The 123,132-nt window shown below is 38.9% G+C and overlaps 3 protein-coding genes across 7 annotated transcripts; all 3 read right to left on the reverse strand.

Annotated features, from left to right (window-relative positions):
- Positions 1-854: 854 nt before the first annotated feature.
- Positions 855-2,305, reverse strand: LOC128516000 (gastrula zinc finger protein xLCGF3.1-like). Its single transcript, XM_053490301.1, has 2 exons — positions 2,240-2,305; positions 855-1,616 (listed from the first exon to the last, which is right to left on the reverse strand). The coding sequence occupies exons 1-2, from the start codon at positions 2,261-2,263 to the stop codon at positions 894-896; spliced, it is 747 nt and encodes a 248-aa protein (XP_053346276.1). The 5' UTR covers positions 2,264-2,305; the 3' UTR covers positions 855-893.
- A 16,535-nt stretch (positions 2,306-18,840) lies between these two features.
- LOC128516019 (NACHT, LRR and PYD domains-containing protein 12-like) lies at positions 18,841-84,594 on the reverse strand. The gene is made up of 18 exons (XM_053490321.1): positions 84,523-84,594; positions 84,065-84,201; positions 72,373-72,489; positions 70,689-70,742; positions 68,828-70,579; positions 67,570-67,776; positions 67,062-67,235; positions 62,798-62,971; positions 60,788-60,961; positions 60,080-60,253; positions 57,233-57,316; positions 40,267-40,368; positions 39,526-39,699; positions 25,530-25,703; positions 23,524-23,697; positions 22,814-22,987; positions 19,884-20,057; positions 18,841-19,382 (listed from the first exon to the last, which is right to left on the reverse strand). Exons 2-18 carry the CDS (start codon positions 84,115-84,117, stop codon positions 19,376-19,378), a joined length of 3,942 nt encoding a protein of 1,313 aa, XP_053346296.1. The 5' UTR covers positions 84,118-84,201; positions 84,523-84,594; the 3' UTR covers positions 18,841-19,375.
- Positions 84,595-101,915: 17,321 nt separating this feature from the next.
- LOC128515949 (NACHT, LRR and PYD domains-containing protein 12-like) lies at positions 101,916-121,614 on the reverse strand. Of its 5 annotated transcripts, none has more exons than XM_053490218.1 (13): positions 121,509-121,614; positions 121,362-121,407; positions 121,061-121,113; positions 120,687-120,803; positions 117,566-117,619; positions 115,625-117,388; positions 115,085-115,291; positions 114,492-114,665; positions 106,872-107,045; positions 104,992-105,165; positions 103,227-103,400; positions 102,574-102,747; positions 101,916-102,170 (listed from the first exon to the last, which is right to left on the reverse strand). In XM_053490218.1, exons 2-13 carry the CDS (start codon positions 121,365-121,367, stop codon positions 102,164-102,166), a joined length of 3,078 nt encoding a protein of 1,025 aa, XP_053346193.1. In that variant the 5' UTR covers positions 121,368-121,407; positions 121,509-121,614; the 3' UTR covers positions 101,916-102,163. The 5 variants fall into 5 exon arrangements, with proteins under 5 accessions (XP_053346193.1, XP_053346194.1, XP_053346195.1 ...); XM_053490219.1 differs by having other exon boundaries at positions 121,061-121,203; XM_053490220.1 differs by lacking the exon at positions 117,566-117,619.
- Between the last annotated feature and the right edge of the window lie 1,518 nt (positions 121,615-123,132).

The following is a 123,132-nucleotide window of genomic DNA, read 5'->3' on the forward strand; positions in this document are numbered from 1 at the left end:
TGCAGCTATGCAGAAGGGAATAAGCTTATGGCTTGTTATGTTGCAGGATAAAAACTGTTTACAAGTCTATTAATCCATGACATCACACCGCTGTATCTTTCAGACAGCTGAAGTTTGAGTAGATAGTGTTGTAGGTGTGTTTTGTTATTTATAATGTGATGAGCTCTCTTGAGAACCCTGGTGTTGTCAATGTCTGGAAGTAGCGGAAGGGCTACTCCAGAGTAATAATTTACCCCACAAATAATAATAACAATAATAGTAACCGTAAGTTTTTTTTTTTGTGTGTGTATGTGTGTGTGTGTGTGTGTGAGATATGGTGTGGTGTGGTCACTCGCTGCCTCTCTCTTGGTGGCTGTCTCTCTCTTCCCCCTCTCCCCCTCCCCCGAGGTAACATCTCTTGGTTTGTCTCTGGATGAACATCAGTCCAACTTCCACTCTTTTGTTCTCCGGGAATTCACCAGGATATTTTACACCGGCTTATGTTATTTGTAGATACAGAAGTTAATGGCACAAGTGTTAAAACTCCATCAATAAACAGAGACCTTTCTGACAGACAGCATGGGTCTCTCCTGGCACCAGCAAGCTCTCTACCGAAGCATAGCAGGCAGACTGAGCGACTCGGGCAACCACTGGCTCAGACACTGACATCAACATGTATTCCAACACACACACACACACGCAAAAAACATAACATTCCAAACATAACAAGCCCTGGGTGAGCCAGGAGGTCCACCTTCAGATCACTGCATGTAACAAAGCCTTCTGGTCTGGAGACTGGGAGGCCTACATCACCACTAGGAATCTGCAAAGCCAAATGTGTGCACAAATATATATAAATTTAAATAGGCCACTTATGCACTTCTGGTTAGGTGATAACTACTATTGGCTTTCCATCACTGTGAAGAATATGGCTTTTGACTTCTGTGAATGAGCTCGTGTTTTTTTAAATAACAGTCACGGGAAAAATTCTTCCCGCACTCTGAGCAGTGATATGGCTTCTGTCCTGTATGAGTACGCTGATGTACTTGGAGATGAGTTATTTGGCTAAAATTCTTCCCACACTCTGAGCAGTGATACGGCTTCTCTCCAGTGTGAGTACGCTGATGTACTTGGAGACCTCCTAGATAGACAAAACTTTTCTCGCACTCTGAGCAGTGATACGGCTTCTTTCCGGTGTGAATACGTTGGTGTAATAGGAAACTAGTTCGATAAGGAAAACTCTTCCCACATTCAGAGCAGTGAAACGGCTTCTCTCCTGTGTGAATGCGTTGGTGCTCTTTTAGACCACACCGTTGTTTAAAACTCTTCCCACACTGTAAGCAGTGATATGGCTTCTCTTCTGTGTGAGTGAACTGATGTAGCTTGAAATGATCCCGTCGATTAAAACTCTTCCCGCACTCAGAGCAGTGATACGGCTTCTCTCCGGTGTGAATTTGCTGATGAATTTTGAAATAACCCTTTGTTTTAAAACTCTTCCCGCACTGTAAACAGCAATAAGGCTTTTCTCCTGTGTGGATGCGTTCATGGATTTTAAAAGTCGACAGTGAAGGAAAACACTTTCCACATTCTGAGCAGGGATATGATTTTCGATGGGGCCGGTGTACTACAACTTCATTCTGTTGAATAAAAGAGAAATATTTTTCCATAATATGACAAGCTTATACCTTAATTATACATTAAGATGTGAATGTGAAACTGTCTTTCCAGAATTTAAGACATATATATATATATATATATATATATATATATATATATATATATATATATATATATATATATATATATATTTTTTTTTTTTTTTATGTAGGCAATGGTTTCAGTATTGGCGTAGTTCCTAGTCAGCCATTTAGAATTTTTCTTATGTTTTTCAGATTCTTTTAAGTGATTTATCTAAAGCTCTTAGTGTTGGCAAATAGCTAGACATCTGTATCTTATGTAAAAATGTCACTTGTATAATTGAAACAGTTGCAATTTCAGCACTGTCAATGTAAGGCAAAATTTTTCTCAATTGAAATTTGCATATGCCAATAAACATGGCAGACAATAGATAAAAGTAATACACAATAAAGTGTAAATAATTGTCATAAAAGTTTTTACTTGCTCATATATAACCTGGATAATATAATAATATATAATAATATACTGTATATATTAATAAACAAATATAATAATAATAAACATTTACTGTATAGTTATATTAAAAATGAACATTAATTTTAAATGTGAAAAATAAACCAACCTCCCCACATAAGGGACTCGTCATGGCTTTCTGACTATCTGTTGAGTCTCGCTGACAAGGGTGTGAGATCAGCTTGGATGGATCAGCTGGAGAACCCTCTCCCTTAGTAAATACTCCCAGGTTTGCTTGGTTGGTGGCCTCTACTGTAACAGTATCAGGAAATGTGACACCTTGAGAAGACACCATCCTTTGTTTGTTAAAAAAGGATCCGCAATACTCTGCAAGAGCATCTGAAATGAGAAGACATGACAAAAATTATAATAATATAATAAATGTATTTTGAGATATATTTAGAGAGCTTAGCTTATTCACGATTTTGTTGTGTTCTCACAATAACATAGATTATTATATGTTAAATTAATGCAGATGTTAAGTTAATAATAAGTTAATAATAAGTTTTTAAATCTTGAAGGTTTTTACTTCCTTTAATGGTATGCTTTTAAATTCCATAATATAAATAATATAATAAAACATGTGATAGATTATAGATGCAGTGGATTATGTAGAGCATATAGTCCATAATTCCCTTCTTATGACCTTTTTAAGATAAGAAATACACAAGCTGACTCTAACTTTTTTGGCTTCAGAGACTGAAAATGTTCGCATTATGAATAATTTCAACAATAATTTAATGTTAAATTATAATGGTCAGTAGTTAGTCTGAGGAAGCTGTGCTAGAAGAAGAAACAGTATTAACTGGTCCTAATCATTCATTAGGAAGTCCCAGTCTAATTATTACACCCAGTTCATCTGAAAAAAAAAAAAAAATACCCACAGCTCATTTGTTTTTCAAATCAAAATTTTAACCTCAAAATTGTCTTACACAGGGAGTGTTTCACAGGTCGTTCTTCTTTTAGATGCTGCACATGGATTCCTTTGGTTTGTTGATCCACAAAGTGAAATGTGTCTTCACTTAAAATGGTAGACATGCTCACCTGGACATTTTTCCCAAACTAATGAGCAGAAATAAAACAAATTTCGAAAATGAAGAAAACAAATGCTTAAATATATCTATAATTTCATAAAATTTAGTTTATCTGTCTGAGCAGTTAAAAGTTACATTTCTATTCATCTATTCTAAGTCATTATGCTGAGGGATTAGCGAGCTACTTTTATTGTTGCTATGGAATATAATACTATAAATATGTTCACATTTTAAGGAGAAGAAAAAACAATCAATTAAAGTAAAAACAACAGTTGATTATAAAAGCAGTTGGCAATTAAGTTATTTGATTTTGGGGTTTTTTCATTTCAAGAAAAAAAGAAGACTTGAATCATGGTGGGGACTGTGGTGGAAATCCTGAAAAACACTATAAAGACAAGTAATTTAAATACTGGTTAGGAGCAAAGTAATAAAGGTTTATTAAAAACTTCTGCAGAAAGACCAGTCTTATACAGCAAACAGTTGCAGGATGAAGAAATATAATTTCTTTCTCTCAACCATCTCTGACCAATCCGATCTACGCCCTGTACATGATGTTTCGGCATTCAAGGAGCTGACCAAATATCTTCACCTTATTATTTAGTGGAAACTACAATCAGTTTGTTCCTATTCTATCCTCTGCCTTGCCTTACTACTTTTTATCTGATCAATCGTATGATAAAAGCATGCTACCATAGACCAAGGTAAAAATTGTGTTGGGTTTAAAATTGAGTTGGTGAGGCATAGGAACACAAAACTTTTCTTTGCCAATGGACGAAGGAGACACAGCACCAGGGTACGTAACTACAAAATTGTTTTATAATTCAAGATTTTTTTTTAAAATCTTTTATATGAGTCTATAATAAAAACAATATAAGTCAATTTACTGAAAATGATTGTAGTTTTATAACAAACAAATTGGATCTGCATTTTTCAGGTTCACAAAGATCCCCAACCCAACTGCTGACAATGTTGTCCTCTCAGTATTTCAGAGAATTTCCAAGTTTTTTTTTTTTTTTGCTTTTACATTGAACATGTATACTCCTGCTAGCAGCACAGTGTTGACTTTCAGGATAGTAACATGGAGGTCTTAGGACCCATACTTTTAACTCCAGGCAAAATTAAAATTTACTAAAAAATATCTTAAATTTAGTGAGATTTTATACCGGAGGTCACTGAGCCTCCCAATAGAAGTTGTGTATAATGTTCTGTATAATTTGTTTAGTGGAGCACAGTATCTCACTCACACAGGGTGCCAATCCATTGCAGGGGACACACACATACACTACGGGCAACTTGGGAATGCCAATTAGCCAAATCTACATGTCTTTGGACTGTGGGAAGAAAACCGGAGTACCTGGAGGAAACACACCAAGCACGGGGAGAACTTGTAAACTCCATGCACACAGAGACGGGAATCGGGCCTGGCCAGGAATCGAAACTATATATAACACTATTGTTCATTGTTAGATCCCATTAAATTAGGATTAATTAAGCTTCAAACTGATAAAAACTAAGTATGTTTTTTTAGCTGGGGTCTCACAAAATCCTAAACAAAAGGTTTAACCCAGGTGTCATATGGCAGCTAAATGGTTAGCACTGTCAACTTGCACCTCCAGGGTGTGAATCTCATCTCCTGTCTGAGAGCAGGAAGTTTGCACATACTTTGTGGGTTTCTCCTAAAATTTGCAGATGTGTAATGTAGGCTTTTTGGTGTTACTGACTTGACTTTGGTATATGATTGGGTGAGTGTATTTGTTTTTTTTTCCTGGTTTGGCACCCTTTCCAGTGTAACCCAGTGCTGTTCCTGAGCTCTAAGCCCCTTGTGGTCTCCACATGTGGAAACTGTGTAGGAAAATACATGTCTAGATTTTAGACCAATAGTTTTTTTTGTGTTTGGAATTGAGGAATTATCTTATAGCCAGTGTTTCATTGAGATTCATTAAATCACGTTTACTTAAATAATTTAAGCTGGCTAACAATAGTGATAGAGTAGCCCTAAATATTTATAATTTATTACTTTTTAAAGAGTTCAGATCAAGTTGTAAGGTGAAATATTTGTGCACTTTAGAAAAACAGAGCAATCATATATCTTTTGCCTATATTGAATGGCATACATTTAGGTGGTTTTTTTTTTTAGATATTTTATTATTATCTTCTTAACATAAAATATATATATATATATTTTATCAATCGACTCATAAATTAATAGAAAAAATAAGCAACAGATTAAACAATTATGAAACTAGTTACTATTGCAGCTCCACATTTTTAACTCTCCAGGAAATAAACTGGTGCATTACATATCTGAGCTAAATATAATAAAACATTATGATTTTTTTTTGTTTTTTTACCTGTGACCAAGCAGCTGCAGAGGTCTGTGGAGATTCTCTTAAACACTGTTGCCTTGATTCTGATTTCATTTTAAAAAGTTTAAACACTGGAAAGAGCAAACAAAATCATGACTACTAAACTCCAAAATATTTAACAAAAAAACATTACATAAATTAAGATTAAGCACACTCACACATTCATTCACAGACTACGGTGCATTACATATCTGATATGCAAATAAACATTACAGAAATTAAGATTTAAGTTATGAAGTAATGTACTTAACACTTAAAAATTATTATTTTTATAAAGTTTATAAAGACACAAAAATCTACTATTTACATGTTTCTTTAACCAACAAAACGAGCCAACAGAAGAAATCTATCTGAAGGAGTTTGACAGATAAATTATATAAAATCTCTTAGAAAGCGACTCCAAAATAACATCACATCTGACAAACAATGCACTTTAAAGCCTGTAAATGTTAAACGTACGCAGTGCTCTAGACAGCACAGGAAGCAGAGATCCACATGGGGTTTGAGTTAGTTTAACTTACCTTGAATTTAAAGAAAAAATGAGGCAACAACTTCAAACAAATTAAAATACTAAGTATGTGATGTTAAAAAACAGAAAGTACCAGAATTGTAAAACTCAGGGCGAAGAATCCTCAGTATTTTCTGCTGTGCTAAAAGCTGATTTCTCTACGCAGTAAGAGAAGGGTAGAATGAATGGGGCTGCAACAGAAAGATCTCCAGCAGTAAGGAGATCCTGAGCGGAGAGAGGGGGAGGGAGGAGTGGGGGAGGATGGATTTAGGGAGCAGATAATTACCCTATTAACCTCAGATCTATCAGATCCTGTTGTATGCAAAGTCTGTTTTTACCTTCAGTTATATTCATTAATTGACACATGCAAAAAACATTACAATTTAATCACCTTATTCATTGTTTTATTAAACTAACAACTAACACACACCCATTCACGTACTACGGGCAATTAGCCTAACCTGCAAATCTTTGGACTGTGGGAGGAAAATGGAGTACCCAGAGGAAACCCACAACGGGGAGAACCTGCACACTCCATGCACACGGGGACGGGAATCGAGCCTGGCCAGGAATCGAACCCGGACCCTGGAGTAGCAAGGCGGCAGTGCTATACAATACACCACCGTGTCGCCACCGTGTAACATATTGATGAAAAATTCTATCTGTCTGTCCTTGATTTTGCAATTGAGGCAGGCCACTTCTTTAATCGTTTTAATACGATATTCAAGTAACTGTAAGAGCTAATAAAATAATTATATAGATAATAATAATAAAGACTGAATACTGTAAATTACATTTTCAATTTTTTTGTCTTGTACAGTAAAATGCACCCATTGATCATTTTGATGATTTTAAAGGTGGAGATTTCTCCTGTGTACACAGGTAATGTTTTTTCACTGTTCTCTTACTGCTAAGGGGAAAAGCACTTATATAAATTGTTTTATATAAAGTATAAAATTGATATTCACATTACCAAATTTTTTATGATATATTTTGAGGATTGAATGTAAATAATTAATGTTACTACTACTTTTCTGATAAAATACTACTACTACTACTACTACTACTACTATTAAAAATAATCATCAGAATATTTAATATTATTGTAAATATTATGATAATGAATGTGGAAAACCCAGAGTTTTAAGTCATTTAATTTAAAACTAATAATAATAATAATAATAATAATAATAATAATGTCTCTTATTTTTCTATATTTTTCATATATGTCTCTTTTATTGCATATTTTGTACTATACAGTTATGTTATGTTATTTTATTTAAATTCTATATAAAATTTTATTCTTTCTTAGTTAAATTTACCTTCTCTTTTCCTTTTCATATTAATTTTTTCTATTTCATAGTCTTTTATTTTAAGCAGGCAGTTGTCTAAAGCATTTCACTGCATATCATACTGTGTATGACTGTGTATGTGACAAATAAAATTTTAATTTTAATTTGGATAATAATAATAATAATAGTAATAATAATAATAATAATAATAATAATGTTATGACTCCGATATGCTAGTTGTGTCTGTCAGATTTCTCTCTCTGCTCCTGTGTGTTGGACCTGTCTGTTTTAGGTGGGTGTGGCCTGTTAATCAGCTGAAGCTCCGGATTGGTCCTACTCTACATCCTAGCCTGATATAAGGACCACCCCAAACACTCAGCAGAGGCCCATTTTTGAGCCTCTTTGAATCTGATTTGTTGTGTGCTAGTAGTTACAAAATTCTGATTGACTGTCGTATTTTTTGTCGTTTGTTTTTGAGTGTTGTGCCAGAGAGAAAGAGAGTTTGTGTGTTATAGTCTGTATTGTCTTTGTTAAACTCTGTATTGACTGACTCTCCCGTTTATCTGAACCTTTGCCTGTTTTGACTATGATATGGATTCCGATTCGGCTGCTTGTAAGCATTTTGTAACATAGTTTGTAAATAACTCTTTTCATACGGGAAGTAGGGGGTTAGACGCCGTTTCTTTTTGTATATATTTTGACTCTGTTTATTGTTTAGGGAGACAGGTAAGCTAATTTGTATTTTGTTTTCTTCAGTTGAATTCAGGTTATTTAGGTTTAAAACAAAGTCTGTTTTGTTTATTGTTTTGGCCTGGTCTTCCCCTGAAGATTAAATCCCGTGTAAATAAAAAGGTGAAAATAAACCCTTTAACTTATCTCTCTGGTGTGAGCTCATTTAGTTCTCTCTTTCTGTTGCGGCTAACCCCTAGACGGTCGTAACAGAAATTGGGGGCTCGTCTAAAAAAATTTTTTTCAAACCTATTTGGATTTTTGGTCGTCGTGTTAACTTTGTAAAATTGGCTTTGTGTACATTCGTTTGCCTAGTGGTTTTCACTTTGAGGTGGAGGGAATTAGATATGGCTTCAAAATTTGAATTAGATTTGTTTGCAATTCAACCATCAGTAGATCAGTTAAATATTTGCCGAAAAGAGGATTTATTGGCGATTGCAGATTTATATTGCATCCAGGTTACTCGTGGTGCCAGGAAACAGGAAATCAAGGAAGTGATTTACAGGCATTTGATTGAACGAGGAACTTTGTTGGAGGAAGGTGAGGCGGGTGTTGCAACTCAAATGTCGGCTTCTGTAGACGAGGGGAAGGAGTTCCCCAAACCTGGGAAACTGACTGGCATAGATCCCACTAACATTCCTTCTCCGAGCGATCCCTTGCTGGCAATCAGGTTGAAGGAGCTGGAGATAGAATTGAGCAAACAGCAGTATCAGAGCCAACTGTTGCATGTGCGCGCAGTTGAACTCGAAACTCAGCGAGCGATCCGGCTCAAGGAGCTAGACTTGGAGCTAATCTCCAAGCAACCTACTCAACCCCCAGCTGCCGTTGCACCCAGTGAACTTGCGTCACCACCTGTTATTGCATCCACTCCGAGCCCTATTCCGGCACCACGACGCACTTTACAAGTAAGTGAACCTGAATGTGATATTAGTAGACAAATTGCGTTAGTTCCGATGTTTCGTGAAAGTGAAGTTGACACATATTTTCCTGTTTTCGAACGCATTGCGGCTACTTTAAAATGGCCACGGAATATTTGGCCGCTTCTGTTACAATGTAAACTAGTCGGGAAAGCACAGGAGGTCTGTTCTGCCTTAACACTTGAACAGAGTTTAAATTATGAAGAAATCAAAAATGCGGTGTTGCGTGCTTATGAGCTGGTTCCCGAGGCATACCGACAGAAATTCCGCCACCATGTGAAAACCGCTAGTCAAACATTTGTTGAATTTGCAAGAGACAAAGCCAATTTGTTTGAGAAATGGTGCGCTGCCACTAAAGTTGTTACATTCGCACAATTAAAAGAGTTAATACTATTGGAAGAATTTAAGAATTGTCTCCCAGAGAAAATCGTGATCTATCTGAATGAACAGAAAGTTTCTTCTCTTTCTGAAGCTGCGGTGTTTGCTGATGAGTTTGTGCTTACTCATAAAGTAACTTTTCCGTCGCCCGCCAAGCGTAATCTTTTTGACCGTGTTCGCAGTTCTAAGGATACCCCAGTAGTATCTAAGAACAATTCGAGTGTAGTGAAAGAGGAAAATCGTGAGTGCTTTTACTGTCATGAGGTAGGACACCTCATCGCCATGTGTCCCACCTTGAAACGTAAAAATAGCAAGACAAAAGGTTCTAAAGGTGTTGGTTTGATTGAGCGGCCCCTTGCTTCTTCCATGAGGGAGAATTCGTACACCACTACTGAACCTGTCTTTGAGCCCTTTATTTTTGATGGTGTTGTTTCACTTAATAACCCAGACTCCAAGACAAAAAGAATTCGCATCCTTCGTGATACTGGCGCATCTCAATCCATAATCTTGGAGAATGTGCTGCCATTTTCAGAAAAGTCAAGCTGTGGTTCTAGCGTCTTATTGCAAGGCATTGATCTTTCTGTGGTTAAAGTTCCATTGCACAATGTCTATTTGCGTTCTGGGATTATTTCAGGCAAAGTTAAGTTGGCGGTTCGGTCTGAGTTGCCTGTTAAGGGTGTTGCGCTCATACTGGGAAACGATTTAGCTGGCAAGAAGGTTTTTTGTTTACCTGAGGTTACCGATGTTCCTGATGTACAGGATGATTCTTTGCAGGAACTATTCCCTAGTGTATTTAGTGATTGTGTGGTGACTCGAGCTCAAGCTCAAAAATTGAAAGACACCATAGATTTGTCTAAGACCTTCTTGTGTGCTGACAATTCTGTTGAGACTAATGATGTAGGTGAATTAGTTGAAGTGAAAATGTGTGAACTTCCCAGTGTTTTACCATTCGGAAAAGCCATGTTAATTAAGGCCCAAAGTGCCGATCAAACTCTGTGTTCCTGTGTTGCAGCTGCTGTCGAGCCAAGCGTTTTGCCAGAGCATCCAGTTGCCTACTACTTTGACGATGGTGTCCTGATGCGTAAGTGGTCTCCACGTCATGTCACCGACGACTGGGGAACTGTGTTTCAGGTTGTCATTCCAAAACCTTTTCGAGAGCAAGTTTTGAGCATCGCACACGACCACGAACTTTCTGGGCACGTAGGCATTCGAAAAACTTATGATAGGTTGTTGAAACATTTCTTTTGGCCTTCGTTGAAATCTGACGTCGCCAAATTTTGTAAATCTTGTCATGCATGTCAATTATCTGGCAAGCCCAATCAAGTTATCCCCCCGGCCCCATTGAGACCAATACCAGTAATTGGTGAACCATTCGAACGGGTTTTGGTTGATTGTGTTGGACCCTTACCCAAAACTAAATCTGGAAATTCGTATTTGTTAACGCTAATGTGTGCCTCGACTAGATATCCTGAAGCAATACCCCTACGCTCACTTAAAGCTCATGCCATTGTTAAAACGATCGTCAAATTCTGTACTACTTTTGGGATACCTAAATATATACAGTCTGATCAAGGAACAAATTTCATGTCTAAAGTTTTTGCCAAAGTAATGAAAAAATTAAACATCAGACATCAAGTATCTAGTGCCTATCACCCTCAGTCCCAGGGTGCTCTCGAACGATTTCATCAGACTCTCAAATCTATGCTCCGAACGTTTTGTGTTGAACAACAAAAAGATTGGGACGAAGAAGTCCCATTGTTGTTGTTTGCTATTCGCACTACAACTCAAGCTTCCCTCGGTTTCAGTCCGTCAGAGTTAATTTTTGGGCACACAGTACGTGGTCCCTTGAAGATCTTGCAAGAGCAAATTCTCTCAGCTGACCATCCCTCTAGTACTAAGAGTGTTTTGGATTATATTAGCTCGTTTCGTGATCGATTGCATCAATTGTGGAAATTGGCAAAATGCTCGCTTGATGCTGCACAAGAACAGATGAAAACCCGATATGACCAAAAGGCAGTCCCACGCTCATTCCAAACTGGTGACAAAGTTCTGGTTTTACTTCCTGTGCCTGGGTCAGCTCTTCAAGCTAAATTTACTGGCCCCTATGAGATAAAAGAGAAGTTGAGTGACACTGACTATGTTGTTTCCACCCCTGATCGTAGGAGAAAGACACGTGTCTGTCATGTTAACATGCTGAAAGCATATGTGACACGTTCTGACTCTAAGGGTAAGACTCCCCTCCTTACGATTGCCCCGGTAAGTGTTCCACTCTCTGAGTATTCACCAGAAATTGATGGTTTGAGGATGAATAGTGCCACCTTTACGTCGGCTCGGTTGTGCAACTCAGAGACTTTATCAGACCTTTCTGCAAAGTTGTCTCACTTACCTCCATCAGCTCAAGCTGACATTGAGGATATGATTAGGAAATATCCGAATCTGTTTAGTGACTTCCCCACTACTACTCACGTGTTAAAACATGATATTGAGGTTGGTTCACATGCACCCATCAAACAAAGGGCTTATCGAGTAAACCCATTTAAAAAAGACTTGATGAGAAAAGAAACCCAATATCTGCTCGAACATAACCTAGCATTTCCTAGTTCTAGTCCATGGTGTTCCCCATGTCTTTTAGTTCCCAAACCAGATGGTACTTCCCGGTTCTGTACCGATTATAGGAAAGTCAATGCACTGACCAAAGCTGACTCCTTTCCAATGCCACGCATGGAAGACTGCGTAGACCGAGTGGGTAATGCTAAGTTTGTAACTAAAATTGATCTACTAAAAGGTTATTGGCAAGTGCCACTTACTGACCGTGCATCTGAAATTTCTGCTTTTGCCACTCCTGATGTGTTCCTGCAGTATCGAGTGATGCCTTTTGGCCTTCGAAATGCAGGAGCTACATTTCAACGTTTGATGTCTATCGTGCTATCTAAGGTTTCTAACTGTGAAGCTTATCTAGATGATGTTGTCTGCTATGCTGACACTTGGGATGACCATCTTAAATCTATAGATGAAGTTTTTGGAAGGCTTTCTGATGCAAATCTTACTATCAATCTTGCAAAATGTGAATTTGGTTGTGCTACAGTCACATATTTAGGTAAGGAGGTTGGCAGTGGTCAAGTTCGTCCCCTAAATTCAAAGATCCAAGCTATCCTTGATTTCCCGGCCCCCAAGAACAAGAGAGAGCTTCGGCGATTTCTTGGCATGACCGGTTATTATCGCTGTTTTTGTAAAAACTTTTCTGTGGTGGCCAGTCATCTCACGGCCTTACTTTGTAAATCGGTTTCCTTTAAGTGGACACCTGTGTGTCAGACAGCTTTTGATGCTTTGAAAACTCTGCTTTGTAGTGCTCCAGTGCTTGTTGTCCCACATTTTGAAAAACCATTTCTGTTAGAAGTGGATGCTAGTGGTACAGGTGTTGGTGCTGTTTTGTTGCAAACTGGAGACGATGGTTTGAACCATCCAACCAGCTTCTTTTCAAAAAAGTTCCTTAAACATCAAATGAGCTATAGTACTATTGAAAAAGAAGCCCTTGCCTTAATACTTGCTTTACAACATTTCGAGGTGTATATTGGTTCGACTGTACAGCCTGTTACTGTTTTCACAGATCATAACCCTCTTACCTTTCTCCAACAAATGTCAAACGCCAATCATCGTTTAATGCGATGGTCCCTGATTAGTCAAAGTTACAATTTGAAAATATGCCACAAAAAAGGTGTTGAAAATGTAGTTGCTGATTCACTGTCACGTGTAAGCCAGTAAAACATTACATGTTTTATTTTATGGGTGGGGGTGTTATGACTCCGATATGCTAGTTGTGTCTGTCAGATTTCTCTCTCTGCTCCTGTGTGTTGGACCTGTCTGTTTTAGGTGGGTGTGGCCTGTTAATCAGCTGAAGCTCCGGATTGGTCCTACTCTACATCCTAGCCTGATATAAGGACCACCCCAAACACTCAGCCGAGGCCCATTTTTGAGCCTCGTTGAATCTGATTTGTTGTGTGCTAGTAGTTACAAAATTCTGATTGACTGTCGTATTTTTTGTCGTTTGTTTTTGAGTGTTGTGCCAGAGAGAAAGAGAGTTTGTGTGTTATAGTCTGTATTGTCTTTGTTAAACTCTGTATTGACTGACTCTCCCGTTTATCTGAACCTTTGCCTGTTTTGACTATGATATGGATTCCGATTCGGCTGCTTGTAAGCATTTTGTAACATAGTTTGTAAATAACTCTTTTCATACGGGAAGTAGGGGGTTAGACGCCGTTTCTTTTTGTATATATTTTGACTCTGTTTATTGTTTAGGGAGACAGGTAAGCTAATTTGTATTTTGTTTTCTTCAGTTGAATTCAGGTTATTTAGGTTTAAAACAAAGTCTGTTTTGTTTATTGTTTTGGCCTGGTCTTCCCCTGAAGATTAAATCCCGTGTAAATAAAAAGGTGAAAATAAACCCTTTATCTTATCTCTCTGGTGTGAGCTCATTTAGTTCTCTCTTTCTGTTGCGGCTAACCCCTAGACGGTCGTAACAATAATAATAATTATTATTATTATTATTATTATTATTATTATTATTATTATTATATTATTTTTAGTACAGTTTTTGCGAACGAGTAGTTTTATTATAGAGTGTTCAGTGTTTAACAGTAGTTACCAGAACATGTAACTTTAGAGACATCAGTTAATTATATTCTATAAATAAAGACCACTATGTTTGTTTGTGAAAAGGTTATATTGGTAATTATATACACTTTGCTCTAACTGGGTTCTTTACAGAAGCCACCTCAGAAACCTTTGAGGAGAACAACAATCGCAACTAAGAAAATGCAGGAGAATGTTCCAGAGTCTCTATTAGCACCACATCATCAGTCAGGTAAGCAGCAGCTCTCACAAGAAAGCTCAAGCCCATCTCTCAACCTTCATATTTCTCATTTGTTCTTCATGCATCGTATTTATCTCTGGCTTTAATCTCATTATGGTCTTATATATGACTCATTTGCTTCTCCTACAAATTCAGTTCTTCATTTCCTCCGTCTTGTTTCTCCCTCTCTCTGTGCGCTGTGTCTGTAACCCCGCCCCTCCCCTCATGCTTAGTGTGAACACACACATGCAGTATGTACTCGACATGTAACAATTGTGTGTGCGTTTTTTCAAAAAGAAAGTACCACTCTTCAAAGAACCATCTCTAAGAGCTGTATCGTTCGCAACCCACACATCACTAACATAGTGTTGACAGCAACTTACAACAAATGGTAGTTTTCTGTTTTCTTCCACATCTTTATGGTTTTGATCTCCATTTTAAAGCATTTGATATCATTTTAGCAGAGCAGCCTATCATTTTCTGCACTTCTTTGTATGTTTTCCCATCTTTAATCAACTTTTGATTCAAAGTACGCTGTTGTTCTTAACAATGTCTGGAACGACCCATTTTACTCTGATTTTCAGAGAGAAATGCACAGGACAACCTTTTCTGCATTTATCCTTAAATAAGGGGAACTTGTTTGACGCCTGTTTTTAACAGAATAATTTACCTCTCTATTTGAACTCCACACTGCTAAACAGACTAATATTTGTTTTTCTTCACTTACATTAAACTAATAATACATTTAGCAACATTTTCTTTATGTTGTGATTCAGAATAGAATGTGCAGGGAGTCCAATGCATTTATGTGATTTAAATTTAAAGTTATTATATGGATATGCTCACCTTATACATTATGTGACTGCGACCATACCTAACTGTTGTCTCTCCTCTTCTGTTCTCCCCTCTTCTGTTCTCTCTCCCCCTCTCTCTTCACTATCTCCCCCTCTCTCTCTTCCCTCTCTCTGTCGAGCTACACATGTCGTTCCTGAGCTGCCAGTAATCCAGACTCCCTCTGCCCTCCGGACCTGTCTGACCCATCCTGGTGCCCCGCTTCTGGTTGGAGATCTCGTCGCATGGATGCCCCGTGTGTCTCTTTGGAATGCATCTGGTGTCTGGGGACGGTTTCACTTTACCATAAAGACGGTTCTGGCCTCGACTGGTGTTGACAGCTGTTTCTCTGAGGACTTGACTTGGCTGCGGTTGCTCGATAGTTCAAGATTCCAATTGTCTCTAATAACTTCTTGGACTCCATATTTACATCAATTAACATCAACTGTTATAGCTGAACTGCCTGCCACCTAACACACTGTATAAATGCAGATCATTTCCTGGTTTCTGTTTCACCCAGATGAGGATGGGTTCCCTGTTGAGTCTGGTTTCTCTCAAGGTTTCTTCCTATTACCATCTCAGGGAGTTTTTCCTTGCCACTGTCGCCCACAGCTTGCTCACCAGGGACGATCTGCAGAGAGAGTAGTGCAGGGGTGAAACCGTCAAACTTTGTTTTGACAGCTAAAGGTCAAAGGTCATGTGAAAGGTCATGTGAAAGGTGATATTATTATTTATATTATGATTACTATAATTTATTTTTGACAGGTAAAGGTCAAAGGTGACATATGGAAGGGTAATTAAGAGTAGTTGTGTTTTCATTGTTTACACAGGTGTTAGTCATTAAAAAAAATTGGTGTCTCCTTTCCTTTAAAAGTTTACACAGTTGTTAGTCCTTAAGAAAATTGGTGTCTCCTTTCCCACGGAAGTAATTAAACAGTTAACACACAATCAAAAGTTTCCTAAACTTTCTTTAAAACCATAACACAAAGTTTAATTTATGTTAGAATTAACTACACCAATAAATGATTGTAGGGATTGAGAATAATCATAGAACACTGTTACTGGAATAGCAAATTCTTATGCATTAATAACACATGAATCATTTCCCTCTTTCTCCAGCTTAAATATTACACAATTAATACAAATTGACAAAAAAAATCATTTTTACCTGTTTTGCTTGTTCCTGTTACTATTGTAAGAAAGATATATATTTTACAAAATTAATGTGTGAGAAAAGTATGAGTGGGTGTGATCTACCCCCATCGACAGACAAATCTAAACATGGTATAAATGTCGAAAGCTGGTCAACTCGACACCATTCAAGTCAAGGCCTTCACTTTTACCAAGTCTCCAAAGAACCTTATCATTTCCTTTGAGACCATGGCCTTTCTAAACGTTAAGAAGAAACACTTCTCCCTGTTTGATGATATTCAAGTTATTTTACAATAAGAACCTAATGAAGATGTAGAACAGTTTGAAAAAATTTGACTTCTTTGATCTTCTGTTGACTTATCAAAATAGTTGTGAATTTACATGTACTTTCTACTTTTAACTAATTGTTAAATTCATATTTTTTATTACAGAGTAAGATTGCTTGTAGGATATTGTTACAAATTAACACAAGTTTACTGGGTAATTTATTTTGTCTCATAGATGTGTGTGTAGTGAAATAAAACTTGTTGATTGGTTACTGTGAGAGTGTTTTACATGTTTACTGATCTTTTAGAAAATGAAATTGTTGTAATTTTCGACGAAGAGGTTGAAACTACAACTCATACCTCTTCATTACAAAGACCCATAGCAACTGTGAGACCTTTGCGTAAGTTACAAATAAAAGTATAAATACTCAATACTATAATGTCTTTTTTTTCTTTTGCATATTTATATTTTTCGTTTATTGCCTATTTAGTGACTGTACCAGAAGTAGAAGTCGATGATCAAGTAGAACGAAATAATCCTACCCCATATCCAGTATTTTCAAATGAATTTGTTTTATCATTCTAACCTACTTTTGACCAAAATAATACTATGATTTTTACATTGTAAAGCCGTCTAGTTTACTCATAATATATTTTGTTCTAGATATACCTGATGACACCGAATTTGAAGATATTTTCAGGGAGACGGAATTAAGTGTTTTAGGTCAGCTGCTATCACATATATTTTGCTTTTATATATAATGTCAAATGTCCTTTGAGTGCAAAAACTCTAAATATTTAATTTTCTCTAACACTTTGTTAGATGCGAACAGGACGGACATGCCAGTGATGTAGAAGAGGATTTTCATACAGAACATCACGCTGCTGAAGAAGGACGCGGGATTAACAATGCACTGGATGATTTTGGACATCAAATGTATGTTATAAATGAAGATTTTTATCATCTTCATAACGTGGTTTATAACGGTTCACCTGCGGAGATTGTTTCATTGTTGCATAATAATCTTGAATCGTTGAATAGGTGTGTCATAAGTATTGTAGATTTGTTAAGGATATTTCATATTAGCTATGGCAGAGAAGCGTTCTAATAACACTTCGGACGCAGAGAGTAGAAATAAAAAAATCAGAACTGATAATGAGTACACAGCCCTGAACCCTTTCTTATCCGTTGTAATCAACCAGTTAAATGAAAATGTAACACCAGCCCACCATGTTGCTAGTGAAAGGGAAATTTCCAGTCAAAACTCAGTCCCAAATGCACCCACTACACCAGCAACGCGAGAGGACATATTTTTTTAATTAAATCGTAATTTGTTAATGTTGCAAAATAGCCTAAATGATCAACCGTCATCTACACAGTTAAACCCGGATTTAATTGAAACCGTCAATCGTTGAAACATTGACCTTACCTTCTCAATATCACATTAGTAACAACACTACTCCAGAAACATCTCAAGAACCATTACCTCCTCCAGATTTGTTTCATGATCTTAATCAAAGTCTTATAATGTTAAATGACAATCTGGTTAACTTAATCGATCCCCCTGTCAACGTTTCACAAAACTCTGTAACTGATAATTAACACATCCCTGAAACGTCAAACCCTCAAATAGATAGCGCTGAGGAGTGCGTACCATCTCCCGATGTTCAAAATGCACAATTCGGTAACGGGTTGGATCCTAATGTTAGGATAATTAATCGTGACAGATTCAACAACACCAAGATAAGAAGGAGGGTAAATTTTTCCTCGATCGCTAATGTTGACAGCTTTGCAGATTTTTATAATTATGTTTTAGAGATTTTAAACAGTTTGATTGACGCGGGACGCAGAGAAGTGAAAAAGCAAACGTGGTCAATGATTTTGCTATTTAAATATGACAGGTTCATAATTTATAAGACATGGGAAATGCAAATACAAGTGAACTTTTCTTTATCATTTTAAATTTGGCAGTCAGTGTGCGTTCGCGAAGGCGAAACAGCAAACGGTAATGCAAAGTTTGCAATTGCATTTGAATTATGGCACACTTTGTGCGTCCACATATGGGAAACGCAATTGCAAATGTAATTTGCAATTCCTTTTGAATATTGTCCGGGATATCGCTCCATACCAGTCTCTTCTGTAGTCTCCTAAGTTGTTTTCTCTGCTTAATACAAGATAATAAATTTACCTTTCTGCAATACAAAATCTTTTTGTTTGACTGCAGAATACTTCTGACATGGAAATGAGAAGGTCACTTTAGCATTGAAAAAAATGGCTGAATCATAAGCTTAGCACTGAGCTTAGCTTATAGTATATGAAAACTAATATCTTTCATTTAATCAGATGTACTTTTGCACAGTAAACCAGACATTAGAATTATATAAAGATGATATAGTTTATTAAAATAAATATAATACTTAACATAGTGATGTAACAGTAAGCAAAACAATTGAAATTTATCTCACACAACTTCTCCATTAACACATTTCGGCTGTGTACACTTTCATAAAAGCAAAATATAGCAGTGTAATATGTTGAAATATTATGATTTTTAAACATGTAGAAGTAGAAAATTCTGTATAATATAAAAAAATAATTTCTGAGTAGCAAACAAAAAATAAAGGATTCATATTGTCAAAAATTTGTAAATGTTAAACATTAAGCTAATATAAGGTTTAAAAACATACACACAATCTCTGGATTTATGTAACACCATAATAAAAATGAGGACATCTGAGATTTTTCATGTTCATTTTGTCTCCATGTTGGTTTTCTGAGTCGAGGTTTGACCAGAAACAACCTTGGAGGATTGATCATGATAACTGCAAGTGGAATCAGGACTCCTCTCATCACTTATGTCGCTCTTATGTCAAATGAAAATGCAGGAACATGCTGAGTCTCCTCCACACCCACAGATGTTCTCTACAGACTAAATATTGAAAAAACAAACAATGTAAATTATTTACCACAAACTGGAAAATAATCAGTGGTACTTCATATTTATAAATTGTAATTGAACATTCCTTCACTCTTAATAACATCTGTGCACAAGTTTTTAACAGGAACATCAGCAGATGTTCCACATCACAGCTCTGATCCAATCACAGGCGTTACTGTCATGTTTTAAATATTATTTAAGTACCTAACACTATTGTGTGGTTTAGTTCTTATTCTAACTTTATATTTAATCACAGAGTGTAAGAATAAACTGCAGTGACTTGTACAGGAATGAGGGACGACATGGGGTAGAGGTGTGCTTCTGCCAGAAGTGTTAAATAAATTAGTGTTAGTGAATGAAGTGGTTGCTTTAATATTTATAGCAGAGTATCATTACAAACAATGACAATTAAATTGTTGTATGTACAAAAAAGTTTTTTGTACATATTTTTCTATTTCTTTACAGAGTTCATCAGAAAATCTCACGACTCACCTCAGGTCTTGTAGTTGGTAACCTTTATCTTTCTGTAGAGCAGAGAGCAGATTCCTCACTGGGACGTCTATTTTATTCTGTTCCAGCTGCAGTTCTCTCAGGTGTGAGGGGTTTGATCTCAGAGCTGAAGCCAGAGCAGCACAGCCTTCATCTGTGACACCAGACTTACACAACCTGCAGAGAGAAACACAGTGACACACACTTCACTCCCTGAGTTTATACACACTGAGAAATAATGTGAAAGATACCAGTGTAGTTTTTATGAATATTTGAAGGGTTTTATAGCCAAATGAGATAACTTTAGAGTTTTGATATTTCTTTCAAAATAAACAAGGAGTATTGCATATTGATAGAGAATAATTTTTAATATATTTCATAATATGTCACTGTAGGAGCCATTATTCGTCTATGTAGCGACACCTGCTGGCAAAGGACTGTCACTAAAGATTGTTTAAATATATCGTCCCTAGTAAATGACGTAATGAGCTCGTGGAACAGTGGAAGACGCCAGCAGATGTAAGGTTTCAATTGTTGCTTAGAGCCGTGTGTGTGGATTAAATAATACTAATTGTTTAATGTATATTTTCTTTCTTTCTTCTTCTCCTTAAGAATAAACTAAGTCACCATCGTATCAAATCATCTCGTCATTGAAGCCCTATTGAAAACACTGTGAGGGCGTCTAAACAAGTGACAAAGAAAACACGCTTTGATCACTAAAGTCACATTATTAACACATTAAAAAAGCACAAATTGCTAAATATTTTGAAAATTTAGTTTGATTTTAAGTTTGAATTTTGTGTGATTTCACAAAATGTTATAATTCCAATCAGCCTGCAGCTGTGTATATTAACATGCAATAATATTTAGATATTTAATATGTAACATGGTGGCAGCAAATTAGATCAAGTAAAAAAGTGTTAAGTTTTGGTCTACTCAAAACCTTTGTAACTGCAATGATTATTCAAATCAAGAGAAACATTATAAACAATAAAAAAAATGAAAGTTTACAGCTTCATCAGCCTTGAACTCTACAGATTCAGTATTGAAACAGTGGTGGGTGACTTGTATTACTTTTTTGACCGCGTAACGAGTAATCTAACGTGTTAGGTCCACCATTTAACTACTCAGTTATTTAGTTACTTTTTCAAAAATGTAATCTGTTATTCAGACAATTTATGTAATCCGTGAGCCAGACAGCAGTCATTCCCAATCCGTTGTGTGTGAATAAAGTTGTCCTATAAGCCCCGCCCCCGACAACCCGCCCCCCTCTGTTATTCCTGCTGTTATACCCCTCTCACACACTATGCGGTTTGACTATGCGAGGATGGAAACCTGATCACAGTGCCAAAACTCACGGCCACTGCACAAAACTGCGTAGGTGAGATAGGGGTATTAGTAGGTGAGATAGGGGTATTAGTAGGTGAGATAGGGGTATCAGTAGGTGAGATGGGGGTATCAGTAGGTGAGATAGGGGTATCAGTAGGTGAGATAGGGGTATTAGTAGGTGAGATGGAGGTATCAGTAGGTGAGATAGGGGTATCAGTAGGTGAGATAGGGGTATTAGTAGGTGAGATGGGGGTATCAGTAGGTGAGATAGGGGTATCAGTAGGTGAGATAGGGGTATCAGTAGGTGAGATAGGGGTATTAGTAGGTGAGATGGAGGTATCAGTAGGTGAGATAGGGGTATCAGTAGGTGAGATGGGGTATTAGTAGGTGAGATAGGGTATTAGTAGGTGAGATGGGGGTATCAGTAGGTGAGATGGGGTATTAGTAGGTGAGATAGGGTATTAGTAGGTGAGATAGGGGTATCAGTAGGTGAGATGGGGTATTAGTAGATGAGATAGGGGTATTAGTAGGTGAGATAGGGGCATTAGTAGTTAACAGATTATGGCCCAAACTTCACTGAGTGATGATGGTAGAATAATTATAAAGGTCTTGACCAAAACAACATGCATGAGGAATCACAAAGGAATTTTCATTTCCTGCAATGGAAAAGTACTGAACTAGTTACTTTTATTAGAAAGTAACGCTGTAATGTAACTGATTACTTTTTTAAGTAATTTTGTAATGTTATTAGTTAGTTTAAACAGTAACGTCCACCCAACACTGTTCAGTAGTACAGGTAAATGCACTGTAATGACAGTTCATGCATCAACTGACTGCGTATCCATCAGTCAAATCCTAAGTAATTACATTGAACAATTCAGTAAACAGTTCAGTATGCAGACCAAGAGAATGCAACAGCTTTTCACGCACACACACACGCACACACACACACACACACACACACACCCTGAGCTTCTCATGTCTCTTATACACAAATCACTCATGCATATTTAAAGTTTTGTAATGTTATTTCCTCACCACAGTGCTTACACTACAGTATCCCACATCATATATACACAAGTATATACTACAGTATTCAAACAACATTCAAATCCTCCCCTGTTTCACAGAACATATTGCAGATGTTAAACAACACACACTCATCATTTAATACGGCTGGAGTGACTGCAGTGGGAGTAACATAGTGTAAGCCTCCTTTCATTGACTTCAACATTCTCGAAAAACCGACAGTTACTTATTGTAGACTGATAGTAGGCAGATTTTTTTGCTTTTCTTTCTTTATTAAGCTTTTTAGTAAGCAGCCTTTGTTTGAGCATACACAGTCTGGGTTATAAAAGTATGTGAACCTCTTACAACTTACATAAAGACAATGTGTTTTTAAAAGATTTTTATTATTATTAAATATACAATCTACAATTTATTTTGAAATCACCAATTATTTATTAGCAAACAGGTTTGCATTAAAATTAAGTTTTAGTGAAAATAAACTTAATTCTCAGGACATTGGAGATGAAGATGAATCTAGAACTTTGCAAAAAATAACTCTTACCTAGCACAGGTCATGTGACTCTCTGAGATCTTACCTCAGTGCCTCCAGCTTACAGTGGGGATTCTCCAGTAGGGCAGAGAGATGCTTTACTCCTGAGTCTCCTAGATTATTCTCAGACAGATGCAGTTCTTTCAGATGTGAGGGGTTTGATATCAGAGCTGAGGCCAGAGCAGCACAGCCTTCACCTGAGAGATCACACTGAAACAACCTGCAGAGACACGATCACACACTTACATCTTGGTTTTATACTTGTGTTCAGTGTAATATACTGACTCACTGAACACTTTATTAGGAACACTAGTGGAACTACTAATTTACACAATTACCTATTTAGCCAATTGAGCAGCGGCCATGCAGTGCACAAACGTTACAAGCTGGCAGATATACTGTAAGCATTTATTAATGTTCATGTAAAAAACTCTGGAATAAAGAAAGTAATTCTGCAGACAGAAATGGCTTGTTGATACAAGACTAATACAGTAATTGGCCAAACTTGTACAAGCTGCCAGAAGGGCTGTAGTAACTCAGATAACCTCTCTCTAATTCTGTAAATTTATGATCTTCTTATGCCTACTTCCTGTGTGATAATGCACAAAGAAAAAATAATTTCTAACTGGTGTGTGTGTGTGTGTATATATATATATATATATATATATATATATATATATATATATAAATATATATATCAACTGCTTCAGTCTCACTGAGGAGCCGTTCATGTGACTCACAGAGAGATGATCTTACCTCAGTATCTCCACTATACAGTGAGGATTCTCCAGTACAGCAGAGAGATGCTTCACTCCTGAGTCTCCTATAGGATTCTTAGACAAATTCAGTTCTCTCAGGTATGAAGGGTTTGATCTCAGAGCTAAAGCCAGAGCAGCACAGCCTTCAACTGAAATGGCACATTCATACATCCTGCAGAAAGACAGTGCAACGCTAGTTATAGTCATAATATACAGTGTTATATTTAGTTTTATTGTTTTTATGTAATATTAAACTTCTGAAAACTTCAAACTGACCATGAATTTTATATACATTTGTTTTCACACCAGTCAAAAGTGTGGAGAGCTGCATCAGCAATGTCAAAGTTTTACTCAATGACCATGGTATGCAATTTAAAAAATTAATGATGGATCTATGACACAGGTCAAAAACATCTGGCCCATGCACAGACCAATGGCATGCTGGCATGGTTCAACCCAACCCTGAAGGAGAGGCCCAGTTGATAATTAATGAAAAGGCATGGAATTGGAATTTCCCACTTTCCCATGTCCAGTTTGTTATGCGAGCGATGCCTCAAACCTCCACTAGCATCACTTTCTTTGGCAGTGAAAATGACACATTGTGGCACACAACAAAATAGACACATTTTACACTCCACAGTTGATATGGTGCTTAATAGATAGTGCCTGTTCCACACCATTGTTTTGGAGAACAGAGAAGCATGAAGCCAAGTTTCCCTCCTACTTTTGCGGTCCTGTGTCTGGTGTCACCCCTGCTCTCAGCTCTACAGATCTATAAACAAATAATCTTACATGACACTAAAAAGACAGATGACAATATTTAGTCCACCCCCTTTAAAAAGAAATTAAAATTATTTACAAATTTCAGAAACTGGTAGGAAAAAAAAGTAAACCCAGAACTGGATCACGGAGCAGTGGTCTTTCAGGAGGCCTGGACTCATGTTTTCTATTACATCTTGAGGATGACCAGGTGTGCGTACATCGCCGAGCTGGGGTAGAGATAGTACCAGGATGCACTATAGAAGAACCCAATCCGGAGGAGGAGGGCAATGTTCCGCTGTTCATGTGAATGTTACTTTGATATTTAAAACATACCTACACAATGTTGCTGACCAAGTACACCCCTTCATGGAAATGGTGTTTCCTGATGGGCAGTGGCCTCTTTTAACAGGATAATGCGCCCTGACACACTATATACTGTACATTGTTCAGTAATCGTTTAAGAAACATGACGAATAGTTTAAGGTGTTGATTCCACCGTCAAATTCTCTGCTCTCACTCCAATTGAGCATCTGTCGGATGTGCTGGAAAACAAGTCAAATCCATGGAGGCTCCACCGCACAAATTAGAGGACTTAAAGGATCTATTTCTGACAGGTTTGTGCCAGATATAACAGCACACCTTGAGAGGTTTAGTGGAGCACATCTCTCAATGGGCTATGGCTGTTTTGGTGGCAAAAGGGGACCTACTCAGAATTAGACAAGTGGTCATTATTGTATCCATCCATTCATCCATTTATCTAGGAGCCTCTGTAGTCCAACTAGGAACTGTGAACCCAATGATGAACAGTGAAGGCCAGTGGTGGCCATTGTATTTATTTTCATTTTTACAACCATGTAGGACCTCCTGTAATTTTTCACACATGCACTGACACTCTCTGGGCAATCTGGGAACATTAATAAGCCTAATCTGCATGTATTTGGACTGTGAAAGGAAAACAGAGTATCCAGAAAAAAACATATAGTATCCACCAAGAGAACATATAACATGCAAACCCTGATGTGAGAATCTAACCAGGACTATAGAGGAGCAAGGAAATAGTGCTAACCACTAAGCCACCATTCCACCCATTATTCTTTAATCATGACTAATTACTGTAAAATAAACAAGACCTACATAAGGTAACCTACAGACCTCTGTAACCACAGTAATTTCTCTGTAAGTTTCTTTTTTAGTCTTACTATTGGATAGTGTCTTACTAGAGACCAAATCATGCAGTCCTACCTCAATTTCTCCAGTTTACAGTGAGGATCCTTCAGGATATCAGAGAAATGTTTCAGTCCTTTGTCTCCTAGTTTATTTCCAGACAGATCCAGTTGTCTCAGGTGTGAGGGGTTTAATCTGAGAGCTGAGGTCAGAGCAGCACAGCCTTCATCTGAGATATCACAGTAACACAACCTGTAGAGACAGGCTCTTTATCAGTAAATATACATCACCTGTTAACAAATATGTTAAAATCAACTGAAGCCAGTCTAAACCAGTACATCTCCACTCCTGAATAGCTGTTTTGTGGTGCAGCCTAATAAATAATAAACATTAACAATCAATTTATATGTATTTCAATATTTGTGATGTTAGTAGATGAATTATCCCAATGAAATATATATGCATTTCTTTATTATTATAATTTTTTTTACCAAGTTGCCCTTGACCATGATGTTGGGAGAACAAACTCAACTTTTTATTTTGGTCATAAATAAATCTTCTCCCTGTCCACTTAATAACCTCATGGGGAGCATGCAGTAAAAAGCTTAACACACTTATGTAGGCCAGACTTATGTAGTGATGTTGGACTTAAATCATAATTAAACATACCTTCTATTAGATTACATAAAATTACTTCAATTCATTTTTAAAAATTGTTTGTGTGTGTTTGTGTGTTTAATTGTGCGTATCAATTAAAGTATTCTACAAACTGTGCAGTGATAAGGAGTTCAAAAGATTGGTAAGAATTTTATGTAAACATGACCAGTGTTCATGCGCACACACATGATATAGTGCAGGAATAGGTAAGTTCAGTCCTAGAGAGCTGTAATTCTGCAGAGTTCAGCTCCAACCCTAATCAAACACACCTGAACAAGCTAATCAAGGTCATCAGGGTTACTAAGGCTACAGGCAGGTAATTTTTTTTTTTTTTTTCAGGGCTGGAGCTGAAATGTGCAGGACTGTGACACTCTGGGACTGAACTTGCCTTCCCCTGATATAGTGTGAACCTATTCTAAGGAAGCAGTACAAATAGCAGTGAAATACATGTGTTGTGGAGTGTCTGCCTTATCTTCATCTCACTCACTCAACGGCTATACCGCTTTATCCTGTATTCAGGGTTGTGAGGGGCCTGGAGCCTATCCCAGGAGACTTAGGGCATGAGGCAGGGTACATCCTGGACAGGGTGCCAATCCATGGCAGGGCACACACACATACACTCACTCACACACTCATCCACACACCACAGGCAATTTGGGAACACCAATCAGCCTAATCTGCATATCTTTGGACTGTGGGAGGAAACCGGAGTATCCAGAGGAAACCCACCATGTACGGGGAGAACATCCAAACTCTATGCACACAAAGACGGGAATCAAACCCGGACTCTGGAGATGCAAGGTGACAGTGCTCTGCCTTATGTTAATAAGTTTATTTAAAACTTGTGTACAAAACAATTATAACCAAGTAATGGAGGGGTGCATGCTGGGAAATGAATATTTGTTCCTAAATCTTTTTTGACTTTTATGTTAAAATTTGCACCAAACTTCAGTTGCAATTTTCCCAGCATGCACCCCTCCATCACATGGTTATAATTGTATTAACCTGCACCTTAGCATCATCACCATTAGCACTATCCCGGTTCCTAGCCATAGTTTATTAGTATAAAATAAAGGCATGACTCGCATCGCATCCAGTCAGCAGCTCCGCTCGTCATGTGACTGCTGCTTAATTAGAAGATCAGGTCGATCTGGTCCAAGCTCTTTTTTTTTCTTTTTTTTCTCCGATCGAAGGGGTATTTTAGCAAAGAAATTACAGAATCTTCTTTCATATTTAGCTGCTTCCACGTCAATCACCATTCAATACATTAACTAACAATCTGCTGACCCTTAATAAGACTCGTTGAGAATGGTCCAATCACATGGGCACAAATATTTAAAAACAATCTTTAAAAAGAAATACAGCTGAATATTGTGACTAAATTTTATTTCATTATTAAAATAAGTATATGGTATTATATTTTTTAAATAATTACATGTTAAAGTAGCATCTTTAACATGACTCAGATGAACAAGTATCTCGGAGAGTGATTCGTTCATTTTTTACTGGGCATTCATGCGCAAATCATCGCAAAACCCCGTAGGTTATGTACAGGAAACTGAGCGATTCTTTCTCTGTGACTCTTCTACTCCGAGTTGTTCATTCCTTTGTCACATGACTCACATAGATGCTATGCAGTGCAATAGATTCAAAAGTAGTATGGCGTTATATTCCTGCCACAATTCTGAGCGCGCGGTTTGACATTTTGAGAGCAGACAAAGCACTCTACGCGCATGCAGTGTCTCCACTGCACGCTCAACAGCTCGATTCTGCGTGTGCAGTGTCTCCCCTGCTCTTTTAACATGTTGTCTGCGCACGCGCGATTTCTTGATTCTGTGCGCGCTCGACTCTGCCTGCACGCGCGTGCAACATTTATTTTCTGTGCCGCTCGACTCTGCCTGCACGCTCACTCAACTTTGTCCAGTGTTACAAAACTGACACAAAACCAGCCAATCACAGACTTCCACACACTACTTCTGATTGGCTGTTCCTTCTCTATCAGCTGGCAATATCGACCGCATAACGCATACTATAATTTGTATAGTGCTTTTAAAATAGTTATTGTCTCAAAGCAGCTTTAACAAAATCAAAAGAAAATGATAAGAAATTAATATTATATTATTATATATAATTATATACAAATGAAAAGTAATCATATAAGGGAAGCAATGTAAATAAAGTTGTATTTATTTATAAATATTTTAAATATTATTGTTTTTTTTATTTAATGAAGTATTAGTATATTCCAGTTTCGTTTGTCCATTGTGTGTTTTTATTTACTTATCTAATTATCCATATAGCTTATTGTTAGACTACAGCGACTAAAATTCTAATCAGACTACTCGGTCGCTTTACTTATAAACCCTTATTAACAGCGCTTCCATTAAGCAGTCGATAGTAGTGCCACTTGATTGGAGGAGAAACAGCCAATCAGAAGTAGTGTGTGGAAGTCTGTGATTGGCTGAGTTGTAACGCTGGACAATGTTGAGTGAGCGTGCAGACAGAGTCGCATGTGCGCGGGGAACATGTTGAGCGAGCAGGGGAGACACTGCATGCACATAGAGTGCTTTGTCTGCTCTCAAAATGTCAAACCGCACGCTCAGAGTTGTGGCAGAATATAACGCCATACTTGTCATGAACGGGGTGTTGTGGCAGGTGTTGAACGCCGTGGGCGGAAGGAACAGGCATAGAGGCAGAGGGGTGGTGTAACCAAAAAAAAAGAGTCTTTTAATAACAAATAAGCACAAAGTATAAATAAAGATACAAACAAAGGAACAAACAAACTTAAACCATACTTAACTTTGTGCTAACAGGGGCTCTCTGGCAAGACACAGACAGGGGAACAAACACACGTCCTGTGACGAGACACAGGCAGGAGGAAACACAAAACACGTCCTGTGGCGAGACACAGGCAGGGGGTTACACAAAACACGTCCTGTGGCGAGACACAGGCAGGAGGAGACACAAAACACGTCCTGTGGCGAGACACAGGCAGGGGGTTACACAAAACACGTCCTGTGGCGAGACACAGGCAGGGGGACAAACGTAACAAGACACAAACGAGGCGTGGAGCTGAAACTGGACACTAGAGAGGACGGGAGACACTAGAGAGGACGGGAGACACGTAAAGACGAGACGAGAGACCAAGAGAGGGACAGGACAAGGGCTAAAGACATGGCAATCAGCTAGGCATGGCTTTTAGCTAAACATGGTTAAGCATTTCTTTAGCCCCAACATGCACTAAGCTATACTTACCTAATAGCTTAAACACACTAGGGAATAGGGGCACCGAAACACAGACAAAGGATACCCAGTGGCTAGGCGAGGCAGCCCTCCATGACTAAGCGAGGCGGCACTCACAAGCTAGTCGTTACTCCAAAGCCAGGAGGGACAGCACTCTAAACCTAGGCACACTGGGACAATAGGGGGAGAGGAAACACAGGACAAGGGATACCCAGTGGCTAGGCTAGGGGACCATCAAAGGCTAGGCTGAGGACACATCAAAGGCTAGGCTGAGGACACATCAAAGGCTAGGCTGAGGACACATCAAAGGCTAGGCTGAGGACACATCAAAGGCTAGGCTGAGGACACATCAAAGGCTAGGCTGAGGACACATCAAAGGCTAGGCTGAGGACACATCAAAGGCTAGGCTGAGGACACATCAAAGGCTAGGCACACCGGGCAACTAGAAGGGGGTGGAAACACAGGATAGCTAGAGACACAGAGGGGCTATGGCTAGAAGCATGCTAGTACTGTAACTGTACTATAAACTCAACATAGCATTTAGCTAATCATGCTCCTAGCCACACATACACCTAACTGCTTACCTGCTCTAGCTAACCACACGAACACAGGAGGACAGGACTGAATCAGCTCCACAAACACAGACACACAAAACATACACAGAGACATTGCCACTAAGAGAGCCCAAGTCAACACAACTAAAATCAAAGTACAAATTAAACAGATAACAAAAACAAACCAAAATGCCCACATAACTGACAGTGGTATTCCCAAAAATGCTCGACCCAGTTTCCCAGTCTAAACAGCTATTTATAGATTGATTGATGGCTACCTCGGTTCAGGTGTGCACTGCATCACCTGACCGAGGTGCCTGCTGGGAAACTGAGTCGGCCAACAAAAACTACAAAATAAAAACAGTGACCTCTAGTGGAGGACACTTACAGTACCCCCCCCCCCCTTAAACCGCTCCTCCGGAGCGCTATTGGTGGTCCCAAGGCACTTCCCTGGTGTCCCTTCACCCGACCCCGACGAGCTAGCTCCCGTAGTCAACTGTGTGGCGGAGGCAGCACCGGATCGCTGTTGTAGGCCGGGCGGAGGGGGCAGCACTGTATTGCTCTGAGAAGTAGAGCCCCTGAAGACAGTGCTGTGTTGTCCCCCAATCCGGGCGGCCGATGCAGTACTGGCTTTTCCTCCGCCGTGCAGCGGTGGGTGCCCGACATCGAAGCCGGGTGCTGGACGCTGTGCTGGGGTGTCGCTCCGAAGGCGGTGAGCCTTGAATAAGGGCTACTGGACGAAGGTGGGGGCCTCCACATGAGGCCTGCTGGTGTTGCCGGGACCTCGCCGTGAGGCGCTCGACGACGCTGCAGCTGGGACCTCGCCGTGAGGCGCTCGACGACGCTGCAGCCGGGACCTCGCCGTGAGGCGCTCGACGACGCTGCAGCCGGGACCTCGCCGTGAGGCGCTCGACGACGCTGCAGCCGGGACCTCGCCGTGAGGCGCTCGACGACGCTGCAGCCGGGACCTCCCCGTGAGGCGCTCGACGACGCTGCAGCCGGGACCTCCCCGTGAGGCGCTCGACGACGCTGCAGCCGGGACCTCCCCGTGAGGCGCTCGACGACGCTGCAGCCGGGACCTCCCCGTGAGGCGCTCGACGACGCTGCAGCCGGGACCTCCCCGTGAGGCGCTCGACGACGCTGCAGCCGGGACCTCCCCGTGAGGCGCTCGACGACGCTGCAGCCGGGACCTCCCCGTGAGGCGCTCGACGACGCTGCAGCCGGGACCTCCCCGTGAGGCGCTCGACGACGCTGCAGCCGGGACCTCCCCGTGAGGCGCTCGACGACGCTGCAGCCGGGACCTCCCCGTGAGGCGCTCGACGACGCTGCAGCCGGGACCTCCCCGTGAGGCGCTCGACGACGCTGCAGCCGGGACCTCCCCGTGAGGCGCTCGACGACGCTGCAGCCGTGGCCTCCCCGTGAGGCGCTCGACGACGCTGCAGCCGTGGCCTCCCCGTGAGGCGCGAAGGGTGCGGCAGCTGTGGTCTCCACGTGAGGCTGCCGCTTTAAAGTCCCAGCCCCCTCTGCTATGCCTTGGTTGGTCGAGCATTCTGTCATGAACGGGGTGTTGTGGCAGGTGTTGAACGCCGTGGGCGGAAGGAACAGGCATAGAGGCAGAGGGGTGGTGTAACCAAAAAAGAGTCTTTTAATAACAAATAAGCACAAAGTATAAATAAAGATACAAACAAAGGAACAAACAAACTTAAACCATACTTAACTTTGTGCTAACAGGGGCTCTCTGGCAAGACACAGACAGGGGAACAAACACACGTCCTGTGACGAGACACAGGCAGGAGGAAACACAAAACACGTCCTGTGGCGAGACACAGGCAGGAGGAAACACAAAACACGTCCTGTGGCGAGACACAGGCAGGGGGTTACACGAAACACGTCCTGTGGCGAGACACAGGCAGGAGGAGACACAAAACACGTCCTGTGGCGAGACACAGGCAGGGGGTTACACGAAACACGTCCTGTGGCGAGACACAGGCAGGGGGTTACACAAAACACGTCCTGTGGCGAGACACAGGCAGGGGGACAAACGTAACAAGACACAAACGAGGCGTGGAGCTGAAACTGGACACTAGAGAGGACGGGAGACACTAGAGAGGACGGGAGACACTAGAGAGGACGGGAGACACTAGAGAGGACGGGAGACACTAGAGAGGACGGGAGACACGTAAAGACGAGACGAGAGACCAAGAGAGGGACAGGACAAGGGCTAAAGACATGGCAATCAGCTAGGCATGGCTTTTAGCTAAACATGGTTAAGCATTTCTTTAGCCCCAACATGCACTAAGCTATACTTACCTAATAGCTTAAACACACTAGGGAATAGGGGCACCGAAACACAGACAAAGGATACCCAGTGGCTAGGCGAGGCAGCCCTCCATGACTAAGCGAGGCGGCACTCACAAGCTAGTCGTTACTCCAAAGCCAGGAGGGACAGCACTCTAAACCTAGGCACACTGGGACAATAGGGGGAGAGGAAACACAGGACAAGGGATACCCAGTGGCTAGGCTAGGGGACCATCAAAGGCTAGGCTAGGGGACCATCATAGGCTAGGCTAGGCTCAGGACACATCAAAGGCTAGGCTCAGGACACATCAAAGGCTAGGCTCAGGACACATCAAAGGCTAGGCTCAGGACACATCAAAGGCTAGGCTCAGGACACATCAAAGGCTAGGCTCAGGACACATCAAAGGCTAGGCTCAGGACACATCAAAGGCTAGGCACACCGGGCAACTAGAAGGGGGTGGAAACACAGGATAGCTAGAGACACAGAGGGGCTATGGCTAGAAGCATGCTAGTACTGTAACTGTACTATAAACTCAACATAGCATTTAGCTAATCATGCTCCTAGCCACACATACACCTAACTGCTTACCTGCTCTAGCTAACCACACGAACACAGGAGGACAGGACTGAATCAGCTCCACAAACACAGACACACAAAACATACACAGAGACATTGCCACTAAGAGAGCCCAAGTCAACACAACTAAAATCAAAGTACAAATTAAACAGATAACAAAAACAAACCAAAATGCCCACATAACTGACAGTGGTATTCCCAAAAATGCTCGACCCAGTTTCCCAGTCTAAACAGCTATTTAAAGATTGATTGATGGCTACCTCGGTTCAGGTGTGCACTGCATCACCTGACCGAGGTGCCTGCTGGGAAACTGAGTCAGCCAACAAAAACTACAAAATAAAAACAGTGACCTCTAGTGGAGGACACTTACAATACTAAAGAACAAACGGGACTGAAGATATGATGGTCAGCTGCTCATTCTGTTTATTATAATATGTCCTTAGCTGCATTGTAATATTTTCATTACTGGAACTATAGACTAAATATGTGTATGTAGACGTATTGGGGGTATTTTTTTTTTTTACGAAATGAATTTAATAACTCAAAAAACGATTTGCTTATTTTGATGAACGAAATTCAAAGAACCGAGTCACTAAAATGATTCAAACTTCCCATCACTAGGCGATGCCCCAGTGCCGCTTATTGACCGGCGCCGCTACACTCAACATCAGCATCTGCACTTGCATCCTGCCTCTCCTCCATAAGTGACATGAATAAAAAACTTTAATCTTAAAGGAGTTTTTTTTACCTCACAGGAATTGGATTTCCTTTGTGTGAGTGAAACCTTGCTGTCTCCTGGTGAGTCCAGCGCGATCTCTGAACTCCAAGCATTTAAATTCTCCGCGGTCCTCCGGGCGTGGAGGTGGTCTAGCAACTGTTTTTAAATCAAAGTTTGTCTGTAAACAGTTGTTTCTCCCGGTCTTTTTCTCCAGCTTTGAAATAAGCCTTTTTGAGCTGGCCCACTGCGCTGCTGTGTGCTATAGTCTACCTTAAATGACTTTGCTGATTTCTTGGCTGAGTTTATGCCTAGATATGATCAAGTGGTAATTGTTGGGGATTTTAATATTCATGTTTGCTGTCCTGATAACTTAGGTAAAGGACTTTTTAGATTTAGTGGACTCTTTTAACTTTATTCAGTCTGTCAATGGTCCCACTCAGAAATGTGGGCACACATTGGATCTTGTATTGTCTCGTGGCTTATCTGTCCTCAATGTGAAAATTGGGGATGCTGTGTTTTCAGGCCATTTGCGTGTTTTATTTGATTTTGTATCTTTCTCTCAACCTGCTAAATCGCGTGATTCGGTTCGGCACCACCGTGTCTTTAATCCCACCCCCGCAACTCTCTGCGATTTTCACTTGTGATTGGGATTTCCAATCCTCAGCTTCGCTCAGCACTGAGGAGCTAATATTCCAGTTTGATTCTGCCTGTCAAATCGCATTGGATTCGGCTGCTCCCTTAAAAATCAGACGATGTAAGGCTAGATCAGAGCCATGGTTAAATGATAATACTTGTGCTGTTAGAAGGGAATGTAGGAGAGCTGAACGGAGGTGGAAAAAGGACAGGTTACAGGTGTCTTTGGAAATGTTAAGAGGAAGCTGGTGTCATTATCAAAAAGCTGTTAAAGCCGCTAGAACAAATTTTTTTTCTGATCTTATTGTTTCTAACTCTTATGACCCTCGTGTTCTTTTTAACACATTGAACTTAATGTTCTTAATGCTCAGGAACCTGTCCCTCTGAAGGCTTCTATGGAAACCTGTGATGAATTTCTTTATTTTATAGATTAGGTTATACACATCAGGTCCCTTATTTTACCATCTTTTAGTGACCCACCAATTTTAAGACCTTGTATGAATGTGTTCGAGCATTTTGAGCCTGTCTCCCTTACTTTTTTAGAGCATCTGGTTTCCAGTGGTAAGCCATCTGGCTCTCTTTTTGAACAGGCAATTTTGGAAGTGTTTCAGTCTGGGTTTAAAACTCGCCACAGCAATGAGTCTGCTCTTTTAAGAGTTTTTAATTACATTTTTTTAGCAACCGACTCAAGGGACTCTGTACTACTTGTGCTTCTAGATTTAACAGTGGCTTTTGACACCATAGACCATGAGATTCTTTTACTCAGGTTGGAACAGTGGGTGGGCATTACAGGCTCAGCCTTGCAGTGGTTTAGGTCCTACCTCTCTGATAGAACCTTCTGTATTAATATAGATGGTTTCACTGCCAACTCTGCTGCCCTTCCTTGGGGGGTACCACAGGGCTCCATTCTTGGTCCACTTTTATTTTCCTTGTATTTGCTCCTACTCTGAGCTATTTTCCGGAAATATAACGTCTCCTTTCATTTTTATGCAGATGACTGTCAGGTTTATCTGGACTGCCTTGTTGATGTTAAAAGATGGTTGGCTTTTAATTTCTTGAATGTCAATGAGGAAAAGACCGAAGTTATGTCCTTGGCCCCATTTGAGAAAGCCTTGATTACAAATTTGGGTATTAAAATGGATCCTACTCTAAAATTGAATAGTCAAGTAAATGCTGTGGTAAAATCCTGTTTTTTCCATTTGAGGCGAGTACCAAAGATTAAGCCCATATTGTCAAGGCGGGACCTGGAATCGGTTGTCCATGCTTTTATAACCTTTCGTCTTGACTATTTTAATGTTTTATTCTTTGGAATCAGCCACACCACTATGGCTCGCTTACAGTTGGTGCAAAATGCCACAGCTCGTTTTTTTAACTGGTATAGACAGACGAGAGCATATTACCCCAATATTGGCTTTCCTTCACTGGCTTCCAGTGTACTTTCGGATCCGTTTTAAAATTCTTTTATTTGTATTTAAGTGTTTAAATGGTCTTGCTCCAGCCTATCTGGTGGAATTGTTGCACCCATATGTTCCATCTCGGTCTCTCAGGTCTACTGACAAGCTGCTTCGTTAAATTCCAAAAACCTGATGCAAACTTCGAGGTGATCGTGCCTTTTTAGTAGCTGCTCCTCAACTATGGAATGAGTTACCCTTACTCATTCGACAAGCTCCATCAGTGGCTGTTCTTAAATTATGTTTAAAAACTCATTTTTACTTTCTTGCCTTCAACCCAGTGTAAGGCATTTTATTGAGATGTTTTGTGTTTTATATCTTGTTTCTAATTTTATTATCATTATTTTTATTATGACTATTATTAGTCACAATAACATAGTAGTATGTTATTGTGTCGCTATTTTCTTAGTTGTTTCTTTTTCTTGTTACCATCATTTAATTTTTAAAAAAATTTTTTTTTATTTATTTATCAATTTAACATTTTATTATAAAACACCCTGCTGTTGATGGCCTGATTGTTGACTATTGTACAGCACTTTGGTCAGCTTTGTTGTTGTTTTAAAGTGCTTTAGAAATTAAGTGGTCTGGTATGGTATGGTACATGAATTAATTCATGAGAGTGACTGGTTTGGTGTTCCACAGTGTTTGGTTTTAGGCCCACTGCTTTTTCTTCTTTACTGTACATGCTTCCTCTGGGCAACTGATCTGCTGATGACACACAGTTATACAGTACTGTGCAAAATCTTAGGCACCATATTATATGCCTTACCAATTTTGTTATATATATGTTTATCATGGTTGCATAATTATTTACAAAATCATTCAGTATTTCCATATATAACTTAAAAATTAATAAATAAATAACATTACAGGAGAATATATGAATGGCTGTAAAGGGGAAAAAATAGTACTAGAATGATCATTTTTTCAGATTGAAACAAAAAACCTAATGTTTGCTCCTGAGACTTGAATAAAAATAGAAAGGAGCAAGTGTAACAAAGTTACCAGAAGAATTTATATTATCCAGCATGCTCTGTAAAACCTAAGAGCTGTTTTCTTAAAAAGCTTACACAAATCTGTCTAAAACTCCTGTGTCTAAAATTTTAAGCAATGAGTATTCACTCCAAATATTGATTGTTTATTTTATTACTCTTTATTGCTCTTTATAAAAGTTTTTTTTATGCAGAAATGTTTTCAAAAGCATATTTTTGCCTTTGCTATAAAATTGAGGAATGTGTAGAGTGGGCTTTTAGTTAAGCTGTCATGGTTACTTCTGCCAGAGTCCCTGCTTGCACTTTGCACTACATATACTGTACATTCACCTTATACAGTGGTGTGAAAAACTATTTGCCCCCTTCCTGATTTCCTATTCTTTTGCATGTTTGTCACACTTAAATGTTTCTGCTCATCAAAAACCGTTAACTATTAGCTAAAGATAACATAATTGAACACAAAATGCAGTTTTTAAATGAAGGTTTACGTTATTAAGGGAGAAAAAAACTCCAAATCTACATGGCCCTGTGTGAAAAAGTGATTGCCTCCCTTGTTAAAAAATAACTTAACTGTGGTTTATCACACCTGAGTTCAATTTCTGTAGTCACCCCCAGGCCTGATTACTGCCACACCTGTTTCAATCAAAAAATCACTTAAATAGGAGCTACCTGACACAGAGAAGTAGACCAAAAGCACCTCAAAAGCTAGACATCATGCCAAGATCCAAAGAAATTCAGGAACAAATGAGAACGATAGTATTTGAGATCTATCAGTCTGGTAAAGGTTATAAAGCCATTTCTAAAGCTTTGGGACTCCAGCGAACCACAGTGAGAGCCATTATCCACAAATGGCAAAAACATGGAACAGTGGTGAACCTTCCCAGGAGTGGCCGGCCGACCAAAATTACTCCAAGAGCGCAGAGACAACTCATCCAAGAGGCCACAAAAGACCCCAGGACAACATCTAAAGAACTGCAGGCCTCACTTGCCTCAATTAAGGTCAGTGTTCACGACTCCACCATAAGAAAGAGACTGGGCAAAAACGGCCTGCATGGCAGATTTCCAAGGCGCAAACCACTTTTAAGCAAAAAGAACATTAAGGCTCGTCTCAATTTTGCTAAAAAACATCTCAATGATTGCCAAGACTTTTGGGAAAATACCTTGTGGACCGACGAGACAAAAATTTAACTTTTTGGAAGGTGCGTGTCTTGTTACATCTGGCGTAAAAGTAACACAGCATTTCAGAAAAAGAACATCATACCAACAGTAAAATATGGTGGTGGTAGTGTGATGGTCTGGGGTTGTTTTGCTGCTTCAGGACCTGGAAGGCTTGCTGTGATAGATGGAACCATGAATTCTACTGTCTACCAAAAAATCCTGAAGGAGAATGTCCGGCCATCTGTACGTCAACTCAAGCTGAAGCGATCTTGGGTGCTGCAGCAGGACAATGACCCAAAACACACCAGCAAATCCACCTCTGAATGGCTGAACAAAAACAAAATGAAGACTTTGGAGTGGCCTAGTCAAAGTCCTGACCTGAATCCTATTGAGATGTTGTGGCATGACCTTCTCCCTAAATAATAAAAACCATCATTTAAAAACTGCATTTTGTGTTTACTTGTGTTATCTTTGACTAATAGTTAAATGTGTTTGATGATCAGAAACATTTTGTGTGACAAACATGCAAAAGAATAAGAAATCAGGAAGGGGGCAAATAGTTTTTCACACCACTGTATACTCAGCAAAAAAAGAACCGTCCTCTGACTTTCAACTGTTTTTACTTTCAGTAAACTGAATGTGTAAATATTTGTATCAACCCTAAAAGAGTCAACACCATAAGACATAAACTAAAAATGTTTCACAATGTGTCCCTGAATGAAGGGAGGCTCAAAATCAAAAGTACCAGTCAGTATCTGGTGTGGCCACCAGCTGCTTGAAGTACTGCAGTGCATCTCCTCCTAATGGACTGCCTATTGCGGACAGTCTGAGCACTGATGGAGGGATTGTGTGTTCCTGGTGTGACTCGGGCAGTTGTTGTGGCCATCCTGTCACGCAGGTGTGATATTCGGATGTACCGATCCTGTGCAGTAATGAGTTTTCACTCCAAATATTGATTTTTACAACATTATTGTTGAAATACACAGTCCTGAAAAAGGGACGTTTCTTTTTTTGCTGAGTATATATTATGTGACTGTGACCATACCCAACTGATATCTAACTCCTAACTCCTTCTCCCTCTCTCTCTCCCTCTCACTCTTTATCACTCTCTTTCTCTCTGAGGACTTGTGACTGCACTCGCTCAATAGTTCAGGACTAGAATTTCCTAGAGTCTACCGGATCTTTCAGTAACAAACTTGACTAAAATTAAACTTACAGACATAAACTGCTATACTGAACTGCCAGCTGCCTACACGCAGTATGACTGCAGATTTATCCCTGCTATCTGGTATCACCCAAATGAGGATGCATTCCCTGTTGAGATCGGTTCCTCTCAAGGTTTCTTCCGATTGCCATCTCATGGAGTTTTTCCTTGCCATCGGCACCCTTGGCTTGCTCTTAAGGGACTATCTAATTATTTTGAATCATGCACATTCACATTTTATACAAACTTCCATAATTTCTTTTGATTGTAAGAAGCTGCTTTGCCGCAATAACAACTGTTAAAATTGCTATACAAATGAACCACTCCCCGGGTTCTCCGCTCCAAAAGTTCCCCACAACCTCATCTAGGCCCTGCATTGGGCTCCATTCACCTCACAGTAATCTTCCCAGCTCCATTAACATCCCCTAAATGATGAACTGATGTTTATAACAGCGAAAAATCATCTTGCAAAGAGAAAAAAAATATTTGATAATTGATAATCAATCTTAAACCTCCACCACAGCTTCACTATTAGAGAAGGTGATATCTGGGCAATTAGGTTATGTGACTCTCAGTGGAATTATCTTACCCAAATATCTCCAGGTTACAGTGTAAATTCTTCAGGAAAGCACAGAGATGTTTCACTCCTGAATCTCCTAGTATATTATTAGACAGGTGCAGTTCTCTCAGGTGTGAGGGGTTAAATTTTAGAGCTGAAGCCAGAGCAGCACAGCCTTCACCTGAGACACCACAATTAAACAACCTGCAGAAACACAATGACACACTTTTCATCAACAGATATTTGTATTGATATAATATGTTAAAAATAATCTCTGCATGTAAAAGTATTGTATAATTCAATATGTCCTGTTTATTCATGTTAACAGTGTAACCAGAAATTATAAGAATGTGGTAAGACTGACCATTCTGTTAAGACAGAAGAAACACACGGACAATATCAATATTATAACTGTCACAAACACACACACACACACACACACACACACACACACACAAAGTAATTCTCATGTTGGTGTGTCTTCCTTTTTCTTAAACAATTACAAGTTATACTTTACACTAGCCAAAACATTACCACTCTCATTGAGAGTTATTGACCTGAACAGTACTAAGGGTGCAAAAATATTCATGGATTAATTAAACAGTACTTCATTATATTTTAGTAACTTTTAATATTCGCTAATCTCATTGTTAGCCCATTTAATTACTTCTTAAACTGATTTGAGAGTAGATTTTTTCCTAATGACTTATGTATGTGCTGCAAGTTGTACTGTGTAGAAAGTTTCAGCAGCTCTCAGAGTGATGATCTTACCTCAGTGCTTCTACTTTACAGTGAGGATCCTCCAGTACAGCAGAGAGACGCTTCACTCCTGAGTCACCTAGATTATTCTGAGACAGATCAATTGTACCCACACTCAGATGCAGTTCTCTCAGATTGGAGGTTCTGCTGTCAGAGTTTGAGCTGAACACTGAGTCAAGAGCTGTCCAGCTTCTCCATTTCATTGTATGACAATTGATACTGGAGGAAATAAAAGTATATGTAATGAACAAAAGTAAATTAAGGAACATGTCATCAAATTTTTTACTGTTGTTGGTTTTTCGGCTGCTCCCATCGAGCGGTTGCCACAGTGGACCAACTGATCTGCATCTCTATTTGGCACAGGTTTTAAGCCGGATGCCCTTCCTCACGCAACTCTCCCATTTTATCCGGGCTTGAGACTGCCACTGTACCGATGATTGAGGTTTGGGTATTGAACCCCGGCCTTCTGCATGAATCTACCTCTACCTGTCAATGCCCTCCATTAAATCATAATCAAATCAAATCATAATAAACTTAGAAATTTAAGTCCATTTGACACTTGAAAATAAGACTACCTTAAAAGTGAATGCACATTGCTTGTAGTTAAAAGCAAGTTTAAGAAAGGGATTTGCTTATTAACAACATGTGACCTTTAATAGAAATCAGATCCAGACATTAATATAAACATTTTATTTCTAGCCATCAGTTACTGTAGGTGTATTTACTTTCTCACTCTAACTCATTGTCTATACTTTTCTATCCTGTATACTGTACAGCCTATCCCAGGCAACTTAGGGCACGATGTGGGGTACACTCTGAACCAGGATCCAATCAATCACAGAGCACACACATACAGTACACACACCAATTTGGGAATGACAATTAACCTAATCCACATGTCTTTGGAAAGGAATCCAGAGTCCCCTAAGAAAACCGCCCAAGGATGTAGAGAACATGCAAACTGTATGCACCCTGACCACAAGGAAGGAATCAAACCCAGATCTTTAGGGTACAAAGCGACAGTGCTAACCACTAAGCCACTGTATTTATTCATTATACATTAATTTATTGTCATTAACATAATTCTGTATGACCTACTTCAAAAATTTTGATAATACAACATTATACATTATAGTCTTACTTAATATTATATTAATGTCTACTTACATTGCTTTTCTTGATTCTGCAATAACAGGCATCATCTTCAAAAGAACCCAATCTGATACATTGTCTTGAGTGGTATATTTACTCAGGTCAAAATTCTCCAGTTCATGTGCTGATGTCAGTAACACAAACACCAGAGCAGACCACTGAGAAGAAGTGAGTTCACTTTGTTTTCCAGATTTCAGGTATTGTTGGATTTCCTCCACTAGAGAATCATCACCCAGTTCATTCAGACAGTGGAACAGATTGATGGATTTCTCTGTAGGAAGATCTCTACTGATCTGATTTTTAAGGTACTGAACTGTTTCCTCTTTGCTCTCTAAGTTACATTTCATCTGTGTTACAAAGCAATGTAAGAGATCCTGATTGGGCTCAAGTGAGAGACCCAGAAGAAAGCGAAGGAAAATGTCTAGATGTCCAGTCGCACTCTGTAATGCTTGATTGACAGCAGTCTTATGGACATCTGAGAATATAATTTCTCTCAATTCTGAAGACTGTCTCTGTACAAGAACATTTCTCTTTTCCCTCCTGTACATCAGGTGCACATACACAGCTGCAAGATGCTCCTGAACGCTTAGATGAACAAAGCAGTACACTTTACTCTTGTGTAATACCTCAATCTCCTCTCTAAAAATCTGTGTACACACACCTGAGTACACTGCTGCTTCTCTCACATCAATGCCACACTCTCTCAGGTCTTCCTCATAGAAGATTAGGTTGCTTTTTCTCAACTGCTGAAAAGCCAGTTGTCCCAGTTTTAAAAGCATTTCTTCTTCACTCCCATGCTTCTCTGAGTACTTTTCTCTTATGATGTTTATCTGAATGATAAGGAAGTGTGTGTACATTTGAGTCAGAGTCTTGGGGATCTCTCCACTCTCCGCTTCACCCAACATTCTCTCTAGAACAGTGGCTGAAATCCAGCAGAAGACTGGGATGGAGCACATGATGTAAAGGCTTCTTAATGACTTCAGGTGTGTGATGATGTTATTGGCCAGGCTCTGATCACTGATCCTCTTCCTAAAGTACTCCTCCTTCTGTGGGTCATTAAACCCTCGTACCTGTGTCACTCGATCAGTACACTCAGACGGAATTTGATCAGCTGCTGCTGGTCGGGAGGTGATCCAGATGAGAGCAGAGGGAAGCAGATTTCCTTTGATTAGGTTTATCAGCAGCACAGGCACTGATGCTGATTCAGTTACATCACACACACTCACTGTGTTCTGGAAATGCAGAGGGAAACGACACTCGTCCAATCCATCAAAAATAACCAGAACCTTTTCGAAACTGGATATTTTTGTTTCTTTTGTTTCCTTAAAACAGACATGAAGGAGCTCCATCAGACTCAATTTCTGGTCCTTCATCAAATTCAGCTGTCTAAAAGGAAGTGGAAATACAAGGTGGATGTTCTGATTTGCTTTCCCTTCAGCCCAGTCCAGAATAAACTTCTGCACAGAGACTGTTTTTCCAATGCCAGCAACTCCCTTTGTCAGAACAGTTCTAATGGTTTTGTCTTCTTCAGAGGGTTTAAAGATGTCATTGCATTTGATTGGTGTTTCCTCTTTTGTTGTTCTCCTGGACGCTGCCTCGATCTGTCTCACCTCATGTTCTTTATTAACATCTCCACTGTCTCCCTCTGTTATGTAGAGCTCTGTGTAGATTTCCTTCAGCTGTGTTCGGTTTTCCTGGTTTACTATCACATCATTCAAACACTGATATTTTTTCAGCAAATTTAATGTTAACTTTTTCTGAAACTTATTCACAGCAGGTTCTGCAACAGCCTGTAACATAGTGAAGTATAAGGTATGATAGACAGGTCTCATCATTAGACGGTCATTTTAATATCATTATGTGAGTATCACCATCATGGTGTTAGTTAAACCTTTATTATAAAACACTCAGCTTCATGCAGCATTCTCTTACATTATACTTAAGGTTTCTCTTAATTTTTCTGTTAAGAGAAAAAGGAGGAAATATTATGGCCTGATGCACTAAATGTTCCATCCTAAACTGCTTTGAGCAAGTGAGCTGAATGATCTTACACTGGAGGTGTAATTAGCATAGATGATGGTTTTAAGGACCATGTGTTGGTAGGTGCATCTTGTGCCATATGAAAATATGGTGCTAGAATTGGGAAGATGCCACTGAAAAAGGTAGTATAAAGAAGAAAAAGAACTAAAACAGTAGCAAAATTGAAGGATTGCACCTAAACACAGTAAACATGTGATCATCCAGAGTGTAAGCATTGGTGTTACAGGCAAATAAAAAATGCAGCAATGGCAAAAGATCTATGATGCTGTGAACACTGTCAGTTGAGGGAGGCACAGTTACTGAAATTTTAAGGAAGTGCTTTAATGAAATATGAAGTGAGGGGATAATCTCCACCACCTATATTAGAGTTTTATGAAGTTTTTTCTGTGTGATCTCTAAAAATGCGCTCTCTGTGTAAGTCCTGGATGACCAAACCATCTAATAACAATCTGTAAGCCATTTAGAATCAGAACGCACGGAAGCATCAGAGGGTCTTAATAGTCTTAATTGTGATCAATTGATGAATATATAGACTCCGCTATTACACATAAAAATTTAGATTTGATTATATGATGCATTTATGTTTCTAAATTTTAAAATGATGTTTCTGTGCATCAAACAAACAATTGGCAGACTGTGGAATGGGAGGTTGTTTTTCTTATCTTGGTAACAGTGCTTTTGACCGTTCGTAAAATAATCTCTTACATAAAAGAAGAGCAAAAATAGGAAATCATTAGTGAATCCCAGAAATGAGACGGTTTCTTTTTACTTTTTTTACTTTTTACTGCACTCTGTGGATTAGTCGCACATATACATATTGTGCAGATGTAAGAAGCTACATCAAATAGGTCTGAAATTACTTTATTAAATAATTAATTTATTTATTAAAGAACTAATCACTCAAACTGCACCTGGGATCATGGCTGTTACCATCAGTATTGCCATATCAACACTACTTTACTGTTAGTTTATTATTACAACAGCGCTATTAGTAGTAATCATAGTAGTAGTAGTATAACTTTTTACACTCTATTCTCAAAATATATAGTAACTGCTGAAAAATGCTGCTAATGACCCAATGCTTTGTAAAGCAATGTATATTACAACATTTTCCTCAGCAGTGAATTTAAAAGTAAGAACACATTATCTGTATACAGAGATTAAATCTCCATCTTTAAAGTCTGAAGGATCCTCTATCGATACATTGCTCTTCATGGAGACACAGCTGGGTCTGGGTGAATCAGATCTCTTTACCTGGAGTTTACTGCACAGCACAAAGCCAACAAATCAATGCTTTATATAGACTTTACTACTTCACGTTGATTGGTTTTTCTACTGTTATTTTTATTTTTAAATTAAGGAACTTCTAATACAGTTTTAAAATGCTGGGTTTTTCAATTCCATCAACTCCATTATCATAATTGTTGCCTTATTATTTTCTCAAAATATATAGTACATGGATTGAAGTAAATGCTGCTAGTAGTAAAATAATATTATAATCACTACAAACCCCTACCTCTGTACTGAGGAGAATTCTCCATCTTTAAAGTCTGGAGGATCATCTTTAGACACTTCACTCTTCATGGAGACACAGCTGGGTGTTTGTGAATCAGATATCTTTACCTGGATTTTACTGCACAATGCAAAAATAAAGCAGTAATTTATTCAGTCATAAACATCCTGTCTGTCATACATCAATATAGAAAAACTACAATACCAAGCTAACATTGAGAGCAATAATTTAATTAATCTACTTATAGTACAATTCTTTGTCATCCGATCTGAACAAAAGTTTTACACAAGACTCAGATTTTCTCAAACATTTCCCTAGTAGAATCAAAACTTTACTCTTCTTGTTAATATCACTCACTATTAAGTCATAACGGTCAGGCCAAGTGGAAGTTTTTTTATTATTATTACAGGGAACATGCCCAATAGTATTGGGCAAATTAACTGCATTCATGTTCTTATACAAGCAAGCTGGAGTTAATCAAACTAAACAGGGGGCATATGGGTGGTATTAGCTTCAACTATACATGGTGAAGTGGCCTGGGTCTGTCCACAGTGTGCATTTCCTGAGGGAGAACTCTATACAGAGAGATCCAAACCAAACGACCAAATGGCACAATATTAGAAGAATATTAGGTGTGTATCCACTTCTACCATGGCTGATGAACCTATTTCTTGTAGCACACCTGTAGCTTCGTTCAACATTCAAAGCAAAACAAGATTAAGCACTTAAAAGGAACTCGAAAGAGGTGGTGTGTATGCCTTGACTACTTGTCAGTGCAACCACAGGGAGCATGCATCATAATTGTGCTGTGTGATCACACATTTCAGAGTGGCCTTTTATTGTGGGCAGTCTAAGGCACACCTGTGTAATATTCATGCTGTCTAATCAGCACCTTAATATGCCACACCTGTGAGGTGGGATGGATTATCTTGGCAAAAGAGAAGTGCTCACTAACACAGATTTAGACAGATTTGTGAACAATATTTGAGAGTAATGGGTCTTTTGTGTATGTAGAAAATGTTACAGATCTTTGAGTTCAGCTCATGAAAAATGGGAGCAAAAATAAAAGTGTTGCATTTATATTTTTGTTCAGTGTAGTGTACATTATCAATACCACGAATAAAGTTCCTGTGAAATGAATGTGCAGTAGGTCTGATTAGTCTATTTAGTATTTGGTGCAGTATAGTTTGTTCTCTATGTTATTCTGCTGTAAAGGTTTCTTTAAAATTTATGGTCTATTTAGTTTAAAGCTGTATTTTATGCTCTGTATTGGCCAATGTTTTGAGGTTTTATTTATTTATTTATTTATTTATATATTTTCTATGAGAAAGCAAAGAGAAAAAACTTATACGTAGTGCAAATCAGAAATGTACGTAGTTTACAGTGAAGTTCGATATCATTAGGCCGACCTGTAGATGCAGTTTTCCTACAGAGAGGTTTATATAAAATATACACTCATTAACCTTATGCGAATTAGTCTTTATTAAAATTACTCACGTTTGGCTAACAGCCCTTGTTAAATGACAACCGTTTTTTTTTTTTTTTTTACTTTTTCAACCGTTACTCTAAATGGCATTGAGTCGGAGTGACAAACACTTCCACTTCCTCAAAGTAAGATTCATTACAAGTGTTGTGTCATTCAGGAAAGAGTCGACTCTATGTTCTGGTGCATATAATGCATATAAGGACTGTGAGTTTCTTCTCTGCATATAATAGAAGAAATATTTAAATGTTCACATTAACATTGGGAACACAGCATTAAAACACCTCTATATTCCTGTCCTTTTCAGTTAAACACACATGCATCCCGATTAATAACTCAATTTTGGAAAGTAATATTAAATAACACTCACTGATCCTTCACACTCACCCTGAAACACACAGATGGCATATTACCTTTGTTTCAATGATGCTGTTTTACATAGAGATGCACACAAAAACAGACTCAGTACTCAGTACTGACTCATTACTCAGTACTCTGATGAAGTGGATTATGTCCCAGCACTTACGCTTTAAGCCATGCCGTTGATTTGGTTCACCCACACCAACACGATACACAGCCCCACTAACAAGCCAAACACTGAGGATGTTGTGTTAAAGTTGGTTTCCCCATCGAGATGAGGTATCTTAGCCCCACCCCTGTGAAAATAGCGCAGGGAGCGGGCATTCAGAGCAAGGCTTGCCCGCGAGAGGTTATGCGCGTACCACTGAGTTTTTACAGAGCGCAATAAAGGCCAAAAGTGACATTGTTACCATTTTTAATCCCTGAAATTGAATAGACTGAGAATTTCACGTGCCTTGAAAACAAAACATATATTTTTAAATCACTTTAATTCAATTCAATTCAATTTTATTTGTTGCTTTTAACAATTGTCATTGTCGCAAAGCAGCTTTACACAATCAAAAAAATTATTTAAGTTTGTATGGAATGTGAATGTGTATGAATCAAAATGGTCAGATTGTCCCTGGTGAGCAAGCCGTGGGCGACAGTGGCAAGGGAAAACTCCCTGAGATGGTAATAGGAAGAAACCTTGAGAGGAAACAGACTTGGGTTTGATCTACATCATACTGTGTGAGACTGGAAGTTCAGTAGAACAGGAGATGTGTTCAAGTTAAAATGAAGTCTAGTTCATTACTTTAGGCTCAGGTAGACTGTAGGAAACTCCAGTCCTAAACTATCAAACGACTGAAGTCACAGGTCCTCAGAGAACAGCTGTCTGCATCAGCTGAGGACAGGACCGTCTTTGTGGAAAAGTGGAACCGTTCCCAGTCACCATACGCACTCCAGGCAGACCACACAGGGCATCCATGTGACCAGATCTCCAACCAGAAGCAGGACACCAGGACAAGTCAGACAGGTCCAGAGGGCAGAGGTGGCCTGGATCACTGGCAGGTCAGGATCGACATTGACAGAGAGACAGGTAGAGGAAAAGAGAGAGAAGAGGAGAGAGCAGAAGAGAAGGAGAGATGGCAGTTAGATATGATCACAGTCAAACAATGTATAATGTAAATGTACAGTATATTTAGTGTAGAGTGCAAGCAGGGACTCTGGCAGGACTAACTATGACATCATAACTAAAAGGGAGAGCCAGAAGGAAACACAGACATGAGGGCTCCCTGCGAGTTTAGGTTAACTTAAAAATAAAAAATGTAAATCTGTCATATCTGAGCTAGTCAGCTAATTAGGTCTCTTAGTTAGCTAGCTGGTTCGGGTAGAGTTGTGTTGTTAGAGCTGTTGTTAGCGAGTGTTGTAATTTATGTTGTTGCCTGTATGTAGGACCTTGGTCCTGGAGGAACGTTGTTTCGTTTCACTGTGTACTGAACTGTATATGGTTGGAATAACAATTAAAGCCTACTTGACTTGACTTGAGATGTAAAGTGACCAATCACTTCACCGTCAACAAACCTGAGTGATCAATGAGAGTGGAGAGGACAGCATCTAAACATACCAGTTCACCATAATACTCTACGTCCATGAGTCCCCCAGATCTGCTCCTTCACCTAAGGCAAATCTATTTATAAAAATGCTAGATTAAATAAATAGATTTTTAGCCTGGACTTAAACACTGAGACTGTGTCTGAGTCCCGAACACTAATTGGAAGACTATTCTTTAATTTTGGGGCTTTGTAAGAAAAAGCTCCGCCCCCAGCTGTAGTTTTTATAATACGCGGTACTGACAAGCAGCCTGCATCCTTTGATCAAAGTAGGCGTGGCAGATCGTAAGACACTAGCAATTCACTCAGATACTGTGGTGCGAGATCATTTAATGCTTTATATGTCAAAAGTAGTATTTTAAAATCAATGCAAAATTTCACATGGAGACAATGCAGTGAAGATAAGGTGGGTGTGATGTGCTCGTATCTTCTGGTTCTAGTGAGGACTCTCGCTGCTGCATTCTGGATAAGCTCATATAAAACAGTTAATAGTTCATATAGTTGAACAACCAGACAGTAAGGCATTACAATAGTCCAACCTAGAGGTGATAAAAGCATGAACTAGTTTTTCTGCATCGTTTAATGACAATATATTTCTTATTTTGGCAATATTTCTGAGGTGAAAAAATGCTATCCTGGTAATATTATCTACATGAGCTTCAAATGAAAGGCTGGAGTCTATAATCACACCGAGGTCTTTTACTGTTGCACTTGATGCAAAAGCTGCACTAAGGTCGAGTTACACAAGTATAGTGATTCAACCCTGATCAGAGGCCAATAGGAGGTCATTTACTACCTTAACAAGTGCTGTCAAAGTTCAAAGTTCAAAAGAGCTTTATTGGCATGAATGTTAACAGAAGTATTACACTGTTGCCAAAGCGATTAGAAAACATTAATTACATTAATCTGAATTTATAAACATATACAGTATAAACATATTAGATATGAAAGAATATCATATTAGTTAGACATAAACAAAATATCCACCCCCCCAAAAAAAAATATTTATATAATAATAATAATAATGATTAAAAAAATATATATATATACATATACATACATCATGCATATACACATACATACATATATACATACACCTACATACACCTACACACATATACACATACATACATATATGCATAAATAATAAAATATATATATATATATATATATATATATATATATATATATATATATATATATATACACACACACATACACATATACACACATACACACACATTTATATACACACACACATATATCTATATATATATGATATATATATATATATATATATATATACATATATACACATACATTAATAATAAAAAAAACTAAATAAAATAACAACAATAGATAAATAAAATTACATATATACATATATATAATAATAATAAAAAATATATAACATCAATATTAACAACAATAACAACAACTATTTAAACATTACTGATATACAATCATTATTATTATTATTTAATTTTATTATTTTTAGTTAGTTAGGGACATTCAGGTTACACTGTGTCTCACTGTCTCTCAGGCTCTCACACTCAGATACAAATTTTGCAGCGAGGGTAGCAGTGCGGCCTTCTCCTAAAATTATTCTCATTTTTTCATCTTCTGTTAATTTGGAATAATTTGGGATTTTTGCGTGATGATCTCAGTGAAGGTGTTCCTTATATGTTGATATTTTTGGCAGTAAAGAAGGAAGTGCATCTCCGTCTCGACCTCACCGCTCGTACACTGAGCACACAGTCTCTGCTCTCTGGGCAGCCAGGTTCTCCTGTGTCTGCCCGTCTCCACAGCCAGACGGTGCTCACTCAGCCTGTACCTGCTCAGGATCTGTCTCTGCTTTATATCTCTGACGGTGAAGAGATACTCTGCCAATTCATATTCTCTCTTTAGGGCCAGATAGCAGTGTAGTCTGGACTGGGTTTGGGTCTGACTGTCCCAGTGCTCCAGATACACTCTCCTCATCTGATCAGTGATTTGTCTGATTCTGATGAGACTGTGGTGAGCAGTGCTGCTCTGAGACTGCAGTGTGTTAGGGGTTAGTGTGTTAGTGAGTCTCAGGACCAGCTGACAGAGGGGACTGGGTTTAGGGCCGAGCTCTTGGGTTCTCAGTGCTTTGTACTGCAGGGTGTTTTCATTACTCAATTTTAGATGTTCATAGAATTTTACTGCCCTTTTTTGGATGGCTATAATCAGCGGGAATCGGCCTAATTCTGCCCTACATGCGTTAATTGGTGTTTTTCTCTGAACTTTGAGGAGATTTCTACAGAATTCTGCATGTAGGGACTCTGTGCGATGTTTGTCCCAGCGAGTGTAGTCATGTTTACTGAGTGGACCCCAAACCTCACATCCGTATAGCGCAATAGGCGCGATGACGCTATCAAAGATTTTACACCAGATTCTAATTGGAATGTGTGTTTTGTAGAATCTTTTCTTAATTGCATATAGCTCTTCGTGCTTTTTCTTTCAGTGCATTCACTCCCAGATCAAAGCCTCTGGAGGCGCTGAGTTTCAGTCCCAGGTAGTCATAGTGTAACGCTCTAGATCGGTGTTTTCCAGAGTAAACATGTGTCTGTTTTCCTGAGATCTGGCCTTTTTTTGGAAGATGATAATTTTGGTTTTTGTCAGATTGACTGTCAGGGCCCAGTTCTGACAGTACCGCTCCAGCAGGTCTAGGTGCTGCTGCAAGCCGTGTTCAGTAGGAGACAGCAGCACCAGGTCGTCTGCGTAGAGCAGAAATTTGACTTCCGTATTGTTTAGGGTGAGTCCAGGAGCTGCAGATTGTTCCAGTAGCTCTGCTAACTCATTGATGTAAATATTGAACAGCGTTGGACTCAAGCTGCACCCCTGTCTCACCCCGCGCCCTTGAGTGAAGTATTCTGTCCTTTTGTTGTCGAGTTTTATGCTGCATTTGTTGTTCAAATAGATGGACTTGATGATGTCATATACTTTACCCCCTACACCACTTTTTAAAACCTGATAAAATAATCCTGTGTGCCAAATCGAATCAAATGCTTTTTTAAAGTCTACAAAACATGCAAAAATTTTCTTATTGCTTTTTTGGTGAACATGTTGGTTGATTAGGGTGTGTAGGGTGTAAATATGATCAGTGGTGCGATGGTTTGGTAGAAAGCCGATCTGACTCTTACTCAGGACGCTGTGTTCGGTAAGGAAGGCCTGGATCCGGGCGTTGATGATGCAGCAGAACACCTTCCCCAGATTACTGCTCACACAGATGCCCCGGTAGTTGTTAGGGTCTAATTTATCTCCACTCTTATGTATTGGGGATATAAGCCCCCGATTCCATGTGTCAGGAAAACAGCCAGCTTAAAGAACCAGGTTGAAGAGCCTCAACACAGCACTCTTTACTACAGGAGTGCTGTGTTTAAGCATCTCTGTCCTGATGCTGTCTGGACCACATGCCTTCCTGTCTTTAAGGTTTTTCAGTGCGTCAGTCAATTCGTCTAGTGTAATTTGGTAATCAAGCGGGTTTGGGTTATTTTTTATGATGGTTTCTAAATTTTCTAGTATATTTTGGATGACTTTTTGATTTGTTGTAAGACTTTGTGGGGAGATTTCTTTAAAAAGTGATTCAAAATAGGTTGTCCATATTTTTGTATCTTTTATCGATGGGTCCTGCGTGTGTGTCGGGTTCAGGCTGTTCCATTTTTTCCAGAACTGGTTTTCATTGATGGATTCTTCAATTTCTCTTAGTATCTGATGGTAGTGCTGTTGTTTTTTCTTATAAAGTATCTGTTTATAGTTCTTTAGTGTTTCACAGTATTTTGTGTTCAGTTCAGTGTTTTGTGGTATTTTGTGTTTTTGGTTGGACAGCTGTCTGAGCTGTTTTCTTGCAGATTTACACTCCTCATCAAACCATTTTTCTGTGTTGGATTTTTGTTTATGGTGTTTGTTTGTTCTACACAGATTAGCTTTAGTTGCTGATATGTGGTAAATTTTATTTATTTGCTCTACTGCGAGGTTTACACTGGTTTGATTGAGTTGGAACTCGGTTGTTAGGAAGGTGTTAATGAGATTAGTAACCTCTGTAGAACTCATTGCGTTAGAAAGTTCAGACACACTATTTGGGCTCCATTTATAGCCCTGATTAAGGTTCAGTAGTTTGTAGTTTTCTTTTGTATTAATTTGTTGCTGGAATTTTTTTAAGGAAGACATTAATTTGGCAGTGGTCTGATAAGGGTAGCTGTGGTCTGAAAGTGAAGGCACTTATGCAGGAGGGGTCCATGTCAGTGATAGCGTAGTCGACTACACTCGACCCAAGAGCTGAGCAGTAGGTGAACCGACCTAAGGAGTCTCCTGGGATCCTACCGTTAAGCATGTACAGGCCCAGGCCTCGACAGAGCTGCACCAACTCTTTACCGTTCTTATTTACTACAGGATCTGGGTTGACTTTTTCTTTTGTTGTAGGGGTTAAATTGGGAAGTGTGTTAAATATATTCTCTTTTTGGTGAAGATCCGTGGTGTCACTTGCCAAACCTGTCCTGGCGTTAAAGTCTCCACATAGCAGTACATTTCCCTGAGCCTGGAAATGGCATGTTTCTGTGTGGAGGTTGTGAAAAAAGTCTTCACTGTAGTAAGGGGACTCTGCAGGTGGAGTATAGACTGCACAGATAAACAGACTCTTCTCATTGTTCACTACACCTCGTCTAAGCTGAAGCCAAATATGTGTGAGCTCTCTTTTTACAACAGACAGGTAAAGTGTAAGATCATCTTTATACCAAATTATAACTTCACCAGAGTCTCTGCCATGTTTTATGTTGGCTCTTTTAAAGGATGGTAGTATAATTTCTCGGTAGCCTGAGGGACAGTGAGTCTCCGCGTCCGAACGGCACCATGTCTCCAACAATATCAATATCAATATCAATATGGTGTGCGTTTTTTAAAAAGTCTGCATTTAGGGTTTTAGTTCCCAGAATGGAAGAACATAAACCCTAAACATTCCATGAACTTATAGAGAGTGATTTCATTTTTTTTCTTTTAAAATAAGTTAGTGATAGTAGAGACGAAAGAGAGGAATTAGAATATTTAAAATTTGTATATAATTCTGGAACGACATTACTAATAAACATGTATATAGAGGATTTACTTGTATTAGAGATACCCTCCAGTGCCTATACAAGTATTTTACAAATTAGTTGGAGTAGTTGTCGCACCTCTCCAATTTCTGTTGAGTTTGGGTGTGTTTTACCTTGAACTATATCAGCATATGAAAGGTGCTGCAGGGGTGGAAGAGGTTGAGCTTTATTATAAGTTGCCTTCTGCCACAGGGTGTTGCTGAAGCAGGGTTCCTGCCTCTGTGTTGGTCTGGATTCGGTTCTTGCAGTCTGTGCTTTGCTAGTGTGAAATTTGATGGACTTTGAGTTGTTGACGATGGTTCTGTTGTGTTGGGCTTTCAAATGGTGTGTGCTGTAGGTCATATGTCTCCTATGTTCAGGTGGTTGGTCAGGTGTGTGGTTGTTAGTAGGTGGTCTTTGACTTTGGGAATTTTTAGGCCTGCTGAGCTTCGGATTGTTTTGGTCTCTCTTGAGTGCAGCATCCTTTAGATTTTTAATAGGTGTTTATCTGTTATGGTTGGATGCTGTGCAATGGTGGTGTTGGGAATGATGGAGCATTCTTTGGTTATATTTTCATTGATTTTTTTGATGAATTTCCAGGAGTAGTCTTTTCTGGGTAAAACTGTTGAGGTGATTATATTGGTTTGTGGAAACACCATGTGAGCTTTTTCAGCTATCTTTTTCATTAAGTCTGCTACTTTCCCTCCTTTGAAGTGCAAATCATTTGTGCCAGTGTGAATCACTATATTTTGGGGCGTTTGAAGTTTGGATTGGCAGAGTAGCCTGAGTGCACTATCAGTGGTGGGACACCAGAACTTTGCGACTCTGTGTGTGGGGAACAGCTTTCTTTGATTAAAAAATTTGCCATTGGAATCTATGAGAATTGCAGTCTTGGGGTGTTGTGAATGGTTGGTGGGCTGGATTGAGGGTTTGTTGGTTGGTTGGGTGGTTAACTCGCTGGTTGGGGGGTTTGTTAACTGGCTGGTCTGTTGGGTGGCTATTTGACTGGTCGATGGGGCAGCTAACTGGCTAGTCGATGGGGTGGCTAATTGGCCAGTTAATGGGGCGGCTAATTGGTTAATCAGTGGGGTGGATAATTGGCTGCATGGTGGAATGGCTAACCGGCTGGTCGGTGGGGCAGCTAACTGGCTAGTTAATGGGGCGGCTAACTGGCTAATTGATGGGGTAGATAATTGGCTGCATGGTAGGATGGCTAACTGGCCAGTCAGTGGGGCAGCTAACTGACTGATCTGGTTGATTTGTTGGGTGGCTAGCAGGTTGTGTGTAGGCTGGGGGTCAGTGGTGGTGTGGGTGTTCTTGACATGAATGTGGGACTGTTCGGATATCTCAGTTAAGGTGTTCAGCTGCTGTTTAAGATTTATAATCAGAGACTCTTTTTGTTCTAGTTTGTCCTTAAGTGTACACATCTCCTCTCTGAGGAATTTGTTGTCTTTTTGGAGCTTGTCCATGTTTTTTTCCAGTTGTCCTATTCTGGTCTGAGTCTGTTCTTTAAGCTGTTGTGTCTCCTCTCTCACTTGTTGGATTGTTTCACTGTCTCTCCTTGAACTCCATGATCTCCATCTCTAACAGGGAGAGACACTGTTGTATGCGTTGTACAGACACTGCTGATCGGGGTGTGTGAGGGGGGTTTGGGGAGTGTGAGGAGTGGAGACTGGGCTGTGTGTGTGAGGATGGCTGCAGGGGAGGGTCACAGGTTGCTCAGGTTTAGCTTTCTCAGCTAAAGCTTTTAGCTCATTAAATTCGGTTTGAAACTTTGCCAGGATGGATTCTGGTCCCTGAATCATTACAGTGCCGTTGTTATACAGGTTGTGGTTAAATTTGGGAGTGGTGTCAATGTACAGTTGTCTCATAGCTTTGTTTCCAGCCATCTTCAAGCCTTTATTGGCTGAGAGGAGGGCCGTGTGCCAGGCATTCGGCTGCTCTGTGTAGAACAGCAGGTCTGCTTTCATTATTTTATCATTTAATATCATAAAATCAGCTCTAAGAGTCTCAGGAAAGTCTCTCAAAATCTTAGCTTTGTATTTTTTCTTGGCATTTTCAGTAGTTATATCATCTGGGTAGCTGATAGCAAGTGGGTTAATACTCCACTCCTCAGATTTTTCAAAAATAGCCATCTGTAACTGTCACTCTGTAACTGTCACTCTGTAACTGTCACTCTTAGCTGTGATGCTAGCAGTTATGGGATATTTATATTAGCAGGTTGAAAATAATAATATCAGTTCCTACCTGCCTTTTTGAAATAGATTTCTTTTATTTATATTTTGATAAAGTGCTTTTTTTCAGTTTCCTCTTGTTTTTCTTATTCTTTAGTTGATGTCCTACAGCTGCTCTGTGGTTTGTGTCTCTATTAGTGAATTCTTAGGTTCTTAGGTTCTTTGGGTAAAATTGTAAATTTTTCAATTTTTTCCTCTTCTTTTTTTTTTTTCTTTTCTTCCTCCCTCCCTCAGTTATGCTGTCTCTGTGCTGTGATGAGGCCTGTTGCTGTAAACATATCTTTTCACATATCTTTTCATCTTTTCACTGATTTGGGAACAAACCCAATGCTGAGTGAAAAGGTAATTATTTTGAACAGGTGTTCTGTTATTGCTGGTAATAACTTTACACCCAACCTATGGTTTATTTATGCTATTTTACAAATGAATCGGATCCTTTGATACTTTTTGATAGGATATTTTAATTTTTTATTTATAAAAAAGCTTTGGGCACATTTTTAATGGGGTGGGTCTAAGAAGAAGGACTTCACCTTATATCTCAATTGGGCAAATTATTTTGGTTTCAAAAATTGTTTTGGATTTGTTTCAAAAAGTAGCCACACACACCGTTTTGTAGAGTGATGTAATAAGATCAGATGTAATTTTGCAATAAACCAGACGTCAGGGTAATATAAAGATGACAATGTATTTAAAATAAATGAAATACTTAACATTTGAAGTAACAGTCAACAAAACAATTCAAATTTAATTTAATGGATCTCCAATTTTACACATTTCTGCCATCTGCACTTTCATGAAAGTACCATACCAGTGTAATATACTGAACAATTATGATATTTCTGGATTTTAAGCATTTTGAAGTAGAAATCCTGTATAAAAATATACTTTGAGTAGCAAACACAAAATAAACAATTCACATTCTCAAAAACTTCTAAACATTCTAAGCATTAAAACAGAGCTCAATAATATACACACAATCTCAGATGTCTCATTCTTCTTATGGCATGAAATAAAACCAAACATTTTCATGTTCCTTTTGTCTCCATGTTGGTTTTCTGAGTCGAGGTTTGACCAGGAACAAACGTGAAGGATTGATCATGATAACTGCAGGTGGAATCAGGAATCAGGACTCCACTCATCTCATATGTCCATCTTATCTCTTATGAAAATGCAGGAACATGCTGAGTCTCCTTCACCCCTACAGATGTTCACTACAGACTAAATATAAAAAAAAATAAACATGTAAATTATTTACCACAAACTGATCAGTGGTACTTCATGATCGAGGGGAAACATTATTAATTCATGTTTAAAAATTGTAATTCAACATTTTCTCACTCTTATCAAAATCTGTGTTAATATTTATTTAACTATTAATAATTATTATTTCTTTACAGAGTTCATCAGAAAATCTCACGACTCACCTCAGGTCTTGTAGTTTGTAACGTTCATCATCCTGTAGAGCAGAGAGCAGATTCCTCACTGGGACGTCTATTTTATTCTGTTCCAGCTGCAGTTCTCTCAGGTGTGAGGGGTTTGATCTCAGAGCTGAAGCCAGAGCAGCACAGCCTTCATCTGTGACACCAGACTTACACAACCTGCAGAGAGAAACACAGTGACACACACTTCACTCCCTGAGTTTATACACACTGAGAAATAATGTGAAAGATACCAGTGTAGTTTTTATGAATATTTGAAGGGTTTTATAGCCAAATGAGATAACTTCTTTAGAGTTTTGATATTTCTTTCAAAATAAACAAGGAGTATTGCATATTGATAGAGAATAATTTTTAATATATTTCATAATATGTCACTGTAGGAGCCATTATTCGTCTATGTAGCGACACCTGCTGGCAAAGGACTGTCACTAAAGATTGTTTAAATATATCGTCCCTAGTAAATGACGTAATGAGCTCGTGGAACAGTGGAAGACGCCAGCAGATGTAAGGTTTCAATTGTTGCTTATAGCCGTGTGTGTGGATTAAATAATACTAATTGTTTAATGTATATTTTCTTTCTTTCTTCTTCTCCTTAAGAATAAACTAAGTCACCATCGTATCAAATCATCTCGTCATTGAAGCCCTATTGAAAACACTGTGAGGGCGTCTAAACAAGTGACAAAGAAAACACGCTTTGATCACTAAAGTCACATTATTAACACATTAAAAAAGCACAAATTGCTAAATATTTTGAAAATTTAGTTTGATTTTAAGTTTGAATTTTGTGTGATTTCACAAAATGTTATAATTCCAATCAGCCTGCAGCTGTGTATATTAACATGCAATAATATTTAGATATTTAATATGTAACATGGTGGCAGCAAATTAGATCAAGTAAAAAAGTGTTAAGTTTTGGTCCACTCAAAACCTTTGTAACTGCAATGATTATTCAAATCAAGAGAAACATTATAAACAATAAAAAAAATGAAAGTTTACAGCTTCATCAGCCTTGAACTCTACAGATTCAGTATTGAAACAGTGGTGGGTGACTTGTATTACTTTTTTGACCGCGTAACGAGTAATCTAACGTGTTAGGTCCACCATTTAACTACTCAGTTATTTAGTTACTTTTTCAAAAATGTAATCTGTTATTCAGACAATTTATGTAATCCGTGAGCCAGACAGCAGTCATTCCCAATCCGTTGTGTGTGAATAAAGTTGTCCTATAAGCCCCGCCCCCGACAACCCGCCCCCCTCTGTTATTCCTGCTGTTATACCCCTCTCACACACTATGCGGTTTGACTATGCGAGGATGGAAACCTGATCACAGTGCCAAAACTCACGGCCACTGCACAAAACTGCGTAGGTGAGATAGGGGTATTAGTAGGTGAGATAGGGGTATTAGTAGGTGAGATAGGGGTATCAGTAGGTGAGATGGGGGTATCAGTAGGTGAGATAGGGGTATCAGTAGGTGAGATAGGGGTATTAGTAGGTGAGATGGAGGTATCAGTAGGTGAGATAGGGGTATCAGTAGGTGAGATAGGGGTATTAGTAGGTGAGATGGGGGTATCAGTAGGTGAGATAGGGGTATCAGTAGGTGAGATAGGGGTATCAGTAGGTGAGATAGGGGTATTAGTAGGTGAGATGGAGGTATCAGTAGGTGAGATAGGGGTATCAGTAGGTGAGATGGGGTATTAGTAGGTGAGATAGGGTATTAGTAGGTGAGATGGGGGTATCAGTAGGTGAGATGGGGTATTAGTAGGTGAGATAGGGTATTAGTAGGTGAGATAGGGGTATCAGTAGGTGAGATGGGGTATTAGTAGATGAGATAGGGGTATTAGTAGGTGAGATAGGGGCATTAGTAGTTAACAGATTATGGCCCAAACTTCACTGAGTGATGATGGTAGAATAATTATAAAGGTCTTGACCAAAACAACATGCATGAGGAATCACAAAGGAATTTTCATTTCCCGCAATGGAAAAGTACTGAACTAGTTACTTTTATTAGAAAGTAACGCTGTAATGTAACTGATTACTTTTTTAAGTAATTTTGTAATGTTATTAGTTAGTTTAAACAGTAACGTCCACCCAACACTGTTCAGTAGTACAGGTAAATGCACTGTAATGACAGTTCATGCATCAACTGACTGCGTATCCATCAGTCAAATCCTAAGTAATTACATTGAACAATTCAGTAAACAGTTCAGTATGCAGACCAAGAGAATGCAACAGCTTTTCACGCACACACACACGCACACACACACACACACACACACACACACACCCTGAGCTTCTCATGTCTCTTATACACAAATCACTCATGCATATTTAAAGTTTTGTAATGTTATTTCCTCACCACAGTGCTTACACTACAGTATCCCACATCATATATACACAAGTATATACTACAGTATTCAAACAACATTCAAATCCTCCCCTGTTTCACAGAACATATTGCAGATGTTAAACAACACACACTCATCATTTAATACGGCTGGAGTGACTGCAGTGGGAGTAACATAGTGTAAGCCTCCTTTCATTGACTTCAACATTCTCGAAAAACCGACAGTTACTTATTGTAGACTGATAGTAGGCAGATTTTTTTGCTTTTCTTTCTTTATTAAGCTTTTTAGTAAGCAGCCTTTGTTTGAGCATACACAGTCTGGGTTATAAAAGTATGTGAACCTCTTACAACTTACATAAAGACAATGTGTTTTTAAAAGATTTTTATTATTATTAAATATACAATCTACAATTTATTTTGAAATCACCAATTATTTATTAGCAAACAGGTTTGCATTAAAATTAAGTTTTAGTGAAAATAAACTTAATTCTCAGGACATTGGAGATGAAGATGAATCTAGAACTTTGCAAAAAATAACTCTTACCTAGCACAGGTCATGTGACTCTCTGAGATCTTACCTCAGTGCCTCCAGCTTACAGTGGGGATTCTCCAGTAGAGCAGAGAGATGCTTCACTCCTGAGTCTCCTAGATTATTCTCAGACAGATGCAGTTCTTTCAGATGTGAGGGGTTTGATATCAGAGCTGAGGCCAGAGCATCACAGCCTTCACCTGAGAGATCACACTGAAACAACCTGCAGAGACACGATCACACACTTACATCTTGGTTTTATACTTGTGTTCAGTGTAATATACTGACTCACTGAACACTTTATTAGGAACACTAGTGGAACTACTAATTTACACAATTACCTATTTAGCCAATTGAGCAGCGGCCATGCAGTGCACAAACGTTACAAGCTGGCAGATATACTGTAAGCATTTATTAATGTTCATGTAAAAAACTCTGGAAGAAAGAAAGCAATTCTGCAGACAGAAATGGCTTGTTGATACAAGACTAATACAGTAATTGGCCAAAATTGGCAAACCAAGCTGCCAGAAGGGCTGTAGTAACTCAGATAACCTCTCTCTAATTCTGTAAATTTATGATCTTCTTATGCCTACTTCCTGTGTGATAATGCACAAAGAAAAAATAATTTCTAACTGGTTTCATGAACATGAGAGTGAGGTGTATATATATATATATATATATATATATATATATATATATCAACTGCTTCAGTCTCACTGAGGAGCCGTTCATGTGACTCACAGAGAGATGATCTTACCTCAGTATCTCCACTATACAGTGAGGATTCTCCAGTACAGCAGAGAGATGCTTCACTCCTGAGTCTTCTATAGGATTCTTAGACAAATTCAGTTCTCTCAGGTATGAAGGGTTTGATCTCAGAGCTAAAGCCAGAGCAGCACAGCCTTCAACTGAAATGGCACATTCACACATCCTGCAGAAAGACAGTGCAACGCTAGTTATAGTCATAATATACAGTGTTATATTTAGTTTTATTGTTTTTATGTAATATTAAACTTCTGAAAACTTCAAACTGACCATGAATTTTATATACATTTGTTTTCACACCAGTCAAAAGTGTGGAGAGCTGCATCAGCAATGTCAAAGTTCTACTCAATGACCATGGTATGCAATTTAAAAAATTAATGATGGATCTATGACACAGGTCAAAAACATCTGGCCCATGCACAGACCAATGGCATGCTGGCATGGTTCAACCCAACCCTGAAGGAGAGGCCCAGTTGATAATTAATGAAAAGGCATGGAATTGGAATTTCCCACTTTCCCATGTCCAGTTTGTTATGCGAGCGATGCCTCAAACCTCCACTAGCATCACTTTCTTTGGCGGTGAAAATGACACATTGTGGCACACAACAAAATAGACACATTTTACACTCCACAGTTGATATGGTGCTTAATAGATAGTGCCTGTTCCACACCATTGTTTTGGAGAACAGAGAAGCATGAAGCCAAGTTTCCCTCCTACTTTTACGGTCCTGTGTCTGGTGTCACCCCTGCTCTCAGCTCTACAGATCTATAAACAAATAATCTTACGTGACAATAAAAAGACAAATGACAATATTTAGTCCACCCCCTTTAAAAAGAAATAAAAATTATTTACAAATTTCAGAAACTGGTAGGAAAAAAAAGTAAACCCAGAACTGGATCACGGAGCAGTGGTCTTTCAGGAGCCCTGGACTCATGTTTTCTATTACATCTTGTGGATGACCAGGTGTGCGTACATCGCCGAGCTGGGGTAGAGATAGTACCAGGATGCACTATAGAAGAACCCAATCCGGAGGAGGAGGGCAATGTTCCGCTGTTCATGTGAATGTTACTTTGATATTTAAAACATACCTACACAATGTTGCTGACCAAGTACACCACTTCATGCGAATGGTGTTTCCTGATGGGCAGTGGCCTCTTTTAACAGGATAATGCGCCCTGACACACTATATACTGTACATTGTTCAGTAATGGTTTGAAAAACATGACGAATAGTTTAAGGTGTTGATTCCACCGTCAAATTCTCTGCTCTCACTCCAATTGAGCATCTGTCGGATGTGCTGGAAAACAAGTCAAATCCATGGAGGCTCCACCGCACAAATTAGAGGACTTAAAGGATCTATTTCTGACAGGTTTGTGCCAGATATAACAGCACACCTTGAGAGGTTTAGTGGAGCACATGTCTCAATGGGTTATGGCTGTTTTGGTGGCAAAAGGGGACCTACTCAGAATTAGACAAGTGGTCATTATTGTATCCATCCATTCATTCATTTATCTAGGAGCCTCTGTAGTCCAACTAGGAACTGTGAACCCAATGATGAATAGTGAAGGCCAGTGGTGGCCATTGTATTTATTTTCATTTTTACAACCATGTAGGACCTCCTGTAATTTTTCACACATGCACTGACACTCTCTGGGCAATCTGGGAACATCAATTAGCCTAATCTGCATGTATTTGGACTGTGAAAGGAAAACAGAGTATCCAAAAAAAAAAAAACATATAGTATCCACCAAGAGAACATATAACATGCAAACCCTGATGTGAGAATCTAACCAGGACTATAGAGGAGCAAGGAAATAGTGCTAACCACTAAGCCACCATTACACCCATTATTCTTTAATCATGACTAATTACTGTAAAATAAACAAGACCTACATAAGGTAACCTACAGACCTCTGTAAGCACAGTAATTTCTCTGTAAGTTTCTTTTTTATTCTCACTATTAGATAGTGTCTTACTAGAGACCAAATCATGCAGTCCTACCTCAATTTCTCCAGTTTACAGTGAGGATCCTTCAGGATATCAGAGAAATGTTTCACTCCTTTGTCTCCTAGTTTATTTCCAGACAGATCCAGTTGTCTCAGGTGTGAGGGGTTTATTCTGAAAGCTGAGGTCAGAGCAGCACAGCCTTCATCTGAGATATCACAGTAAGACAACCTGTAAAGACAGGCTCTTTATCAGTAAATATACATCACCTGTTAACAAATATGTTAAAATCAACTGAAGCCAGTCTAAACCAGTACATCTCCACTCCTGAGCAGCTGTTTTGTGGTGCAGCCTAATAAATAATAAACATTAACAATCAATTTATATGTATTTCAATATTTGTAATGTTAGTAGATTAATTATCCCAATGAAAAATATATGCATTTCTTTATTATTATTTTATTTTTTTTACCAAGTTGCCCTTGACCATGATGTTGGGAGAACAAACTCAACTTTTTATTTTGGTCATAAATAAATCTTCTTCCTGTCCACTTAATAACCTCATGGGGAGCGTGCAGTAAAAAGCTTAACACACTGGCCAGACTTATGTAGTGATGTTGGAGTTAAATCATAATTAAACATACCTTCTATTAGATTACATAAAATTACTTCAATTCATTTTTAAAAATTGTTTGTGTGTGTTTGTGTGTTTAATTGTGCGTATCAATTAAAGTATTATATAAACTGTGCAGTGATAAGGAGTTCAAAAGATTGGTAAAAATTTTATGTATACATGACCAGTGTTCATGCGCACACACATGATATAGTGCAGGAATAGGTAAGTTCAGTCCTAGAGAGCTGTAATTCTGCAGAGTTCAGCTCCAACCCTAATCAAACACACCTGAACAAGCTAATCAAGGTCATCAGGGTTACTAAGGCTACAGACAGGTAAGTTTTTTTTTTTTTTTAGGGCTGGAGCTGAAATGTGCAGGACTGTGACACTCTGGGACTGAACTTGCCTTCCCCTGATATAGTGTGAACCTATTCTAAGGAAGCAGTACAAATAGCAGTGAAATACATGTGTTGTGGAGTGTCTGCCTTATCTTCATTTCACTCACTCAACGGCTATACCACTTTATCCTGTATTCAGGGTTGGGAGGGGCCTGGAGCCTATCCCAGGAGACTTACAGTAGGGCATGAGGCAGGGTACACCCTGGACAGGGTGCCAATCCATGGCAGGGCACACACACATACACTCACTCACACACTCATCCACACACCACAGGCAATTTGGGAACACCAATCAGCCTAATCTGCATATCTTTGGACTGTGGGAAGAAACCGGAGTATCAGGAGGAAACCCACCATGTACGGGGAGAACATGCAAACTCTATGCACACAGAGATGGGAATCGAACCCGGACCCTGGTGGTGCAAGGTGACAGTGCTCTGCCTTATGTTAATAAGTTTATTTAAAACTTGTGTACAAAACAATTATAACCAAGTGATGGAGGGGTGCATGCTGGGAAATGGTAACTAATGTTTGATTAAAGTTTCAATATAAATATCATTGGTTTATGACGGAATTATTTAAAACCTGCATTTCAGGACTTTTATGTTGAAATTTGCACCAAACTTCAGTAGCAATTTTCCCAGCATGCACCCCTCCATCACATGGTTATAATTGTATTAACCTGCACCTTAGCATCATCACCATTAGCATAGCACTATCCCGGTTCCTAGCCATAGTTTCTGTATTAATGTTTATGTTTCTATATTGGGTTTGTTTTATTTAATTATATTTACACTCAACATTAACAAATTAGCATCTGCACTTGCATCCTGCCTCTCCTCCATAAGTGACATGAATAAACTTGTCTCTAAATCTTATGTAGTTAATTTACTGTATATAACAATATAAATTATAATAAAGGAAGAAAAAGTCTAAATTCAGTAATGAAAAAGACTAGCATAAAATATAATGCATGAATATTAAATGTATATACAGTATGTAAAAGAAGCGGAAATGTGGTAAGGGGATTGGTATCTATGCTAGGGCCCTATTCTAATTAGTATCTTTAATGTTCACTAAATTGGCAGTAAACTAGAATTCCTTAGACTACAATTATCTACAATATCTGAATGCTATGGTTTTGTTAACAGCATGCAGGACACAGCCTTTCAGTAAGCTGGGCTAACCCCACATTGTGCAGACAGAATAGCAGTGGTGTTTGGGAGAACTCCTGATTGTGTTGAATGTGTTCATACAAACAGCAAATGGTACATAAAACTATAATGGTCTTATGCGCCTGTGATGAGCATGCGCCTCAACCTGTTATCGTTCCTCACTCACACCGTAAGTTCCCTACGTAGCAGGGAGAGCTGGAAGGGGCTGGTCCTGGCTTGTGTTAGTGGGAGAGGTCATAGCCATGGGAGAATGTGTGAATATAATTCCACCGGCAAATCCATGGCCAACTACATTGTGGCTTTCCAGGCTGGCAGAACCGTGGCCACGTGCAACCGCCACTGCTAGTTGACACCCCCAAGAAGGCAATCAGAGAAGATGCGCGTCACCTCTACAGTATATAAGATTCTTTGAATCAGCAAGCAGGATTAAATCAGTGTGTAGTAGAACCTATTTATAAAGCAGGACACAATTATATATATATAATATACCTTGGATAATGTAGTTCCAGTTGAAAGGAAATTGATTAGACATAAGAAACTCGCTTCCTGGTATAATGACCACACACGCACTTTAAAACAGACCACTCGGAAATTAGAATGTAAATGGCGTCAAACTAAATTGTTTGAAATTCAAAGGAGAGCATGCTGAATTATAAAAAAGTTCTGAGTGCTGCTAGATCATTGTACCTCTCCACTCTTATAGAAAATAAAAATACTTTTAGATTTTTATTTAATTATGTAGCTAAATTAACCAGGAATAAGATCACTGCAAAAATCTCCACAACAACAACACACAGTAGTGAGGAGTTCAACATTGACATTTTCAATAACAAAACTGTAAACATCAGGCAAAATAATTAGGTTTTGAAACCAGACAATTTCCAGACAAATGCAGATGATAAACTAACTACACCACATCAGCACCTAGAATATTTTATTCCTCTTCAAGAGAATGAGCTGATTTCACTAATTTTAACTTTCTAACCCTTCTCTTTACATGCTTCCTCTGGGCAACTGATCTGCTGATGACACAAAGTTACTGTATATGTCTCAGAAAAGCAAGCTTAATAAAATTGAGCAATGTGTAGAGTGGGCTTTTAGTTATGCTGTCATGGTTACTTCTGCCAGAGTCCCTGCTTGCACTCTGCACTACATATACATTTACCTTATCTATTATGTGACTGTGAATATACCTAACTGATATCTAACTCCTAACACCTTCTCCCTCTCTCTCTCTGTCGAGCTACACATGTCGATCCTGAGTTGCCCGTGATCCAGACCCCCTCTGCCCTCTGGACCTGTTCTGGTGCTCTGCTTCTGGTTGGAGATCTCGTCACATGAATGCCCTGTGTGATCTGTTTGGGATACATGTGGAGACTGGGGATGCTCAGTTTACCATGAAGAGGGTCCTGACCTCAGCTAATGCAGACAGCTGTTCTCTGAGGACTTGTGACTGCACTCGCTTAATAGTTCCGGACTAGAATTTCCTACAGTCTACCTGAGCCTTCAATAACAAACTCGGCTCAAATTGAACTTAAAGACATCAACTGTTAAACTGCCAGCTGCCTACACACAGTATGAGTGCAAATCAATCCCTGTTATCTGGTATCACCCAAATGAGGATGTATTCCCTGTTGAGACTGGTTCCTCACAAGGTTTTTTCTGATTGCCATCTCATGGAGTTTTTCCTTGCCATCGGCGCCCTTGGTTTGCTCATAAGGGATAATCTAATTATTCTGATTCATACACATTCACTTTTTATACAAACTTCCATAATTTCTTTTAATTGTATAAAGCTTTTTTCCCACAATAACAAATGTTAAAAGTGCTATACAAATGAAACTGAATTGAAGAACAGTTGCACAACCACTCCCCAGGTTCTTTGCTGCAAACGTTCTCCTAAATCTCGTCTAGGCCCTGCATTGGGCTCCATTCACCTCACAGTAATCTTCCCGGCTCCATTAACATCCCATAATGAACTGACGTTTATAACAGCAAGAAATCATCTTGAAGACTAGAGAAACCTTTTTCCTTGATAATTAATAATGAATTTTAAACCTCCACCACAGCTTCACTATTAAAGAAGGTGACATCAAGACGATCAGGTCATGTGACTCTCAGTGGGATTATCTTACCCAAATATCTCCAGGCTACAGTGTGAATTCTCCAGGAAAGCACAGAGATGTTTTACTCCTGAATCTCCTAGTATATTAATAGACAGGTGCAGTTCTCTTAGGTGTGAGGGGTTAAATTTTAGAGCTGAAGCCAGAGCAGCACAGCCTTCACCTGAGACACCACAATTAAACAACCTGCAGAAACACAATGACACTTTTCATCAACAGATACCTGTCTCAATATGTCCTGTTTATTCATGTTAACAGTGTAACCATAAATTATAAGAATGTAGTAAGACTGACCATTCTGTTAAGACAGAAGAAACACACGGACAATATCAAAATCATAACTTTCTCACAGTAATTAATTATATTTGATTAACTTTTAATGTTCGCGAATCTCATTGTCAGCACATTTAATTACTTCTTAAACTGATTTGAGAGTAGATTTTTTTCCTAATGACTAATGTATGTTCTGCAAGTTGTACTGTGTAGAAAGTTTCAGAGGCTCTCACAGTGATGATCTTACCTCAGTGTTTCTACTTTACAGTGAGGATCCTTCAGTACAGCAGAGAGATGCTTTACTCCTGAGTCACCTAGATTATTCTGAGACAGATCAATTGTACCCACACTCAGATGCAGTTCTCTCAGATTAGAGGCTTTGCTGTCAGAGTTTGAGCTGAGCACTGAGTCAAGAGCTGTCCAGCTTCTCCATTTCATTGTATGACAATTGATACTGGAGGAAATAAAAGTATATATAATGAACAAGGGCAAATTAAGAAACAGGTCATAACATTTTTTACTGTTGTTGGTCTTTCGGCTGCTCCCATCGAGGTGTTGCCACAGTGGACTAACTGATCTGTCCCTCAATTTGGCACAAGTTTTAAGCCGGATGCCCTTCCTTACATAACCCTCCCATTTTATCCGGGCTTGGGACTGCCACTTTATTCAGTGGTTGGGATTTGGGCATTGAAACTGGGCCTTCTGCCTGGTAGGCCAAAAACCTACCTCTACCCGTCAATGCCCTCCATTAAAGCATAATCAAATAAAATTATAATAAACTTAGACATTTAACTCTATCTGACACTTGAAAATAAGACTACCTTAAAAGTGAATGCACATTCATCAAGTTTAATAAAGAGATTTGCTTATCAACAACCTGAGATCTTGAATAGAAATCAGATCCAGACATTAATATATACATTTTATTAGCCATCAGTTACTGTAGGTGTATTTACTCTCTCGCTCTAACTCATTGTCTATACTACTTTATCCTGTATACAGCCTATACCAGGCACATACAGAGCTGCAAAGTGTTCTTGAACGCTCAGATGAACAAAGCAGTACACTTTACTCTGGTGAAGCCCAATCTCCGGTCTGAAAATCTGAGTGATGTGGGGTACACTCTGGACCAGGATCAAATCAATCGCAGAGCACACACACACATACAGTACACACACCACAGGCAATTTGGGAACGCCAATTAACCTAATCCACACGGCTTTGGACTGTGGGAGGAATTCAGAGTCCCCTGAGGAAAAACCACAAGGCAGTAATCAAATCCGGGTCTTTGGGGTACAAAGCGACAGTGCTAACCACTAAGCCACTGTGCTGCCTTGAGTATTTATTCATTCGTGCAAAACTATTTTCCATCTTGGTAAATTTTACTGTTTGTGCTACATTCATTTATTATTACTAACATCACTCTGTATGACCTACTTCAAAAATTTAACAGTACAACATTATACAGTATACCCATACTTAATATTATATTAGTCTCTACTTACATTGCTTTTCTTGATTCTGCAATCACAGGCATCATCTTCAAAAGAACCCAATCTGATACGTTGTCTGAAGTGGTATATTTACTCAGGTCAAATTCCTCCAGTTCATGTGCTGATGTCAGTAACACAAACACCAGAGCAGACCACTGAGAAGAAGTGAGTTCACTTTGTTTTCCAGATTTCAGGTAGCGTTGGATTTCCTCCACTAGAGAATCATCACCCAGTTCATTCAGACAATGGAACAGATTGATGGATTTCTCTACAGCAGGATCTCTACTGATCTGATTTTTAATATACTGAACTGTTTCCTCTTTGCTCTCTGAGTTACATTTTATCTGTGTTACAAAGCAATCTAAGAGATCCTGATTGGGCTCAAGTGAAAGACCCAGAAGAAAGCGAAGAAAAATGTCTAGATGTCCAGTCTCACTCTGTAATGCTTGATCTACAGCAGTCTTATGGACATCTGAAATTGTAATTTCTTTCAGATCTGAAGACTGACTTTGTTGAAGAATATTTTTCTTTTCCTTCATGAACATCAGGTGCACATACAGAGCTGCAAAGTGTTCTTGAACGCTCAGATGAACAAAGCAGTACACTTTACTCTGGTGAAGCCCAATCTCCGGTCTGAAAATCTGAGTACACACACCTGAGTACACTGCTGCTTCTTCTACTTCAATGCCACACTCTCTCAGGTGTTCCTCATAGAAGATCAGGTTGCCTTTCATCAACTGCTGAAAAGCCAGGTGTCCGAGTTTGAGAAGCATTTCTTCATCACTCTCCCGCTTCTTTGAGTACTTTTCTCTTATGATGGTTATCTGCATAATGAGGAAGTGTGTGTATATTTGAGTCAGAGTCTTGGGGATCTCTCCACTCTCTGCTTCACCCAACATTCTCTCTAGAACAGTGGCTGAAATCCAGCAGAAGACTGGAATGTGACACATGATGTAAAGGCTTCTTAATGACTTCAGGTGTGTGATGATGTTATTGGCCAGGCTCTGATCACTGATCCTCTTCTTGAAGTACTCCTCCTTCTGTGGATCACTGAACCCTCGTACCTGTGTGACTCGATCAACACACTCAGAGGGGATTTGATCAGCTGCTTCTGGTCGGGAGGTGATCCAGATTTGAGCAGAGGGAAGCAGATTCCCTTTGATTAGGTTTATCAGCAGCACAGGCACTGTGACTGATTTAGTTACATCACACACTCCTATTGTGTTCTGGAAATCCATAGGGAAACGACACTCATCCAATCCATCAAAAATGAACAGAACCTTTTCCAAACTGGACATTACTATTTCTTTTGTTTCCTTAAAACAGACACGAAGGAGCTCCATCAGACTCAATTTCTGGTCCTTCATTAAATTTAGCTGTCTGAAAGGAAGTGGAAATATGAGTTGGATGTCGTGATTTGCTTTCCCTTCAGCCCAATCCAAAATGAACTTCTGCACAGAGACTGTTTTTCCGATGCCAGCGACTCCCTTTGTCAGCACAGTTCTGATCTTAAAGATGTCATTGCATTTGATTGGTGTTTCCTTTGTTATTTTTTTCCTGGATGCTGCCTTGAACTGTCTCACCTCATGTTCTTTATTGACGTCTTCACTCTCTTTATCTGTGATGTAGAGCTCTGTGTAGGTCTCATTCAGGAGTGTTCGGTTTTCCTGGTTTACTATGACATCATTCAAACACTGAAACTTCTGCAGCAAATTTAATTTGAGCTTTTTCTGGAATTCATATATAGCAGTTTTTGCATCAGGGCTGTAACATAGCGAAGTACATGGTGATACACAGGACTTATACTGTATTAGAGGATTATTTTGATGCCATCATGTCAGTGTCATCGTCATAGTGTTGAGTTTGATCTTACCTTGTATCAGTGATGATGATCTTTTCATTTTTGTCTCCTGATGTCTGCTGAAAACTGTAGTCAAATGAAGTAACTGTTAAAAAACATTTTACAATGGGGAGTGCAGGAGAAATCTCCCAGTTTAACTTTAGATATTCTCATCTCATTATTATCATATTTGTTTTTTGTATGTTTTTATTTGTTTGTTTTTTATTATGAATAGAAAAAATATGAAATAAAAACAAAATGTCCAGCATAATACTGCATACTGGATTCCACACTAAAGCCACCACACAAAAGGGCATACTTGACTTAGTGTCACAAACAACAAACAAACACAATCCACCTTGGCTTATCTGATTACATTTAAGCCCTGTTAACACCTGTAAACAGCACTCCATGTGTAAATTAAAAGAGAAACAAAACAAACCAGAGTTTGGCCAGGAAGAGCTATTTCTGTACACCATGATTACTTTTAGTGCAGGACCGAAGTATTTTTAGAGACACAGCTACAAAAGTTCATGTCTCCAATATAATTGAATATACAGTGACTGGCTACACTTAACAAGTGCATTATGCCAACCATAGATTACAGCTGAGGTCTGCAACCTGCTGAAAACCTGGGAAAACACTTTTAGAGCTAAAGACACCAAGGATCTTGTCTCAAGAGGCAAAGCACTACCCCATAAAGTAAAACCTCCTTGCTTTCTCAACTCCAGAGATGTGGCAAGGTATCCAGACTATCATAACCTACAAAATTTCACCAAGTACCATTGATGCTGTTTTTAATTCTTCCATCTCAGATACAATTGACACTTTTATTCTACACACTGTACCAGGCCAAAACTGGACAATACTCTGCTTATGAAGAGCACATGTGAGCAAGAAGAGTCAAACATTGGAAATGTGCCAGACTGGATAACATCTCTGGGTAAGTTCTCAAAACTGTGGGAATCAGTAGAGGATACCACCATAATACCAGGGACACCAGCAATGCCAAAGCTCAATGACACCAATTGTCAAGAATTCTAGAAGGGTGTCATTTCTTATAACCAAACTCCACACCACACTGGACCCTCAACAGTTTGTGTACCACCCCAGACATGTACAGAAAATGCCATATCACATGCTCTTCACCTGTGAATATTTTATGGGAATCATTTGGGAAGTGAAATTATTTATAAAATGTGATATACGAGCACAAGCAACATTCTTCTCCAACAGATTATATGCTCTCAGTGCTAATGCACAAAGTGAGCACTATGGTTTTCTGTTCATTAGAAGCGCTGAAGTGTTGGTCAAGTGATTCTCAGGAAAGGATTCTCAGGATGTAAATTTCGATATGGGGCTTCAGAGGCAGCTTCTTCCTGTCTTCTTCCTGTCCATCAAAAGTGGTCTTCATCTAAGTCAAGACTATTGACAAATATAATGTGCCAAAAAAAAAAAAAGTTCTGTATTTTAAATAAGACGTTATAGGAGTTTGTGTGGATACTAATACAATTACAATTTTATTGTGTACATTTGTAAATATCTTTTTTCTGTAAAGACATTTAAGAGTAATTTTTTTGTTGGTCAGCTAAACTGCTTTGTTTGTTCCAGTCACACACTGGATCTAGCATACCAGGGCATTACCAAAAAATATATATTTGACCTCCCTGTTATACAACATTTAGTAAAATAATATTTGCATCACTTAAACCCTTACCTGGATACACAGGAAAAATCTGTGTCATTCAGTTCTGGAGGATGCTTCATAGACACATCACTCTTCATGGAGACAAGGCTGGGTATGGGTGAATCTGATCTCTCAGTCTGGATTTTACTGTACAAGGCAAAGTTTCTTTGTGATTTATTCTGTCTTTATCATAGGCATAAATCATTGTATTAGTCTTTGTGTTTAACTGAATGTCTCAGAAGGGTGAACATTATCAGATAGTTTTTCATGATTTCTAAGATGGGTTTCACTGCAAAATGCAATAAACATTATTTTACTATTTTCACTCCAATTAAAACCTTTTATTGGTAAATGTAGTTTATTGTTATTTTGGAAAAAGTGACAAACTTATCCATTAGCAAATTCTTTGCTATCCAAATCAGACCTCTGACTTCTACACATCACTCTGACACTAGATTAAAGGTCAGGGCCTGTGTATTTACTAAGCATCTCAGAGTAGAAAATCGCTCCTAACTGGCCATAAATTCTCAGAATTATGCCATTTTGTTCCTACTTTTAGATGTAGGAGTAACAGCTATTTATCAAGATTCTTAAAAAAAACAACAAAAAAAAAAACACTCCTTTGTAGGTGAGCTCCGGAGGTGTGGTTAGGAGTAAAGATGAAATGGCGTTCAAGGCAGAGACATGACCAAAGGGAAATGTTTTAGTAACATTTAGTAACACAGAGGTTAAATAGTACACACTTGGACGAAAATGGAATACTTTTTTATATACATTAATTGCAGAAATAAATGCAGGAAATACTAAATTAAACTCTGCTCTCACAGCAACGCAGATCATGTGCATATTCATACAGTACATTTCCCAACATGCAGTGTGAAATGAATAAAAAAAAGCTGCATTCATGAAGTCGTAGCATCATCCATGGCACACACATTAAAATAATCATATTTATATATGCGTTATACAGGTGCATCTCAATAAAATAGAATATCATCAAAATGTTGATTTTGTCGCAACGTGCCAGATCTCCTCCCCAAGTAATCAGAATCCCTCCTGTTCCCGCTCCGCGCCGCCACTCCTTTTTTCCCGCCTCAGTCATGACTCGAGCTCACGTGTTGCCGATTTGGGTTAATCAGCTCTGCTTATTTAAGACGCTGCAGGACACCCACCTTTTACCAGATTATTGTGCCGAATTAGCCTTGCGAATTATCCTTCCATTCAACTTTGCATTAATGTGCTAGATACAGCACTCTGTGAAGTGTACTCTAGCATTTTGTTTTTGTCCCAGTTTTTCCGGTTACGACCTCGCTTTGTCTCTCGTTTTCCTCTCTGCCTTCGCGGTCTGTTTATTGAAAATGTAGCATTTTATTTTATTTTTGGTCAAAGGAACGAAATGACCTGAATGACTCAAATGAAAAGATTTGTTCATTATGATGAACAAGATTCAAAAACTGAGTCACTGAAATGATTTAAACTTCCGATTACTGGATTCTACACGGTCGTAAGTTTCCGCCTCCTTACTTCCCTGCGCCGGGACGCCCTCTGCTGGCCGTTAGTACACATAGAAAGCTATACTTGAAGTGATTTTCTTTTAATTTCAATGATTATGGCTTACAGCTAATTATGGAGGACTAAACATGACATAATTATAAATAAATAAATGTGTGAATAAATAAGTAAATATATAAATAAATAAATACAATAAGCCCTGGAAAATTGCTAAATATATTCCTACTTTTGTTTATTAACATATTTTAAGATTTATTTATTTCAAATTTTATTTGTTACATACACAGTCATACACAGTACGAAATGTAGTGAAATGCTTATATGACTGCCAGTGACCCTAAACGAGAATTAAAGTTTACAATAAGAAATAAATATGAATAAAAGAAATACAATAGAAAAATTAAATAGAAAAATTAAATTAAACTAGGAAAAATAGAACTAAAAATAAAAATAGAAATATGCTAGGAAAAATAGAACTAAAATAATGTACAAAAAAATAGAAATATACAGTACAAATTGAAATATACTGTACTGAGAAATATACAGATGTGGTCATTAAGACTGCGCGTGTTTTCCCGCGGGATGCCTCAATTTAGCGCGCGGCGCGCCGCGACTTGCCGTAAGCAACATTCGGGAATTTAATAAATGTGTTGTGCTTCACTGAATATCCGCCAGATGGCGCATGGAAGGACTTTATTTAAACGCCGGACCAAGTACTGTACAACGAAGAATTGTGTATAATTACTTAGTCTAAAACAATATTGTTTCCAATGCTGAAGCAAACATGAATTTTATTTTGCTTTACAACAGATCTTTCATGATAAATGTGTGTATATGTGCTTCATATTATTTTCATAATGATGAAATGAGATGCCCAAATTCGTGCTTTAAAATTCTTAATAAGTTTCTTATATATTTTTTAATGTTTTAACAGGGACAAAACAGTGAAAGACATGGCAATGTCTCGGTTTACATGGTGTTGAAATTAATTTAATTTCCTGATAGTAGGCTATCTGATAGTCTCGTGAATATGCCAACATATCTTATTTAAAACGTAAAAAATGTGTCGACATCATCAGAAGACATAAATGAACTATATATATTATATTATTAAGTAAATATTATCTTATGACCACAAACTTTTTCGGGCTTTTTATAATAATCATCATATTTGCTGTTTGTGTCCAGCATTTAATAATTATTTCATACATTATTTAACCACGGCTGGAAATAATAGCTGGAATGTGATGTGATTGTGAATTCATGACTAAAATAAAGCAGTTTGTCTTTTGTAAAGTACTTTCACTTTACAAAAGGCAGCGTTTTTATCAAAAGGTTGATAAACGTGTGTTGTACAGTATATACACCGCGACAGCGCGCGCAGTTACTCACTTCTCACCTTTCATGTAGGTCTGCTCGGACTAATTCGTTTTAAACCCCTCAAAACTGCGTGTATATACAGCTCAAAACCTTCATCAGTTATTAACGATAGCACCTATTTAGAAAAAATGCCCCAGTGATTTCGGAGCTTCAGGAAATCTCCCGGCGCTCTGCGCATAACACCGGGCCAACTCATGTCGGAAAGAATTTATAAACGGTTTCTAAACGTGGGCTATTATTTTTTTTTTACTTATAGTATTTGTTAATTTTATTTAAATAAGGTTTGGGCTCAGGACTTCGGCATCGTGATTCTCCTCTTTAATTTACTCCATAGTTTTAATCAGCGCTCAGCCGCATGCATGGAGTTTTCCAGAGCGCACCGGCAGAAGTAGACTAATGATTATAAACGCGTCAGGAAAACAGCAAGCAGACTGACTCTGACCATTTAAAAAAACGTTTGCGTTCATTTTCTGACGCGCTCAAGTTCACCAGAAACAATACAGAACAGCGCAGCTTATTTGCTTTCAAACATTTATAAAATCAAGTTTTTTCGTTATTGTGAGTGCGCTTAAATAAAAGTTGAGTCTTATAAAGGCATGTAGTCTTATATAGTTTTATTATATAGTTTTTGCACATTAATCAAAGTCCTCATCTGTTACATTTTTGAGGACAATAGTTTTTTTTCAGCCTGTCACGGCGTGCGCCCAAATCAATATCGCTCCTCGCTCACTAGTTAGGCGGCCTCTCCTTCAGATATGCGAAGAAGCGGGGCTGCGGAATTAAGCACGAATAGTGAAGAAGAGCTCTCCTTGCTAATGATCCCGGGTTCATCCGCGCTATAAAATACTCGGGGTTTGTTGGTTTACAGTGGATTTTACTACGCGGTGTGAGTGAGACGCGCGCACACAACGCGGAAGTGCGGCATGCAAACGGGGCAAATGGAACGCGCCCCAGGGACTTCATAGAATAGCAAGCGCGAGCGGACGGAGGCAGGAGCTGCTGTCCGCGGATGGCCGTCGTACTCGTATTTTATAGCGCGGGGTGCAAACCCGGGATCATTGGCATGGATGAGCTATGTCCAGCTCTGTACCAGCATGTCATGTGGGCATTATAAGACTAAAAAGTGGCAGCTGGCACGCCTAAAAATAGACGCAGGTTAATTTTTTTATAGTCTAAATTAAAATTCTCCTCTTTAGTGCCTCCTATTCCTATTAATCCTATTGTTCTTTTAGTGTCACTGCGTGTGCTTACAATGCCAGACAACATTCAAATGAAGTGTGAATCAGCTGTTCTCACCTATACATATTAACCTATACGTTTTTACCTAAAGTGTTTAGGTGAAATTCCACCTATACAAGTGTGACAAATATGCAAAGAAAAAAAATAGGAAGGGGCAAATACTTTTTCATGGCACTTCACGTGTAGTCAGATTGTTCCACTGGGCTGAAACTGTAGCAGGTGGAGTTATAGCACTTTTCAAATCAAACTAACTATACACTGATATGAATAACTTTGAATGATGAATGCTACGTTAATATGATCTCGGGCTTGCTCCACATTATAAAAGCAAAGCGCGGAGTTTAGTCCGAGATCAGGGAAGTACGTGATGTGGTGGAAAATAGGCAGTGGCGGTTCTACACTGAATTGCTCCGCGGGCGAGACTCCCTCCCGCCCTACCCCCGTCAGCGCCACTTCTAACCAACCAAACCCCCTGTCTGAAGTCTGCTCAGTCTTGTTAATTTGTTTTAAAACCCCCAATTCTGTAAATTCCCCCAGCAGCGAAACCGGTTTGATGACTTCACACCTGTTGTAAAGGTGAGATGGGGGATTACAGTAACTGTGGGTGCGCTTCACCTCGGAGCGCGATGTCGCGTTGTATTCAATGAATAGACTAAAACAAAATCATGTTTGCTTCAGCATTGAAAACAACATTGTAATAGATTAACTTTATTAAAGATTATACACTTTTGTAGTCTTTGTCCACACACGTGGGCAATTTTTAGATATTGATCCTTTCTCGATGCAGCGAATTTTCTGAGCAAATTAATAATAATTTCCATGAATGAAAAGGAGGAAGAAGAAAAGGTTACGCGAAAATAAGAAAAAGCTTTAGAGGTAAATGCTGTGAAATGCTTTAAATGAACAGATTCTGCCTATAACAGGTCAGGGACAGTGAGGCTGGATCCAGCAGCGCACCACATCCCACATCATAATACATGCTGATGATGACCAACACGTCTCCCCTGATCTACCAGAGCCAAGTAAAAAGAATGGCAATCAAACAGAATAAAATTAGTAGCAGCATTAACTCGTGCTAGTTATTATGATGGTGGTCATCATATTAATTGAAATAATGTTTCTCAGCATTATTTCGTGTTAATATTGACTACCATAATAATTAAAGAATAAAATAAAAAATATTGTCTTTATAGATTTATATGTTGTTTGTCTTTTTTAGATTTATATGTTCTTTTTTTTGTTTGTTTCTTTGACCCAATATATGTTCAGTGATACTTCAAATAACATGTTTAAATAGCATTGATTTCTGTATTGTGTTATATTTTTATACTAGTAACTGGTGTTAAAAATGTATCTCTACATTAATGAGCCAATGTATTATGGTGTGGGCTGCTGTGGGCCAGGAAGTCCAGGGCCACTTTTTGGTCCCAGTCCGCCCCTGTAATAACGAATGGAGAAAGCGCAGTCAAAGCGGGATTCTGTGTTCCGCGGGGGCCAGTCGTGAATAGCTGACACTCAGTGACAGCCAATGAAATTGAAGCATTTTTGCCGCTTTCCACGTGGTGTGTGCGTGCGGCGTATAAAATCGTCCAGACCCTGGTTCGAATTCCGCTCTGGGTGAAAATGTAATAAATGTGAATCCTTTGTTTTACACTTTTTGCTTATGATAATCATTAAATTATAGCAACTGTGAGGTGAGTGCTAATGTGTTTCATAGCTTAAGCAAAAAAAAATTCTCAATTGCAAACATGCATTTGGTACTGAAGCATAAGTTGATAATGTAATGGCTATATCTATGGCATTTTAGCAAATAGCACCAGCATATTGAGCACTGGCTGGGAATCAAACCCGGGTCTCCCGCATGGCAGGCGAATCACCTACCACTGAGCCACCAGTACCCAAAATGTGCAAATATGCATAGAACAAAGTGTCTTTGTGCACTGGTACCAGTTCTCCAGATTTCCAACCTCCTCCAGGTAGGCCGTCTCATCGTTGTTCGTGATCAGGCCCACCACAACAGTGTCGTCAGCAAACTTGATGATGGTGGTGGAGTTGGTAGTGGCAACGCAGTCGTGGGTGTACAGAGAGTACAGCAGGGGGCTCAGAACACAACCCTGGGGGGCTCCAGTGCTGAGAGTGAGGGAGGCTGAGACATGTCCGCCCCTCCTTACTGCCTGTGGTCTGCCAGTCAGAAAATTGGAGATCCACTGACACATGGATGAGCTGAGTCCCAGGTGCTCCAGCTTGGTGGTAAGTGTGGAGGGGATTATGGTATTAAATGCAGAGCTGTAGTCGATGAAGAGCATTTTCACATAATTCCCCCTCCGAGTGTCCAGGTGAGTGAGAGATGTAGATGAGATCTGACCAGGCGTTCAAAGCACTTCATCACTACTGAGGTGAGGGCTACAGGGCGATAGTCATTGAGGGAAGCAGGATGAGGTTTCTTTGGGACAGGAACAATGATGGACTCTTTGAAGCATGTGGGGATCACCGACTGAGATAAAGAGATGTTGAATATCTCTGTGAACACAGGTGCTAGCTGGTCTGCGCAGGCTCTGAGAATACAGCCTGAGATGCCATCTGGTCCTGCTGCTTTCCTGGTGTTCACTCTCTTGAAGGCTCTCCTCACGTCATGCTCGGTGATGATGAACGCGCTTCTGGTGCTGGCAGTGTCCTCCTGTCTGCAGCCGTTAGCACTGCTAACATTAGCATCGCCAGCGTCTTTAGCTGCAGCCTCGATGCGAGCATAGAAAGTGTTCAGCTCGTCTGCCAGAGACACGTCTGCGTTCATCATACCGGATGTTGGTGCTTTATAATCCGTTATTGTCCTTAGTCCCTGCCACGGGCTTCTAGAGTCACTCTGTTGGAGTTGTGACTCTAGTTTCCTCCCATAGCGCTGCTTCGCCTCTTTCACCGCCTTCCGTACGCTGTATGACGCAGCCTTGTACGGTTCCATGTCCCCCGACGCGAGTCCCGTGTTGTAGGCAGCGGTGCGAAATCTCAGAGCGTCGTGGATGGTTTTATCCACCCACGGCTTCTGGTTGGGAAACGTTCTAATAGTCTTTTTTTCCACGGTATCATCCGCTAGTTTCCCAATGAATCCCACAACCGCTTTCGTAAACACGCTGACGTCATCGGAGCTGTTTCTGAACATGTCCCAGTCTGCGTCATCGAGTGCGTCCTGTAACGCGGCCACAGATTGGTCCGTCCAGCGCGCGACCTCCCTCTGAACCGGAACTTCCTGTTTCAGCCTTTGTTTGTATTTTGGCATGAGGAAGATGGCGGCGTGGTTGGATTTACCAAACGGAGGGCGAGATTGTGCCTTGTAGCCGTCCTTGACTGTAGTGTAACAGTGGTCCAGTGTCCTTTCGCCCCTGGTGGGGCAGGTGATGTGCTGATAAAAGTTCGGCGCTGCGCGTTTGAGGTTGCACTGTTAAAGTCCCCCGCTACAATAAGCGTCCCGGTGTTGTGATTGTTGCTGTGTGAGTACCTCATGCAGCTCGCATAAGGCAGTGTCCGTGTCCGCTTGTGGTGGAATATAAACGGCACTGATTATGACCGATGTAAACTCCCGAGGTAGATAAAAAGGACGACACATGATGGACAGTAGTTCCAGGTTGGGTGTGCAGGAGCGTGTGAGAGGAACAACGCTCGCGCTGTTGCACCAGCTGCTGTTCACCATTAAACACACGCCGCCTCCCCTTGACTTCCCCAAGTCCCGCGTCCTGTCCATGCGGTGAACCAAGAAGAACTCGGCCAGCTGGATGGCGTGGTCCGGCACCGCTGGGTTCAGCCATGTCTCGGTGAAGCAGAGGAGATTGCAGTCCCGAATGTCTCTCTGGAACTTTATCCTGGCCCTGAGGTCATTAAGCTTGTTTTCCAGTGACTGGACGTTGGCGAGCAAGATGCTAGGCAGAGGTGTGCGGTATCCACGGGCTCTCAGCTTGTTCCTGACACCGGCTCGTTTTCCTCGGGGCCGCTGCTTCGCGTCGCGTCGCGTCCTTTGTTGTCCCTCACGATCTCACTCGGCCAGCTCTGATCCGGAGTTAAAAACGTCGAATTGTGAGTACATTGTATACCAATAGAAACAAGAGTGTCTCTATCATAACTAATGTACTCCATGGTGGTAATTTAACACGTTTTAAAATGCTGTAAACTAACTTAAAGAACAAAAACAAAGAAAAGGTGGTCGGAGCAGTCATTGATTTATTTCTGCATTTCCACATTTCTTTGTTGCTGTATGCTGATAAGGTAGGCGGTCCCATCCTTAGTCGAAACCGTGATTGGTTAAATGAAGTGAGATTGTTTCGACTCAACTAGTAATGCCTTGGCTTGTAATGACTGCTGTCTGGCAACTATGGTGTTTTTTTTTGTTTGTTTTTTTAATATACAAGCTTCCGCTAATGAATTAAGTTCACTAGCCGGTGAAATTGAGAACCTTGTAGCAAATGACTAAGTTTTATATCGAGTCGAAAGATTAATGGATGATTTAGTTCAGCTTGATGCTGAGATGGATGTTGACCTTTTCAGTTATCTGAAACTAGCTATGCAAATGGCTGCCAACGAGAGACCATTAGCACACGTTCTGCGGAATCTTTAACCAAACTGTGTTTAACGGTCTTCAAGAAGTTGTCCGCCAACTTTATATCCTCACACAGGAAGAGGAAGGGAACGTTGGGCGTCCACGGTGCGTTTTACCTCCGAATATAATTGAGGCTTATCCACTTCTGGGTAAAACACACCATGGACGCCCAACGTTCCCTTCCTCTTTCTGTGTGAGGATATGAAGTTTTTGAAGACCGTCAAACACAGTTTGGTTAAGGATCCCGCAGAACATGTGCTAATGGTCTCTCGTTGGCAGCCATTTGCATAGCTAGTTTCAGATAACTAAAAAGCATCACGCTGATTAGATCGATTGCTTCTGTCTGAGGTGCCCTGCGGCCCAATCACGTTTTGACTAAGGCTGGGACCGCCTACCTTATCAGCATACAGCGACAAAGAAATGTGGAAATGCAGAAATAAAGAAATGTAGAAATGTGGAACTGCAGAAATAAAGAAATGAAGAAATGTGAAATTTCAGAAATAAATAAATCTTGAAATATGTTAATAAACAAATGTATGAATATATTTAGCAATTTCCCAAGGCTTATTGTATTTATGTATTTATTTATGCATTTACTTATTTATTCACACCTTTATTTATTTATAATTATGTCATGTTTAGTCCTCCATAGCTAATGAAACACCAAAATTCAGTATCTCTAAAAATTTCTATATTGGAGACTTTTGGTGTAATGCTCTAATCAGCCATTTAACTCAAAACACCTGCAAAGGTTTCAAGAGCCTTTAAATATTCTCTCATAAAATAGCCTTTGGTCTGTTTCAGTAGGCTGGCTGTTCACAGAGTCCTGTATCCAAGCACATTAATGGAAAGTTGAATGGAAGGAATAAATGTGGTAGAAAAATGTGCACAAGCAACAGGGATAATCACAGCCTTGAGAGGATTGTGAAACGAAGCTCATTTAAGAATTTGGGGGAGATTCACAAGGAGTAGACAGCAGCTGGAGTCAGTGCTTTAAGAGCCAACACACACAGACGAATCCAGGACATGGGCTACAACTGTTGCATTCCTTGTGTCAAGCCACTCTTAAACCAGAGACAACTGGTTTCAGAAGCATCTTACCTGGGCTAAAGACAAAAAGGACCGGACTGTACTCGGTGGACAGCAAATCTGCATTTTATTTGGAAATCAAGGTCCTAGAGACTGGAGGAAGAGAAGAAAGACACGGAATCCAAGTTGCTTGAGGTCCAGTCTATCAGTGGTGGTTTGGGGAGCCATGTTATCTGCTGGTGTTTGTTCACTTGGGTCAGGTCCAAGGTCAGCACAGCCATCTATGAGGACGTTTTAGAGCATTCCATGCTTTCCTTTACTGACCAGCTATATGGAGATGCCGATTTTATTTTCCGTCAGGACGTGGCATCTGCCCACACTGCTGAAAGTTTTAATACCTGCTTCAGGGACCATTGTATCCCTGTGCTTGATTGGCCAGTGAACTTGCCCGACCTAAACCCCATAGAGTTTAAGGGGTATTGTGAAGAGGAAGATGTGAGACACCAGACCCAGTGACACAGAAGAGCTAAAGGACTCTATCAGAGCAACCTGCCTGTCTTTCAGGTTCCAGTAATTCATGCAAAGGTTAGCCCGACCAAGCCTCGAATGCTGTACATGTGCATTTTTTTTATTTTTTTAATTGGTTGTAAGTAATATTCTATTGTAAGTAGTATTTTTCTGAGATACTGAATTTTGGGGTTTAATTAGCTGTAAGTCATAATCATCAAAAAATAAAAAATAAAAAAAAACACTGAATCTGTAATGAACCTATATAATGTTTAGAGTAGAGTTTCACTTTTTTTAATTGAATTACTAAAATAAATCAACTTTTTAATGATATTCTAATTTGAAATGCACCTGTATATACTTATATGAAATTATTTGTATGTACACAACTGTTTTTTGAGATTTCTTGTTATAAGCAGCACTTCAGTAGTTCATTAACACGGCTTATTCTCATGATTCACCCTCCTCACGGGTATGTATGTCAAACTGACAGTTGCCATTGATGTTTTCACAAATTGCCTATGTTCACTTATCTGTAGAGATAAGAGTAGGTCAGCATTTGGCTTAAATTGTTTCTTTACATTTTACTACCTCCTCTGCAAGCAAAACACTGTCATCCTCTCTCCAGTCTCACTGCTCGATTATAGGAGCTTTAAACAGTTGTGATTGAAGGAGTCTGATCAGGATATCATGCAGCCAAGTGACACATCTACAGTTTTTGTCTGTGTATATAAAGCTTTCAAACAACTGCCGCTGATTTCACCAATTCGCTTTACCACAATTTAAAACTACAACACCCACTGTAACGTGCAGCCTACTTTACAGCTCCGTGTCGTAAAAAGTGACGTTACACACTTTCATCAGCGCAGTCCTACTCCTCACTGAAAAAAAAAAGAAGTTAGGAAGCTTCATAAACGACTTTTATGTCCTACTCTGAGCTAGGAATATTTTCAGTCCTAAATGAACTTTGAGCGCAATTTCTATGAGTGATTCTGGGACGCCTAGTAAATACAGGCCAAGACTTGTTTAGTAACTCAATAAGATTGGACAGCTAAAGAAATGATAAAATTCAAATCCATAAAAAAGCAATAAAGTGACATGATACAACAGTCAATGTGTTAAACACATTAAGAAATAAAAACATTTAACCAGCTAATTAGAAAAAGCTTGCTTAGTGCATGGAGGTCATTTTCAAACCTGTAGTTTGTTTCACTAGTCTGAATAAGTAAACCAGTTTTATTCATTTATTTTTGTCTTTTTGTCCTTTGGATAGGTTAAAATTTACATTGAGAAGTATTTAAGTGAATAAATATGCGTCACTAGAAGTCATGTAGGAATATCCCTGCTGTGCATTAATTGAATGTGTCTGGGGTAGAAATAAATATGTAAACAATCTCCTTCTCCTCTCTTCCTACTGAATTAATTAATTACGTTTTATCATACGAACAATAAATGACAGGCATATTTGGTTACCATGTTTTTGAAGGTGGGGTACCATTATCTGTATTAAAATCAGAGGTCTCCATCTTTGAATATTAGGAAAGTATGCAAGAGACACAACACTGAGTCCTGAAGAGTTTGATATGTTTCTGCTAATGCAAATTCCTCTCCTAGAAAACACAACAGAACAGATCAACAGTTGAAGTTCCTGATCTTCTTTGATAATAGAAAATCTTATATTTACAGTATTGAAAGTTTAGTTTGCACTGTGAACAAACTCTCACATTCGGAGCACCTAATAAATTTTTCCTTTCACAGCAAAAAGTATGCATTTAAAACCACTCAAACCGTCCCCATACAGCAGCCACAAGTGCAACAGCTATTTACCAAGCCTCATAGATAACATTACATATTTGTGCATATTCATTAGCTGATCATATCTTATACACTCATTTATCTTATACAAAATAGTTTTAATTAAAATCACTCACATTTATTGAACAGCCCTTGTATGGCATTAAAATTACCGTTATTTGTTTCCTTCTTCTTTTTCAACTGCTTCACAAAATGGTGTTAAGTCAGAGTGATAAACACATTCACTTTCTTAGGGAGGATTCATTATGAGTGAGAGTCGACTCTTTGATCTGATTCTTCTATGCAAATGTTAAAGTGGTAGTGATATATACAGTTAAAACCAGATATTCACGAACACTTCATAAAAAAACACAAACTTTTTTCTTTACTGTCAAACATTAAATCAGAGTAAACTTTTGATGTTTTTAGATCAATAAATATTAACTTTTTTGCGTTTGGACCTAGGTATTATGCCAGCTTTAAGATTATATTTACCCTGGTAGTCCTTGACCATGATGTGCACAACTGGAACCTCACGCTGATTGCCATGGATGCAGATGCTGGTATGGGTTTGCATGGAGATGTGTTGGGCAGCACCACAGACGGGAAAGCGAATCCAGTATCCAGTAGTGCGGTAAGGAGCACCTTGGAGCAGGAACTGGCTCTCCTGTGCAATTATGGCTGGCGAGGAACCCTCTGACTGAGCCAATGCCGTCTGAGCCTCTCCCACTATTGGCTCAGACAATGGCAGCAGCGCTGGTTCTTTTTGAAATGAGAAGTAGTGTTTGCAGATATTTTTCTTGAGGCTTTTCCCTTTCTTGACCCAGAGAAAGTATGTTTAATGCGCATTCCAGGGCACTTACCCTCTCCCGCATGTTTGCTGGCTCATCCCTACGGCTTTTTGCTTCTCTTTTGGGAGGGACCAGAGCACACAATCCATCACCACTTGTACTGCCACCTTGAATGACGTAAGAGACTCTGGTTAGAGCCACCTGATTGCAATTTAACTGATCCGGTCAAGCTGCACCCTTGATGTGACATGTGATTTATATGCCCACTTGTGAAACCAAAGCACAGCGTGTGTAATGGAAAGCCCGGGCCATGATCTCCGTTTGGGGCAGGTTATAATTATCTGCATCATCTTTTGATAATAATTTTATGGCTAAAACATATTAATCACAAATAATAAAGCTTAGCACTGAGCTTAGCCTACAGCATATAAAATCTAAAATATTTCAATCAAGTGTAATTTTGCACAATAAACCAGCCATGAGGTTAATATAAAGATGACATATATTTATTTTGATAAAATTAATATTGAACATAGTGAAGTAACAGGTCAAAAAATAATTGAAATTTTATTCAAAAAATTTCTGCCTTCTGCACCTTTATGAAAGTGCACAATATAGCAGTGTAATATACTGAAATATTATGATAAAAAATTATGCTGAAAATTTCTGTTTTGAAGCATTTTGAAGTGGAAAGTTCTGTGTAAAAATATCATTTCTGAGTAGCATACGCAGAATAAAAGATTCACATTCTCAAAGATGTCTAAACATTAAGCATAAAAACAGAGTTTAGTAACACTTTCAGATGTTACCTTATTCTTTTTATGGTATAAAATAAAACCATATATTTTCATGTTCTTTTTGTCTCCATGTTGTTTTTGAGTCAAGGACAATTTTGCAGAATTGATCATTATAACTGCAGGGGGACTCAGGACTCCTCTCCCTATCTCTTATGTCTCTTATGGAAACACAGGGAGTCTCCTTTACACACACTGTTATTGTACTATATCTGTAAAATAATTCCACATCTTGTTCTTTAACATGGTGCTGAACCTTTCGCACACCGATGCGTTTTGCTCTGTTACATTTTGAAACCTTTTGTCAAATCTCCTTCCCCTGGTTAGGTTGGTGACTCTACCTTCCATCATAATAAAATAAAAAGCTTTCATTACATCACTTCCAGTCTTGTTTTGTAACACATAACCAAACATATTTTGATAAAATATAAAAAAAATTGCTTTGCCATCATTCTCTGACATGTTGCTCATATCCATTAAATCAGCTTGCCATGGTTCATCCATGTTTTTTTTTTTTTTAACTATTGGATCCTGGTTTATGTAGAGTGTATATATTCTCAAAGATCTTTGAAGCAATTTTAAAACACACATATTGGATACATGGGTTAAGATGCATACTGTAATACACGGTGTATTTCACAATAAAACGATTCAGCAAACATTGCAGATACACCTTGATGCACATAAGTGTGGAAAGAACACTTGTTATTTACATTACAATAAAATATAGAAATTTTAATAAAGACTTGATGAACCGGCCTTCATGAACAGGATTGATCATGATAACTGCAGGTTGTCAAGAACTAACCTTAGGTGGCCAGAAGACATAGCTTTAGCGGTTAGCCCTTTGTTGCGTGAATGGTAAAAAATCCAAACGCGGAAGGACACGAATAGGCAGGATAATCACGCGATTTAGTCTAAGAACTCTCACAAATGAGGAGCAAGGGAAAGACACAATCTAACCAGCGTCCTAAAAACACACACTCAATCTGAAAGCAAACCCAAGAAAGTGAGTACTTATGAATCAGCGAACGAATCCGAAGTGGCATAAGTGATGTGCTGCGCCATATTGTCTCCTTTTATGCTTCCTGGTTCGCGACCGCACTACTTCCAGGTCCTAGTGCCGGTCGCGGACCGAGTGTGCATGACAGTACCCCCCTGTCAGGACCGGCTCCAGACGGTCCTGGGGTGGAGGATACCCAGTGACGGTAGTCCCGGATGAGCTCGGGGTCGAGGATGAGGCGTGCTGGGATCCAAGACCGTTGCTCGGGGCCGTAGCCTTCCCATTCAACCAGGTACTGGATGCCCCTGCCCCGAGGGCGCGAGTCGAGGATCAGTTGCACGGTGTAGGCGGGACCGCCGTCAATGATTCGGGGAGGAGGAGCTTATCATAGGTAAAGTGATGAAGGGTTTTAGTTGGGAAGTTTGAAATATGGGGTGAATCCGGAGCGCCGCAGGCAGCTGGAGCCGATAGGTGACAGGGTTTATCCTTAGAGTGATGCGATAAGGGCCAATGAATCGAGGTGAAAGTTTTCGGAACTCGGGGTGCAGATGGAGGTACTTTGTTGATAGCCATACCCTGTCACCTACTTTGTACAAACGTCCCGGAGTGTGTTGACGGCGAGGCTGAGTGATGTAACTGGTATTGGTGTGTTGGATGGCGAGGTTGGCTTGATTCCACAGCCGTCAACACCTACGGACCAACTGTTGGGCCAATGGTACGTCAACCTCCAGCTCTTGATGGGTGAACATAGGAGGTTGGAAACCATAGCACACCTCAAATGGGCTCAGGCTGGTGGCCGATGAAACATGAAGATTGTGTGATAGTTCAGCTCATGTGAGGTAGCGGGCCCAGGAGCGCTGGCGGTCAGCCACAAAACACCTCAGGTAGCGCTCCAGCTGTTGGGTGGTCCATTCCGTCTGACCATTAGTCTGGGGATAATAACCGGATGAAAGACTACTGGTGGAATTGATTAGACGGCAGAAGGCCTTCCAGAACCGGGCGGTGAACTGGGGCCCCCTGTCTGAGACGATGTCCCTTGGGAACCCATGCAGTCGGACTACGTGTTCCAGTTTCAGCTCAGCTGTGTTTTTTGCTGATGGGAGTCCGGTGAGGGCCACCAGGTGCACTGCCTTGGAAAACGGGTCAACGATGGTTAAGATGGTGTTTTTCCTTTCGGAAACCGGCAGGCCCGTGATGAAATCCAGGGCGATCGCGTCCAGGGCCGTCGAGGAACTGGAAGTGGTTGTAGTTCTCCAGGTGTTGGTTGATTGACATCTTTGGCCCTGGCGCACACCGGGCATGCCTGAATGAACTCGGTGATGTCTTTCCTCATGGAGGGCCACCAGAACGCCCATCTGATGAATAGTAGGGTTCGTCGGGTTACAGGATGTCCGGCGATGGTTGATGAGTGGCCCCACTGGAGAGACTCCAATCTTAGGCATTGGGGCATGTAGAGTCGTCCAGGTGGCACGCCTGCCGGTTCGGCCTCTGCAGCCTGTGCCTGGCGGACCCTCGTTCCCAAGTCCCAGTGGAGGGGTGCGATGATTTGTGACATGGAAATGACAGGCACGGGGTCCGCCCGGGGAAGGTCTTCCTTATGTTGGCGTGATAGACCGTCAGCCTTGGTGTTCTTTGACCCCGGGCGGTATGACAGGTGGAAATTATGTTGTTCGAAAAATAATGCCCACCGTGCCTGTCGTTGGTTGAGCTGTTTTAAGTTTCTGATGGTGATGAGGTTCTGGTGATGGGTCCAGACGATGAATGCCTCACTAGCGCCCTGGAGCCAGTGACACCATTCCTCCAAGGCCCACTTTATGCCCAACAGCTCGCGGTCCCCTACCCCGTATCGCTGCTGAGTGGGATAAAATTCTTTGGAGAAGAAACTGCAAGGATGCAGTTTCTGGTCTGGACCTCACTGAGAGAGGGAGAACAGCGCCGGCGCCCACATCCACCGCGTCCACCTCCACAACGAAAGGTTTGCTGGCATCTGGGTGGAGAAGGATAGGAGCGGTGGTGAAGCGGTGACAAAGTTCTTGGAAAGCCGAGATGGCAGCTGGGGTGAGTTAAAATGATTGAGATAAGGGCCTGGTCAATGTGGTTACTGGTGCTGCAACTGTACTCTAGCCCCGGATAAAGCGACGGTAGAAGTTCGCAAACCCGAGAAACCATTGAAGCTGTTTGAGAGTCCTGGGTAGGGGCCAGTGACGTACAACTTCTAGCTTCTGCAGGTCCATGGCCACACCCTTGGGCGAGATGACAAAACCCAGGAACATGTGGGTGGAATGCTTGTGAAAAGCACATTTTTCCAGTTTGCCGTACAGTTGGTGAGCGAGCAATCTCTTTAGAACAGCACATACATGTTGGATGTGTTCTTCGGGGTTGTGAGAATAGATAAGGATGTTGTCCAGGTAGACAAACACCCATCAGCCCAGCATGTCTCTGAGGATGTCGTTGATGAACTGCTGAGTTGGTGGGCTAAGTTGGTGAGTTGTAGTGGGTGTCTGTTTGACGAAGGTCCCATGACGAAGGGCGTTGGCGACATATTCTTCCATCGCCTGTGTCTCGGTGGCTGATAGGGAGTAGAGATGGCCGTGGGAAGGAATGGAACCCGGCTGAAGTTCTATCGCCAGGTCGTATGGGCGATGAGGTGGGTAGCTCCCTAGGCAAAGTTCGGTGCAGGTCGGCCCCCACTGGAGGATCCGGTTCCGTGTCCACGAGATGAGGGGGTCGTGCAGCAGGAGCCAGGGTTAGCAAAGGATGATGGGAGGTGAGGAGATGGGGATGAGGTGAAACTGGAGCTGTTCTTGATGCTGATCGATGGTGAGAGTGAGGAGTTGAGTCTGGTGAGTGATCGTGCTGGATGGCAGGGGCCGACCGTCGACAGATGTAATACGAACTGGCTGGGATAACGCCTCGATCTTTACCCCCAATTCTTTGGCATAAGTAGAATCAATGAAGTTGCCTGCGGCACCAGAGTTGATGAACGCAGTACTTCGAACCCGTTTGTGGCCAAATTGGAGGGATACCTGAAACGTAAGGCGAGAGGTGGTGGTGCCGGTAGTGGTGGAGATTCGGAAAGGGGCCCGGTGAGTCTCTCCTCCTGTTCACTGGGGCTGTGCGTTTCCCGGACGCAGTGGGCAGATCGCTTGGTGGTGTGCCGCTGACCCACAGTAGGCACACAGCCCTTCTCGAAACCGGAGTTCGCGTTCAGCTACGGTCAGGGAGGCGCGTCCTAATTGCATAGGTTCCCCGGCTCCGGTGTCAACCACGGCAGGAAGTGGAGATCCGACAGGACCAGTAGTCATGGTGGTGAAGGCTGCAGGCAGTCGTGGGGTGGCGTAGGAGAAGGTGGGTGCAGGCAGCAGGGTCCTCGGGGCTGGCTTCGGGTGAGAGAGAAGGCGCTGATCAATACGGAGGGCGAGCTGGATCAGTCCTTCCAGTGTGGCTGCGACGGGAGGCCGGCTAGCCGCGCTATCAAAAGCCGCCCAGAGATCCGCGTTCTCCCACCTGAGCTCCGCAACCTCGCACCGCTTGTACACTCTGGCACATCACATCGCTCAGCCATGGAGTTACCCATGTTGGTTCCGACGTGTTTCTGCCAAATCGTGAGTACTCACTATTTCTGGGTTTATATTCCTGACCGAATGTGTGTTGTAAGAACGCGAGTTTATTTGTGTAGCTTCTTGCTCTCATTACAAGAGAGTTCTAAGAATATTCGCGTGGTTATCCTGCCTCTTCACGCTACTTCTGTGTTTGGGTTACCATCCACGCTACACGGGCTAAACTGCCAAGTCATCTGTTATTATCTCCTGTTGGTCCCGTGACACGATCTCACCGGTTAGCTTGTTGATGAGCATGGCATGCTGATCTACCACGTTGCAGAGGCGCGCATGATCTGCTGGGTTCACCGCGGAAGGCTCAGTCATTCTGTCAGGAACTAACCTAAGGTGACCAGAAGATGTAGCTTTAGCGGTTAGCCCTTTGTTGCGTAAATGGTAAACCCTAACGCGGAAGGACACGAATAGGCAGCATAATAACGCGATTTAGTCTAAGGACTCTCACAAATGGGGAGCAAGGAAAAGACACAATCTAACCGGCGTCCTATAAACATACATTCAATCTGAAAGCAAACCCAAGAAAGTGCATACTCACGAATCGGCGAACGAATCCCGAAGTGGCATAGGCGAACTCAATGACTGAGCGATGTGCTGCGCCATCTTGTCTCCTTTTATGCTTCCTGGTTCGCGACTGCATTACTTCCGTGTCCTAGTGCCGGACCGAGTGTGCATGACACAGGTGGAATCAGGACTCCTCTCATCTCTCATGTCCTATTAAGTCATTTTTTAAACATGTCTATTTGTCATGAAATCTTCCAGCAAAGCAATCTGCACATCTAAATCTGGAGACATTTAGCCTTAATGGTATTTATAGAGAAGGACTGTGATGTTCCTGGACAAAATCCAAAACAACTGGCCTATAAGCAGTAATTGTGTGCTCTATTCGCAACATGGAAATGCAGTAACACCTGGAGTCATCTTCACATGCAGAGGTGTTCACTAAAGCCTAAATAAAAAAAAAAAAAAAAAAAAAGAAAAGCCCCTGAATTAATCAACACAATCTGAGGGATTACATAGTGTGGAGTTGTGGTTCAAAAATGTCAAAATGAGTAAAGTGGTTACATTAATGATGAAGTCAATCTGAACTAAAGAAAAGCAACCAAATGAATGCTCTGAGATTTATTTTTTTAAGTTCGTTTAGAGAAATAATGTCACAAGTCACAAAACGTCATGACCTCAGGTCTTATAGTTTGTAAACTTTATCATCCTGTAGAGTTAAGAACAGATTAATTCCTGAGACGTCTATTTCATTATGCTCCAGCTGCAGTTCTCTCAGGTGTGAGGGGTTTGATCTCAGAGCTGAAGCCAGAGCAGCACAGCCTCCATCTGTCACACCAGACTTACACAACCTGCAGAGAGAAACACAGTGACACACAGTTCACTCCCTGAACATTAAATCTTAAAACTGAAATATACAAGTTTTTTACAATGTTTTCTTTGAGTTACAAGGGTGATAAAGCAAAAATTGTTTGGGTTATATTAGTATATGAGTCTTGTGTGATTTCACAAAAGTGCTATAACACCACCTCCTACAGATTTCTCACAACAGATAAATCATCCTGCAGTTCTGTTTGTGGATATTCAACTCTCCAATGTAGTATCAATAATAAGATAGTTGGGTTTTCATAATAAATATAATTAATAAATATAATAAATATAATCTCCTGTTTTTATTGTGATTTTTGCTGTGAGTAAAACAGAAAGTAGTGGCGGCCAATTAGATCAAGAAAAAAAGTGTTGAGTTTTGGTCCACCAAAACCTTTTTAATTACAATAATTAGGAAAAACTTTATAAACAATAAATAAAAAAAATTATTTCACAGCATCATCAGGTTTATTTATCCTCCACAGTTTGAGTAGTACAGGTAAGCACAGTATAATGACTGTCCATGCATCAACTGACCATGTATCCGTCAGTAATTACAGTAATAGTGGATATACATTATGCAGATAAAGTGAATGCAACAGCTTTACACACTCTACATGTGCATCTCATGTCTTTGGTACACAAATTGCTCATATTTAAATTTGTGTATTGTTATTTCTTTACCACAGTGCTTACACTACAGTACCCCACATCTTATTATTAAATATATAACACTTTGTTTGAACAAAATCCAAATCCTGTCCTATTTCACAGAACATATTGCAGATATTAAGCAACACATACTCATCATTAATACAGCTGGAGTGACTGCAATGAAAGTAACAGAGTGTAAACCTCCTTTCCTCCACTTCAACATTCTACAAAAACCCTTTAACCACATTTAAACCATACAATTGAAGCATCTTCACTTCCCTGATCTTTGCTGACAGAAAGAAGCAATGAGACTGGCTCATCACTGCACACTGGCTTTGACTTAAAAAATGGTGGCTGCCTACCATGCTTTGCTCAAATATATAGTGGATTTCAAATTAAAGATTTTGTTATAGACACCATTGTGTGTGTCAGAGAATAATAATTTGCCAAAATAATTAAAAGTGTGGAGTTGGCATTCAGCGCATTTTATTGTCAAACTGTTAATATAATGAATTTTTTTTCTTTGATCATTTGTAAACTGAGACAAGCAGCACTGATTTGTAGTTTAATAGTTTTGTTTGTGGTGTTTTTCCATTATAACAAAAAAGTTTTGATTAGTTTTCCTTAAAGTGGACAGATTAACAGAGACTTTTGTAAGGTCTTGTGCTGTTCCAATCAGTCTCAAGTGATGGGATGGGACAACACCAGGTTTTCTCAGTTTGTAGACAGTTACTTATTATATACAGATTACCACATAGTTATTATTTTTTTCTTTTTTTGTTAAGCTTTTTAGTAAACAGCCTTTGTCTTTATGTAAGTTGTAAAAGGCTCACATACTTTTATAAACCCAAAATGGCCATGTTCAAAGTGTTTTTTAAAGCCTGGTTTATTATTAAATGAAAAAATTTAGTTAATTCAGAATCCACCAACTTTTCTACAGGCATAAATACTAAAATTATTTTAAAGTCACCAAGTATTTATTAACAAACATTTGGTTTGAATTAAAATGAAGTTTCAGTGAACATAAACTTCTTTTCTTGGACATTGGTGATGAAACTAGAACTCTGCAAAGAATGTCTTACCCACGAGCAGGTCAAGCAACACTCAGAGAGATGATCTTACCACAATGCCTCCAGTTTACACTGATGATTCTCTAGAGCAGAGAGACACTTCACTCCTGTGTCTCCTATATTGTTCTCAGACAGATGCAGTTCTTTCAGGTGTGATGGGTTTGATATCAGAGATGAGGTCAGAGCAACACTTCACCTGATATTTTGCACTGAAACAACCTGCAGACATGGACACTTTTATTAGACACACCAGTAGATCAACACATTTATGCACTTATCCAATTAGCAAATTGAGTGGCAGCAGTGCAGTGCATAAAATTCTGCAGGTACAAGCTTTACTAATGTTCAAATCAAACACTAGAATGTGTCTGTAAGGACTTAAATGATCCTTTGCATGGGTGGCACCACAGACACATAAGGAGACTCGAGGCAATATTTATGAGACACTATAAAAGCATGGGTAAGTTTATTATTTTTCTTATTTTCTTATTTTTAAGAAAAATGGGGAAGGAAAGTGTTAAAGGAGGGAGGAATGAAACTTGTTGATTGGTTACTGTGAGAGTGTTTTACATGTTTACTGATCTTTTAGAAAATTAAATTGTTGTAATTTCCGACGACGAGGTTAAAACTACAACGCATACCTCTTTATTACAAAGACCCATAGCAACTGTGAGACCTTTGCGTAAGTTACAAATAAAAGTATAAATACTCAATACTATAATGTCTTTTTTTTTTCTTTTGCATATTTATATTTTTCGTGTATTGCCTATTTAGAGATTGTACCAGAGGAGGAAGTCAATGACCGAGTAGAACGAAATAATCCTACCCCATATCCAGTATTTCCAATCAACACAGGTATGAATTTGTTCTACTCGGTCATCGAGGTCAAGTTTTATTTCACTACACACATCTATGAGACAAAATAAATTACCTAGTAAGCTTGTGTTAATTTGTAACAATATCCTACGAGCAATCTTACTCTGTAATAAAAAATATGAATTTAACAATTAGTTAAAAGTAGAAAGTACATGTAAATTTACAACTATTTTGATAAGTCAACAGAAGATAGAAGTCAAATTTTTTTAAACTGTTCTACATCTCCATTAGGTTCTTATTGTAAAATAACTTGAATATCATCAAACAGGGAGAAGTGTTTCTTCTTACCGTTTAGAAAGGCCATGGTCTCAGAGGAAATGATGAGGTTCTTTGGAGACTTGGTAAAAGTGAAGGCCTTGACTTGAATGGGTGTCGAGTTGACCAGCTTTCAACATTCATACCATGTTTAGATTTGGCTGTCGATGGGGGTAGATCACACCCACATACTTTTTTCACACATAAATTTTGTAAAATATATATTTTTCCTACAATAGTAACAGCAACAAGCAAAACAGGTAAAAATGATTTTTTTTTTTGTCAATTTGTATTGATTGTGTAATATTTAAGCCGGAGAAAGAAGGAAATGATTCATGTGTTATTAATGCATAAGATTTTGCTATTCCAGTAACAGTGTTCTATGATTATTCTCAATCCCTACAATCATTAATTTGTTGGTGTAGTTAATTCTAACATAAATTAAACTTTGTGTTATGGTTTTAAAGAAAGTTTAGGTTTCTTTTTTGTTTGATTGTGTGTTAACTGTTTAATTACTTCCGTGGAAAAGGAGACACCAATTTTCTTAAGGACTAACACATGTGTAAACTTTCACAGGAAAGGAGACAACGGTTTTCTTAAGGACTAACAACTGTGTAAACTTTCACAGGAAAGGAGACACTGATTTTTCTTAATGACTAACACTTGTGTAAACAATAAAAACACAACTACTCTTAATTACCCTTCCATATGTCACCTTTGACCTTTACCTGTCAAAAATAAATTATAGTAATCATAATATAAATAATAATATCACCTTTCACATGACCTTTCACATGACCTTTCACATGACCTTTGACCTTTACCTGTCAAAACAAAGTTTGACGGTTTCACACCTCTACGTCTCTCTCTGTGCAAATCAGAAATGTACGTAGTTTACAGTGAAGTTCGATATCATTAGGCTGACCTGTAAATGCAGTTTTCTTACAGAGACGTTTATATAAAATATACACTCATTAACCTTATGCGAATTAGTCTTTATTAAAATTACTCATGTTTGGCGAACAGCCCTTGTTATATGACGACCGTTTTTTTTTTTTTTTTTTTACTTTTTCACCTGTTACTCTAAATGGCGTCGAGTCTGAGTGACAAACACTTTCACTTCCTCAAAGAAAGATTCATTACAAGTGTTGTGTCATTCAGGAAAGAGTCGACTCTATGTTCTGAATCTTTTAGGTGAATGATAAAATGCTAGCTATGATTTAACTGAATTTATTTTTTGTATGATAGATTCATCCCTAGTAGTAGATGTTTTGGAGATAATGTCAGAGAGGACAGATTGAGGTGGTTTGGACATGTTCAGAGGAGAGATGGTGAATATATCGGTAGAAGGATGCTGAGGTTTGAACTGCCAAGCAGGAGGTCTCGAGGAAGACCAAAGAGGAGATTTATGGATGCAGTGAGAGAGGACATGAAGTTAGTTGGTGTGGGAGAAGAGGATGCAGAGGATAGGGTTAGATGAAGGCAGATGATTCGCTGTGGCGACCCCTGAAAGGGAACAGCTAAAAGACAAAGAAGAAGAAGAAGATATATGACTGGACTGCTGAACAAACCCTGAAATTAGAAAAACATTTATTCTTTAAACGTCTTCACAGCTATTAAACACACAATGCATTAAATATAAGTTATATAAATATGACAAAAATGTAATTGAATTAATCATATAAGTGTAGTGTGGATGTGATTTTAGTGACAACGTCAGACACAGGATGAAGAATTTAGATGGATCTTTTATTTCACTTTAAAAAGAGCGACATTAAGTGTGCAGAATGCGGGGATCAGAGAGGGACTGTTAAATCTAGTGTACAGTTGTTAAAGTTTTATAGTTTCAAAATGAGCTGTACTCTTTTTTCTCATTCACAGCATTTAAACAATCATAAAAACACTGGAACATTAAAAACATAATAAATGTAACTGCCAGCAGAGAAGAGGGAATAAGGCGATTTAAACTGCATGAAACATCAATAGAAATTCTTCATGACATATAATATCAATAGACATAATCTCTCACAATTTTAAATGCAAAATAACTGAGTCAAACTTACTGCTCATCACCACTCTTGTGCATCACACATTAACATACTGTATATGCATATAAGGAGTGTGAGTTTCTTCTCTGCATATAATAGAAGAAACATTTAAATGTTCACATTAACATTGGGAACACAGCATTAAAACACCTCTATATTCCTGTCCTTTTCAGTTAAACACACATGCATCCCGATTAATAACTAAATTTTAGAAAGTAAAATTAAATAACACTCACTTATAAAGCTGCTTTGAGACAATGACCATTGTTAAAAGCGCTATATAAATAAAATTAAATTGAATTGAACTCTGATCCTTTACACTCACCCTGAAACACACAGATAGCGTATTAACTTTGTTTCAATGACGCTGTTTCACATAGAGATGCACACAAAAACAGACTCAGTACTCTGATGAAGTGGATTATGTCCCAGCACTTACGCTTTAAGCCACAGCGTTGATTTGGTTTACCCACACCAACGCGATACACGGCCACACTAACAAGCCACAACACTGAGGATGTCGTGTTAAAGTTGGTTTCCCCATCGAGATGAGGTATCTTAGCCCTACCCCCGTGAAAATAGCGCAGGGAGCGGGCATTCAGAGCAAGGCTTGCCCGCGAGAGGTTATGCGCGTACCACTTTTTCTACAGAGTGCAGTAAAGGCCAAAAGTGACATTGTTACACCCTAAAAAATGCTGCGTTAAAAACAACCCAATCTGGGTTGTTTTTAACCCAGCTGCTGGGTAACTATTGGACTAACTACATGCTGGGTTAATTTAACCCAGCAAAATGGGTTATTTTTTTAACCCAGCAAAATGGGTTAAATATTTAACCCAAATGCTGGGTCATATTTAACTATAATGCTGGGTTAATTCTACCACATAAACTACCATATTGGTCAAATGTTCTACCCAGGTGTTGGTTCATTTTAACTGGAATGTTTAGTTAATTCTACCTCACAAATAGGTTATTATTATTTTCATGTTTTACAGTGAATCTGTAAAAAAAAAAAAAAAAAAAACTACACGTCTATTAAACAGTTAAATTACTTTGACATACTGGTTTATTACAAAAAAAAAAAAAACTTAAAAGTTTTGCAAACCATACATATATGCAATAAACAACATCCTATTAAATGTTCATTTTTCAAAAGCACAAGAACAGATAATCAACAGCGACATCATTACTATAGTATTACTCATAAGGGCAGAATGGAGTAATAACACAAATAGGCTGAGGCAGCTTCTACAGAGCAGGATCTCTTTGTGACATTAGATATCTTTTCTGCAGAACAAAACTATCCAGCCCTGGTTCCGTTTTAACATACAAACACTGTCTATGACTTTTCAAGTAGGCGTTGCTATTTCATAGCAACATTACAAAAAGTCCTATACAGGAGCACACTACTTTAGAGTATATAAAAATATAAAATGCCTTAAAGCACACATCAACCGCCCCAAGTAATGTGCATTGCTCCAGAGCCTGTCCCACCAGAATGACGAATGCCTGAGAGCAGCGCTGGTCATTATCTCCCAACGTCAGGATGTACAGTAGGGGTACGGCCTTGACACTTCAGCCTGCTGGAGGTATTCCACCATGTTGGTGCCAACCTTAGAAAGAAATAAAAGAAAGTTAAAAATTTTGTTGAATTACAAAGATTAAACTGAATAAGACTATCAATTTAATGTGTAATAGGATTTATACTAAATAAAAAAAATGACAAAGCTAGGGTATAGGTAACCTGAAACAAAAACATGGAGACAGCTACTACCAAACAGTCTGTACAGCTGACTGATAGTTAATTTAGTCTGAGTCACAAGCAACTTTGGTTAAAGAGGGCTACCTGGTTATATTACATGCAGCAGTCATATTTGCATACTACTTGCCAAAGGGGGAAAGGTGTAAAATATTGTTATAACTCGGGAGAAATGCGGCGACTTTTGACCGCGGAGTAAATTACTAGCTATTGAAAAACGGGAGGGTTAGCAGGTGTGTATATTTGTGAGAGGGTCAGTGTTTTGTAACACCCCAGCATTTTATTTTCCCAAACAGTGAGATTAATAAAGTTCTAATGTTAACTAAATGCTAGCGTCATGCTAATACTACAGTTACAGTTTCGTCACCCTGAAAACATTCTACAGAGAAAGATAAAAAGCTCAGACATCTTATCCGTTTCCTTCACACACAGGTGGGGTTCTTTGGCTAACTATAGCAGCTATTGTCATCTAAATTATCTTACCTCAGACCAGCCTGAAAGTTTAAGTGTAACCTTAACACGGTAACAGTAATAAATCTCACATATAGTAATAATATTTTAGTCATATGTGACTTAGGTGAGTGAACATGTGTATACAGACCTTGTATTTAACGTCATTTTTATGGAGTTAATTATGTGCCAAAATTTAACAAACAAACACAATCTGCTTTGCAAAGAAAAAACGACTTTCTCACAAATGCAGCGTTTTGCAAACAAACACAATCTGATTTGCAAAGAAAAAAATTCAACTTTCTCACAAATGCACGCTCCATATTTTCTCACAAATGCATCCATCCGTATTTTCTCACAAATGCATCCATCCGTATTTTCTCACAAATGCACCCTCCATATTTTCTCACAAATGCATCCATCCGTATTTTCTCACAAATGCATCCATCCGTATTTTCTCACAAATGCACCCTCCATATTTTCTCACAAATGCATCCATCCGTATTTTCTCACAAATGCACCCTCCATATTTTCTCACAAATGCACCCTCCATATTTTCTCACAAATGCATCCATCCGTATTTTCTCACAAATGCACCCTCCATATTTTCTCACAAATGCATCCATCCGTATTTTCTCACAAATGCACCCTCCATATTTTCTCACAAATGCATCCATCCGTATTTTCTCACAAATGCACCCTTCGTATTTTCTCACAAATGCAATGGAGCAACTTCCTCTTCCAAAACAGCAGATGGCGCTATCGGTCAATTTACTCTATTCTCCCAAGACCTCAAACAACGTGTTTATATGGTTTACCCTTATGTCCCAGAGGAATATGAGTGGGGAACAGTTTTGAGGTGTCTATTATATATCCAGACAGCCAGACATATTAACACTCCACTATCTTTAGGATAGAGCCCTGTAGGGGAATAATACAGTTATATCAAACCACAGCTGCATTTTAATTAACTATTGAAGGCTGAAAGAACTGACATCATGTTTGGCTTTTTATATCCATAATGGACGTCTGCGACATGATGCATCAAAATCTTTTATAATTAGTGATCATATCTACATTTAAATAATCTTTAACAAAGTTATAAGGGGTAAAAAAGCTTTAAATGAACAGTAAACATACTGAATTACAGACAGAATTCTATTACAAACCTGCTTGTAAAAAGTTTCATAAATTTCATGCAGTCTAATGATTCTTGCATCTTACTGTATCTACACCTCGCGCTGCAACAGCTGTCTACAATGTATGATTGTACCGCAGACACAGATTATTTAAATGTAGATATGATCACTAATTATAGTTAATAATTCAATAGTTAATTAAAATGCAACTGTGGTTTGATATAACTGTATTATTCCCCTACAGGGCTCTATCCTAAAGATAGTGGATTGTTAATATGTCTGGCTGTCTGGATATATAATGGACACCTAAAAACTGTTCCCCACTCACATTCCTCTGGGACATAAGGGTAAACCATATAAACACGTTGTTTGAGGTCTCGGGAGAATAGAGTAAATTGACCGATAGCGCCATCTGCTGTTTTGGAAGACGGAGTTGCTCCATTGCATTTGTGAGAAAATAGGTTGGGCGCATGTGTGAGAAAATATGGAGCGTGCATTTGTGAGAAAGTTGAATTTTTTTCTTTGCAAATCGGATTGTGTTTGTTTGCAAAACGCTGCATTTGTGAGAAAGTCGTTTTTTTCTTTGCAAAGCAGATTGTGTTTGTTTGTTAAATTTTGGCACATAATTAACTCCATACATTTTCCCTTAAATGAATCGTCATCAGCGGTGTGGAAGCTCAAGAGAGACACGAAGCTCTGACTGACAGCCGCTGAATCCACCGGTAACCTTTGGGGGAGGAGCCACCAAACATTAACCCAGCAGCTGGGTTACACAAAAACTACCCAACTCTCTGTAAATAACCCAGAAAAATGACCCAACAGAGGCAACCCAGCGTTTGGGTAGAAAAAACAACCCAGCGTTTTTTAGAGTGTACCATTTTTAATCCCTGAAATTAAATCGACTGAGAATTTCACGAGTCTTTAAAACAAAACATATTTTAGAGATAAAGGGGAGGTTTGATATCAGTCTGTAATTGGACAGCTGACAGAGGTCAAGGTCAGGTTTCTTAATTAGCAGTTTAATAATTGCTCATTTAAAAGATTTGGGAACATACCCACTGCTGGGTAAAAAGGTAATTATTTTGAACAGGTGTTCTGTTATTGCTAGTAATAACTTTACACCCAACCTATGGTTTATTTATGCTATTTTACAAATGAATCGGATCCTTTGGTACTTTTTGATAGGATATTGTAATTTTATATTTTATAAAAAAGCTTTGGGCACATTTTTAATAGGGTGGGTCTAAGAAGAACAACTTCTCCTTATATCTCAATTGGGCAAATTATTTTGGTTTCAAAAATGATTTTGGATTTGTTTTAAAAAGTAGCCACACACTGTTTTGTCGAGTGATGTTATAAGATCAGATGCAATTTTGCAATAAACCAGACGTCAGGGTAATATAAAGATGACAATGTATTTAAAATAAATGAAATACTTAACATTTGAAGTAACAGTCAACAAAACAATAAAAATTTGCTTTAATGAATATTAAATTTAAATTAATTCTCCAATTTTACACATCTCTGCCATCTGCACTTTCATGAAAGTACCATTTCAGTGTAATATACTGAACAATTATGATATTTCTGGATTTTAGGCATTTTGAAGTAGAAAATCCTGTATAAAAATATACTTTGAGTAGCAAACACAAAATAAACAATTCACATTTTCAAAAATGTCTAAACATTCTAAGCATTAAAACAGAGCTCAATAATATACACACAATCTGAGATGTCTCATTCTTCTCATGGCATGAAATAAAACCAAACATTTTCATGTTCCTTTTGTCTCCATGTTGGTTTTCTGAGTCGAGGTTTGACCAGGAACAAACGTGAAGGATTTATCATGATAACTGCAGGTGGAATCAGGAATCAGGACTCCACTCATCTCATATGTCCATCTTATCTCTTATGAAAATGGAGGAACATGCTGAGTCTCCTTCACCCCTACAGATGTTCACTACAGACTAAATATAAAAAAAAATAAACATGTAAATTATTTACCACAAACTGATCAGTGGTACTTCATGATCGAGGGGAAACATTATTAATTCATGTTTAGACATTGTAATTCAACATTTCCTTACTCTTACTGTATAAACATCTGTGCACAAGAGTGTAAGATTTAATCACAGAGTGTAAGATTAAAGTGCAGTGACTTGAACAGGGATGAGGGACAGCAGTGTTACAGTGAGTAAAGTACTTGTGGTAATATTTATTGCAAAGCATCATAATAAACAATAATGATTAAATAGTAATATGAACAAAAGAAAAATAAAATATTAAATGATCTGAGGTTTTTTTTTTAAGTTGAGTTTTTTTTATTATTATTATTTCTTCTAAAATTCATAAAAAAATCTCACGACTCACCTCAGGTCTTGTAGTTGGTAACCGTCATCTTTCTGTAGAGCAGAGAGCAGATTCCTCCCTGGGACGTCTATTTTATTCTGTACCAACTCCAGTTCTCTCAGGTGTGAGGGGTTTGATATCAGAGCTGAAGCCAGAGCAGCACAGCCTTCATCTGTGACACCAGACTTACACAACCTGCAGAGAGAAACACAGTGACACACACTTCACTCCCTGAGTTTATACACATCACACTTCTAAAGAGTCTTAACATTTTTTAATTAATATTTGAACAGTTCGATAACAAAATGAAATAATTCCATTTTTGCAGTTTATATATATATATATATTTTTTAATGAAGCAAGGAATGTTGCAAACAGATAGATAATATTTTGTGCATGTTTTCATTAAGTCAAAAGGGTGTTAAAAAACACACATCTTAAAATTTCACAAAACTCTATAACGCAATTTTGTCACAAATAATAAATCAGCCTGCTGGTGTGTTTGTGGTTATTTAATTTTTTTCTGCAATTTATTATCAATAATATAGTTAAAGTGTTTTAATAAAAAATAAAACAAACTCATGTGATATTGTAGTATTGTATCCCAAATGACACACTATGACACACACCAAAAAAAAGGGCTGGTCATGTGACTGTCAGAGAGATGATCTTACCTCAGTGCCTCCAGATTACAGTGAGGATTCTCCAGTAGAGCAGAGAGATGCTTCACTCCTGAGTCTCCTAGATTATTCTCAGACAGATGCAGTTCTTTCAGATGTGAGGGGTTTGATATCAGAGCTGAGGCCAGAGCAGCACAGCCTTCACCTGAGAGATCACACTGAAACAACCTGCAAAGACACGATCACACACTTACATCTTGGTTTTATACTTACGTTCAGTGTAATATACTGTACTGACTCACTAAACACTTTAGGAAGAACATCAGGAGACCTACTCATTCACACAAGCAGCGGCCATGCAGTGCACAAACGTTACAAGCTGGCAGATACAAGCGTTTATTAATGTTCATATCAAACACTGGAGTAGGGAAAATATGATCTCAATGATTTTGACTGTGGTATGTTTGTTGGTCTAAGACGGGCTGATTTGCATTATTAATAATCTTCTGGGATTATCACATAGAACAGTCTCTAGATGCTACACAGTATGTGGAATAAAGAAAGCAATTCTGCAGACATAAATAGCTTGTTTCTACAAGAGGGATACAGTGACTGGCCAAACTTGGCCAAGCTGCCAGAAGGGCTGTAAAGTAGTAACACAAATAATCTCTCTCTTCCCCTGTTAAGAGAAGGAATAATCTCAGATGTATGAATAATACATCAAACCCTGGATCAGATGGGCTACAATAGGAGAAAGAGCACATCATTCTTACTTTTATTAGCAAGCTAAAGCTGAAGTGGGTACAGTACAGGCTTTTTGCACCAATTTTATACAAACTGAAAAAACATAGATTGATTTGAGTATTGATACTGACCATGTTCATCATTTCATATATACAATTTACGATCTTCTTATGCCAACTTTCAGCGTGAACACAAAGAAAAAATCATTTCTAACTGTTTTCATGAGCATGACAGTGAGGTCAGTGTTTTTCAGTGTCCTTCCCAGTCATCAGACATGAATACAGTAGATCACCTTTGTGATGTTGGAGAATGGGAGGTTCATAGCATGAACGTTCACCTAAAGAACCTGCAGGCACTGCAACATTCATGTGCAAAATCTGAACAGAGAGTTTTCAAAATCATGTAGTACTACAGAAAATGAGACTGAAATGAGACAAATCGACATCCTAACTAGTTACAGTATAGCACACTGTTCCTCATGAAATGCTCAGTGTGAGATTACATTATTTAAAACAACAGAAGGATTTAATAATACAGGTATTAATTTCCCTCTGGGATTAATAAAGTTCAATTTTTTTTCTAATTCTTATTAATGTAATTAAAATAGTTATTATTAAATTACAGTATATTCAGTTTATTTTTGTTAAGAATTTGATTCAAGTACACCTAAACATACGAGGAAATTCTTGCTGGTGTACAGTATATATTGTACCTATACTGTACCACACACAAGCACTAGACCACATTGTTGTACATTGTTGTGATATTAAACTACGAACAGTGTAAGCTCAACAGAGGTAAACTTTACTCAAAGAGACAGAGGAAGAGGAAAAGAGAGAAAGAGAAAGAAAACTCTAGTTATCTACTAGACTTAGACTGCTCCATGTTTCCTTCTGACCAGCTGTGAAAAGAAGTATTGCTTAGTAATAAGTGAATAAAAAGTAGTGCTGGCAATGCAACTATCACGATTCATCTATCACCGTGACTGTTGCCATCACTATATATATATATGAACTGTTTTAGAATGTGTCTTGCTGAGGAGCCGTTCATGTGACTCACAGAGAGATGATCTTACCTCAGTATCTCCACTATACAGTGAGGATTCTCCAGTACAGCAGAGAGATGCTTCACTCCTGAGTCTCCTATAGGATTCTTAGACAAATTTAGTTCTCTCAGGTATGAAGGGTTTGATCCCAGAGCTAAAGCCAGAGCAGCACAGCCTTCAACTGAGATGGCACATTCACACATCCTGAAAAGAGACAATGCAACACTAGTTATAGTCATAATATACAGTGTTATATTTAGTTTTATTGGTTTTATGTAATAATAAACTTCAGACTGACCATAAACTTTATATACATTTGTTCACACACCAGTCAAAAGTGTGGAGAACTGCACCAGCAATGTCAAAGTTCTACTCAATGACCAAGGTATGCAATTAAAAAAAAAAAAAAAAATTATGGATCTATGACAGGTTTTACAGGTCAAAAACATCTGGCCCATGCACAGACCAATGGCATGCTGGCATGGTTCAACTGAAGGAGATGCTGCAATTAGTAATTCATGAAAAGGCATGGAATTGAAATTTCCCACTTTCCTATGTCCAGTGTGTTATTTGAGAGATGCCTCAGACCTCCACTGGCATCACTTCCTTTGAGCTTCTTATGGACTGCTAGATGTAGCCAAGAAAGGTTGAGAGGAACAGTCATACTCTCTGATGAGCTTGGAGCTGGGGGGTATTGTGGAAATGAATATAACATAGTGACACACAACAAGAGAGACACATTTCTTACTCCACACTTGACATGGTGCTTAACAGGCAATGCACCGTTGTTTTGAAGAGCAGAGAAGCTTGAAGCCAAGTTTCCCTTCTACTTTTGTGGTCCTGTGTCTGGTATCTGCTCACCCCTGCTCTCAGGTCTACAGATCTATAAACAAGTAATCTTAGGTGACAATGAATAGACATGACAATATTTAGTCCACCCCCTGGGGAGGAGATGCACTATGTACCAGGATGCACTATAGGAAGAACCTGAGCTGGAGGAGGCAGTGTTATGCTTTGGGCAATGATCGGCTGGGAAACATTGAGTTCTGCTTTTCATGTGGATGTTACTTTACTATTTACAACCTACCTACACAATGTTGCTAACCAAGTACACCCCTTGTTCCCTGATGGCAGTGGCCTCTTTTAGCAGGATAATGTGCCCTGACACACTGCACACATTGTTCAGTAATGCTTTGAGGAACTTGACAAAGAGTTTAAGGTGTTGATTCCGCCTTCAAATTCTTTGTATCTCAGTCCAATTGAGCGTCTGTTGGATGTGCTGAAAAACAAGTCAGATCCATGGAGGATCCACCTTACAACTTACAGGACTTAAAGGATCTACTCATGACAGGTTTGTGCCAGATACAACAGCACACCTTGAGAGGTTCAGTGGGGCACATGTCAAAATGGGTTATGTCCGTTTTGGTGCCAAAAGGGGACGTACTCAGAATTAGGCAGGTGGTCATTATTGTATCCATCCATTCATCTAGGAGCCTCTGTAGGCCAACAGTGAAGGCCAGTGATGGCCATTGTATTTATTTTCATTTTTACAACTGTGGTAGGACCTCTCGTAATTTTGTACACATGCATTGACACTCTCTGGGCAATTTGGGAACACCAATTAGCCTAATCTGCATGTATTTGGACTGTGGAAGAAAAACAGAGTATCCAGAGAAAACCCACCAAGAGAACATACTGTATAACATATAAACCCTGATGTGAGAATCTAACCAGGACTATAAAAGGAGCAAGGAAATAGTGCTAACCACTAAGCCACCATGGGCACCATTATTCTATAATCATGGCTAATTATGGTAAATTAAACCTACAGACAGCTGTAAATTTCTTTTTTAGTCTCACTATTACTGTAGATAATGTGTCTTACTAGAGACCAAATTATGCAGTCCTACCTCAATTTCTCCAGTTTACAGTGAGGATCCTTCAGGATATCAGAGAAATGTTTCAGTCCTTTGTCTCCTAGTTTATTTCCAGACAGATCCAGTTGTCTCAGGTGTGAGGGGTTTAATCTGAGAGCTGAGGTCAGAGCAGCACAGCCTTCATCTGAGATATCACAGTAACACAACCTATAGAGACAGGTTCTTTATCAGTAAATATACATCACCTGTTAACAAATATGTTGAAATCAACTGAAGCCAGTCTAAACCAGTACATCTCCACTCCTGAGCAGCTGTTTTGTGATGCAGCCTAATAAATAATAAACATTAACAATCAATTTATATGTATTTCAATATTTGTAATGTTAAGAGATTAATTATGCCAATGAAAAATATGTGCATTTTTTTTATTATTTTAATTTTTACCAAGTTGCCCTTGACCATAATGTTGGAAGAACAAACAACTTTTTATTTTGGTCATAAATAAATCTTCTCCCTGTCCACTTAATAACCTCATGGGGAGCGTGCAGTAAAAAGCTTACCAAACTGGCCAGACTTATGTAGTGATGTTGGACTTAAATCATAATTAAACATACCTTCTATTAGATTACATAAAATTACTTCAATTCATTTAAAAAAATTGTTTGTGTGTGTTTAATTGTGCGTATCAATTAAGGTATTCTACAAGCTGTGCAGTGATAAGGAGTTCAAAAGATTGGTAAGAATCCTACATGACCAGTGTTCATGCACACACACATGATATAGTGCAGGAATAGGTAAGTTGAGTCCTAGAGAGCTGTAATCCTGCAGAGTTCAGCTCCAACCCTAATCAAACACACCTGAACAAGCTAATCAAGGTCATCAGGGTTACTAAGGCTACAGGCAGGTAAGTTTTTTTTTTTTTTTTCAGGGCTGGAGCTGAAATGTGCAGGACTGTGACTCTCTGGGACTGAACTTGCCTTCCCCTGATATAGTGTGAACCTATTCTAAGGAGGCAGTACAAATGGCATTTTTTTATGGTAATATCTATTTAAACCTGTGTACAAAATAATTATACCCAAGTGATGGAGGGGTGCATGCAGGAAAATGGTAACTAATGTTTGATTAAAGTTTCAGTATAAATATCATTGGTTTATGACGATTTATTTAAAACCTGTATTTTAGGACTTTTATGTTGAAATTTGCACCAAACTTCAGTTGCAATTTTCCCAGCATGCACCCCTCCATCACATGGTTATAATTGTATTAACCTGCACCTTAGCATCATCACCATTAGCATAGCACTATCCCGGTTCCTAGCCATAGTTTCTATATTCATGTTTGTATATTGGGTTTGTTTTATTTAATTATATTTACACTTAACCAGTGGCGGCTGGTGCACAAACAAAATAAAAATTAAACTTTTAATAATCGCTTGTAAATAGCCATTTATTAGGTGATTAAGCATCATTACTACTAGTATAAAATAAAGGCATGACTCGCATCGCATCCAGTCAGCAGCTCCGCTCGTCATGTGACTGCTGCTTAATTAGAAGATCAGGTCGATCTGGTCCAAGCTCTTTTTTTTTCTTTTTTTTCTCCGATCGAAGGGGTATTTTAGCAAAGAAATTACAGAATTTTCTTTCATATTTAGCTGCTTCCACGTCAATCACCATTCAATACATTAACTAACAATCTGCTGATCATTAATAAGACTCGTTGAGAATGGTCCAATCACATAAGCACAAATATTTAAAAGTAGGAGGGTTTGGGGCCCACAGTGCTCCGCCCCAAGGATGATTTGAAAAAAATCCAATTAGAGCTCAGCCTCAAGACACATGATTTTCAAAAAATTACATGCCTACATACATACACTCATATATCCGGCGCCCCGTGTACATGAACACAAATTTTACAAAATTACAGTTTGGATATAAAGATATATATATATATATATATATATATATATATAAGCAGAATATTGTGACTAGATTATTTTATTTCATTATTAAAATAAATACATGGTTTATATATATTATTTTTTTAATAATTACATGTTAAAGTAGCATCTTTAACATGACTAAGATGAACAAGTATCTCGGAGAGTGATTCGTTCATTTTTTACTGGGCATTCATGCGCAAATCATCGCAAAACCCCGTAGGTTATGTACAGGAAACAGAATTGAGCGATTCTTTCTCTGTGACTCTTCTACTCCGAGTTGTTCATTCCCTTGTCACATGACTCACATAGACGCTATGCGGTGCAATAAATTCAAAAGTAGTATGGCGTTATATTCCTGCCACAATTCTGAGCGCGCGGTTTGACATTTTGAGAGCAGACAAAGCACTCTACGCGCATGCAGTGTCTCCACTGCACGCTCAACAGCTCGATTCTGCGCGTGCAGTGTCTCCCCTGCTCTCTCAACATGTTCTCCGCGCACGCGTGATTTCTTGATTCTGTGTGCGCTCGACTCTGTCTGCACGCGCGTGCAATATTTATTTTCTGTGCTGCTCGACTCTGCCTGCACGCTCACTCAACTTTGTCCAGTGTTACAAAACTGACACAAAAACAGCCAATCACAGACTTCCACACACTACTTCTGATTGGCTGTTCCTTCTCTATCAGCTGCCAATATCGACCGCATAACGCTTACTATAATTTGTATAGTGCTTTTAAAATAGTTATTGTCTCAAAGCAGCTTTACAAAATCAAAATAAATAAATAAATAAATTAAAAATTAAAATTATATCATTATATATAATTATATACAAATGAAAAGAAATTATATAAGAGAAGCAATGTAAATAAAGTTGCATTTATTTATAAATATTTTAAATATTATTGTTTTTTATTTAATGAAGTATTAGTATATACCAGTTTCGTTTGTCCATTGTGTGTTTTTATTTACTTATCTAATTATCCATATAGCTTATTGTTAGACTACAGCGACTAAAATTCAAATCGGACAAATCGGTCGCTTTGTAAATAAACCGTTGTAAATAAACCCTTATTTACAACGCTTCCGTTAAAGGGTCGATAGTAGTGCCCCTTGATTGGAGGAGAAACAGCCAGGCAGGAATATAACGCCATACTAAAGAACAAACGACTCGGACTGAAGATATGATGGTCAGCTGCTTATTCTGTTTATTATAATATGTCCTTAGCTGCATTGCAATATTTTCATTACTGGAACTATAGACTAAATGTGTGTAAGTAGACGTATTGGGGGTATTTTTTTTAACGAAATGAACCAAATAACTCAAAAAAAGATTTGCTTATTTTGATGAACGAAATTCAAAGAACCGAGTCACTAAAATGATTTAACCTTCCCATCACTGCTTATTGACCGGCGCCACTACACTCAACATTAACAAATCAGCATCTGCACTTGCATCCTGCCTCTCCTCCATAAGTGACATGAATTACCTCTAAATCGTATTTAGTTCATTTACTGCATATAATTTTATAAATAATAATAAAGGAAGAAAAAGTCTGAATCCTGTGATGAAAAAGACTAGCATAAAGTATAATTCATGAATACTGAATGTACAGTATATACAGTACGTAAAAGAAGCGGAAATGTGGTAAGCGGATTGGCATCTATGCTAGGGCCCTATTCTAATTATTATCTTTAATGTTCACTAAATTGGCAGTAAACTAGAATTCCTTAGACTACAATTATCTACAATATCTAAACTCAGGAAATGCTATGTTTTAGATATTTGTTAAAATGTGGCTTGACAACAGCATGCTGAATGACACAGCCATTCACTAAGCTGGTTGACACCCACAAGAAGGCAATCAGAGAAGATGCGCGACACCTCAGCACACATCTATATGAGCCTCTTTGAATCATCACGCAGGATTAAATCAGTGTGTAGTAGGACCTATTTATAAAGCAGGTCACAATTTAGATATAATAATAGCCTTCAGAGTAAATATAAGAAATATAGTGACAATTACACAGTCCTAAGTTATATCAGATCACTATCTTGTCTCATTTAAAGTGTGTTATAGTAATAATGTACACACAGTGCCACGCATTAAACATACATTTACATCAACCACCACACAGTTTTATCAATAATCAGTTATCAACTTTGATTGGATCACTATCTGAATCCACAGAACTTGATCAAGTGACTGAATATTTAAAGTCAACACTTCATTACACCTTGGATAATGTAGCTCCAGTTAAAATGAAAATGTTTAGAGATAAGAAACTGCTTTTCTGGTATAATGACTACACACACAACAGACCGCTCGAAAATTAGAATATAAATGGTTTCAAACTAAATTGTTTGGATTTCAAAAGAGAGCAACCTGAACTATAAAAAGCTGATAATGTAGCTAAATTAACCAGGACTAAGACCACTGCAAAAATCTCCACAACAACAACATACAGTAGTGAGGCGTTTAACTTTAAAGTATAACTTTTTCAATAACAAAATTGTGAACACTAGGCAAAAAAATCAGGTTTGGAAACCAGACAATTTAATTGATGCAGATTATAAACTAACCATATTAGATCAGCAGCTAAAATATTTTACTCCTGATTTCACTAATTTTAACTGTGTATTAGATTCTACACCGGGACATATTCTCAAGCAGATAGTACGAGTAATAACAGAACCCCTGCTGAAAATAGTTAATACTTCACTCAGCAGTGAGCAGGCACGTGCACACATAGAGATCAAAGGGGGCTTGAGCACCTGCCCTTTTTATACCTGGAGAGAAAGTGCCCATTTTTCTGGGGTGCTTTTTTTTTTTTTTTTTTTGACAAACATACATACAGCCCCACCCCCGCGCAGCGGCGCACATCATATACACACACACCTGCAATCAGCAGCAGCCCCTCCCAGCAGTGTTTTTCTTGGCTTGTGCTGAGATGAGTGGAGCTGGTGATGAACAAAAGATTAAACTACCAGTGCCTCGAATAAGGCTCGAATTTACTGCTGATTAGCCAAAGACAAATATATAGTTAACCTGTGTTTTGCTAGCATGCATGCCTCATGAGCTACTAGACTAGCTAATGTGTAAGGGATAATCGCTATATATTATCCCCCTTATTACATGGCTACCTACCAAATAAATCATTATTTTGACACAAAATATTAAAAGGGAGTTTATTGATTTAAGCCCGATTGTATTGCTTCCGCTAAAGAAAAAAACTCCGTCTCTACGGTTAGAATTCTATGAGTCCATAGGACAGAAAAGTAACAGATTTTATTTTGAAGTAGAAGACCTTTTTTTGTAATAATTTTATTAAGTTGCTGTATTTTTTTATTTTTTTTCAATCATTTTTGCAGTGATTTTTTTCAGTAAAATTAACAAAATACCAGCAACAACCCTCTTTAGTTTAGCGTGAATATTTGTGTTGATTTAAAAGTGTTATGTGTTCTGATAACACCAAAATAATTAAAATGATGTAGTGCCTTGTGCAAAAAATAAACAAATTATTAGTAAAACACACCCCTCTGCTTGATGCAGTTATTTTGGTTATTCTAATCTAAATATATACTTGAAACTAGTAGCATAGAAAATGTTTTCAAAACATGCAGATTGTGGAATGGTTTCCTTTGCTGCTCTAGTGAATACTAAGGAGACCATGGTTTCTGTGTGAACTGATTTCTTTGTAGACATCTTTTGAAAATTAAACAATTGCATGAGTTTGAGGAAGATAAAATTATCTTTTTAAATTCTTATTTAAAATTATGAGAAGTGCCCTTTATTTCACTTGAGCCCCTGCCCCTCAAAATGTCTGTGCACGTCCCTGGCAGTAAGTATTTTCCAAAATCTTTTAAATTAGCAGTTATTAAGCTACCAATCAGGAAATCTAGCCTTGACCTGTGTCAGCTGTCCAACTATAGGCAGATACCAAACCTCCCCTTTATCTCTAACATCTTGGAAAAGATAGTATCACAGCAGCTGTGTGTCATATCTACATAGAAATAACTTACACAAACTAGTAAATGACCTCCTATTGGCCTCTGACCAGGGTTGCATGACTATACTTGTGCTACTCGACCTCAGTGCAGCTTTTGACACCATTAATCGTAGTATTCTTTTACACAGATTGGAAAATGTAGTAGGAATTAAGGGAATGACACTCTAGCTCAGATCCTATTTGAATGATCATTATCAGTTTTAAATAGATTTAAATAGTGACCATTCTGCATGTTCTCAAGTGGAGTTTGGTGTTCCACAGTGTTCGGTTTTAGGACCACTGCTTTTTCTTCTTTACATGCTTCCTCTGGGCAACTAATCTGCTGATGACACACAGTTATACAGTACTGTGCAAAAGTCTTAGGCACCATGTTATATGCCTTACCAATTTTGTTATATATGTTTATCATGGTTGCATAATTATTTACAAAATCATTCAGTATTTCCATATATAACTTAAAAATTAATAAATAAATAACATTACAGGAGAATATATGAATGGCTGTAAAAAAAATAGTACTAGACAGATCCTTTTTTCAGATCGAAACAAAAAAACCTAATGTTCCCTCCTGGGACTTGAATAAAAATAGAAAGGAGCAAGTGTGACAAAGTTACCAGAAGAATTCATATTATCCAGCATGCTCAGTAAAACCTAACAGCTGCTTTCTTAAAAAAACTTACACAAATCTGTCTAAAACTCCTGTGTCTAAAATTTTAAGCAATGAGTTTTCACTTCAAATATTGACTGTTTATTTTATTTTATTTACTTTTTATTGCTCTTTATAGAAGTTTCTTGCAAAAATGTTTTCAAAAGCATATTTTTGCCTTTCCTATAAAATTGAGCAATGTGTAGAGTGGGCTTTTAGTTAAGCTGTCATGGTTACTTCTGCCAATGTCCCTGCTTGCACTCTGCACTACATATACATTTACCTTATATATTATGTGACTGATACCATACCTAACTGATATCTAACTCCTAACTCCTTCTCCCTCTCTCTCTTCCGCTCACTCTTTATCACTCTCTCTCTCTCTGAGGACTTGTGACTGCACTCGCTCAATATTTCAGGACTAGAATTTCCTACAGTCTACCGGATCCTTCAGTAACTAACTTGACTAATATTTAACTTACAGACATAAACTGTTATACTGAACTGCCAGCTGCCTACACCCAGTATGACTGCAGATTTATCCCTGCTATCTGGTACCACCCTAATGAGGATGCATTCCCTGTTGAGATCGGTTCCTCTCAAGGTTTCTTCTGATTGCGGCCATCTCATGGAGTGTTTCCTTGCCATCGACACCCTTGGCTTGCTCATAAGGGACTATCTATTATTTTGAATCATGCACATTCGCATTTTTATACAAACTTCCATAATTTCTTTTGATTGTATGAAGCTGCTTTGCCGCAATAACAACTGTTAAAATTGCGATTAAAATGAACCACTCCCCGGGTTCTCCACTCCAAACGTTCCCCAAAACCTCGTCTAGGCCCTGCATTGGGCTCCATTCACCTAACAGTAATTTTCTCAGCTCCATTAAACATCCCCTAAATGATAAACTGACGTTTATAACAGCGAGAAATCATCTTGCAAGGAGAAAAAAATCTTTGATAATTGATAATAAATCTTAAACCTCCATGACACCTTCACTATTAGAGAAGGGGACATCTAGACAATTAAGTCATGTGACTCTCAGTGGGATTATCTTACCCAAATATCTCCAGGTTACAGTGTGAATTCTCCAGGAAACCACAGAGATGTTTTACTCCTGAATCTCCTAGTATATTATTAGACAGGTGCAGTTCTTTCAGGTGTGAGGGGTTACATTTTAGAGCTGAAGCCAGAGCAGCACAGCCTTCACCTGAGACACCACAATTAAACAACCTGCAGGGACACAATGAGACACTTTTCATCAACAGATATTTCTTTTGATATAATATGTTAAAAATAATCTCTGCATGTAAACGTATTGTATAATTCAATATGTCCTGTTTATTCATGTTAACAGTGTAACCAGAAATTATAAGATTGACCATTCTCTTAAGACAGAAGAAACACTGACAATATTTACATTTAGGCATTTGGCAGACGCTCTTATCCAGAGCGACTTACATTTTTATCTCATTACACATCTGAGCAGTTGAGGGTTAAGGGCCTTGCTCAAGGGCCCAACAGTGGCAACTTGGTGGTTGTGGGGTTTGAACCTGGGATCTTCCGAACTGTAGTCCAATGCCTTAACCACTGAGTTATCCCTGGCCCCAATATCACTATTATAACTTTTATACACACACGCACGCACTTACCTCAGTGCTTCTACTTTACAGTGAGGATCCTCCAGTACAGCAGAGAGATGCTTTACTCCTGAGTCACCTAGATTATTCTGAGACAGATCAATTGTACCCACACTCAGATGCAGTTCTCTCAGATTGGAGGTTTTGCTGTCAGAGTTTGAGCTGATCACTGAGTCAAGAGCTGTCCAGCTTCTCCATTTCATTGTATGACAATTGATACTAGAGGAAATAAAAGTATATACAGTATAATGAACAAGGACAGCGCATCAAATCTTTTACTGTTGTTTTGGCACAAGTTTTAAGCTGGATGCCCTTCCTTACGTAGGAATCAAACCCGGGGAACAAGGCGAGGGTGCTAACCACTAAGCCATTGTGCCGCCTTGTGTATTTATTCATTCTTGCAAAACCATTTTCCATTTTGGTAAATTTTACTGTTTGTGCTACATGAATTTATTGTCATTAACATAATTCTGTATGACCTACTTAAAAAAGTTTGATAGTACAACATTATACAGTATAGTCTTACTTAATAGTATATTAATGTCTACTTACATTGCTTTTCTTGATTCTGCAATAACAGGCATCATCTTCAAAAGAACCCAATCTGATATGTTGTCTGGGGTGGTATATTTACTCAGGTCAAAATTCTCCAGTTCATGTGCTGATGTCAGTAACACAAACAGCAGAGCAGACCACTGAGAAGAAGTGAGTTCACTTTGTTTTCCAGATTTCAGGTATTGTTGGATTTCCTCCACTAGAGAATCATCACCCAGTTCATTTAGACAGTGGAACAGATTGATGGATTTCTCTGTAGGAGGATCTCTACTGATTTGATTTTTAATGTACTGAACAGTTTCCTCTTTGCTCTCTAAGTTACATTTCATCTGTGTTACAAATGAATGTAAGAGATCCTGATTGGGCTCAAGTGAGAGACCCAGAAGAAAGCGAAGGAAAATGTCTAGATGTCCAGTCTCACTCTGTAATGCCTGATCTATAGCAGTCTTATGGACATCTGAGATTGTAATTTCTTTCAGATCTGAAGACTGAGTCTGTACAAGAACATTTCTCTTTTCCCTCTTGTACTTCAGGTGCACATACACAGCTGCGAGATGCTCCTGAACGCTCAGATGAACAAAGCAGTACACTTTACTCGGGTGAAGCTCAATCCCCTCTCTAAAGATCTGTGTACACACACCTGAGTACACTGCTGCTTCTCTCACATCAATGCCACACTCTCTCAGGTCTTCGTCATAAAAGATCAGGTTGTGTTTCTCCAGCTGTTGAAAAGCCAGTCGTCCCAGTTTGAGAAGCATTTCTTCACCATTCTCTGAGTACTTTTCTCTTTTGATGTTTATCTGAATGATGAGGAAGTGTGTGTACATTTGAGTCAGAGTCTTGGGGATCTCTCCACTCTCTGCTTCACCCAACATTCTCTCTAGAACAGTGGCTGAAATCCAGCAGAAAATTGGAATGTGACACATGATGTAAAGGCTTCTTAATGACTTCAGGTGTGTGATGATGTTATTGGCCAGGCTCTGATCACTGATCCTCTTTCTGAAGTACTCCTCCTTCTGTGGATCATTGAACCCTCGTACCTGTGTTATTAGATCGACACACTCAGAGGGGATTTGATCAGCTGCTGCAGGTCGGGAGGTGATCCAGATGAGAGCAGAGGGGAGCAGATTTCCTTTGATCAGGTTTATTAGCAGCACAGGCACTGATGCTGATTCAGTTACATCACACACTCTTATTGTGTTCTGGAAATCCAAAGAGAAACGACACTCGTCCAATCCATCAAAAATGAACAAAACCTTTTCGAAACTGAATCTTTCTGTTTCTTTTTTTTGATTAAAACAGACACGAAGGAGCTCCATCAGACTCACTTTCTGGTCCTTCATCAAATTCAGCTGTCTAAAAGGAAGTGGAAATATGAGTGGGACGTCCTGATTTTCTTTCCCTTCAGCCCAGTCCAGAATGAACTTATGCACAGAAACTGTTTTCCCGATGCCAGCAACTCCCTTTGTCAGAACGGTTCTAATGGTTTTGTCTTGATCAGATGAGTTTTTCAAAATCTCATTGATTTTGATTGGTGTTTCCTCTATTGTTCTTCTTGATGCTGCCTCGATCTGTCTCACCTCATGTTCTTTATTAACATCTCCACTGTCTCCCTCTGTTATGTAGAGCTCTGTGTAAATCTCAGTCAGCAGGGTTCGGTTTTCCTGGTTTAATATTGCTTCATTTAAATCCTGATATTTTTTCAGCAAATTTAATTTAAACTTTTTATGGAATTCATTTACATCAGATTCTGCATCAGGCCTGTAAGATGGTGAAGTAGAAGATTTGGTACACAGGTCTCATCCTTGAATTTTTACAGTTAGATTTGTCTTATCCTACACTAACACATGCCCTTTTGTAATCTAATGCTCTAATTGACTGGAGAGGTTTATTTAAATACTTTAGTCAACATGTTATTGTTGTTGAATTTGATCTTACCCTGTATCTCTGATGATAATCTTTTTACTTTTGTCTCCTGATTTCTGCTGAACACTGTGAAGTAGATGATAGGACCAGTTTTAAAAAACTGTGGAAGTGGTGAAAAAAATCAGCCCATTTTTTATCCTAAGTATTCTTACCTTTTTTGTTAGTTTTGTTTTTGTTCATTCTTTCATCTGTATGACTTATATGGGTAAAACTAATGTGATAATAAGGAAGAAATAAAGGCCCAGGATAATATAACACCCTAGACGTGATACGAGTCAATCACACAGGGGCATACTGGACTGGACTTGGTACACACAAACATAAAGGTCTACTCCAAACTTACACTCCATCTTGGATGCTAAGATCATATTTTAGTCATACTGTACGTAAACACCAGCCTAAACACCCTACAGTTTGTGTACCACCACAACCATTCTGCAGAGCATGTCACACCATCATTCCCTAATAGCTAGATGATAAATTTAACCTGATAGTTTTCAGTAGCACCTCACTCTGAGTCAACAGCAATACCTTTAACCCCATACTGTGAGTTACTGAGCACAAGAGATCCTAAGCACTCCCCTTTGTATAAACGGTTCCACAGTGGAGAGAATGAAGAGCACGCAGTTTCTTGGTGTTTACACCCTCATCATCTCTCTGTCCAAATGAGCTAAGCAGGATTTTTTATATTAGTATTCGATGACACATGATCAGAACAAACTCCTGTAAAGCAGGTGTCAAACATACAGCCTGATTTATTTAGATTCAATGGACTAAACTAACATCATCTAGTGGAAAGTAATTGAGTTGAAAAATGTGAAAAATGAGCAACAGTATTCTCTTTTCTTCCTCTAGGTCTGTGTGGATAGTGGGATAACTATGGTCTGCAATAAACAGGAAATAAAAACTGTCTGAAGTGCATTAATTACTATGATTACTCTACAGACACTTGCTCACACAAGCTAACTGTTAAAAAAAATTGACCATTTTATATAAAAAAGTAACAGAAATGGAATGTAATAAAGCTCTCACATTTTACTATTTAAAGTTAGCATAAGCCAAGCCAGATCCTGCTACTGCCATATCATGCTCTGCCATGCTCCTTTGACATTTGTGTCCTGTCTTGGTCTGGGTTTTCATGTTCTCATTGGGTACTACAGTTTCCCTGCTCAATCCAAAGACATGCAAATTAGGCTAATTGGTTTTAAGGTATTATAATTTTGTAAGACATTGTAATCTAATAAGAAGATTTCTGTGCCCAGAGAACAGACCCCTCACTGTGCCTCCATGTGCCTTCTGTGGTAACACCTTCTACAGTATATCCTGTACCCAGACGAGTATAGATCCAAATGGCTCCTGTCTGCTAGAACCCTTTTGTTTAATCAGGAGAATGTCAATGTATTTCCTCTCCCCTGTCTGTCTCCGGGTCCCTCTATGACTGACATGTTAATAACTGCTTCTTTTGATGTTCGGGACATAGTACCACTTTAAATGTGCTCTCTTAGCTAAGAACAAACAGAGATCTTCAGACATCATGCCTGCATGTGTGTGTGTTTCTTTCTCCCAGTTGATCGGACCCGGACCAGTAATTGTATCAAGGTGCAGCAGGCACAAGAAATAACTCTTCTACTCTCAATTCACATTAAAACTCATCTCAGACACACTTCTTCCTTTTCGAACCTAACATTAATGTTTCCAAATTGCCTGTAGTTGGTGATTGTGTATGCTTGTGTGCCCTGCAATAGAATGGCACCCTGTCTAGGGTTTAGCCCCCATGGACAGGTTTCAGGCCTCCCATGACTTTTTTACCGAATACACACTATAAAGAAAGAGAATGAGTGAGTGAGAGAGCATAAAACTGAGGATGTATGCAAATTAACACTCATACACACAAATGAAGCTAGGTTTGTTGTTCACGGTTATCTGCTAATGGCTAACCCACAATTCTTAAACACGCTGCTGGCATGCCCAGTTTTGTGTTTCATCTACTGTTTTTCCTTTGTTTTAGTTTTGTTTACTTTAACTAAAGGCCTAACACCTGCACTTTCTCTGTGCCTATACATTAAAGAATGCAAGAGCTCCATCTTGGCATGAAGGTCATAGCAGATGGGCTACCCTAAAACACTTTTTATGGGGGTGCTAACTATCATTGTAAAACACTCAGCCTCATGCAGCAACATTCTTAATTTTTAGTTAAAATTTATTTTACCTTTCTGTTAAGAGAAAAAGTAAAAGATGTTAAGGCCTGATGCACTACATGTTCCCAAACTATGCCAATCTGCTCATACGCTAGAAAATCTTATGTTGTTGGTGAATAGAAATACCATGTAATTAACATACTGTAGGTGATGCCCCCAGCACCATGTAATGGCTAGTGCATCCTGTGTTATGTGCAGCATTGAAATCAAAACATCTTTTCATCAACTTAAACACAGTAAACATGTGAAATGCACTTTGTATAAGCCCTGTGTGGAATATATATTCCTCAAAAAATGCTGATAATAGACTGTATATAGACTGTGAAAACAAGATAAGTAAAAACTTTTTTCTTTTCTTGTGAAGAGTGCTTTAGACCACTTGTACAATATTGTCTTACAAAAGAGAAGCGCAAAAAAAGAAAAATCAGTGAATCCCAGAAACTAACAGGAATTAACAAAATAAGAAAAAAATGTGGATGCAATCAAAAATAAAAGAAAATGTGTTATTGCTGATTGATATTGCTTTTTTTTCTTTTTACTGGGCTCTGTGGATTAGTCGCACATTTACATATTGTTCAGATGTGAGAAGCTACATCACAAAACATGACTTAATTTGCATCCAATAGGTATAAAATTACTTTATTAAATAATGAATTTATTGATTATTAATAACTAATTACTCTAACTGCACCTGGGACTATCATTATTGCTATGTCAACACTCCTTCACTCTTAGTTTATTAATTCAACAGCGCTATTAGAAGTAGTAATTGTACTAGTGGAAGTAGTAGTAGTAGTAAAATTATTTACACTTGATCCTCAAACTATTGTATATAGTAAAGGTATTGCAGTAAATGTGAAAAATGCTGCTAATGACATAATGCTAATATTACAGCATTTTCCTCAGCAGTGAATGTAAAAGTGAGAACACATTACCTGTATACAGAGATGGAATGTCCGTCTTTAAAGTTTGGAGGATTATCTATAGATATGTCACTCTTCATTGAGACACAGCTGGGTCTGGGTGAATCGGATCTCGTTACCTGGTGTTTACTGCACAGCACAAAGTCAACAAATCCATCCTTTATATTGCCTTTACTACTTTGCATTGATTGTTTTCTCCACTGTTCTGATAACAACTTCAGATATAGTTTTAAAATTCTGAATTTCCAGAATTAATTAGTTATTATTACTTTTATTTAACAGGGGCCAAGTTTTAAAGACAATTGGTGTAGAACAAAATCCCCCCTGAATACTGGCAGAGATTATTGAATAATAAATGACAAAAATAAACAGGCATATTTGGTTACCATTTTGATGATGAAGGGGTCCCTTTATTTGTGTCCAGATCAGAGGTCTCCATCTTTGAATATTAAGAAAGTATTCAAGAGACACAACACTAAAGAGTCTTGTTTGTTTGTTGATGTTCAGGATCATTTATATTTTATTTAACCTAAGGGAAAATGTTACTTCTTTAAAAATAGAAAATTGTGTATTTACAGTATTGAATGTTTACTTTGCACTGTGACTGAATTTTCAGATTCAGAGCACCTAATCAGTCATTTCTTTCAAAGCAAGAAATAGAGCAACGCACTCAATTACTCAACCTACCTCCATGTACTGGCCACAAGTTGCGATAGCTACAGTATTTACCAATCTGCATACATAAATAATGTTAAATATTTGTGTATGCTCATTACATGATCATAAATAATACACTATATCTTATACAAAGTAGTTTTAATCAAAATCACTCACATTTGATGAACAGAACTTGTTGTATGACATTAACATCACTGTTATTTGTTTCCTGTTCCTTTTTCAACTGCTTCTTGAAATGGCGTAGATTCTGAGTGATAAACACTTTCAGTTTCTTAAGGTGGATTCATTATGAGTAAGAGTCGACTCTTAGATCTGATTTTTTTACACAAATGTTAAAGTGGTAGTGGTATATTATTTATACTGAGAATTCATCTAAATTATAGATTCATGACTCTAAAATGCATTGAATCACATAGAGGGCAACAAATTACCAGTATTTTATCCTCCCTGTTAACCATGAAGCTCAGTTTCAGTCTAACTCACTTCGAGTTTAAAGCAAATAATCACAAAAAAAAAACAGCAAGAATTTTTAATCCACTGACTGAAAATGGGCGGCACAGTGGCGTAGTGGTTATCATTGTTGCCTTGCACCTCCAGGGTCAGAGTTTGATGACCCTTCCAAGGTCTGTGTGGGTGGAGTTTGCAGGTTCTCCCTGTGCTTGGTGGGTTTCCTCCGGGTACACTGGTTACCTCCCACAGTTCAAATACATGCAGATTAGACTAATTGGCGTTCCCAAATTGCCAGTGGTGTGTAAATAAGCATTTAAGTGTGTGTATGTGTACAGTGTGTACAGAAAGTATTCAGATCCCCTTAAATTTTTCACTCTTTGTTATATTGCAGCCATTAGTTAAAATCATTTACATTATTTTTTTTCCTCATTAATGTACACACATCACCTCATATTGACAGAAAAACACAGAATTGTTCATATTTTTGCAGATTTATTAAAAAAGAAAAACTGAAATATCACATGGTCCTAAGCATTCAGACCCTTTGCTGTGACACTCATATATTTAACTTAAACGTAAATGATTTTAGCAAATGGCTGCAATATAACAAAGAGTGAAAAATTTAAGGGGTCTAAATACTTTCCGTACCCACTGTATGTGTGTCCTGCAATGGCTTGGCACCCTGTCCAGGGTGTACTCCGCCTTGTGCCCCAAGTCTCCTGTATATAGTGCAGTCCATGATGTGCAAATCTATATGTAACAAAGTGACAGTGCAAATAGTATTAATTGTTTAAATGCCTAAGTAATTGTACAAAGAGTATCATGAGAGTAAAAATGAAATTGAATTTGTTGGTAATGGAAAGTTATGCACTGGTGTGAATAACTGAGCAGAGCCCAGCTCTCCAAAAAACCCCAGCTCTCCTGACCACCTTGTCCAATCACGTAGCATCCCTGCTTTTCAGGCTACCTCCTCAACATACCACCACGTAGAAAAGCACACTGGCGATGATTAATTGATAAAATATCATCAGGGACGTTTTGCAAATGTTGAAGGATCCTAGTCTCCTCAGGAGGAACAGCCAGCTCTGACCTTTCTTATACAGATAGATAATTTTAAATACGCTGAAGGAATTGGAGTCGACCTCAATGGGCTTCATTTCGATGCTGAAATGGTAATTGTGGGTGTACGCATTAACAAAATTCTTTATGATGTCAGTGTATTTTCTTGTGTTAAATACTGAAAAATAATTCCACATCTTGTTCATTAATGTTCTGTTGAACCTTTCACACACTGATGCATCTTACTCCGTACCCATAGCAAAGGGAAAAC

Source organism: Clarias gariepinus, chromosome 28, assembly GCF_024256425.1.
Source record: "Clarias gariepinus isolate MV-2021 ecotype Netherlands chromosome 28, CGAR_prim_01v2, whole genome shotgun sequence".
Taxonomy (NCBI): Eukaryota; Metazoa; Chordata; class Actinopteri; order Siluriformes; family Clariidae; genus Clarias; species Clarias gariepinus.

Bases quoted from the DNA above. Each gene is read 5' to 3' on its own strand.
- LOC128516000 (XM_053490301.1), bottom strand. From the start codon at position 2,263: ATGACGAGTCCCTTATGTGGGGAG. The intron at 1,617-2,239 runs GTTGGTTTATTT...TTTATTCAACAG, and splicing joins CGAGTCCCTTATGTGGGGAG to AATGAAGTTGTAGTACACCG.
- LOC128515949 (XM_053490218.1), bottom strand. The intron at 120,804-121,060 runs GTAACCAAATAT...TGTGCTGTGCAG, and splicing joins ACCCCTTCATCATCAAAATG to TAAACACCAGGTAACGAGAT. The intron at 107,046-114,491 runs GTAAGATAATCC...CTGTCTCTATAG, and splicing joins TGTAACCTGGAGATATTTGG to GTTGTGTTACTGTGATATCT.
- LOC128516019 (XM_053490321.1), bottom strand. From the start codon at position 84,117: ATGGAGACCTCTGATTTTAATACAGATAATGGTACCCCACCTTCAAAA. The intron at 57,317-60,079 runs GTAAGATCTCAG...TTCTCTCTGCAG, and splicing joins TGTAAGCTGGAGGCACTGAG to GTTGTGTAAGTCTGGTGTCA. The intron at 25,704-39,525 runs GTAAGATAATTC...CTGTCTCTACAG, and splicing joins TGTAACCTGGAGATATTTGG to GTTGTGTTACTGTGATATCT.